The sequence below is a fragment of the Neoarius graeffei genome, chromosome 15, assembly GCF_027579695.1.
Source record: "Neoarius graeffei isolate fNeoGra1 chromosome 15, fNeoGra1.pri, whole genome shotgun sequence".
In the NCBI taxonomy this organism is placed as follows: Eukaryota; Metazoa; Chordata; class Actinopteri; order Siluriformes; family Ariidae; genus Neoarius; species Neoarius graeffei.
The window spans coordinates 43,511,022-43,655,200 of NC_083583.1; the positions used below are offsets into that span (position 1 = coordinate 43,511,022).

Consider the following 144,179-nt stretch of genomic DNA (forward strand, 5'->3'; position numbering starts at 1 on the left):
AGGGGAGAAAAATAGCTACCATTCCTAATATTTAAGAGTAATGGAGTATAATAATAATTAAAGCTGCTAGCGGCCTTGACAGGCCCTCGCACATGTGGTTCTACAACCCAGGACGTTCTGCCACCCAACAAAACAGTCACATGTCATATATTCATCAAATGTTCAAAGGTGATGTGCATGTTGCAAATGCCATGACTGCTTGACGGATGACAGATAGACAGACAAAGACTGTGTGTGTGTGTGTGTTTCTGTGGTGTGAAAATGTACATTTATATGTGTACAAAACTATACATGTGTCTCCTCCTTATCTCTATCTCACGCTGTAATCTTAAGTCATCTTAGCTTTCCTGTGTCTGCAGTGTGTGTGTGTGTGTCAGGGGCGATTTCTCAGAGACAACAAGAGAAGCCGAGCTTCCCCTAAAATTCTCTCCCCAAACTGCGGCGTCTACGACATTGAATTCTCATTAAAACAATAACTTGCATAATATAATATATGCCCAAGATTGTATTTATGTTCATAACTATCCTGTAACTTATTTGAGTGATGTCTGACGAACTTGCAGTTCGCTATGAGAATCACCTTTGCTGCCAGGCTGTAACCTTTCTTATTTCAATGGGCTCTATGGACTGGCAGCAGTGTTGCCAGATTGGGCGGTTTTAAGTGCATTTTGGCGGGTTTTGAACATATTTTGGAATGGAAAACGTCAGCAGTATCTGGCAACACTGACTGGCAGCCGGGTATCCGTTGCAGTCTACGAGACGGCTCTGAACAGCCAATTTTGGCTAGTTGTTATTGGTTAAAATCAACAAAATCGTCACTTCCAGGGAAGCCGGGCTTCTCTGGGACTAAATGAGACAGTGGGAGGGACAAGAAGCCGGGCTGATAAAGGATTATTGGAGGTAGTGTTTGAAAGACATGAGGAGGGAGGTACTTTGGCGAGGAACACGGAAGTATGATCAGTCAGTCCCTAGCGGATGTCGAGAAAGTGCAGTCGTGTGCCAAAGTGCTGTCCGAATTTCTTTTCATATAAACGTTTCTTCTCATTGATGTCTCTGTACATTACTCTGTAAATAAATGTAAATATTACTCGTTGTGCTCCGTTAACTTTCATCCATTCTATCAGTTTGATCATTCGTGAATTCACTTGTTTATTTCATTTGTAGTTCAATCTGGTTGTAGGCTAGCTTGAGCCTTATTGGGATCTGCAGTGCTAGCTGCTAACAGAAATTGGTGAAGTCTCTGGAAAGCACAACCAGCTGGGTTGTGTTAAAGACTCTGTGTTGCATATCAGGGTATGATGTTCAAGGCTCTTCGTTGAATAGCCAGTGATTTTTGGATGTTTGATATTTTTGATTAAGGATATGAGGCACTAGCCTGGCAAGCCAGACTATAACATGAAATGTACAAGCAAAAATACTTTCTGCCACTAGGTAGGGTTGTCTAGTTCACTATGCTAATGGGGCGCACCTTTCTATGCTTTGATATCCGGCCTACAGGTTTTACGATGAATGCGTAAAATGGGCTTCCCCTGTTTTAAAAACCAGCAGCCGCCACTGGTGTGTGTGTACATGCAGAGTTTTCATATGTCTGCAACAAAATGCACAATGATGGCAGGTCACTATTATTGTGTGTGTGTGTGTGTGTGTGTGTGTGTGTGTGTGTGTGTGTGTGTGTCAGAGGGAGAGAGAGAGAGAAATTGGGTGTGTGAAAGACAGTGTGCTCATAGATGTTGTGTGCATGTGAGTGCATACTTGTGAGAGAGAGTATGTGTGTATGCATAAATAAGCAAATGACTGTGTGTGTATGAGTGTGCACAGAATTGTATATGTTACCCATTCTCGTGAGTATTCATGTGTGTGTATATGATTGCAACTGTGTGTGTGTGTGTGTGTGTGCATATGTGTGTGTGTGCTACATGTATATGAGTGTGAGTGTGTTGGTGGCGCTATATCAGGCATGTCAAAGATCAATCCGTCAAAGCATTGAAAATTTTTGCCACATTTCCTGCTTGGCCAGATGGTGATACTGTGCTAGGCATGTGAATTAGACGTGTCAACATCATCAGAATCACGATATCCAATATTTTGTAAAGTTTCAGATCAATCCATCAATGAATTGAACATTTTTTGCCCATTTCCTGCTTGGGCAGATGGTGGCGCTGTGCTAGGCATCTGAATTACACATGTAAATATCATCACAAGCATCTCATCTCATCTCATTATCTCTAGCCGCTTTATCCTTCTACAGGGTCGCAGGCAAGCTGGAGCCTATCCCAGCTGACTACGGGCGAAAGGCGGGGTACACCCTGGACAAGTCGCCAGGTCATCACAGGGCTGACACATAGACACAGACAACCATTCACACCTACGGTCACTTTAGAGTCACCAGTTAACCTAACCTGCATGTCTTTGGACTGTGGGGGAAACCGGAGCACCCGGAGGAAACCCACGCGGACACGGGGAGAACATGCAAACTCCACACAGAAAGGCCCTCGCCGGCCCCGGGGCTCGAACCCAGGACCTTCTTGCTGTGAGGCGACAGCGCTAACCACTACACCACCGTGCCGCCCCATCACAAGCATAATACACAATATTTTGTAAAGTGTCAGATCAATCAGTTAAGGCATTGCCAATTTCTGGCACATTTCCTGCTTGGCCAGGTGGTGGCGCTATAACAGGCAGGCTTATTGGGTGTCAGGTTATCATAATAATCATAATATCTATTGAAGTAAGAAGTGTCCGACCATACAGTCAATGCACTGTGGCTTTCTGACACATTTCCTGTTTATGTGGCGAGATATTAAAATCATAAGGCCATTTCAACATATTACAAGATATCAAAAATGTCAGCAACATCTTGGCATCATGTAGAACAATCAAATTTCATGACTTTTTGTGCATGGGAAATGCCTCAAAAAAAAGCCAAGTGTGGCAGAAAAAAAAATAATAATCCAGTGGCGTGCACAGACATTTTGGGGGGCAAGTGCTCTGGGGAGAAAAAAGGGCACTTTTTTGCGCATGTGGAACACCTTATTATAAAAGTCTGAGATTTAACCCTCCTCTTGTGTTCGGGTCGCCACTGACCCGTTTTAGTTTTTAAAGGTGTAAAACAACCACTTAATGTTAATTTATTACATCAAGGCTTTTTGACTTTGCCAGGAATCTCTAGTTGAACAAAATAGAAAAAGAAATTTTTGTTTTCCTAAATCTGAAAATGGTCTAGCAAAAAATATAATACTTATGTGCAGTTGTTTCTGTATGCGACGGGCTACTTCACGACAAAATAATTACAGCTTGGGCTTAGAGGGCAAACAATACATTTTCACTCGATTCATGTGTTACCTGGCTGGTGGGGCAGGGGAAGAGCTGACTGACTGCCCGATGTGTTGTCTGCGCTACGACAAGGCCGTGGCTTCCAGGACGCTATGCTGCTGCAACCTCGCACTGAATGCACTGCACGCTTGTTCACGTGACAGAGCAAGAGAGACAGAGGTCCGGTGTGTGTGCGGAGGGGGCACACATCGGGACATTATTTTCACACACGTTTTTAATGCCACGGCTTTTCTAAAAGATCATGTCGACATTGGCCTCAGTAAACTGTAAAAAAAAAAATTCAAAAGGGCACTTTTTTGGACAGAGGGCAGAGGGGCAGGTGCTTGAGCACCACCTCGTGTCTATCTGTGCACGCCACTGTAATAATCCTTCGAATTCAGATGTCTGTAACAAAATGCACAATGATGGCAGGTTACTAATATATAGATTTAGGCACTGCCTAAAAGCGGAGCTCCCATCTGTTTCTGGGTTGTAGAATTTTCTTATATCATAGCCAGTCTCTTTTGTTTTATTTCTTTACTGGCTAGCACTGGCCACTAGGCCGCGTGTATGACTGGTAATTACTAACACTGACCACTAGGCGGTGTGTATGACTGGTAATTACTAACACTGGCCACTAGGCGGTGTGTATGACTGGTAATTACTAACACTGGCCACTAGGCGGTGTGTATGACTGGTAATTACTAGCACTGGCTAGTAATTACCAATCATACAGGTACAGGTATGACGAACAGGACTGTGTGGACTCAGCTTAAAGACAACACCAAGAAAGCAGATACTGGAATGCAGAGATGTCAACGGATGGTTTTGACTGCAGCTTATGCTATCCTTGATGCCTCGAAAACAGTATCTGGAGAAATGAAAACCAAACTAGTCCATGCTTTGGTGCTTATCCTGTCTGGCAACAGAGAAATCAATCTGAAGAGAAGAGAGCTGCTAAGGCCAGATCTCAATGCCCAATACAATGCTTTATGCAATGCCTCAACTCCTATTACAACAGAGTTGTTTGGTGATGATGTGGGGAAAGAAATTGATGCAGTGACCAAAGCAAACAAGTTGGGAAAAAAGCTTATACCCCCTAGGAAGAGTCGTGGTTCACGCTTTCAGCCCTATGGCCAGGGAAGGTCTTCAGGTCGCTTTGGCTCAGTAAGGGGTCGTTATGGCGGCTGAGGATTCAACAGGCCTTTTTTAGGGGAAAGATACGCCGACCGCAGGAGGACGTCGGCGAAGTCCGCATCCTACAACAAGAGCACTCAGAATTAACTCCTCCACAACAGGTCGGCTATGATAACTTGATAAATATACTACTTGGGTCACAACAGCCTTTTATAGCTGGGCAAATAAGCCATTATTTGAAGGAATGGAGAAAGATCACTACGGATCCTTACATTTTGCAATGTGTAAGCAACTCTCCCATTGAATTTGACTATGATCCCTCCTGTGTCCAAAATGTCACTAACTATGAACATAAATTCTCCCCAACTCAACAAGAGGCCATTGACAATGAAATGGAGACATTTTTGAACAAGCATATTATTGAGCCTACAGTCCCAGAACCAGAAGAAGTTATTTTACCCATTTTTGTTACCCCCCAAAAAAAGAACCAGGAACGTTCAGGGTTATATTCAACCTTCAATCTCTGAATGACGCGGTTACCTACCACAAGTTTAAAATGGATACTGTTGAATCAGCTATCAAATTAATGAAACAAGGATGCTACATGTCATCTATAGATTTACGCGATGCTTATTATTCAGTCCCCATCGAGCCCCAGTTTAGGAAGTACCTCAAGTTTGTCTGGAGGGGTAAATTGTTCCAATATACGGCACTGCCCATGGGTTTATCCAACAGCCCTAGAATATTTACCAAGATTTTGAAACCGGTATTTGCCACCTTGCGATCCCAGTTTGGACAATCGTGTCTGGGATATATCGATGATTCATTTTATACTGCAGATACACTTGCTCTACAGTATGTCAAGAAGCCACCTTGCATGTGGCCCAGTTATTCACTAAACTTGGTTTTGTTGTACATCCCACCAAGTCTGTTTTTCATCCCTGTCAGTCTTTGGAGTTTCTGGGATTCGTTTTAGATTCTGCCCATATGAGAGTCACTATTCCAGAGAGAAAAGCATCCAAAATTGTGAGTTTGTGCCAGAATTTTCTGCGGGACAAACTTTTCACCATTCGCGAGGTAGCTTCACTTATTGGAACTCTTGTCTCCACATTCACTGGAGTTGAGTTGGGACCACTACATTATAGATCCTTAGAGTGAGATAAAGACATTGCTCTACGTAGAGCTTTGGGCAGTTTTGATGAATGCATGTCCTTATCGAAAGAAAGCCGAGTAGAGTTGAACTGGTGGATATGCTCCATCCCTCACAGTTCTCGAATCATTGACCATGGGGTACCGGAGGTTGTCCTTAACACAGATGCCTCTGGAAGGGGATGGGGTGCTACTTCGGGTAGTTGTTCTACTCAGGGTCTGTTCTTGCCTGAGGAGGCTTCTTACCATATCAATGTTTTAGAATTATTGGCTGTCAAATTTGGCTTAAGAGCTCTTCTTGATCAAACTCGAAATCAACACATCCATATAACTTCAGACAATACCACGACAGTGACCTACATTAATGCCATGGGAGGTTGTAGGGCTCCAGCTTGTGACACCATTGCAAAAGATATTTGGTCATGGGCGGTAGAACGTGAGAACTGACTGTCCGCAGCGCATGTAGCTGGGATTCGAAATACCACTGCAGATCATTTATCACGCCAGTTGAACCCTGAGGTGGAATGGGAACTGAGTCCTAATATATTCAGGAAGCTTACGCACTGTTTTGGTGTTCCTGATATTGACTTGTTTGCAAGTAGACTGAACCACAAGGTTAAGTCCTATGTGTCATGGAAGCCTGACCCACACTCAACATATATAGATGCTTTCTCGTTAAATTGGGGAGAATTTGCTAATGCCTATGCTTTTCCCCCGTTTTGTCTAATTGGCAGGTGCCTACAGAAGGTCACCCTAGAGCAAGCCACCTTGATCATTGTTGTCCCAATGTGGAAAACGCAAGCATGGTTCACCAATTTACTAAGTCTGTTGATCGATCATCCCCGAGTTGTCCGAGTGACCAAGGGAATCCTCTCAAATCCACTGCACGGCAAAGTCCATCCACTGAGTCCCAAACTCCATCTTCTGGTATGCAGAATATCAGGAAGGAGTTCTCTAAGCACAACATACCTTCAGAAATTATCGAGGTCCTCCTATGTGCCTGGCGAGACAGAACACAGAAGCAATATAACGTCTACCTGCACAAATGGACCCAGTTTTGCTTACAAAGGAAAGTGGATTCCATGCAGCCCACTGTGAATGATGTGCTCGAGTTTCTCCACGATTTGTACAAGAAGGGCTTAGCCTATTCCATTATGAACACAGCGTGTTCAGCTTTATCTAATTATTTAATGGGCACACCCTTATCTGGAACTCGTTATACTGTGGCCAATCATCCATTTATTGTTCGTTATTTTAGGGGTGTTTTCAATTGTCAAAAACCTTTACCCAGGTACTCTGAAACATGGGATGTTGACGTTGTGTTAGATTATATGAAGTTATTATACCCTTTGGACAAGCTTTTATTAAAAGAACTTACGTTAAAGTTAGTGGGCCTTCTTGCCCTTACCTCAGGACAGAGATGTCAAACTTCAGTTCATTTGGATATTGAATGCATGAAGAAAACACAGAATTATTATTTATTCCAACTAACGGAGCACATGAAGCAGCAGAGTAGACCAGGAAATACGTTTGATTCCTTCTACATAATAAAATACCAGGAAAAGGAATTGTGCGTTTATACGACACTAGAACATTATCTTCAGCAAACTTTGTTACATCGTCAGCCTGGACACACAAAACTGTTGCTTTCGTATGTTAAGCCCTTTTCACCAGTTGGAACCAATACAGTAGGTCGATGGATTAAAACACTTCTTGACTTAAGTGGCATAAACACTGCTAACTTTAAGGCACACAGCACTCGTTCCGCTAGCGTAAGTAAAGCTAGTCAAACGGTTCCAGTAGATACTATTTTGAAACATGTAGGCTGGTCTGCAGAGTCAACGTTCCGCAAATTCTATGACAAACCTGTTGTAATGAATGGTGCTTTCCAAAATGCTGTCCTGGAATAAAAAATTGTTTTCTTGCAAGAATGGTTGTGTCCATAATTGTGCTTTAAAATCTCATGTTAACCGGAAGTATGTCACTGCGATTTGGTAGAATTGAAAATTAAACGAGACTTACCTGTAAGTTGAGTCCCATTTAATTTTCAAATTGCTAACACTGGCCACTAGGCGGTGTGTATGACTGGTAATTACTAACACTGGCCACTAGGCGGTGTGTATAACTGGTAATTACTAACACTGGCCACTAGGCGGTGTGTATGACTGGTAATTACTAACACTGGCCACTAGGCGGTGTGTATGACTGGTAATTACTAGCACTGACCACTAGGCGGTGTGTATGACTGGTAATTACTATAACACTGGCCACTAGGCGGTGTGTATGACTGGTAATTACTAACACTGGCCACTAGGCGGTGTGTATGACTGGTAATTACTAACACTGGCCACTAGGCGGTGTGTATGACTGGTAATTACTAACACTGGCCACTAGGCGGTGTGTATGACTGGTAATTACTAACACTGGCCACTAGGCGGTGTGTATGACTGGTAATTACTAACACTGGCCACTAGGCGGTGTGTATAACTGGTAATTACTAACACTGGCCACTAGGCGGTGTGTATGACTGGTAATTACTAACACTGGCCACTAGGCGGTGTGTATGGCTGGTAATTACTAATACTGGCCACTAGGCGGTGTGTATGACGTAATTACTAACACTGGCCACTAGGCGGTGTGTATGACTGGTAATTACTAACACTGGCCACTAGGCGGTGTGTATGACTGGTAATTACTAACACTGACCACTAGGCGGTGTGTATGGCTGGTAATTACTAACACTGACCACTAGGCGGTGTGTATGACTGGTAATTACTAACACTGGCCACTAGGCGGTGTGTATGACTGGTAATTACTAACACTGGCCACTAGGCGGTGTGTATGACTGGTAATTACTAACACTGGCCACTAGGCGGTGTGTATGACTGGTAATTACTAACACTGGCCACTAGGCGGTGTGTATGACTGGTAATTACTAACACTGGCCACTAGGCGGTGTGTATGACTGGTAATTACTAACACTGGCCACTAGGCGGTGTGTATGACTGGTAATTACTAACACTGGCCACTAGGCGGTGTGTATGACTGGTAATTACTAACAATGACCACTAGGCGGTGTGTATGACTGGTAATTACTAACACTGACCACTAGGCGGTGTGTATGACTGGTGGTACACGTACACGGACAAACTACAAAAAATCGACTCAATGGGTTTACCATTTTTTCTTAGGCATGGTGCTCTGCTGGAGCTCCGCTATTACTGTGTGCGTGTGTGTGTTTGTCAGAGGGGGGGAGAGAGAGAGTGTGTGAAAGAGAGTGTGCTTATAGATGTTGCGTGTACATGTGAGTGCATACTTGTGAGAGTGTATGTGTGTATGCATAAATATGCATATGACTGTGAGTTTGTGTATGCGTGTGCACAGAATTGTATATGTTATATCATCTGACTCACGATATCCAATATTTTGTAAAGTTTCAGATCAATCCATCAATGAATTGAACATTTTTCCCCATTTCCTGTTTGGCCAGATGGTGGCGCTGTGCTAGGCATCTGAATTATGTGAATATCATCACAATCATAATACACAATATTTTGTAAAGTGTTAGATCAATCAGTTAAGGCAGGAAATGGGCAAAAATGTTCAATTCATTGATGGATTGATCTGAAACTTTACAAAATATTGGATATCGTGATTCTGATGATATTGCCACGTCTAATTCACATGCCTAGCACAGTATCACCATCTGGCCAAGCAGGAAATGTGGCAAAAATTTTCAATGCTTTGATGGATTGATCTATGACATGCCTGACATAGCGCCACCAACACACTCACACTCATATACATGTAGCACACACACACATATGCACACACACACACACTCATACACACACACAGTTGCAATCATATACATACACATTAATACTCATGAGAATGGGTAACATATACAATTCTGTGCACACTCATACATACACTCACAGTTATATGCATATTTATGCATACACACATACACTCACAAGTATGCACTCACATGCATACGCAACATCTATGAGCACACTCTCTCTCTTTCACACACACACACACACACTTTCTCTCTCTCTCTCTCTCTCTCTCTCTGACAAACAGACACACACACAATAATAGTGACCTGCCATTAGTGGCGGCTGGTAGTCTTTCAAACAGGGGAGGCTGGTCGGTTACGATATTTCCAGATTTTAAAAGAAAAACACATCAATTTTGCCCATACTCTTGCCTCTGATCTGGCTGATTGTTGGCAGGGTCACAAACTGTGAAATAACAGGTTCTTTTGGCCCATTAGCCTACTGTCCAATATACATGATGGTGGTGTTGGGGGGTATATTTTAACATTTTATATTTTAAAATTGTGGCATGTTGTTTAAAAATTGATCATTATTGAAAGCAGCTCTTTGTCAGGAACCTCAGCAGTAACAGCAGAGTGTTCTGGAATAGGCACAAGCACTGACCTTGGGGAGCCAAACATAGAGCTGGGTGCCACACATTTCATTCAGTGACACTTTCCCTATATTTTACTTATTTTGACTGAGAAATGTTTTATTGACAATTTTGATAACTCTTCACTTTTAATCCTGGTCTGTAGTGTGAAATGTTCTCGGCTGTGTTTTTGTTTAAAAATGTTTTCCAAATTGTAGCAGTGTTTAATTCATATCCAGAAAAATATATATTCCAATATAATATACTCAGCATAAACATTTTAAATAGATTCTATATTTTTGGTCCATCCATGACATATTACTAAAGTAGCCTATTTACTGTTGTTGATGTGGGTCACTTGCTGTTAGCCAATTCACTTTCTTGTACCAGGAGAGCTGAAAGGAACGAGTATTATTCCCTACCTTTTTCACCAAGTCAATTTGAGGTGTTGGTCTGCCCTGCTCTTTAATTTTAATTTTTTCCTCGAAAGGAAGACTGGCAAATGGCTTCGCCAAAATTAAATCAGCAATGCTTGGCATCTGTGCGCAGCTTTCTTGCTAGCTGACTAGCCCCCTCAAGTTCAAGTTCAGTCACTCAAATAAACGAAATTTCTGGAACTAAGATAGCAAACTTGACAACACTATATTTACACTTTATTTACAATGAAAATATATACAAACTAAAAAAGCTGGTAGAAACCGTATGTAATGAATGAAATCGAAATGTAAGCTGATCTCTTACAATACACCACAGCACTTGCGAATCCGCATGGGACTGAACTGAGATTCACCGCTGCCTGTCTATATTTGAAACGAGCTGTCAATCAAAGGAAATATACGGCCACTTTCACCAATCACCAGTCTCCTCGCGGAAACTGCCATGTCCCTCCCACTGTGAGGCTGGGAGTCCGTGGGCGGGCATTTTCGCAGTATTTGTCCAATAACCGTCTTGCATTTTGAGATTGAAAAGCGCATAGCTCCCAAATGCCATTGAAGTCCACTGAGGCTGGGAGTCTGTGAGACTCCGTGGGCGGGCGTTTTCGCAGTATTTGTCCAATAACCGTCTTGCATTTTGAGATTGAAAAGCGCATAGCTCCCAAATGCCATTGAAGTCCACTGAGGCTGGGAGTCCGTGAGACTCCGTGGGCGGGCGTTTTCGCAGTATTTGTCCAATAACCGTCTTGCATTTTGATATTGAAAGCGCATAGCTCCCAAATGCCACTGAAGTGCACTGAGGCTGTGATGCATCGCGCTGTCACGAGGGGGAAAAACTCACGCACACATTAGGCGAACTGGGGAAAGTTATAACGGAATGATTTCGCACTGTAGTTGGGTTGAGCACATATATTTCTATGATTCTGGATCTGAAATAGCAATGTTATAAGGTTGGCTATAACATAAGCCTAGCGCAATTCATCCTACACGATGTTCGTCATTTTTAGAGGAGGCTGAGCCTCCCTTGTTGTCTTAGAGCAATCGCCCGTGCCTGCCATCATTATGCATTTTGTTGCAGACATATGAAAACTCTGCATGTGTATATATACACACACACACACACACACACACACACACACACTGCAAACAGAGGAAAGCTAAGATGACTTAAGATTACAGCGTGAGATAGAGATAAGGAGGAGACACATGTATAGTTTTGTACACATATAAATGTACATTTTCACACCACAGAAACACACACACACACACACACACACACACTTACAGTCTTTGTCTGTCTATCTGTCATCCGTCAAGCAGTCATGGCATTTGCAACATGCACATCACCTTTGAACATTTGATGAATATATGACATGTGACTGTTTTGTTGGGTGGCGGAATGTCCTGGGTTGCGAAACCACATGTGCAAGGGCCTGTCAAGGCCGCTAGCGGCTTTACTTATTATTATTATTATTATTATTATTATTATGCAAAATGTGTTAGCCCTGTGATGACCTGGCGACTTGTCCAGGGTGTACCCCACCTGTCGCCCATAGTCAGCTGGGACAGGCTCCAGCTTGCCTGCGACCCTGTAGAACAGGATAAGCAGATACAGATTATGGATGGATGGATGGATGGATGGATTATGCAAAATGACATGGACAAAACAACGCAATTTACCTTGATCAGGGTCATGGCTGATCCTGGCCTATCCCAGGAACACTAGGTGGAATTCACTGTGAATGGGACACCTGTCTGTAGCAGGACACCTTACACACTCATTCACACCCAGGAGCAATTTACTGTCACCAGTCTACCTGCACGCTTGCTTTTACAGTTTTTTTCAATTGCTTACACACAAAACCTTTATATATAACACTATTTCTAAACTCTGTCACTCAAACTTCACAACTCCACCTCAAATCAGCAAAACCATAAACTAATTCTCAGCCTTGACACAGTTTTCAATTTAGCTATTCATTTTCTGCAAATCAATACACACAATTCTCTACCTAACACACGAAAATCTAACAGGAAGTAACTTGATTTCCTATTTCAAACACAACCAATCAAAATGCCACACTTATTCATCAGTGCCTCAGACTATGTCCTCATATGTGCAAACAATAATTGCTTTAATGAACACCAACCAATCACTGCCTGTCATAGGCCTATAAACAGGGTAAAGGTCAAGTTATCAGTCTTGAACAATGGATAACAACAATGCAGAGAGAGCCAGGGGAGTCAGAGGAAGGCACAGAGGACGACAAGGAGTTCGGGTTCGTGGAGGACGCTTTGGAAGGGAAGCAGGAAGAGGAAGAGGACGAGGACGAGTTGAAGGAGGAAGGGATGAAGAACCAAGAAGAATAGTCTCTGATGAGATTAGGGCTACTCTGATTGATCATGTGATCAATCATGGGTTGACCATGAGAGAGGCTGGACTCAGAGTCCAGCCCAACTTGAGTCGATTTACAGTGGCGACCATAATTTGAACTTTTCGAAATGAGAACAGGTATGCAACAATCAACAGTCCTGTCATGTACATGTAATAGCCATTCCTGTGTAGCTGTAAAATACATGTATACTATTGTAGCTCCAAGCATCCATTTTACTGCATTACACTGTATGAATGGTCACAGGGCAGTACAACCTTGACTTTAGACAGCACTCTTACAGTACTACTGTATTTCTGAATTTTCTAGGGTGGAAAGACAACAGCATCATAGAGGACGAGATCGTATATTTTCACAAGAGCAGGAGACCACAATTGTGAATATGGTTTTGGCAAATAATGCCATTAGAATCCATGAGATTCAAAATCATATTTTGGAAGACATCACCATATTCAACAATATTGATGCTGTTAGTCTATCTACGATACATCGGGTCCTCCAGAGGAATCAGTTATGAATGAAGCAGCTGTACAGGGTCCCATTTGAAAGGAACTGTGACAGAGTCAAGAACCTGCGGCGTGACTATGTGGAGGTATGTACAGTGGTGCTTGAAAGTTTGTGAACCCTTTAGAATTTTCTATATTTCTGCATAAATATGACCTAAAACATCATCAGATTTTCACACAAGTCCTAAAAGTAGATAAAGAGAACCCAGTTAAACAAATGAGACAAAAAATATTATACTTGGTCATTTATTTATTGAGGAAAATGATCCAATATTACATATCTGTGAGTGGCAAAAGTATGTGAACCTCTAGGATTAGCAGTTAATTTGAAGGTGAAATTAGAGTCAGGTGTTTTCAGTCAATGGGATGACAATCAGGTGTGAGTGGGCACCGTGTTTTATTTAAAGAACAGGGATCTATCAAAGTCTGATCTTTACAACACATGTTTGTGGAAGTATATCATGGCATGAACAAAGGAGATTTCTGAGGACCTCAGAAAAAACATTGTTGATGCTCATCAGGTTGGAAAAGGTTACAAAACCATCTCTAAAGAGTTTGGACTTCACCAATCCACAGTCAGACAGATTGTGTACAAATGGAGGAGATTCAAGACCATTGTTATCCTCCCCAGGAGTGGGCGACCAACAAAGATCACTCCAAGAGCAAGGCGTGTAATAGTCGGCGAGGTCACAAAGGACCCCAGGGTAACTTCTAAGCAACTGAAGGCCTCTCTCAAATTGGCTAAAGTTAATATTCGTGAGTCCACCATCAGGAGAACACTGAACAACAATGGTGTGCATGGCAGGGTTGCAAGGAGAAAGCCACTGCTCTCCAAAAAGAACATTGCTGCTCATCTGCAGTTTGCTAAAGATCATGTGGACAAGCCAGAAGGCTATTGGAAAAATTTTGTGGACGGATGAGAACAAAATAGAACTTTTTGGTTTAAAGGAGAAGCGTTATGTTTGGAGAAAGGAAAACACTGCATTCCTGCATAAGAACCTTATCCCATCTGTGAAACATGGTGGTGGTAGTATCATAGTTTGGGCCTGTTTTGCTGCATCTGGGCCAGGACGGCTTGCCATCATTGATGGAACAATGAATTCTGAATTATACCACCGAATTCTAAAGGAAAATGTCAGGACATCTGTCCATGAACTGAATCTCAAGAGAAGGTGGGTCATGCAGCAAGACAACGACCCTAAGCACACAAGTCGTTCTACCAAAGAATGGTTAAAGAAGAATAAAGTTAATGTTTTGGAATGGCCAAGTCAAAGTCCTGACCTTAATCCAATGGAAAAGTTGTGGAAGAACCTGAAGCGAGCAGTTCATGTGAGGAAACCCACTGACATCCCAGAGTTGAAGCTGTTCTGTACGGAGGAACGGGCTAAAATTCCTCCAAGCCAGTGTGCAGGACTGATCAACAGTTACTGCAAATGTTTAGTTGCAGTTATTGCTGCACAAGGGGGTCACACCAGATACTGAAAGCAAAGGGTCACATACTTTTGCCACTCACAGATATGTAATATTGGATCATTTTCCTCAATAAATAAATGACCAACTATAATATTTTTTGTCTCATTCGTTTAACTGGGTTCTCTTTAGCTACTTTTAGGACTTGTGTGAAAATCTGATGATGTTTTAGGTCATATTTATGCAGAAATATAGAAAATTCTAAAGGGTTCACAAACTTTCAAGCACCACTGTACATAGCACTGCCAGTACATCAGACTTTCACCTGCTGAGACAGACTATTGTATTGTGCGTATCATAATCTATTCTTTTGTCCAATACAGAGAATTTTGGAGATGGATGCCCACTCCATCCTCCATGAATACATTTATGTGGATGAGGTGGGATTCAACCTCACAAAGTCAAGACGGAGGGGGAGAAACATCTTTGGACAGAGGGCAATTGTCAGTGTCCCAGGCCAACGTGGAGGAAATGTCACCATGTGTATCGCCATAACGCAGAATGGTGTCCTGCACCACCATGCAACACTTGGCCCCTATAACACTGGTCATATCCTAACATTTCTGGACAATATTCATGGTATTCTTGCTCCAAAGGAAGAGAATCCAGAACAGGCAAGATTTGTGGTTATATGGGATAATGTCAGTTTTCATCGCTCCCAGCTTTTCTAAAATTGGTTTGTCAACCATCCCCATTTTTCTGTTGTCAACCTACCTCCATATTCACCATTTCTTAACCCGATGGAAGAATTCTTCTCAACATGGCGTTGGAAAGTGTATGATCATCGTCCCTATGTCCGCCTTACACTTCTCCAGGCAATGGAGGAAGCATGTGGTAACATTGATGCTGCTTCTATCCAAGGTTGGATACACCACACAAGACAATTCTTTCCTCAATGTTTCTCATCTCATCTCATTATATCTAGCCACTTTATGCTTCTACAGGGTCACAGGCAAGCTGGAGCCTATCCCAGCTGACTACGGGCGAAAAGCGGGGTACACCCTGGACAAGTCGCCAGGTCATCACAGGGCTGACACATAGACACAGACAACCATTCACACTCATGGTCAATTTAGAGTCACCAGTTAACCTAACCTGCATGTCTTTGGACTGTGGGGGAAACCGGAGCACCCAGAGGAAACCCACGCAGACACAGGGAGAACATTGCAAACTCCGCACAGAAAGGCCCTCACCGGCCACAGGGTTCGAACCCAGACCTTCTTGCTGTGAGGCGACAGCGCTAACCACTACACCACCGTGCCACCCTTCCTTGATGTTTGGCAAGAGAAAATATAGCATGCGATGTTGATGAAATATTGTGGCCAGACCCAGCCCGGAAGAGAGATTGATCCTAAATACACACCCAACTTGCTCTCCCCATCAACAAACACACACACACACACCTTTTCATACATGTCTATTTTTTGGTTGCTGTATCACCATATGTGGTGGTTGGTGTACTTTGCTTTCTTTTTTTCTTATGCTGTACAATACTGCATTCACAACAGCAACCGATTTATTCAGAAAATTTAATATTTTTGGTTCCAATATTGCTTGTGCTGATTTCTATTTACATAATACTGTATTTTCATTCTTGTATGGCAATATATTTAAAAAAAAACATAAAAACAAAAGAGCTTTAGATTTAGAGCAACAGTGTGTAAATGATATACACATGTATGTCATACTATGGGAAATGGGTTTATGATGTGAGACAAATGCTTGCTTTTGAGGTGTGTTTAGAATATTCTGAATACTGTGTTTCATTTCGCAGGAGATAGGGCGCTTTTTGCATTTCGTGTGAGCAATTGTTGGATTTGTGTGTAAAGTTTTGAGAAAAAGACAGAGCTTTGAAAATGTGTGTAAGCAGTTGAAAATAACTGTAAGAGGTGGGAGGAAACAGGAAAACCTGGAGGAAAGCCATGTGAACACAGGGAGAACACGAGAAACTCCAGACAGACACTAATCCTCCAGCTCAGGATCAAACCAAGGACTTTAACAAGGAATTACTCAATATAAACATATAGCCATAGGATGTATAAAGGAAATGTCCTGCAGTCATCCTTTACAAACCTTTTTACTTTTGTATTGTAATCACATACAGTAGAATTAGGGTATAGTTTAGGGGATGAGAATAAACATCAAAATGCATTATTCAAGGATTTCCATTCTCCACAACAGCAGGCTACATTCATCACAGGTGTTAAATTACTATTTTTCTCAAATGCTGACAAACACACATCACTGAACAGTCCCAAAAGAGAATGAAATACCATATCCCATTTCTTTTTGATCAGTGGAACAGGTGTACAGACTTTGCAGAAGCAAGACACATCCCAGACATGTAAAATAACCTGGGCATGATTTACAGTCATACTGATGAAGACTTTAGGAAAGATGCTAATAAAGAAGTAATTGGCCATTTTTTCAGATAGGATGGCACTTTGAAAGTATAGTGATTACTGACTGTTGCTGTGCACAGTTTATCAGCACCACAGGATCACCTCTGACCAGATGCTATCATTCACCATCCTCAGCACAACAGTGACACAGACATGTAGTAGCCTCTTTGTGAGAGTTATAACTTGTATGAGATAACAGCCGCTTTAGTTTTGTTAGAAGTTTTACACACACACACACACACACACACACACACACACACACACACACACACACACACACACACACACACACACGTGCTAAGGCCCCGGTCACACCGCCCGAACTTTGCTGGAGCGTTCCTGGAGCGGTGAAAAAAATTCATCACCGCTCGTAACCGTTCACCACCGTTTAACAAAAGTTGGCCCCCGTTAAAGCAACGCCGTATACGCTCGGCCACCGCTGATGTTTCTCGAGGGGCCCTCCTACTGCTCCGAAAGTTTTGAGCTGCACAAAATATTGCGAGCAGTGAGGAGGGGGCAATTTTCCGCCCCGGCAAAGTTCACCCCCGCTCCACCAACACCCAGTCAAAGTTTGGCACCGCTAGACGCAAGTTCGTGGACGCTTGGGTCCGCTAGGCCAACGCAGAAATCTTGAACGCTGGACCACCGCTGCTTCACCAGCGTTGCCCGGGCGGCGATTAAACGTTGCACAAACTTCGGTGGAGCGGTTGTAAGCGTTTTACGAGCGGACACGGGGTTGCTGGAATGGTGTCGGGCGTTGAAGCAGCTATCCATGGCGGCAATGAACTTTGGTTTGGCGTTGGTATAGAGGTGTCGGAGCGGGACCAGAATTTGGCTATAAATACGGGGAGAAATGGACCAGGAGCTCATTTGGAATCGAGCTGCCGTTGAGTTCAGACCTCATCTATATCGAATTTGCTCAAAGTTACAGTAAAACTGTATCACCATGGATGCTGAGAGACTTGCTATGATTGGTGCTAAACCAACTTTATACCCCCGCCGAGCCAAAGCCCGCATGCGCAGAACGCCGCTATACCAACGCTCGCGTCACCGCTAAACCAACGCTCACTACCGCTCACTACCGCTAAACCAACGCTAAAGCAACGCCGGCTTCAGCAGTGCACCACTAAGCCAACGCCCGTGTTTTCGATTTTTTTTCCCATTTTGTGCGCGGTGACGAGCGTTGTCGAAATTCGGCCCCCCCTCCCTACCGTTCAAGGAACGCTCCAGCAAAGTTCGGGGGGTGTGACCAGGGCCTAATCAATGAGTCTCTGTCCCTAGGACTGTAGGATATTTTTATCTGCTAACTATTTCTCAACCCAGCAGTGATATTAAGGTGTTTAATACCCCAAGACATTTTTACTTACTGAGGTAGGACCAGGAGTGCTCATCCTCACAGTCTGTATATATTTATTCTATCCACATTCATTGGATATGAGAAATCGCATACTCTGATTGGCCACTCTACTACTAGGCTATCAGCTCATATACCATGAGCAGAGAAAAACAAAATGGTGGAGCGCATCAAGTCAGATATATCACTTTGTTATTGAGTATTTAAAAGAAACAGAAATAGCTAAATATAAAAGAATATAGTCGTTCCCCCCCCATCTCCTGCTCCACACTCCAGCCCAGTCAGTGGCGGTAATGCACCTTTAAGTTGGTTTGCCAACACCACAAAAAGAAGAAAAGAAAATGGCGGACCGTGTTACTGGACCAACTGAGGGCGAAATAAAAACTACTCAAAAACAAAATCCCAGAAAATAAAAAAGCAACAAAATATAGAATAAAAGTATTTGATGGTAAGAACATATCTTTTTATTTTTCAAGAATTATTATTATTATTATTATTATTATAGCATTTTGCACAAATTGCTACTGTCATTTTGCCGGTTTGTTTACATTCTAAGCGGAAATGATTTGGTCAGACATTTTGTATAAAGGTTTTATTATCGAATTTGATAAAAATAGAAATAAAAATGTTCTGCTTCTCAAAATCCAGTGAATGTGGATAGAATAAAATGGTTATTCCACTCAATCTTGTCGTACATGGCTTATATCCAACTCGGCTATCAGTTCATGTATGAGTCGATTTCGTGGAATAACTGTTATACAGTAGACCCCCGCCTATTCGCGGTTCAGTATTCGCAAATTCACATATTCGCGGGATTTTATATAGAACATATCTCCTATACATTCACGGAAATCTCAGCGATTCGCGGTCATTTGCGGCAAACATATCGAACGTTTACACACTGCAAACGTTTACGCACTGCTACATTCTCGGAGCTGAATGCTCGCTCGCTATTGGCTGAAGTTTGAATGGCGGGCTGCTGCTCATTGGCTGATACGAATGAGCGCATTGTACAGTACAGTCTCGCGGTTCCCGTAGTTCAGACTTGTTCACGTGTTGTGCGTTCTTGGTATTTTTGAATAATTTTTACGCCCTACAATGGTTCCTAAACGCTCTGCATCTTCTAAGGCTCCTGCCAAGGAACCTAAGTGCCAGAAGAAGGTAATGACACTGCAGGAGAAGGTAGGACTTCTCGATATGCTAAAAGAAGGGAAGACTTTTGCTGCAGTGGCTCGTCACTATGGGGGGGGGTTTACAAGTATTCGCGATTTTGGCTTATTCGCGGCCATGTTCGGTCCCTAACCCCCGCGAATACTAAGGGCTTACATATATGCTTCAGCTTGCCTGCGACCCTGGAGTCGATAAGTGGACAGGATAAGTGGCTACAGATAACGGATGAATGGAGATACACACACACACACATAGATATATTTATACAACCCCGATTCCAAAAAAGTTGGGACAAAATACAAATTGTAAATAAAAACGGAATGCAATGATGTAGAAGTTTCAAAATTCCATATTTTATTCAGAATAGAACATAGATGGAATATCAAATGTTTAAACTGAGAAAATGTATCATTTAAAGAGAAAAATTAGGTGATTTTAAATTTCATGACAACAACACATCTCAAAAAAGTTGGGACAAGGCCATGTTTACCACTGTGAGACATCCCCTTTTCTCTTTACAACAGTCTGTAAACGTCTGGGGACTGAGGAGACAAGTTGCTCAAGTTTAGGGATAGGAATGTTAACCCATTCTTGTCTAATGTAGGATTCTAGTTGCTCAACTGTCTTAGGTCTTTTTTGTCGTATCTTCTGTTTTATGATGCGAATGTTTTCTATGGGTGAAAGATCTGGACTGCAGGCTGGCCAGTTCAGTACCCGGACCCTTCTTCTACACAACCATGATGCTGTAATTGATGCAGTATGTGGTTTGGCATTGTCATGTTGGAAAATGCAAGGTCTTCCCTGAAAGAGACGTCGTCTGGATGGGAGCATATGTTGCTCTAGAACCTGGATATACCTTTCAGCACTGATGGTGTCTTTCCAGATGTGTAAGCTGCCCATGCCACACGCACTAATGCAACCCCATACCATCAGAGATGCAGGCTTCTGAACTGAGCGCTGATAACAACTTGGGCCGTCCTTCTCCTCTTTAGTCCGAATGACACGGCGTCCCTGATTTCCATAAAGAACTTCAAATTTTGATTCGTCTGACCACAGAACAGTTTTCCACTTTGCCACAGTCCATTTTAAATGAGCGTTGGCCCAGAGAAGACGTCTGCGCTTCTGGATCATGTTTAGATACAGTACGGCTTCTTCTTTGAACTATAGAGTTTTAGCTGGCAACGGCGGATGGCACGGTGAATTGTGTTCACAGATAATGTTCTCTGGAAATATTCCTGAGCCCATTTTGTGATTTCCAATACAGAAGCATGCCTGTATGTGATGCAGTGCCGTCTAAGGGCCCGAAGATCACGGGCACCCAGTATGGTTTTCCGGCCTTGACCCTTACACACAGAGATTCTTCCAGATTCTCTGAATCTTTTGATGATATTATGCACTGTAGATGATGATATGTTCAAACTCTTTGGAATTTTACACTGTCGAACTCCTTTCTGATATTGCTCCAACTATTTGTTGGCGCAGAATTAGGGGGATTGGTGATCCTCTTCCCATCTTTACTTCTGAGAGCCGCTGCCACTCCAAGATGCTCTTTTTATGCCCAGTCATGTTAATGACCTATTGCCAATTGACCTAATGAGTTGCAATTTGGTCCTCCAGCTGTTCCTTTTTTGTATCTTTAACTTTTCCAGCCTCTTATTGCCTCTGTCCCAACTTTTTTGAGATGTGTTGCTGTCATGAAATTTCAAATGAGCCAATATTTGGCATGAAATTTCAAAATGTCTCACTTTCGACATTTGATATGTTGTCTATGTTCTATTGTGAATACAATATCAGTTTTTGAGATTTGTAAATTATTGCATTCCGTTTTTATTTACAATTTGTACTTTGTCCCAACTTTTTTGGAATTGGGTTTTTGTGTGTGTGTGTATATATATATATATATATATATATATATATATATATATATATATATATATATATATATATATATATATGGAAGGTCAAGGGTTGCGTGGTCCCCGTGGTAGTGGGGGCACTTGGGGCAGTAACCCCCAAACTGGGAGAGTGGCTCCAGCAAATCCCAGGAACAACATCTGAAGCCTCAGTCCAGAAGAGCGCAGTCCTAGGAACATCGAAGATACTGCGCAGAACCCTCAAACTCCCAGGACCCGAGCTTGAGGATGACATGGATACCACCCCCCCGCTGGGGGTGAGAAGGAGATTTATATATATATATATATATATATATATATATATATATATATATATATATATATACTGGGTGCGATTTGCTGGGGGGGATGGTGGGGATCATCCCCCCCTCTCGTTTTTATCTCTGCTGAAAAAAAATCCTCGGGGACAACCCCGTCAATAAAACAAACAAACCAAAAAAAAAGTTGACATGACAGGCATGTTGTGACACAGTTTTCTATGGTCTACATTGCACTCACTTTCAAAATGACCCGAAGTGGCAGCTTTGATGTTCACGAACGTCGCCAGCAAATAGATACATTGTAGATAATAACAATATCTTTGCGTTCTATACGCAGGGATGCAAACAGCGAGCCTTTTGGCGGATGCCGCCTTTTTCACGGCTGAATCGCGCACATCTGATTTTTTTTTTAGGGGGGGCGTTGGAGTGTCTGATTATAATTTCAAAGTAAATTATGTATTAAAATTAATAAATAAGCAAATCCGTTACAGTCCATGAAACAGGAAGTATAAGGATGAGAAAAAAACAGTTTAAATCGGAAAGCTGCGCACAATGTGAACTGCGCCATCAGAGCAAACTGTTCATTTAGTATTCATGTATTTTAATGATTTTCGAGTCACTGTCCATTTAATCCAGAGGGAGAAAAACATCACAGCAACGCGACAAGCAATGCGAACTTTGTTGTGTGTTAGTGTTCATGTATTTAGTCAGAGAGATAGGAAGATGAATTTACTATCTCTGGTTTAGTGTTCGTTTTCATTTAGTGTTATTCATTTGATATCATCGGATGTTATTGAGCTGTTAGCCTATTGTTACCTTAATTTTGTGACGTTTCATGATAAAAAAAAAAACATCCCCCCTTCTGGTTTTTTGACAAATCGCACCTTGTATATATATATATATATATATATATATATATATATATATATATATATATATATATATATATATATATATATATGAGAGAGAGAGAGAGAGAGAGAGAGAGTACAGTAATTGGCTGGAGGGGAAAAGAGGAGACCATAAAGATTTGTAATGAATATTTTGAAGGTCCGAAAAAGTATTTTTGAGACTCAGTACTTTCCATGCATATGTACCTCACTTCTTGCCTCCAGGTTTTTAATTTTGGATCCGTATCTAAAGCTGCATTTCTGTGAAGCTCTTTTGTGACAATGTCTATTGTTGTGATTAGGGCAAATTATCAAAATAATTTTTTAGACTGTAAATAAGTGGGCAATATGCTTAGTACATTCATTATGACATTCATCATGAAATCCAGGCCATGATACTTTGCCCAAACTCCAAAGCAGCCTTTATATTCTTAATCAGTTTAATCCTCTACTGGTGTTCACCCAGTATTAAGAAAAGAGAAAAATGAATTCTTTATTCACACATGTGCTTACTACACTTTCATGACTATGTATACCTGGGATGCATTTTAAAGATACTAATGGTCGGCATAATTGTTAAGTGCAAGAGCATGATCTAATCGTGAACCTGTCAATCCTACTGTAGTTCCTTTTCACACACTCGACTGAAAACATCAGCACTACTCTTGATTATCTGAACACATGTAAGGTAGCTATTACAGGCTGATTTTTGTCAGGCATGGTGAAACAGAGGTGGAAAACATGCAGCGCAATAAGCAGTGACTCCAGGAGCAGGACTGACAAGCTGTGAATGTAATATTTAAAAAGTGTACATTATGTAAGTAGTGCTGTGCATGAACTCTCCACTGCTGTGATCAGCAGCCATTTTGGATTCATCCGTTATCTGCAACAAACCCTGCTCTTTAGTGCATGATGGGTCAGTTCCGTGCAAAAAGAGTTTATTGCTTCATACTTCATTTCATCATTATATGTAATCTATTGTTTGAATCTTTTTGCTCTCATACATAGGCCTGAGACAGGTACTTTCCCTATACGTGTAAAAATATGTATGTGTAAAAATGAAATATCAGCCAGCAACTCAAAATCAAGATGATTAACTTTAACCTTGGGAAATTAACTAGTTAAGTTTTGCAAATTAGCTCACTACAATGTAAAAAATTACTGTAGATTTTATAATATTTGCTGGAAATCTGGATTTTTACAATAAATTTACAGTAAACAACTGTAAAACGTATTTACAGTAAAGTACTGTCATATCATACATAGTATAAAATAATACATAACCCAGTTTGCTCATTTGGTTGATGCAGGATACAAGCGAATTGAAGGGTTTTGCTGAAGTAATCAATCAAGACAGTTTGGAGTTGCTGGGACTTGAACAGACGACCTTATCGAAACCTTAACCAGTGAGCCATAACTTGCTCAACTAATTCAGTGATATAAGTAATCAATGCAAGTTACAGTTGTAGTTGTGGCAGCTCAGTGGTTAAGGCTTTGAGCCGTCAGGCAGAAAGTTTTGTGTTCAAATCTCAGCAATACCAAGCTGTCAACTCAAGTTGCCAATAAAAGGTACAACAATTTTTCTGGACATGAATACATATTTTTTGATACACAACAATACAGATATCCATACTGAAACAGAAATTAGAAACTTACTTAATATTAAGCTCTGTTTATGTTGTTTATTGCCATGTGCTGCTGTGAACTTCTCATAGTGAGTTTTATGTTTAAGATGCCGTTGACACAGTGTCTTAAATCAAGAGCATGAGGACAGCCAACCTAAGAGCGGAGCAGTATTAGTGAGCGTGGTCATTAAAAATGAAAGCAAGGTGACATAAATTTCACTTTGACTCATATATCCCCGAAGTGTGTGCTCAGTGCTTGCAGAACTGAAGTGCTCTCACTTGTTATAGTGTCTCTTGCTGCTCGCTTCACTCCTCTATGCTCACGAATACGTTCGTGTGCACAATTTATCGCACTTTGCAATCATTTTTAATGACCACTCTCACTGATTCTGTTCTGTGTGCTTTGGTTCGTGGTCCGTAATCATGTTACACTTTGGAAACCATTAACAAGTATCTAAGTGTGGATATTAAACCCATTTAATTGTGCCAAAAGTTGTTACATTCAGTGTTGATCTGACCTGAATTTCAACATTCCACACTCTGAAGGGCATTACCAAACAAAAATGGTGAACCAGTAAGGATTTCATATGACTCATGCAATTGTGAAAATTTCATTATCATAAACTGAAACATTGTGCCCAGATCATTAAATGTTTTAACACTGAACAAAAGAATCCTCTTTTATTTAGAACATTTGTATAAGGAATAAAAGTGAATTAATACATCTTTTGGGACTTTATTTTAAAGTGCTGATGACACGTTTTTGACATCTTTGGCGATGTTTTATAACATAAAAAGTAATTCCCGATGATCCATATATTAATTCACGAAGGCACCTATTTTACAAGTTATGATAAAAAACGCAGCTATTTGGGCAAATTTGACAGGGCTGCAGCACCCAGGAGACGAAAGAGGAGGAGGAGCTATATGACGTCAGCGAAAGAACCTTCCTCCTAACTTACCAGTTTGTTGTTGATGCGACAGGTGTTCAGTTTATCATTATATATATATATATATATATATATATATATATATATATATATATATATATGGCGGCACGGTGGTGTAGTGGTTAGCGCTGTCGCCTCACAGCAAGAAGGTCCGGGTTCGAGCCCCGTGGCCGGCGAGGGCCTTTCTGTGCGGAGTTTGCATGTTCTCCCCGTGTCCGCATGGGTTTCCTCCGGGTGCTCCGGTTTCCCCCACAGTCCAAAGACATGCAGGTTAGGTTAACTGGTGACTCTAAATTGAGCGTAGGTGTGAATGTGAGTGTGAATGGTTGTCTGTGTCTATGTGTCAGCCCTGTGATGACCTGGCGACTTGTCCAGGGTGTACCCCGCCTTTCGCCCGTAGTCAGCTGGGATAGGCTCCAGCTTGCCTGCGACCCTGTAGAAGGATAAAGCGGCTAGAGATAATGAGATGAGATGAATATATATATATATATGTATATATATATATATATATATATATATAAGTTATTATGCCTTGGCGTTGTGTTGCTGGCTTTTGCTCCAAAACATACAAGGATGGGGTAAGTTTATTCAAGTTTCCCAGAGATCCCGAGCTGCATGCGAAGTGGGTGAAGCAAGTCAGGCGCACTCGTGACAAGTGGGAGCCCTCACCAACATCCGTCCTGTGCTCTGAACCCTTCGATTTGGATTGTTTTGACACCCTTCCCAGCTTAAAAGAATCTCTTGGGTGTTCAGTTCAGCACAAACGTGTGTTACTACCATCAGCAGTGCCTACACAGTGTTGCCAGATTGGGAGGTTTCCCGCCCAGTTGAGCGGTTTCAAGTGCATTTTGGTGGGTTTTGAACATATTTTGGGCTGGAAAACGTCAGCAGATACTGCTGACGTTTTCCAGCCCAAAATATGTTCAAAACCCACCAAAATGCACTTGAAACCGCCCAACTGGGCGGGATTCCTCCCAATCTGGCAACACTGCCAGTGTTCCGGAGGGAGTCTACTAGTAGCTATGCCGGATCCAAAGACAGTCCTCCTGTCAGAACATGTGTTGTGAAATGACATAAGATAAAGGTAAGTAGAGCTATAGATTCTACATGATAATCATAAATGTAATCATAAAGTCGGCGTGATATCAGTCATGTATTTGCTTGTGAAAGCTTGCGGCTTTCATGTAACTGCCGCCTAGCAACAAGAGGCAAAGGGTAAAGAGGGTAGGCTATCATAGATTCTATTCGGAAGAGATCAACACAATTCTAGACTCCCAGAAGAGGAAGAGCTAGCACTAGAGAGTTCACCGGCATTTTCATGCGCCATTTCCATTGAGTAGAACCAGAGTAGAACAGCCAGTGAACCGCAGCGTGTTCTTCCGCTGACGTCACAACATGGCCGTGAGCCACGGACCCAGTTTTCTTGCGCTGTGCAATTAAAAGTTGGATATTTGTGTAACAACAGCTTCTTTTCATGTAATTATAACAGAAATCTAACATGTTTGCCATGTTGTATAGTTTATTTAAGAAATTGCATAGAGTCATGTTCGTGTCATCAGCCCTTTAAGGTAATAAGGGGAAAGATCTCATCTCATCTCATCTCATTATCTCTAGCCGCTTTATCCTGTTCTACAGGGTCTCAGGCAAGCTGGAGCCTATCCCAGCTGACTACGGGCGAAAGGCGGGGTACACCCTGGGCAAGTCGCCAGGTCATCACAGGGCTGACACATAGACACAGACAACCATTCACACTCACATTCACACCTACAGTCAATTTAGAGTCACCAGTTAACCTAACCTGCATGTCTTTGGACTGTGGGGGAAACCGGAGCACCCGGAGGAAACCCACGCGGACACGGGGAGAACATGCAAACTCCAATAAGGGGAAAGATGAACATTTTAATCATTCCATACATGCACTAGCAGCACAAAAATACATTTGTCTTAGTCTGAGTTACACCAAAAAATATGAAGAGTTTAACCTTGTTCTGAATCAGAGTTTATCTAGTTAGAGCAAAATTTAAGTCTTAAATATTAATATTTCAAAAATAACCAGAAACATTTAAACATAATTTTCCCCATCCTGACTTTAATTTTAGAGTAAAAGAATCTACTTTAAACTATGGTTTAGTTTTTACTGAGGGATTAATTTTAATCTTGAAGCTGCTGAGGTTTTTCAAAAATGGCAGTACATGTTGGTTCTACAAAGGAAAGTGCTCACTTCTAGTTCTAGTTATCACTCAAAAGATGCATTGGCTTTTTTTTTTCAACAGGTGAAGCCATTGTGGGAGGACAAGAAGAAAGCTTCTTAATTTAAGGTTTTATTCAGAGACTGATATTTTATTTGATTTGTCTTACTTTAACAGTCGCACTGTGTCTTAGTCTTTTATTTGCAGGCATAACCAGTTTAACCTCCAAATGCACTTGCTTTTAATAAATCACACATTTAGAATTACATTAGGAGAGATCTGAGATCTGCCAGTTAAGAAGTGATCTAATACAAAACATCTTTTGTATTTTTGTTTTTCCTTACTTAATTTCCATTCTATACATTTTTGTTTTTATTTCTATATCAGTCATATTCAGCTTTAAACAAGTGTAAGAAATTCCAGATTTTCAAAAACTTTTAATTTGAAATTTATTTACACTGGTTTGCAGAGGGTATTTTTTTTTTTCTGTCTCACGGTTCAGAGTTTGATCCTGAGCTCAGGTTAATGTCTGTATGGTGTTTCCAGGTTCTTTGGCTGGGTTTCCTCCAGGTTCTTCAATTTGGTCCCAACTCCTAAAAACAAGCTAGTAGGTAAATTGGCTAAGCTAAATTTCCCCTAGGTTTGAATATGCATGTGCATGACACACTGATCTGGCATTCAGCAAACATCACTGCAGTGACTCAGACATGTAGATTCCTCCTCTACAACATCTGAAGGATCCGCCCTTTTCTCACCACCTACTCAGCTCCTGGTCCAAGCATTGATCCTCTCCCGCTTGAACTATTGCAACTCTCTCCTTGCTGGCCTTCTAGCTTCTGCCATCAGACCCCTGCAGCTCATCCAGAATGCTGCAGCTCGCCTGGTCTACAACTGCCCTTGTTCTTCCCATGTCACCCCTCTGCTTGCCAACCTTCACTGACTACCTATCGCAGCTTGTATCAAATTTAAGACATTGGTGCTAGCTTACCAGGCTGTCATGGGGTTAGGGCCAGCATACCTCCAGAGTCTGATCCACCCCTAGATGCCAGCCAGATCCCTATGCTCCGCTACTACTGGTTGCCTGGCCCCTCCTCCTCCTCCTCTCCACTCTTCCCCAACCTGTTCAAGACTGCTGTCTGTCCTGGGTCCCTGTTGGTGGAATAACCTTCCCACTGAGGTCAGAACAACTCCCTGACCACCTTCAAGCACAGATTGAAGACTCACCTCTTCAGGCTGCACCTCTCCCCTGCTTCCCTGCCCACTGTGTAACTGCGTATTGGTCTAGACTAGGGGTCACCAAACTACGGCCCGCGGGCCAGATCCGGCCCGCCACCCCCCTTTGACCAGCCCCCCAGCCCCTCTGCCCCCCATCACTTGAACCGGCCCTATGAGGCAATCCCCAAAAGTGGTCATGGCCTATTTTTTTAAATTGCTTTTTGGCAAATAATAACATGTCTGCATCTTGTATTTTGTTGATTTTATCAATTAAAATTGATATTTAGTTATAAAATGAACTATTCATATTTTCCGAATTTTCATCATATGCTCGCGATCAAGCAGTGACAGGCAGCGCACGCGCAGAGAACTGTCAGTGTTCAGGACAGCAAAATGGCGAGCGGTAAGCGAAAAGCTGACAGAGTGCAGAGTTTTTAAAGAACAGTGGGCCACCGATTATTTTTTCATTCAGTGTAAGGACCGTGCAGTTTGTCTTGTATGTAAAGAAAGTGTGCCGGTTTTCAAAGAATATAATCTGCGTCGTCACTATGAAACCCGCCACAAAGAGTATGCTAGTTTGCGAGGGCAAACAAGAGAAGACAGGATTCGGAGGATGAAATGCGGACTGGCTGCACAACAGAATGTATTCCTTCACCAAACCCAGATCAACCAGGCTGCTGTCCGAGCTAGCTATAAGGTAGCTCACCTACTAGCTACCCATGGAAAGCCGTTTACTGATGGGGACTTTGTTAAAGTATGCATGCTTGCTGTGGCCGAGGAGGTGTGTCCCGACAAGAAGGATGCGCTCAATGCGGTGAGTCTCTCCGCACCTACTATGACCAGGCGAACCGAAGATTTGGGGGACAACGTATATGACCAGCTGAATGAGAGAGCATCAGAATTCGAGTTTTTTGCTTTGGCCATGGATGACAGCAATGACGTGCAGAACACAGCACAACTGCTGTGATCTATTGATCTATTGCTCATATTATTATCAGGGATGCAAACAGCGCGCCTTTTGGCGGATGGCGCCTTTTTCACGGCTGAATCGCGCAGATCTGAATTTTTTTGGGGGGGGGGGCGTTGGAGTGTCTGATTATAATTTCAAAGTAAATTCTGTATTAAAATTACTAAATAAGCAAATCCGTTACAGTCCATGAAACAGGAAGTATAAGGATGAGGAAAAAACAGTTTAAATCGGGAAGCTGCGCACATTTGTGCAGCCTGAGCGGCAGGACTGCGCAAATGTGCGCAGCTTCCCAATTTAAACTGTTTTTTCCTCATCCTTATACTTCCTGTTTCATGGACTGTAACGGATTTGCTTATTTAGTAATTTTAATACAGAATTTACTTTGAAATTATAATCAGACACTCCAATGCCCCCCCCCTAAAAAAAAATTCGGATCTGCGCGATTCAGCTGTGAAAAAGGCGCCATCCGCCAAAAGGCGCGCTGTTTGCATCCCTGTATTATAATTTCACTGTTTTTTAAAATGTATTTATTTTATAGGCCTATTTATTTGACCTTTATTAAGTGCTGCATACAATTATTATTTATATTATTAATAATATCAACAGGCCTACCTACAATTTATAATTTTCCACTCACCTCTGCCAGTGTCAATCACCTCAAATAGGCAGATGTTTCTTACCTTGACAGCTTTGATATTATTTTTATTAGAAAATAAATAAATGGAATATCAGTGGTATTTCAAATTAAAAAAAAGTGTGAAGACTTGATTACTACTTTTGCAAACCACTAGTAAAGATAAACAAATATGTGCCAGGAATCAAGTGTTGATATAGTAGTGTGGATATAGTGGTGGGGATATAGTGGTGGGGATACAGTGGTGGGGATGGCTGTGCCAGGCTAGTAATCTCTACTACACAATGAGGCCTGCTGGTGGTCATATTTGTCTGGGTCATACAATTCTATGTGATATAGCTGACCCGACCCCGGCCCCCATCACAGTCAGGAACGACAATGTGGCCCCCAGAGAAAAAAATTTGGTGACCCCTGGTCTAGACCAACCCAGGTTATGTATGGTCTAGCCTGGGGTTAGCTGTTTGAGTTTTCCATCCATCCTGTTCTACAGGGTCGCAGGCAAGCTGGAGCCTATCCCAGCTGACTATGGCTGGGCAAGTCGCCAGGTTATCACAGGGATGACACAGACACAAACAACCATTCACACTCACATTCACACCTACGGTCAATTTAGAGCCACCAATTAGCCTAACCTGCATGCCGTCGGATTGTGGGGGAAACCGGAGCACCCGGAGGAAACCCACACAGACATGGGGAGAACATGCAAACTCCACACAGAAAGGCCCTCGCCGGCCGCTGGACTCAAGCCCAGGATGTTCTTGCTGTGAGGCGACAGTGCTCACCACTACACCACCGTGCCGCCCCCGTTTGAGTTTTATTTTTCTCTATTTAGTTGTACTTTGTGTGGTTGGTTTGTTTCCTTGGCTGTTTCCTGAGTATTGGTACTTCAGCAGAATATTACACGAAGTATTGTTCTGTCACTTGTTCAGTTGGCACTAGAACTTTTTTGTCTAGAAGTTCAGCAATTTGTGGACCTGACTTTTGCACTTGTTGTACGTTGTTCTGGATAAGAGTGTCTGCTAAATGCTATGTAATGTAATGTAATCCCACCCAAGGTCCATGCCTGCTTCATGCTCAGTGTTCTTGAGATAGGCTCCGGCTGCACCAGTTACTGAAGATGAATGACTGAAAGTACATACGCTTTTATGGGTACAAGCTATAAATGTCTGAAATGTAATACACTAAAAGCTTTTTTGTAATAAAATTTGTTGTGGAATATTCACCCAATTTGGGTGAATGCTTATTCCCACCCACCAGCAAGCTATCCTGTATTACACAGCAACTACCAACCAGGAAAGGCTAATGTGTGTTTTTGCTTGGGACATGTAAAAGCAGCTGACTGTATCTTTTTGAAATGCTGCTCATGCTGTGTCACATGGCTGCATAACACAAATGGAGGAAGCTGCTATCACCCCTCTTCTACATACATGAGCTCACAGATGCCCATGATTAGCAAGTGTCGCTGTGATTGATGGGAGAAAGTATAACTCTCTCACCCAAAGCACATGGCTGGTTTTCAGGAAGCCATACATCAATTCTATGCAGAAACACTGCTGATTTCTTTGGGCCCGAACTCATCTCAGATGGATCAAAAGACAGTGGAAGCATGTGCTGTGGTCAGATGAGTCTAAATTTCAACTTGTTTTTGGGAAAACCAGATGTTGAGTTCTCCTTGCCAAAGGTAAGCATGGCCATCCAGTTTGTTATCAGAGAAAAGTGCAAAAGCCAGCACTGTTGGTAGGAGGGTGCATCAGTGCTCACGGCATAGGTGAGTTACGTGTGTGAAGGTACCATTGATATATTGGAGTGTATATTGGGATTTTAGAGAGATGTGTTGCCATCAAGGCAACAGTTCTTTTCCTGTGAAGTCCATGCTTATTTCAGCAGGACAATGTCAGGCCTCATTCTGCACGGGGTACAACAGCGTAACTTTGTAGACAGAGTACGTGTGTTTGACTGGCTTGCTGCCAGTCCAGATCTGTCTCCTATTGAGAATGTATGGTACGTCATGAAGAGAAGAATCAGACAACGGTGACCACGGACTGTTGAGCAGCTGAAATCTTGTATCAAGCAAGAATAGACCAAAATTCCAAATGCAAAACTGCAACAATTATTATCCTCAGATCCCATATGATTAGAAAGTGTTATTAAAAGAAAAGGTGATGTAATACAATGGTAATAATGTCTCTGTCCCAACTTTTTTTGAGTGTGTTGCAGGCATCAAATTCTAACTTCATTTATATTTACAAAATACAATTAAGTTGGTCAGTAAAACTATTGAAAATCTTTTCTTTGTATTTTTGTCAGCTAAATAAAGGTTCATGTGAATTAAGAAATCACAGATTTTTGTTTTTATTACATTTTGGAAAATGTCCCACATTTTCTGAAAATGGGGTTAGTGCTTTGTTTTGTATTAGTATCTCATGCTGCATTGTCCTATTTCCTCTACTCTAATGCTGAATCATCATATATTCTGCCATGGCGCTGACTTATAGGCTTTCTGTGCTGCACTGTAATATAATATGCCCTTCAGATTTTCAAAGACACAGTAGCAGCATCCCTAGATGAATGTATCACCAGAGAACAATGATAGTTATGCTCTTATTGCTTCTGGGATGATGAGCACCTTTCACAATGATGATGATCATAAACAGTATCAACATGTTTGGTGGTGCTGTCACCAAACATGGAGAATGGTGTCCAAATTGATGCCTATTGTGGACCATGTCTCCCACCCTGCCTATAGCTTACAGTGCCCTCCATGATTATTGGCACTCCTTGTAAAGTTTAGAAAAAGGGTTAGAAAAAAATCCACCTTTTGGTGAAGTCGCTTCATCTCCCACTGAAAAAAAAAATGAGAAAAACAACCTTTAATTGAAATAAATTCATTTAGAGAAAAACAAATCCCTCATCAAGAAATTGTTATTTTCAACAAGGACATGTGCCACTATTATTGGCACCCCTGCATTTAATACTTTGTACAAACTCCCTTTGCCAGTAAAACAGCACTGAGTCTTCTCCTGTAACATTTTATAAGGTTGGAGATACAGAGCAGGGCATCTGAGACCATTCCTCTTTACACAATCTCTCCATATCATCCAGGGTCCCAGACCCTTTCTTGTGCTCTCTCCTCTTCAGTTCACCCCACAGGTTTTCAATGGGGTTTAGGTCAGGGGACTGAGATGGTCATGACAGAAGCTTGATTCTGTGGTCAGCTAACCATTTTTGTGTTGATTTGGACATATGCTTCAGATCATTGTTCTGCTGGAAGATCCAGTGATGACCCAGTTGTAGTTTCCTTGCAGTGCCAGCCAGTGTCACATCTGTACTTGCTCGCATTCAAGACTCCACTTTCCAGAATTTGCAGTGGTCTCCAAATACGGCCACCATGGATTACAATAACCAATCTGCATGTCACCGCTCTCAGTCCCCACAGTAGAGGTCTGCGCGGGTCGGATTTTTCAGTCCCGCTCCCGCCCGCGCCCGCATTGTGCAGTCCCACTCCTGCCCGAGCCCGCAAAGAATTATGATTTTCAGTCCCGCTCCCGCCCGCGCCCACAAAAAAATTATGATTTTCAGTCCCGCTCCCGCCCGCAAATCCCGCATGATGCAGACGTTCGCGTTATTTCTCAGGAAAGTTCTTGTCTTGACACAGCATGATGGTGCCCCGCCCCTACTTTGAGTGGATTTGAGCATAAATATCTACAGCTCACGTTTGTTATTGTTTACCTTGTTTCTGAATTCAGCATGTAGTATCTCTAATAATAATAAGTGCTGTTAAACGATTAAAATATTTAATCACAAATCACACATTTTTATCACATGAGAAACCATTGTAATTCTCTGACCAGCATAAAAAAGTGAATGGGCTTGCTTTGTACCAATGTTGCTGTTTTTTTTTTTTATTGCAAAGCAGAATTAGTAAAAGAAATAAATTGATTTACTGCTTGCGTTAGTCTACAACTTTAATCAGAGAGACATGTTCCACAGTGCCGGTAGGCTTGACTCAATGCTATCCCAGAAATCCTTCCTGTAATATGCAAATTTGGCCGCCTCTGATTGATCATTAAAGTGATCAAAGAATTTCGTCTTAGGGTGATCAATGGCAAGTTTAAGATGCTATTTCTCACTCAATCTGACTTTCTCTGCAAATTTAGGCATCTTAAAATGTTTTTATTAATGCCAAATAAAATATCCAGCACAAATTATATATGGTGGACATAAATTAATAATTTATAAATTTTATTTCAAGCACGTTTTTAGTTAGAGGGACTGCATCTTATCACCGCTCCCACCCGTGCCGCATATGTGCACTTCCGGTCCCGCCCGCGCCCGCAATGAGCTTTCAAAATTTGTCCCGCACTGCTTTGCGGCGGGTCCCGCGAGTCCCGCGGGACTCCCGCGGGAGTGCAGGGCTCTACCCCACAGTACTGATTATTGCGCACACCTGTTCACAATCACAACCTTATCACTGTGCAGTATAAAAGGACTCCTCAGTACAAACATTCATTGTGAAGTACTGTAAATCTTCACGGTTCCCATGCCTGACTTTACCAAGCCTTGTTTAAGCGCACTGGTTATTTGGTGATTGATCCAGTTTGTACTTTGGTTATTGCTGATAGTTTCTGCCTTTGCTATTCTGTCTGTGCCTCACCTGACCATTGCCTGTTTGTTGACGCTGCCTTTGATCACCAATTTGAATTTGTCTGCCAGCTTTGCTGTTATAAACGCTCTACTGCTTTTATATCTGTCTATCGTCTACATTCCCGACAGCCAGGTTTTGATTTAAAATGTCCATAGAGTCCATGATGCCATGTACCTTATCAAGGTTTCCAGGTCCTTTGGAAGAAAAGCAGCCCCAAAACATCACAGATCTTCCACCATATTTTACAGTTGGGATCAGGTTCTTTTCATTATAGTCATCCTTCTTTTTACACGAAACCCAACTTGAGTGTTTATTGACAAAAAGCCTCATTTTTGTTACATCAGACCATAGAACACAGTTCCAGTCAAAGTTGTGGAAGCGTTTCACAAACCTCAGGTGCCTGTGTTTGTGGTTAACTGACAGAAAAGGCTTCCTTTCTGGCAAACCTTCCAAATAATCTGTTGGCATGGACATGGCATCTGATGGTGGTTTTGGAGATTTGAAAACAAAGATTGTACTTTTTCTTGTAATTCACAAATAGTGATCCTTGGAGATTGTACATGGAGGCAAAATAAACTTGGGTCCTCTTCCAGGCAAATTCTTAGCAGTTCCAGATGGTGTCCACTTTTATTATTGCCCAAACAGTAGAAATGGATATTTTCAGACGAGCAGCTATTTTTTTTAAAATAACCATTCCCTTACTTATGAAGGTCAAAACACTTCTCCCTTGTTTGGTTTTTGTGTTCTCTTATCTTTCTCATGTTGATGGATGACTAAGGGAATTTGGCTTCTTTGTCAGCTCATATTGGTAACCCAGTTAATCAGGAATTACAGCTTGAAAATTCCTACACAAACCAATCTGTTAGGGTTTTGCTGGGATTCGTACCTGGTTCACTGGTGTGATAATCCAGCAAACCCCCACTAGGCCACCAGGGGGATGACTCAAGTGCAGAGGTGTGAGGCGGAAGTAGAAAAGTATCAAAAAGTTTATTTACAATATGTACAATCCACGGCAAAAAACAAAAGTAATCCAAAAGCTCAGAAGATAAATAAATAATATAAAATAAAAAATATCCAAAAGTTCAAAGTCCAAAAATAAGAAAAGAAAAGGCAAAAATGCAAACGCACAGAAGATCTCAAAAATGGTACAAACAAAATTCAAAAAGGTCCAAAAAGAAAGCAAAGTACAAAAACCACAAAGACACAGGTAAGGAACATGGAACAGAGGGAACTAGCACTAACAGGCATAGCATAGGAAAAAGACTCCGTGACAAGGGAACAAACAGAGGGGTATTTATACACACACTAATTAAGGAACAGGGCGGGGCAGGAAACAGGCAATGAAGACAAACACAAAAACACAGTGGTGGCCTCTAGAGGCCAAAACAAACATGACAAGATGGAAATAACAGCGGCCTCTAGAGGCCAAAACAGTCCCAGTCCTAACAGGACCCCCCCCCCCAGGAGCGTCTCCTGACGTTCCCAGGGCGATCCGGATGGGCCGAATGGAAGTCCCGGCATAGTCCTTTATCTAGAATGTCCCGGGCGGGGACCCAACAGCGTTCCTCAGGGCCATAGCCCTCCCAATCTACTAGATATTGAAGCCCGCCGCGGACCCGGCGGGAGTCAAGCAGGCGATGCACAGTGAACACAGTCTGACCCTGGAAGATGCGGGGGGTGGGGGGTTCCTAGGGGCAGGGGCATACGTGGACATCAGTACGGGCCACAACAGGGAAACATGGAATGTCGGGTTGATCCTCAGAGTCCGGGGCAACTGGAGCCGGTAGGCGACAGGGTTCACCCTGTGCACCACCTTGAAGGGGCCAATGTAGTGAGGAGCAAGCTTGCGGTTCTCCACCCGCAGCGGAAGGTCCTTAGTGGACAGCCAAACCTGCTGCCCAGGGCGGAAAGCGTGGGCAGGTCTTCTATGGCGGTTGGCCTGAGTCTGGTTGGTTCTGGAGGTCTGGATGAGGGTCTTCCTGACCTTGCTCCAGGTCTTGCAACACCGTCTCACATATTGGTTGACTGAGGGCACCCCCGCGTCCTCCTCCTGGTCTGGGAACAGAGGTGGCTGGAACCCGAATTGGCACTGGAATGGCGACAGCTTGGTGGCTGATGACTGCAGGGTGTTGTGGGCGTACTCTGCCCATGGCAGCCAGGTGCTCCACGATGTCGGGTTATCCATAGCCAGGCCTCGCAGGGTGGTTTCCAGGTCCTGGTTGAGCCTCTCCGTCTGGCCATTGGACTGTGGGTGAAACCCAGAGGAGAGGCTGGCAGTGGCTCCGATGACCTTGCAGAACCCGTGCCACACTCGGGAGGAGAACTGGGGCCCTCGGTCTGAGACGATGTCCTGCGGGAGACCAAAGACTCGGAAGACATGAGTGAATAATAGCTTAGCAGTTTCAAGAGCAGAAGGGAGCTTGCACAGTGGTAAAAAGCGGCAGGCCTTGGAGAATCTGTCAACTATGACAGTGTTACCTTGTGACTCGGGGAGACCCGTGATGAAGTCAACTGCCACGTGGGACCAGGGACGCTGGGGAATGGTCAGAGGATGCAGGAGACCCTGGGGGTGCTGTCGTGGGTTCTTGCTTCTGGTGCACACTTCGCAGGAAAGGACGAATGACCTCACTTCCTTCTCCATGCTAGGCCACCAGAAGCACCTTCTCAAAAAGTCCAGGGTCCTTCGAGCTCTCGGGTGGGTGGTGAGAGGGGACGAGTGACCCCACTGGAGAACCTTGGCCCGGGCTTGATGTGGGACGTACAAGAGGCCCGGTGGCCCCGTCCCAGGACCTGGGTCCTGGCGTTGGGCTCGTCGGACGGCCTCCTCAATACCCCAGCGGACAGGGGCCACAATCCGGGACACAGGGATAATAGACCCGACTTCACTCTCCCTGTTAGTGGCAGAGAACAGCCTGGACAGTGCGTCAGGTTTGGTGTTCTTGGAGCCGGGGCGGTACGATAGGGTGAAGTCAAACTGACTGAAAAACAGGGCCCACCTAGCCTGTCGTGGGTTCAGTCTCTTGGCTTGCTGGAGGTACTCCAGGTTCTTGTGGTCCGTCCAAACCAGGAATGGATGTTGCACTCCCTCCAGCCAGTGCCTCCACTCCTCAAGGGCCAGTTTGACCACTAGCAGTTCTCGATCCCCCACATTGTACCAGGACTCCGCAGGACTCAGGCGGTGGGAGAAGTATGCGCAGGGGTGCAGCTTTCCTTCCGAACGTTGAGAGAGCACCGTACCGACACCACTGTCCGAGGCGTCCACCTCCACGATGAATGGTTGGGAGGTGTCCGGGAGGACCAGAATGGGTGCCGTGCAGAAGCGGTGCTTGAGGTCTTTGAACGCCTTTTCCACCTGAGGAGACCAGACATAAGATCCACCTGTCCTTTTGGTGAAGTCCGACATGGGTGCTGCTACAGAACTAAAGTTCCTGATAAACTTGCGGTAGAAGTTAGCAAATCCTAAGAACCGCTGAACCTCTTTGACAGACTTGGGAGTGGGCCAGTCCCGGACGGCCAGGGTCTTGGCTGGGTCCATTTGGAGTTGGCCTGTCCATACAATAAAACCCAGAAAGGAGACCTCGGGAACATGAAATTCGCATTTCTGGGCCTTGGCAAACAGATTGTTCTGTAGCAGCCTCTGGAGAACCTGGCGGACATGGTGGCGGTGCTCCTGCATGGTCTTGGAAAAGATAAGGATGTCATCGAGGTAGACAAAAACGTACAGGTTAATCATGTCCCTCAAGACGTCGTTGATTAGGGCCTGAAAAACAGCTGGTGCATTGGTGAGTCCGAAGGGCATCACCTGGTATTTGTAGTGCCCAGACAGGGTGTTAAAGGCAGTCTCCCACTCATCTCCCTGTCGGATACGGAGGTATGCGTTCCGTAGGAATGACTTGGTGAAGATGGAGTCTTTCTGTTAGGGCTTTGCTGAGATTCGAACCTGGTTCGCTGGTGTGATAATCCAGCAAACCCCCACTAGGCCCCCAGGGAGATGACTCAAGTGCAGAGGCATGAGGCGGAAGTAGAAAAGTATCAAAAAGTTTATTTACAATATGTACAATCCACAGCAAAAAACAAAAGTAATCCAAAAGCTCAGAAGATAAAGGGAAAATAAAAAATATCCAAAAGTTCAAAGTCCAAAAATAAGAAAAGAAAAGGCAAAAATGCAAACGCACAGAAGATCTCAAAAATGGTACAGACAAAATTCAAAAAGGTCCAAAAAGAAAGCAAAGTACAAAAACCACAAAGACACAGGTAAGGACCATGGAACAGAAGGAACTAGCACTAACAAGCATAGCATAGGAAAAAGACTCCGTGACAAGGGAACAAACAGAGGGGTATTTATACACACACTAAGTAAGGAACAGGGCGGGACAGGAAACAGGCAATGAAGACAAACACAAAAACACAGTGGCGGCCTCTAGAGGCCAAAACAAACATGACAAGATGGAAATAACAGCGGCCTCTAGAGGCCAAAACAGTCCCAGTCCTAACACAATCAACTCAAAATGTACAATTTAAATGGGAAGCCTGCTTCAGTTACACTGTGTTCACTATAATTTCCAGGGATGCCAATAATAGTGGCGCATGTGTATTTGTTGAAAATAATTATTTCTTGATAAAGGATTGGCTTTTCTCTGAATAAATTTATTTCAATTAAAAGTTGGATTTGTTTCATTTTTTTCAGTGTGAGATGAAACTACTTCACCAAAAGGTTGGATTTTTTTCTAACCCTTTTTCTAATCTTGACAAGGGGTGCCAATAATAATCATGGAGGGCACTGAAGAATAGCTTCAATAATACGCTGATCCAACCACAGTGTAGCAAGGAGTGCTGCAGGAAATTTACTGAAAGTCAATGAAACAGTGCATTGTATACTGTGTATTGTATTATTTATTACCATTATCATCAATGCAAAAATTGCCATATACATTAAGTCTGTCTGTATCTTTGACATTTTACTGATAAAAGAGTGAGAAAAAGAAGGGTTCAACTCTGGCTTTACTGGCAGGGGGATACAGTGAGCATCAGATTGCTTCCATCCTCAAAATTTCAAAGACGGCAGTTCATAAGAACAAAGTCAAGTAGCAGACAGGTTTGCTAAAGACCATAAGGACTGGAGTAAGGTCATCTTCTCTGATTAGTCCAATTTTCAGCTTTTCCCCATCACTTGGTCATCTAATGGTTAGAAGGAGACCTGGGGAGGCCTACAAGCCAGTGTCTCGCACCCTTTGTGAAATTGGGTGGAGGATCAATGATGATCTGGAGGTGCTTCAGCAAGGCTGGAATGGGGCAGATTTTTGTTTGTGGACACATGAATCAAGCCATGTACAAGGTTATCCTGGAAGAAAACTTGCTTCCTTCTGCTTTGACAATGTTCCCTAACTCTGAGGATTGGGTTTTCCAGCAGGATAATGCTCCATGCCACACAACCAGGTCAATCAAGGTGTGGATGGAGGACAACAAGTTTGAGATCCTGTCATGGCCAGCCCAATCTCCATACCTGAACCCCATTGAAAACCTCTGGAATGTGATCAAGAGGAAGATGGATGGACACAAGCCATCAAATAAAGCTGAGCTGACTGAATTTTTCCATTGGGAGTGGCATAAAGTCACCCAAGAGCAATGTGAAAGACCGGTGGAGAGCATGCCAAGACACATGAAAGCTGTAATTAAATTTCAGGGTTATTCCACCAAATATTGATTTATGAACTCATCTGAAGTTCAAACATTAGTATTGTTTTGTTTAAAGTTGAATATGATCTTGATTTCTATGCATTATTCAAGGCCTGAAAAACACTTCATCTTTTTTGTTATTTTGACCAGTTGTCACTTTCTGCAATTAAATGCTTTAAGTGGCAATATTTTTATGTGGAATTTGGGGGAAATGTTGTCAGTAGTTTATGGGGAAAAAACCCAAAATGTTCGTATTCCTCAAACAGGTACCTATAAATAGTAAAACCAGAGAAACTGATAATTTTGTAGTGGTCTCTTAAATTTTTTTTCCAGGGCAGGCAGCACGGTAGTGTAGTGGTTAGCACTGTCATCTCACAGCAAGAAGGTTCTGGGTTCGAGCCCAGTGGCCAACGGGTACCATCTGTGTGGAGTTTGCATGTTTTCTCCATGTCTGTGTGGGTTTTCCGCTACAGTTCGAAGACATGTGGTTAGGTTAATTGGTGGCTATAAATTGGCCATGAGTGTAAATGCTTGTTTGTCTCTATGTGTCAGCTCTGCAGTTATTTGGCAACTTGTCCAAGGTGTACCCCACCTCTCACCCATACTCAGCTGGGATAGGCTCCAGCTTGCCTGTGACCCTACATAGGATAAGTGGTTATGGATGAATATATACAAAGCAATTTTACATGTACAGTGGAATCAATTTCAAATATATAGCTGAACAGTTAAGCATGATCAGAGCCCTGGTAAGTTTGAGCTTTTACTGAAAAAAAAAACCCAAAACATTGGTATAGGCTCCAGCTTGCCTGCGACCCTGTAGAACAGGATAAAGCGGCTAGAGATTATGAGATGAGATGAGATTCTCTGTATCACTCAGACAGAACTGTAATCAATAAGACACTGCTACCTCTCGGTTGTCATAACATCTGCTACAGGGGTTCATGCTTTCCACACAGATGTACTAAATGATCTTGGCTGGCCAAACCTGTTTCAGCAGGATTTAGCTTTAAACACACCTGAATTTAGTGTTACAGAAGGTGTTGATTAACTGGATAAGGACAGGAATTGGCTCACCAGAAGCAGGTTGGACAAGCAACAGTCGCCTGGAAATACAGGTATATAAATAATATAGAATATAATACCATTATTTGCAATGAAACTGTGATCTAATTTACTCTATTAACAAATATTATTGTAGAGTAAAAATATAGCCATTACCTATTTCTGAATGTCAGATATTGCTATTGGTATGAGACCAAGATTAACATAAAACGCTGTGTTGGCACCAGATCTAACTTGGCATACAGTATCAATCAAAAGTTTGGACACCCCTACTCATTCATTGGCTTCTCTGTATTTTAACTATTTTCTTCATTGTAGAAAAATACTGAAGACATCAAAACTATGACATAACATGGAACATATATGAAATTTTGGGGTGAACAAAAGTGTTAAAAAAAACAAAATAATATGTTTCATATTTTAGATTCTTCAAAGTAGCCACTGTTTACCTTGATGACGCTTTGTATACTATTGGCATTATCTTAACCAGCTTCATGAGGGAGTCACCTGGAATGCTTTTCAATTAACAGCTGTGCCTCGTCAAAAGGTAATTAGTGGAATTTTTAGCTTTTTAATGTGATTGAGATCAAACAGTAAATAGTAAATAATAAAAATACAGTAAATAGCCCTATTCCACAACTGTAGTAATCCATATTATATCAAGAAGTTGAAAATAATAGAGTTTCATGGTCTGACAAAAGCAAGCCTAAAAATGTCCTAAAAATTAATCAGCAGCACCCTAAGAATCTTCCAGATGTTGACCAAATTTGCAAATTAATTTCCAAATAAAGATATGACAAGTCTGCGATGACCTGGCGACTTGTCCAGGGTGAACCCCGCCTCTTGCCCATAGTCAGCTGGGATAGGCTCCAGCTTGCCTGTGACCCTGTAGGACAGCATAAGCAGCTACAGATAATGGATGGATGGATATGACAAGTCCACTCTGAAATATGTTAAAAATATTTATATTGAAATGTTTGTGATGGGGCGGTACGGTGGTGTAGTGGTTAGCGCTGTCGCCTCACAGCAAGAAGGTCTGGGTTCGAGCCCCATGGCTGGCGAGGGCCTTTCTGTGTGGAGTTTGCATGTTGTCTGCGTGGGTTTCCTCTGGGTGCTCTGGTTTCCCCCAAAGACATGCAGGTTAGGTTAACTGGTGACTCTAAATTGACCATAGGTGTGAATGGTTGTCTATGTGTCAGCCCTGTGATGACCTGGTGACTTGTCCAGGGTGTACCCTGCCTTTCACCTGTAGTCAGCTGGGATAGGCTCCTGTGACCCTGTAGAACAGGATAAAGTGGCTAGAGATAATGAGATGAGATGTTTGTGATGTTCTTATAGCCTAGTAAACTAGACCCACCCGCCTAGCGGCCAAAAATATTTTTGCCTAGCGAGTGGGTCTAGCTTCGCACCATATAAACAAAAACACCCCGGGCATCAAATCGTGCCCGCCAATCACAACACAAGGTTTTTGTTTGGATTCTTTGGGCGGGCTTTTGCAGGAGTGATGACAAGGCTGCGCGACGCTGGAGAAAGCACAACAGGAAAGATGGCTAAGGCTAGTGAACAGCGCGCGTTTGACTCCGCTTTGGAATCAGTTTTAAAAGAATTAGACTTGGAGTTTTCGTTGAAACATGAGCAGGAAGAGGCTCTCCGCTCATTCCTTTTCAAGAAGGACGTTTTTGCTGTTTTGCCGACCGGCTATTGCAAAAGTCTGATCTACCAGCTGGCTCCGCTCATAGCCAAAAAGATGGGGCTAGTTTGTGCAGTACGAAGAATTAATAAACAGCTTTGAAACATTACTTTTTGATTGTTTCTTATTTTCCCGTTATTTTAAATTTAAGGGAAATTATTTCACCAAACACCACTAAATAAAAACTCTCAAAAACAGTTTAAGCAAACCCTTGAAAAACACTTGAAAAAATAAGAGTGTATGTTAAGTATGTGGTACAGACTCCAAACTTGTGGTCATTATCTCCAAACTTCTTAATATCTAGAACCTGTTTATTAATTAATACGCATTTTGAAAAATTATTTATTTCAAGGTCTCCCCCACTGCGCGCTCTGACTACGTCACAGTCACTGTTGCGCTGATTGGTCAGAGCGTTGGCCTATACGCACAGAGACAGTTTGAAAGACAGCGGTTTGTTCCACCCCCACCCTTCAGAAATGTCTACGGATCGAGGCCAGACTAAATATTCACATTTAGTCTGGCTTGCCAGGCTAATGTTCTTAGTGATTCTGGTGCTAATTTGTATGTTGGTGCTGTATTTTCTTTATTCATGTGAGATGTTTGTGGTTGTGTGCTGCTCTGATATCACAGGAAGACATTGCTAGCAAAGTTACAATTGGGGGGGACTCTCAAATGTAAGGAATAAGGGATGAGCTGGTTTTTTTTGGAAGATACCTGGCTCTTCTAGTTAACAATAATGGCTTTGATTGTGATATTTCCATGAAGATTGAAGCTTTGGAAACTTATCACTTCGAGCAAAGTGTACAAATGAGGAGGTGAGAGAGCTGGACAGACTAAAGGATTAAAGCTCTGCTGCAGCGGTTCTGTCAAGTTATGTTTATTTGTATAGCACTTTTAACAATAAACATTGTCGCAAAGCAGGTTTACAGAATTTGAACGACTTAAAACATGAGCTAATTTTATCCCTAATCTATCCCCAATGAGCACGCCTGTGGTGACGGTGGCAAGGAAAAACTCCCTCAGACGACATGAGGAAGAAACCTCGAGAGGAACCAGACTCAAAAGGGAACCCATCCTCATTTGGGCAACAGTAGACTGCATGACTATAATATTAACAGTTTTAACATGAAGTCAGTTTCGCTGATGTTATAAACTCTTCATTGATGGAAAATTGAGTGCAAAACTGTTCATGACAACTGCAGTCCTAAAGTTAGCAAGTCAGCTGTAGTCCTCAGCCATAAAAGCATTACTGTAATGCCGCTTTTCCACTACAAACGCGGCTGAGTTGGGCTGAGCTGTGCCGTGCTGAGTCGAGCTGAGTGGGGCTGTTGGAGTTGCATTTCGACTACCACCGTGCTGAACCGTGCTGGCTGGAAGTGGGTGGACACATTGGGTGGAGTTAGCGAAAGTGGGTGGACGTCACGTGATGTCGTTAAGCGGCGCAAACAGTGACATCAGTGATCTTTTAAGCGGTAGTCTCACGACCCGGATAGTAAACAATAAACATGGAGGACATGGAGTCGTTAGTGTTGCTGGTCTTGGTGCTGTGGCTTGTTGTCACCGACAACGCCAACAGATACTGGCAAGAGCGTATAGATGAGGCGAGGCGCATAAGGCTTCAGAAATTCTCGTAAATCGTAATTCTTCTTCTTCCGGGTTTACGGTGTTTACAGATCCCAGCGTGCTCGCGGGGCGTGTGTGGGCATGTGAGGACACTCCTCCTCACCAATCAGTGCACAGGGGAGTGTCTGCTCACGCCCCCAGCCTCACTCAGCTCGGTTTGGCTCGCTTCAGCCCCACTCCAAAACCGTGCGAGTTTTGGGTGCTAAGCAGGGCTGAAGCGAGCTGAGTCGTGCTGTTTTGAGATAGTCGAAACGCGAGCCGTGTCGGGCTGAAGTGAGCTGAAGCGAGCTGAAGTGAGCTGAAAAAGGGTAGTGGAAAAGGGCCATAAGAGTCCAGAGCGTCCTCCAAGTGTGATTTTCAACTGTCCTCATGGAGCCGTCCTCCACAGGAGCGATGCAATGAGACTCCAACCAGACACAGGGCACCAGGATGGATCAAGCAGGGCCGAGGAGCAGAAGAGGTCAGCATCTCGATCCCAGGACCAACATGTAACTCAGAGGGACAGATTTTTTTTGGGGGGGGGGGGGGGGGCGAGGGGGAGAGAGAGAGAGGGAGAGAAAACACACATAGTTCTGTGAAGAACTATCCTATCAGTTTTCAAGTCTTTGACTAACTCAGAGCAGAAAATATAGCTTTATATTAATCAGAATTCATCAACTCATCCTTCTATCAGTAGTCACATCACCAATAAACACCAGTGACCCAGTTCCATTGGCAGCCATACATGTCCGTGTCCACCACGTTTGACAGATGATGTGGCATGCTTTGGATCAAGAGCCCTTCTTTTCCTTCTTCATACTCTTCTATACCCATCATTCAGATACAACTTAATATTGGTTTTGTCTGTCCAGTGAATCTTGTTCCAGAACTGGGCAGACTTTCTTGCAAAGTCTTATCTGGCCTTTCTGTTCTTGAGTGCTAAAAGTGGTTTGCATCTTGAAGTAAACCCTCTGTATTTACATTCATGAAGGTGTCTCTTGATTGTAGACTTTGACAATGACACACCTCCTCAAGAGTGTTCTTTATTTGGCTAGATGTTTTAAAGGGGGTTTTCTTTACTAAGAAAAGAATTCTATGATCATCCACTTAAGCTGTTTCAATGGTTTTCCAGGCCTTTTGGTGTTGCTGAACTCGCCAGTGCCCTCCTTCTTTTTAAGAATGTTGTTTAAACTTGTTGATTTGGCCACTCCTAAAGCTTCTGCTATGTCTCTAATAGGTCTGTTTTGTTTACCAGCCTAATGATGGCCTACTTCACTTGCATCGACATCTCTTTGGACCACATATTGAGATTTCATGTGAACAGCTAAATACAGAGGGTTTACAGTGTAAATACAGAGGGTTTACCTCAAGATTTGCAGCCGAGTGCGAAGCGGCTGGGATGAGGATCAGCACCTCCAAGTCCATGGCGCTCAGCCGGAAACAGGTGGAGTGCCTACTCTGGGTCAGGGGGGAGTTGCTACCTAAAGTGGAGGAGTTTAAGTATCTCGGGGTTTCGTTCATGAGTGAGGGTAAGGGGGAGCAGGAGTTGGACAGACAGATCGGGGCAGCGTCAGCAGTGATGCGGATGCTAAACCGGTTTGTTGTGGTAAAGAGAGAGCTGAGCCAAAAGGCAAAGCTTTCAATTTACTGGTCTATCTACGTTCCCACTCTCACCTATGGTCACAAACTATGGATAGTGACCAAAAGAATAAGATCACGGATACAAGCGATAGAAATGAGTTTTCTCCGTAGGGTGGCTGGGCTCTCCCTTAGAGGCAGGGTGAGAAGCTTGGTCATTTGGGAGAGACTCAGAGTAGAACCGCTGCTTCTCCACATTGAAAGGAGTCAGTTGAGGTGGTTCGGGCACCTTCTTAGGATGCCCCCTGGACGCCTCCCAAGGGAGATTTTCTGGGCATGCCCCACCAGGAGGAGACCCTGGGGCAGACCCAGGACACGCTGGAGAGATTACATCTCTCGGCTAGCCTGGGAACGCCTCAGTATTTCCCCGGAAGAGCTGGTGGAGGTGGCTGGGGAGAGGGAAGTCTGGGCTGCTCTGTTTAGGCTGCTACCCCTGCGACCTGGCTCTGGATAAGTGGTAGAAGATGGATGGATGGGGTGGATGGATGAACAGCTACCAAATGCAAATTCAGCACTTGGAATCAACTCCAGACCTTCTGAAATAATGAGGAAATAGGCCAAGACTGGTCTTAAAACTACTTATCAGTCAATTGTCTGATTACTTTTGAGCTTGTGAAAATGGAGTTATGATGTCAAAAAATGGTTATAATTCATAAACAGTTAATGCAAAACCCCTTAAATTAAGGTCTATACTTCAATCACATATTGATTGCTTCAATTTCAAATCCATTGGTGTGGCAGAATTACGTAACTGTGCAAATACTTTTGGACCTGATTGTAAATTCCCACTGGTGTTACTACAAGCAGGTAATCGAATGGCATTGTGGGTAAAGTAGGAACATAGTGATGATAGAAGTTTAAACAAACAACAACAAAAAACCTCTTCAACTGGGAATTTAATCATATAATGAATTGATTGAAAAATATTGATATGCAAATGATTCAGGTTTCAAGGGAATTCCTCAAATTGCTTTTATTACTGAAATAAAATTCCATCAAATGAATAATATATGCGCAGGGGATTGATATTTACAGAATCTCAGCCATTTTGACTGGTAAATGGTAAGAAGTGAAAATGATCATCATAACTAAAGTTGCCTGTAGTAAGACATGACAACGCTTTGACTGGAGCCGCGCAATGTTATCCAATGCGCATGCGCAGTACCATGACGCCGCGGTTCTATGGCTGAAATCCAAAAAGTTTCCAATTGGACTTATAGTGCACTAGATAGGGTGCAGCATCTATTATCTCATCCCCTTTGTAGTGCTTCTACACAAAAATTAGGAAGCTGTTTGGGATTCAGTCCCTGTCTAAGCAGCGACCAGCTTATTTGGCAACCGGAGAGGCAGCGGGCAGGGCTGCGAAGGGATCTCCGGGAATCCTTAGAAGACTCACGGGGTAAATAAACTAAAACTCAACGCGCGGAGGTCCCGGGAAAAGCGGCTAGTGAGCGTCTCCGCTTCTCAGTAAGTTGGTGAAATAAGGAATTTGGGGGTGAAAGTCCGTTTTTCGTGAGTTTCATTATTCTGAAGTTGTTCACAAGTTGGTCAGCGAGCTCGTTGGCTAACAAACACCTAGACGGCTAACAAGACTAGAGATTGCAAAGATAAGTTAGCATACTAGCTAACCGGAATAGCTCAGCTAGCTGTGAGTCGGTGTTCTTTAATTAGCCGCGCACTTTAGCATGTTGGTAATTACCGATACAAAAGAATTAACGGAACTTTAAACACTCTTGTAGAGCAGCTAATTGTTTAGAATTGTTCTTGGTTGAGCAGATTGAGGTAAATTATTTATTCAGTAGTTATTGAGAGTGGAGTTAGTGGCTTTAATCTGCCTCATTAAGAAGTGCGTGGCTAAGCTGTGTTAGCCACTGTCTTTAACGCTTGCGTGACTGAACATTGTCCGTCCGTCTGTCTGTCTGCTGGTTGCTAGCTAATTGCTAATGCTAACTGTTCAATGGAGTTCGTTAGCCTTTCAGCAAGTTGGCCATATTTACGGTGTTATGATGATTCGGTCAGTAATGAAGTTAACTGGCACCGGTGTAAGTTATTTCATATTGTGTTGAAATATGAAAACGAAGATGTATTGAAATGGGTTTAACGTTATAGCGAGTATTTTTTTATTTTTTTGAAAAAGTTTAGCATTCATAACGATGAACAAGTTTGTCTGGTTAGCATTAGCTGTTATTAGTTAGCTAACTAGCTCACTAGTAACTCAATGAGGCAGCAGTTTCAGAAGAGCGACTAAGACCTGGCTGCACCCACGGCTTTTACTTTTTACGTGTATGGGAAAGTTTTAGACGATGTTAGACATCCAGAGGAATACAGGATTGTTTACCATTATGATATAACTTGGATCGAAATCGCATTTTGTTTTTATAAAGAGACTAAGCAGGGATCCAAGTTAAAAGGGTTGTCATGGACTCTCAATAGCTGAACACTAAAGATTACTCTAGACTTTATACAGTGTGCTCCTCCATATAATACTGTTTATCACACTGTGAGGTCGTGTGTGTGTATGTATAGAGTTTAGACTTGATTCACGTTAACAGGTCGAAGTGAGATACTTCTGTTTTTCTACCTAAATGTGACACATCAGTTTCTTCAACAGAATACTAACAGCAGTGACTATACTCAATGGAAGGATGGGGAAATTGGTGATTTACTTAATATTTGTGGGATTGATTCAAGCAAAATTGGAAAGAACCTACCAAAATTTATAATTAATTTTTTTTATTATTTAAAACATTTTTTTTTTTTAATTGTAGCAAAACAACTGCCCAAGAAATGGATGTGGACATGGTGGGTGTTTTGAGGACCGATGTGTGTTCTTATTAAAGAAAGCGCTAGGTCGCTTGGGGTTATGAATGTGAACATGAAGACATGGAGCTAATCTGAACAAAAAGTCAGAACTATGTAAAGAAACTTGTAATACAAACATAGCTTTGGGATAATGTTCAGCCTGACAGGGTGATCTTGAATCACCCTGAAGCGGTTTATTTCACAATAAGGACTGACTCGCCGTACATTATCCTGCTTATTACACAGCTACTTAGAAATCAATAAATTGACACCATATTGATTCAAAACAATTTTATTGATTTGATTTTATTGCTTCCTCTAATGACATGGCCCATAGCAATGGTCTATTATTCATTATAGCTGTCTGCTATTTAGACACAACAGACTGTAGAATGCTGTAATTGACCAGTCAGTATTCCATATTCAACAAAGTTGTGTAATAAATCTGTATATCCTGCAAGATGGATCATGGTTTTGGTTCTTAGACCTAAACTTTATTCACAAGACCAGAACATCTTCACTCTGTTAAGAGAAGTCATCTTTGAGCTTTAGATTGGACGTGCTTCACAAATGAAGAAAACTGATCTTTTCTCTTGCTTTAGGATAATTTAATTAAGAAGAGAATTTAAACATTTGGTGTGTTTTTAACAATCAGTTAATCAGCAATCAGTTTTTTTTTTAGATTATTTCAAGACACATGATGTGTTCAGGTTCTTGGCACAGTGAGTCTTGCATTTTAATGATGCACTCAGATTCCTTTGATGCTGTTTGTATTGATCCACCTCCATAAGCTTTGAAAAACCCATTTTTTTTTTGCAAAGAATTTTTTTTTTTAATTGGCTTAAGTTGTCTTGAGAAGCTTGAACAGCTTTCACTGATCAGTTAATGTCTTGAGTTGTATTACAGCACACACGTTTTGTTTTTGGATTAATTACATCCACACATTTGAGTGTCATTGTTTTTGTGCAAGTTGCTTGTTTTGTGATGGGTCTGACAGGTGGTGTGGATTCCTGACACTCTGTGTTCTGTACAAGTCCAAACACCAGCAGAGCTGCTCAGTAGCCCTTGATGATGTTTAGTGAGTAGAAGGGGACGTGTATCATTGAATCTCATGTAGTGTGTTACCAATCCTGCTGAGAGAGCTAGTGAGGAACAGTGCAGTCAGACAGGCATGATTTTGCTGACTAAAGATGCACTACATGGCAATAGAGCGAGAGCTGATGCAGGATTCATATTGCTGATGCTGGTACTCTAAATTTGGAACTTAACAGTAAGTGTATAAATTAAGTGGGCATTACACATTCAACTGGCACTTGTTAGTCTGGTTTGCAGCTAGTATTCAAAGGTCATACTTGTTCAGACATTTTGTGCAAAAAAAAGACTTGATATAAGTCCTAATTAGTGCCAGTGGTGAAGCTGGTACTGTTTTAAATGACTGAATATTGCCTTGGAAAAGCGTAGCTGCAGTCAGGTGTGAGGGAGAGTTGAGGCTTCAAAAATGGATTCCTGTAACAAACAGGAAATATTTATTGGCGATCTTTGTCTTCCACCACACCACATAGAAGTGTTTGCATATACACAGAATATTGGGTGAGATTTCCTGTACTGTCGTAGATCCTTACGCACAATGCAAAATAAACAATTTTGCATCTAGTTCATGTTCCTGCTTATATTGGACTTATTTCCTCAGTATCAGTCAATTAATCTTTTTTTTTTTTTGCTTTGGGTAATAGCATTTGATACATGAATAAATTTACAGGATAAATGCACAGGAGGGGTAAATTAGTGTTAAAGGGGTTGGCTCCCAGAATCCAGTTCATTGTTTTTGTTTTGAAAGCATGTGATGCTCTCTGTAAAACCTCTGCAGATTCACTGTTCGTGGTTCCTTCTAAACCCATTTTGAGCTTGTCTAAAGAATTTAAAATGGACAGTAGCAGTCAAAAGTTCGGACACGCTTACTCATTCATAGTAATACTTTGACAAAATATCTTCAGTTTCATGTTACAATTTAAGACCTATGGCCTAGGATGTCACTGAATTATTACAGATTGTTTTTGGAATATTGCCAGCATTGAAAACAGAGACTTGCTACTTGATGCAAGGATTCTGGGAATTTTAGGATTCTAGGAATTCTGGGATTCTGGTTGAGCTGGCCTCTTTAAAGTGTATGTAATGCTTTTAAAATGAATATCATTGGTAGCAACCAAAATTAATTAATAAAGCAGGGGGAAAATATTTATTTTATCAAGCACAAAACTATTGATAAATCGCGACTCCTGGAAAAAGGCAGCCCAGGGCTAGCCACGCGTGGAACCCCGGTTATCTGGGTCATTTCGGTTCATCTGATTTCGTGCTTGTTTACTCGCTGAAATTGGATATTGTTGGAATCTTACAAAAATACCGATGGGAAAGCGCTGCGCTGTTTGGATGTTTAAATTCATGTGCAACAGGACATTCAGTTCATGAATTTCTGAGAAATGACACTAAAGCGACAGTGGGTGAGCTTTGTGCAAACAAAGCGGGCATGTTTCGTGTTGCCTAATAATAAATCTGATTCATCAGGTGTTCACCACGACCACAAGGGAATTATTGGAGCAAAAACAAAACCCATTTATTTAATAAATGACGTTTGATCTGACATTTGGACAGTTTGTTGATTCCTCTATCACCCACTTCATATTTTCTTTCAATTATTACACTAACTGTATGTTTGAAAGATTATATTTCTGCATTTATTAAGGTATATGTAAATATTTTCCCTATATTTTGCAGTGGCCAGCTTAGAATAAAAATCCACAAGCCAATCTGTGTTTCCAATTCTCTCTGGCTGGTGGTGCGCTGTTGGCGATGAGTGGAACTCTCGTGAACTGGCAGTGTTTTGTCTTGGGGGTTTGAAAAGAGAATAACTTACTCTGGAGTATCCTTGATAATCATCTGCCTCTTTATCTGACATATAAGAATCCTAATCACTATCAGAATTCTCTCCAAAATGTGATTCCATATCGAGACTGGTCTAACCACTGCTGTGCACGGGAATGAAAGTGATGCCTGGATTGTTACATGTGTGACGTTCCGCATCCCTTCGGGATCTTTCGGTTCGGTTTCGGTGGATTCTGTGAAAATCGGCTGATTTATAGATTTTCTGTTAATTTATGGCCTTTTGGATCAGCTGTGGTTGGAAAACACATGATCAATCAACGTAATGATTGTACAAAGCAACAAGGAAAAAGTGTGGTTTAGGGGCATTACATTCGCTTTAAGCAATAATATATTTCCCAGCCTTAGTAGTTGTGTTGTGACATACTGAGCCAGTTTCATTCAAATCTGTTTTGTGAGGGGACTGCTGTTTTAAGGAAGGCTGTTCTCATCACTCTGTGAGAGTCCCTTCACTTGGTCCAAAGTACAGTCTGATCAAATGTTAAGTAAATGGTTGAAAGTGGTGAATGTGGCTGCTTCTAGAGTCGGCTGTATGAAGGGATATTTATTAATTCAGCACATGCTTTTGTCCAAGGCCAAATTTAAGAACCGTCTAAGCACAGACATGATCACTTGGGCTCAGGTGTTCAACAGTGAGTCTTTGTCCTGGGATGTGAACTCTCAACAACTACAAACTCTGAATAGAAGAAGCTGATGTTTAAATCTTGTAGTGAACTTTTAAATTTGGTGCAACATACAGTACCAGTCTAAAAGCTTGGACACATCTACTCAGTCATAGGTTTTTCTGTATTTTGATTGTTCTACAATGTAGAAAATACTGAAGGCATCATAACTATGGAATAACAGATGGAACATGTATGGAATTATGTGGTCAACAAAGTGTTAAACAAGTTCATATTTCAGGTTCTTGAAAGTAGCCACAGTTTACCTTGACAGTCTTGTACACTATTGGCATTATCTTAACCAGCTTCATGAGGTAATCACCTGGAATGCTTTTCAATTAACAGGTGTGCCCATAGTAAATAATAAAAATACAGTAAATGGCCCTATTCTACACCTGTAGTAATCTATATTATGTCAAGAATCGCTCAACTAAGTAAAGCGAAATGACATTAAGACATGAAGTGTCTTTTATTGAATATAAATAAAGAAAAAAACCATTGAATTAGGTGTTTCCAAACTTTGGACTGGTATTGTATGTTTCCCCTTTTTGTTTAAATAACCAAAAAAAAAAGTTTTTTTTTTTTTTTTTTTAAAATAAACACATTACTGCTTAGCTGTAGGGCTGTGCGATGTGGGGAAAAATGAATATCCCGATACATTTTCTCCATTTCACGATATACGATATATATCTCGATACATTTAAATCTCCTCTAAAGGACCCCATGAAATCTAACTTTTACTGTTTTCACTACAGTCCCAGCAGATTAAATAACATTCTTGGTTAACTTTATAGGTGGTTTTCAACAACACATTTTAAATTTTCATGTTAGTGATTAATCACAATTGAATTGAAATAAGACTATTTTTATTCAACAAAGATGTTGCACAAACTGTAAAAACAATCTTGAAAATTGCAACAAAGGGGCAATACAATACAGAGCTGCTCAGAGCTCAAATCAATAAAGTGCAAGCTCAACACTGAGACATTTAGCCTAAATAAAAGTGCTCATTCATTAAATTATTTAAAAAAAAAAATAGATCTCCAAGCTATTAACCTGACTACTGAGAACCACTGGAACATTCACAATAGGGAGAGAAGAGAGAGATCTGCAAAACATCATTTTTGTCTTTGCACACTTTTGAACTGAATGTTTTCTGGCTCTGCCTCTCAGATGTGTATAATTCTGGCTGCTGCCTTTCGTGATGACAGTTTTTTTTTTTTTTTGCACACTTTACAAACTGGCATTTGCTGCTCCATGTCCTCCTCGCGATATCCAAAAAAATGCCAGATGACTGACCCCTTACTAGTTCTTTTAGGAACCAATTCGGCCGCTTCCGTTTTTAATTTGTCACTGAAATTGACAGAGTTTACACGGCAGCCTATGCAACACCAGCGATTGCACGAACTGAGTCAGCGCTGTAAACCGGAACTAGGAAATCTTCCCACCGGCAGTGTTGCCAGATACTGCTGACGTTTTCCATCCCAAAATATGTTCAAAACCCACCAAAACACACTTAAAACCGCCCAATCTGGCAATACAACCGAAACTAGAAAATCTTCCCGGAAGTTCCTTTCAGCACAGAGATGTCGCCCGGGATTGGTTGGCGAGTGCGTGACGTTATTGTTTTCTTTACCTTTAGGCAGCCTCTCACGTTACTGCCTGAGGGACAGAGGGATGTTTTAAACAAACACAACAAACACGAAATGAACGCAAGTCGGAAGATGACCATAAAATACTCGATAGTTACGATATAATAATTTTATGTATCGCACAGAATTTTCGGCGATATATCGCGTATATTCGATATATCGCACAGCCCTACTTAGCTGGCAGGTTTTTTTTTTAGCCTAGCTGCAAGTCGTGATGTCTATTGTTGTATCATAGAAACGTCTTCAAAGAGGTGTCGTATTGCCCGTAATGTGCACCTGTGTTACAGTTTCAGAGTTTAAGTATGACTCCGACCTCTGATTTAAAAAAGGGCAGCTGTGGAAGATTCTCATGCCTGAGAAATTCTGGAAAGAACATAACAGCTCAGCCCTGTGTCATACAATAGGGTTTTGCTGATTAGCAACTCTAGAACTCTCCACATGCTGCAGTGAGATGAATGCTGCTCTAAGGTATTCATCAGGAGGGAACAAACTTGTGCTCTCGTAAAACGCTGTTTGAGACATTCATGTTTGTGGGTGTTTGTACAGCAGAGCACTTCAGCAGTCGTTTGTGTGTTGGGTTAAGGTCTTGCCGGTGTACGAGAAATCAGAATTAATTTGAAAAGCCCACTGGTTATCTTATATATATATTTTTTTTTTTAATGGCAGGAAGAAAGAAGGCGCTAAGGAGTTTTGGAGGTGACTGTGACCATTTTAGGTTTTGATCGGCTGTTAACAGTGTACTTCTGATGTGTTTAAGTTGCTAAAATTAGCATGCATTTTGAGTGTAGTGCTGTATATTGTGTCTAGCTTATAGCTGTCTCAAGCTTGACCATAAAAAGGAAGATGTGTTTGAACAAACAGAAGTTCTGACTCAACACTCAAGCCTAGTAGCTCTTCTTACCCGCTTTAATATAATAGCAGACTTGTTCAGGATGTCTGTTCCCAGATCAGACTTGGAATAGGGCTTTACATTACAACATGTTTGCAAAGGACAGCTTGAAATTTCAGCTTGTCAACTTGAATTAGTCTTCTGAACTACCGGCTCCTTCCCAGTTGTTTGAGTGGCGTCAACATCTATATGACTGTGTTCACTGGGAACAAAGTAAAATCACCCTTCTCCACTTTTAAAGTAGTTTGTAGTAGTTATTTGCTATAAGTCACTTTATACAGACACAGTACATTAAGGCCCTGTCCACACGGCAATGGATTCAGGTGACTCCGATACAATTGCTTATCGTTTAGGCCTGGCGTCCACACGGCACCGGCGTTTTGGGTGCCCAAAACGCAATCTTTTTGAGAATGGGTTCCAGAGTGGAAAGATCTGGCAACGTTGCTGTTGCGAAGTCGTCTGGATGAGTAGAACGGATTTGTTTACGATGACGTCACAACCACATGACTGTGAGTGCTTCACGCCGGGTAGAAGTGTAACGAACTCGATGCGAGTTGTCAACAAATCCTATAACTTGGTTCATGAAACGCGCTTACAAAATATTTTCACTGTGAATATTTATTGTGTAATGGTGCAAAGTGAGAGAGAGCGAGAGACTCTGCCCTTAGGGCAGAGTCAATCCCGCCAGCAAAAATAGGGAAAAAAAGGAGCAATCTCACCTCTTCAGATGTTGGTTTTAGTCCTACAATACATTCCTCAAAAAGGGCGTAGAAGAGCAAATTAATCCATCAACGTGTAGCATTCAATTTATTCCGGACCATTAAAGACGCTGCCTTCCGCGTAGAATCATACGTCATCCTTGCCGCCATATTGGATAGGTCAAAGCGGAGAATAAAGATTCATGTGCTGCATTTAACTGTACCAACAGGTTTGCCGTCCAAACGAGATCACATGGGATTACCTTTCACAGGTGAGAAACAACAAATTAATCCATCAACGTGTAGCATTCAATTTATTCCGGACCATTAAAGACGCCACCTTCCGCGTAGAATCATACGTCATCCTCGCCGCCATATTGGATAGGTCAAAGCGGAGAATAAAGATTCATGTGCTGCATTTAACTGTACCAACAGGTTTGCCGTCCAAACGAGATCACATGGGATTACCTTTCACAGGTGAGACTGGAAAAATACTTTTCATTGTATTTGGTCATTATAATGTAATTTTACAAACAGATTTTCCTGACTTTGTGGCTAATATGAAGTCTCGCGCATAATAGTTTATGTGCATGCGTCCTTACTACTTCTATTGTTCTGGTGTCTCCGAAGGGACCATCTTACAGCGCCCCTAGAGGTGTGGCATGTGTATTGCATCGTTTTCAGCAAGCGTTGCGTTGCCATATGGACCTGATATTTTACTGATCGTTGCCCATTTGGACGCGATATATTTTTAAATAACATCTCGTTGCCGTTGTCGTGTGGATGTAGCCTAAGTTTATTCTAACAGTAACTGTACTAACTGCTCTTTTGAGAAGGTAATTCAGTATTAATTGTTGCTAATGTTAGCTGGCTAGCTTGTGGCTAAGCTCCTCATTATTGTCTGCTGCTTTTGCTACACTGCAATTTCAGCCCAAAATGTTGAACTTCAAACACCAACACATTATAATAGAACAGTACAAATAGCCACTCAGGTCTGTAACTGTAAAAGTGAGATCAACCCTAGTTGGGAAGTGGCATTATTACCACTTGCAGTACAAGGCAACATGAACACAGCACTAGGCTTTCCTTCAGTCTGTCCTGTAGATCAGCTGCCAGTAAAATAACTGAAGTAAAACAGCTAACTTGACTAACCAAAATGTTAACAAACCTTGCACTTAGAAACCTTAACACTTTTTTTTTTTTATACCTAAATGAAACCACTTGCTGTCTCTTGCTTAAATGATGCACTAATTGCTTAGAAATCTCACCATGTTGTTAATTTAAAGCTGAGTCAGTGAATGTGATGTTGACAGATGTTTTATAGCAGAGCTCCCCGTGCGCAAAGTGTGTGGAGAGCAGCTCTGTACTTGAGAAAATATGGTAGTGCATCGACTTGTTTTTTGATGGCTTTCGCGACCGTACGACATCTGTACAAACAGACGTGTTCTACCACAAGATACCAGGTTGTAAGTGTAAGGCAACATGTCTGAGAAACACTTGACGACCAGACAATGAAGTTTGTATCTTTTTATTTACAAATGATTGGTTTTTATCCAGTGGTTTTTAATTTGCTGTTTAAAAGTAACGTGGGATTATTTACGAACACCTTTTACAGAAAATATTGATAGAAAAAAGTTTCTTCTCCATTAGTGGGCAACGCATCTTTGCATTGTATGCATTTTTTTTTTTTTTTTTCCAACCTGAATAAATTCTTACTCTGTACACTTGTGTAAATTTATTATATGGTTCAATAGCAATTATGAGCATCTTTCCTTAGTTTTAGTTAATCTAAAATTACTGTGGTTGGATTATTGATTAGTCTTTATGTCTGATATTATTGGATTGTAACTATATAGTAATGATGTAAAGTGAAGGTGCTGGTTCACTGCTGTCCACCAGGCACCCAGCAGAGTCGCACCATAATAAATGTCATGGTGTTTCTGGCGCATGGCATGCGGTGTCAAAGGATTAAATACGTATTCATAACTGCGATGTGTCTCATTATCAGTATCACTGTCACAAGACAATGCAGCAATTTGACACGAAATACACTACACAACAGTTCGATGGTTCATATGCTATATTTTATTCAGGTTGATTTTTGTACCCTTGCAAATACTTTGCTCCCATACTCATCAGGAGCGCCGATTTTAGGTAGCACCTAAATATCTATATTCAATGTTTTATTGCACCCAATCATGCATAGTAGCAAATACAGACTTATTTTTGTGTATTATAATGTTTATAGTGTACAAAGGGAACAATGGTTTAATAAATGGTACAGCAGATGCTTGTGTGTGTGAAAGAGAGAGACCCTCAGTGGGACTGCTTGTTGTGTGTTTTTTTTTTTTAAAGAGATTTTTTTGGGCTTTTTCCACCTTTATTGGATAGGACAGTGTAGAGACAGGAAATGAGCAGGAGAGAGAGACGGGGAGGGATCGGGAAATGACCTCGGGTCGGAATCGAACCCAGGTCCCCAGATTTATGGTATGGCGCCTTATCCAACTGAGCCACGACGCCCCCGACTGTTATCGTTAAATGGATTTTTCACCTTTCTAACTTTGGGTTAAATGGATTTAAAAATGGCAGACCTTTGGATGTGGTTGACAGGGTTTTTTCTAGAAAAATTTAGTATGAGGGCGCTCACCATGGCGAGGGGGGGGATGGTGTCGGTTGTCACCCCCCCCCCCCCCCCCCCCCCCCCCGGGCCGTGCAAAGCCTTTGAAAAATGCTCCAATGGGACATTCTGAGGCTATCTGAGAGGGAAATTGTAACAAATTGTCTGTCAACATTGAAAAAGAAAGAAGTAATCTTCTTCTGCCCCGGACAGTCTTTGGCTTTCTTCCGCTTCGTGCCGCGGGATGACATCTTTAAATGCCCAAGTGTCAACAAAAACAACTCGCGAACTACTTCCGTCAAAAGCTCCCACGCCGCTGGGTGAAAGGTCATTCAGTCTCGAGAAATCTCGCTCTACAAGTCAGCTGACCTTGTATGTAACCCATGTCAAATCTCGCGAGACCAGCCGCGACAAGTAAACAACATGGCGCCTCGGTCTGGAAAACGCCAATTCGGATTGTTTTTGCACCGTCTGGCGGTGTATCTACTATGATTGGAATATTTTTGGAGCAATTATAATGTATTTGATGATCAGACACATTGTCGCGTAGTGTTGCTGGGATGTTTTCACGGAGTCGGTAAGGGGGCGCACGCCGAGAGTAAGAGGGCGCAGCGCCCCTGTTCCCCCGTTTAGACAAAATCCTGGTTGAGATGTGTATAAAAATGAGTGACTTTATTGGTAAAAAGGTCAATTGCAGTTGAGGGGGGATTTTCTAATCCACCCAGTACTTTAAGATGTTTAAAATAGTATACATTTTCAAATGTGTTCCTCTGTGCTAGTAAATTTACTTTTGACTCCTGATTTATGTATTCATTTTTAAGCTCAATAGCACCAGCATTTGAAAAGTAAATGTATAGCATGCTCACTGATCGCCTTTATACCAAAGGTTGCTGAAGTAAGGAAACTCTCAAATGTATTTGTTACAGAAAATTTTCCTTTAAAATATTATGGCGAATATCATACTTATTTTCTTAGACAAATCAATTCTGTTAATTTCTATTTTTGTGGCAGCAGTAGAGGATCTGTGCTGTATAGGATTTAAATTGCATTAGTAAAGGAATTGTTACATTTTGCATTTATTAATTTGGTAGATGCTTTTAACGCTTTAAGCTTTAACCCTGAGCAGCTGATGCTTAGGGGCTTTGCTTAAGGACCCAAAAGTTGTTCTGTGGCAGTCCTGAGATTTGGACTGACAACTGAATCACTCTTAAGCTATACATACAATCCAAAAACAAATCCTGGAAGAAATTTGCCTAGGGCTTTAAGAGAGAGTTCCTTTACAAAGCTCCTGAAATGAACTCGAAGGTTGGAAACTCTGAAATGCTTTTTTTTTTTTTCTCCCTTCCAGTTTATATATAACTGGTTGTTCCTTTATATTGCAACTCCCTCACTAGGAGGGTATGCAGTTTGTGCCTTTTATACAATAATGTTGGGTCTGTAACACTGTTCGGGCATGGTGCTGATCAGAAACCTGTAGTCATCTGAGCGCTAATTTGATTTGGTTCATCGTGTTGCTTTGGTCCATTGATCCTACCTGTGGATCACCTGCAGCAATCTGTTTCTTAATTGAATCCTTTAAAATCCAGGTTTTCACCCAGTGGACGCAAAGATCAACTGTACACAAAAGTACTTAACACTAGAATCATTAAATTCGACTGTTGGATTTTGAAGGTGAAATCTTTGCTTTGTTCAGGATACTGGAAGTTTTTGAAACAAAGCAACTTATCCTTGAAGTGATTCGATTGGGAGTCATTTTATGCTCGAAGGCTTCATACAGGAGAAAAACATGTTCTTGTGTTGCCCTGTGTAACCTTTTGAGTTTATCTAAAAATTTGCTTGCGGGTCCAAGGGAAGTACTGTTTTTGTGCGTGTGTGCACATAGTTTACACTGTAGCCCATTTGAGATCTCTGTGAATGTGGGGGATGGGGAGATGACTTTCCGATGTGTGTGTCTCTGTCTTGTGGGGGGGGTCGGGTTGTGTGTGTGACTGAGGCTACGTTCTTTGAATGTGAGCGTTCTTTTGTGCCCACATGAAGAGGCGTAGGCTCCACTTCCTGTCTCAGCACTCGTTGCCCTGTCGCTAGGGGCAATACCAGGTAGAGCCAGCGGCAGATGCAGGGTTAAAGACGTCCATTTTGTTAGGTAACACCCTCGCGGCCTGATCTGTCACTGGTGTTAAAATGGCAGGGCTTAACCCTTGATGTGCAGGAGTAAATCAGCAAGGGGCGCCCTCACTTCCACTACCAGCTGACTGCAAGATGATAAACATGTTAGATACAGCGAGCATGTAAGCACAGCAGATTCTCACTGATTCGATTTTTTTTTAATACGCTGGCCTTTATGTGTAAGGATACATCCAAGAATCCGCTCATGAGAGAGATAACCGAGAAGCTCATTAACTGTCCAGCATCTTGAGAGAAAATGTTGAATGTTCAGTTTATGCACTGTGCGTACTTCATGTGGAAGTCCTGTCAGTTATGTTTTTGTGCAGTTGTGCTGAGTCACCTACAACTCTGTTGTTTATCCTGTTCCCTATAGACGGTCATTACATCTCCTACAAGACTCATGAGGAAATGGTCCCATGCTTACAGTCCACCTTACTGTGGCATGCAGAGACGTGTGTGTTTTTTGTTCATGATGTAGCCGAGTTAGGTGCTCAGACTGATGTCATACAAATTCAGATTTTTACATTTAGGGGTGTTTCCTTCTCTTGAAGTGTTAGTGACTCCTAAAGCATCTATATAGAGGCATAGTGTTTGTGTGATCTTTGACACAGTAGTTGTGCTGATAAGTTAACGAACATTGCATGGATTTTTGTCAGTGCATCATCTTAGTGTGGGGTATCTATTTATTTATTTTTAGAATAAATTCTTCTCAAAATTGCAGCAAAATGGGCCCAAACCATAATACGACCACCTCCATCATATAGTCAAAGTGTTTTCCTTTCTCCAAACATGATGCTTCTCATTTAAACCAAAAAGTTCTATTTTGGTCTCATCCGTCCACAAAACATTTTTGTAAAAGCCTTCTGGCTTGTCTATGTGATCTTTAGAAAACTGTAGACTGGCAGCAATGTTCTTTCGTGAGCAGTGGCTTTCTCCTTGCAACCCTGCCATGCACACTGTTGTTCAGTGTTCTCCTGATGGTGGACTCATGAACATTTAACATTGGTTAATGTGAGGGAAGTTTTCAGTTGCTAGGAGTTACCCTGGGTTTCTGTGTGACCTCATGAATTATTACACGCCTTGGTCTTGGAGTGATCTTTGTTAGTTGACCACTCTTAGGGATGATTTTTTTTTCCCCCCGACCATGGAAAAAACGTGGAAATTGCGGAATTGCTTGTCCAAAATGGAATTGCCATTCTGAAAAAAGAAAATGGGATTTTGTCGGCATCCGGTTTCAAAACCTGAGAAGTTCAATCCAAACAACTACACAGTGAGGGCCCCCCCCCCCGAATCTTGGTGTAAACCAGGTTGTCGACAAACTATCAATGTCTCACCCTGTTGTAAATGACATGAGGGCTTATGATCAGTGTGCACGCTGATTGGATTTATATTAAAAAAAAAAATCAGGGGCTTATAAGTGGGAATGCCTTGCCCTGGAAAATACAAAGCAGCTCACAACACTGATGTACAAAAAAAAAAACACATCGTAATATCTAATTATAGATGATTAGACTTTGAAATTGGAGAAATGATCAAATACCTCAATAAAATAAATGTGGTGAAACTGCATTTCTTTCTGACATTTATTTAATTTTTTTGTATGGTACACGTCAGGGCCTCTGCATGCTCTTGCGACAAGGCTTTCGCAGATAGCTTTTCGCAGACAGTTGTAATTTATCGTTGAGCGGGGAGTAATAGGCGTGCGCGATGTTATTCACCGCCACAACGCAAGGGGGCGCGAAGTCGCGAAATCGCTAGGAGTAGTTGGTGGGTGTGGTTAGTGGAGTGTTTATCCTCCGGTTACTTATAATGACTAGAACTGGAGTCGTATAGATGTACGTACTTCCTCACTTCCTTGATCAACCGCTCTTCGTGCTGCTCCATCTTCGCTCGTGTTTTTAAAAATGGCGGTAGTGAAAACAAACCAAACCGGGAAAGTAGGGAAGCGGAAGTGCGTGTACAGTGGATGTAGAGTGGACCAATCGGAGCCCTCTTGTCTGCGACGCTGTCTGCGAGGCTTCTGCGGTGGTCACAATTTTTGGGAGGTGCGCGCAGAGCGTCTGCGAAGGGGGGGGCTACGCAGACGCCATTTGCGACGCTATCTGCGAGGACTGCGTTGTCAGCATAAATTGGCCTTTAGCCATCACAAATGTCGTAAAATATTTTGTGGGAATTTTACTACGGTGCTGAACTTGCTCACGGTTTTTTATTTGCAAGGTGAGTGTCACCCTTACGTCCAACTTGTTTTCTTTCAGGTTTCATTTCTTTAAATTAATTACACTTCAAGTTTTACTGGATTATTTTCTCCAGAAGCTTTGAATTTGCGTGAGTCTATCTCTTAAAATTGCAGATCAGGTAATGGGGTATAACAACATGGGCACCATCATGGGGCAGTGGATAATTTGTTTTACAGTTAAAGTGAGTTTTATTGAAATTATAAATCATTAATTAAAGCATAATCATAACTGTACCTGCTTTTTGATAAACTTTGTTAATCACTTTCCTTTCACTGAACTAGTAAATACATAAAGGGTTATGGTTAGGACAAGTGAAAAATCCTGTTGCTTGGCCGATTGGGCAAGTGGATGGAAAAAGTTAATCTGCAGCCCTGAAATGTCTGATTTCATTTTGATGGCTTTCAGCGGAGGTGATGCCATACATTTCTTCAACTTTTCTCTCACTCTCCCAGTTTGAACCGGAAAGTCTATAATTGGGTAGAAATTGAATGAATTAAATTTATTGCATAAGTTTTGTTTTTATGGATTTCAGAACTCTAAAACCGTATCATCGGTACATGGAAACTTTTTTTTTTTTCCCCCCCGATCTCTTATTATAGAAAACGGGGGAGGGATATAGAATTGGCAATTTTCTGAAACGAAAAATCATCCCGACGGTCCTGGAGAGGATATACAAGTAAGGGATAATGTACAGCGAGCTGGTCATTATTGTGAAATAAACCTCAACAGGGTGATGCAGGATTCCGATGCAAAGTAGAGGGGTTTATTTTTGCAATAATAGTCAGCTTGTTGTACATTTTATCCCAATTATTGCACAACTGCTTAGTGAAGAAATCTATGTGACACAAAAAATTGAATTAAAACTTTACAACTGCATCCATAGCGACGTAAACTGTAGCCTTTTTAAGATTCACTTAGCATTATAATTAATGTTAAACTGAACATCAAAAGTAATGTTAGAAAGATCTTACACTGTTTTATAGTAGAGTAAAAACCTTTTTTGCTCCAGGGTGTCGTGATTGTTAATTTGATTAAAGCAATCAAATTTAACAGAATTCTTTCTGCGGTTTGATATGATTGGTCGTGGTCTTCCAGAGTCTGTGATCAGAACTGTGTCCATAACAGTGGCCTGTTAGTCAGAAATAAGACCGTAGAATGCCATTGACCACACAGAATTGCGTATTCAACAAAACTGGGTAATAATGGTTTTGAATTTCTTACATTTGGGCAATTCCATGTAAATGTCAACCTCACCATGCAAAAATAAAGCAACATGTAATACATCAAAACCACTCCCAGAGATATCACCTAGGCCTGTATTTTACAGATGTGAATAAGTTGAACCAATTTGTAACCAACCTAATATGTCACTGTCAGTCTTTCTTTCTTATAATGTAAAACCCAAGCTAAAATCAACTTTGATCATGTACAATTCTATATTATTGCCACAAGCCACAGAAATGTATGCTAAAATCCACAAAACAGCAAAACAATAGCCATCCTAAATATTATTTAAGAACTTTGATAGTTTTAGCTGATATTTAGAGAGTTTTTCAAAGGGTTATCGTGGTTAAATTGCTGATTTTCTAAACATATGCCATGTCTATTTCAGACGCGTCACATCCATAACGGAATTTCGTCACATCCATAACGCTGACTTTTCCTTCCGAAACTCTGCATGAAATACAAAATATTTTAAACAAAGATTTTTTAATATTCACCTTGGACCCCTCTATCAAATGGATATCTCCATTTCAACATTAGGGTTACAATTTCAGAGTTTGATAAAAATGTACAGTCACCCAAGAAAAGTGATACTTTTTCTGTCACGTCCATAATGCATCTTTTATTGGCATTTTCTGGCATGCCCTAGATGTACTATGGGAATTGTTCTTGTTCTATCACTTCTCCAGTATGGTACAGCCTTAAAATATGCAACACCTGTTTAAATACTGGGAGACAATAAAACATGCACTGGGTCATTTGTTGCCATTTTGAGTTCAAGTGTCACGTCCATAACGCTGGAATTGCTCACTTGTACTGTCTAAGGCCCTGTCCACACGGCAACGGATTCAGGTGACTCCGATACAATTGCTTATCGTTTAGGCCTGGCGTCCACACGGCACCGGCGTTTTGGGTGCCCAAAACGCAATCTTTTTGAGAACGGGTTCCAGAGTGGAAAGATCTGGCAACGTTGCCGTTGTGAAGTCGTCTGGATAAGTAGAACGGATTTGTTTACGATGACGTCACAACCACATGACTGTGAGTGCTTCACGCCGGGTAGAAGTGTAACGAACTCGATGCGAGTTGTCAACAAATCCTATAACTTGGTTCATGAAATGCGCTTACAAAATATTTTCACTGTGAATATTTATTGTATAATGGTGCAAAGTGAGAGAGAGAGAGACTCTGCCCTTAGGGCAGAGTCAATCCCGCCAGCAAAAATGGGGAAAAAAAGGAATGATCTCTTCAGATGTTGGTTTTAGTCCTAAAGTACATTCCTCAAAAAGGGCGTAGGAGAGCAAATTAATCCATCAACGTGTAGCATTCAATTTATTCCGGAACATTAAAGATGCCGCCTTCTGCGTAGAATCATACGTCATCCTCGCCGCCATATTGGATAGGTCAAAGCGGAGAATAAAGATTCATGTGCTGCGTTTAACTGTACCAACAGGTTTACCATCCAAACGAGATCACATGGGATTACCTTTCACAGGTGAGAAACAACAAATTAATCCATCAACGTGTAGCATTCAATTTATTCCGGAACATTAAAGACGCCACCTTCCGCGTAGAATCATGCGTCATCCTCGCTGCCATATTGGATAGGTCAAAGTGGAGAATAAAGATTAGCTGCGTTTAACTGTACCAACAGGTTTACCATCCAAACGAGATCACATGGGATTACCTTTCACAGGTGAGACTGGAAAAATACTTTTCATTATATTTGGTCATTATAATGTAATTTTACGAACAGATTTTCCTGACTTTGTGGCTAATATGAAGTCTCGCGCATAATAGTTTATGCGCATGCGTCCTTACTTCTATTGTTCTGGTGTCTCCAAAGGGACCGTCTTACAGCGCCCCTAGAGGTGTGGCATGTGTATTGCATCGTTTTCAGCAAGCATTGCGTTGCCATATGGACCTGATATTTTACTGATCGTTGCCCATTTGGACGCTATATTTTTTTAAATAACATCTCGTTGTCGTGTGGATGTAGCCTAACTGACTGGATTGGTGAAGTCCAAACTCTTTAGAGATGGTTTTGTAACCTTTTCCAGCCTGATGTGCCTTAACAACTCTCTTAAGGTCCGCAGAAATCTCCTTTGTTTGAAAACACCCGACTCTAATTTCACCTTTAAATTAACTGCTAATCCAAGAGGTTCACATACTTTTGCCGCTCACTGATATGTAATATTGGATCATTTCCCTCAATAAATAAATGACCAGGAATAATATTTTTGTTTAATCTGGTTCGCTTTATCTACTTTTAGGACTTGTGTGGTAAATCTGATGTATTAGGAGTTTCATGTTATGCACAAAAATAGAAAATTCTAAAGGTTTCATAAACTTTCAAGTACCACTGTATTGAGTTCAGGTTCCAAATGAGAACTTAATTTCTTTCTTTGTCCGAATAGTGTAGGAAAGTGCTGCAGCCTTTATGTTGAGATCTAGATACTGCATGAAATGCGAGTTACGTCTCCTATTTTGTCAAAAATCTGTTTCCAACACTTGCTCGCATCTTGTCTTCACCAATGGACCAGGCTTTTCACCTTGGCTACACACAAACTTTTTTTTTTTGCGCGATATGGGCCTTGTTCAGTTTTCTGGCATAGAGTTGAAGATAAACTGAATCCTATGTTTATAGCAGTAGAGATTCAGTGGCTGTGTATTGCATGTTATCTCAAATTGGGTAGTTTAACTGTTAATCTGAGATGCTCCTTAGTAGCACTGAGGCTTGCGATTTCCCCAGATCACTTCAGGGATAGTACAGGAGTCATGCTACTGGTTGTGATTGTCTGTAGGTTAAAGCAGATATGCAGAGCCTTTATTTTTAAATAAATTTGAGTGGATAGTATCTCCATCCTTGACTCTTGTATGCTGCATAAATGGGAATAAAAAAATGTATATTTTTGAGAGTTAAAATCGACCACAAAGTTGGCATTCGAGCTGCCCTGCTGAGCCAGCCATGCCTGAGCGTGTGACGTCACAGCGGGAACCGGTTTTAAAGCAGAGGACTTTGACAGCTATAGGCCAAAGTCATGTAAATAAAAATTTATAGTGAAAGTAAGAAATACCGTTATCGACTTGTTCAACTAAGACTGATTTGACTTCATTGATTGTGGGTTGACTCTCATTAAAACAGGATAGGTGTTATAACTTGTGCAACATACATGTACATGCATGCATTTTCATTGATAAAACGTAAAAGGCTAATTAAATAATCAGATGAACTGAGAATCACATTCTGAAGCAAATTAAATCTTATACAGGTAACTTAAACACACAATACAACTTACATATATTAATCTAAATGCAGGTAAACAAGTTTTTTTTTTTTTTTTTTTAATTTATAAATCATCCAAATGAGAGTTGGAGCTTACCCGTCTGTGTTCTCGCTTCTCGAAGGCCGATATTGTAGCTGATTTGTTTTTCAAACAATCTGACTTTCAGTTGTTCGCTTAGTTCTCCGTTCATTCACTTCCATGTAAGGGTGAGATGGCAGCAATATCCAGTTTGGAAATAAGACGGCTGGTCCGCTCATTCACTTTTCTTCATAATGTGTATTCCGCCATTACTGCTGGGCTCATGCAATTACTAAAACCTGGGATGGAACGGGACATCACCGGTTTTAGCAAAAACTGCAGGGAGGTCACTGCCCGAGTGATATGTCCCGTTCCTTCCCGGGTTTTAACAACAACCCTCGGCTCACTCCGGGAGGACTGGTGCAACTGAACTCAAGTTCCTTTTAAAACAAATAAATAAATTTGAAAAAATATTTTCCTTTTCTTGTGGTTTTCCTTTAATTGTTGATACTTCACCCTCTTTCAATACGGGCTTATAGCCAACGCTCCTCAGCAGATCAGAGGTTTCGTACGAGTCTTCAGTAAAATGTGCAGAGCAGAGGAGAGACCACTTCATAGGCGCCCAATGTGTCCATGAACTTCTCGCAAAACGCGTCCAAATCTTTGCAGTTTGAATGTTCTTGGGCCATGAATGCAACGTAAATCCAGCTTCTGTCATGTTGCTGTACCGGCCAGCAACACCTCCACCTGGCATGGCGATAAATTGGCTCAAAATGGAGGATCAGAGTTGCAGTCAGCTCTGTGTTTTAGTATAGTGGAAATGGTGATGAGACCGATCGACTTCCTGTTGTGACGTTACGGATGTCGAGGTCATTCACTCAGACCGCTACCTATATAAATCACTTGAATTGTAAAAATCACTATATTAGATTTATTGTTAACGCTTAAAACTATTTCCTGTGCCGTTCTTGAGGTCTCAGGGCATTTATAAACAAAAGTGAGGCCATGGCTCTGCGTATATGCTTTAAGTGTAAAGGATTTCTCACTTGGTTGCCTCTTTACTGCTTTACTGTCCTCAGCTCTTCCAGTTGTCTTCAGTGTTGGAATGTAACTCTTGTAAAACCTGATGCTGTGCTGTAGTTACATTGCCTCAGTGTATACTTACAATAGCACGATTTGTTCAAATACTGTTTTTACTAATGCCGTTTGTAGTGATGCACAGATCCACTAGATCGAACATTTTGCAGCTAGGAACTCTTTTGATGAAGGAAAAACTCAAACGACCTCAATTTTTCTAGCTATTCAAATACAAGGCTCAGTTTACAACACAGTACAGAAATATCCTGGCTATTTATTGGGTCTAACCCCCCCCCCCCCCCCCCCCCCCCCCCCCGGTCTTCCATCATTAGCGACGTTTACATGTTCACGTTTTTATGTTCAGAATGAATTCATTCCGGTCATCGATTCCAAGCATACCGTTTACATGAAAGCGATCAGATAGAGGTGCGTATTTATGTCCCAAACATAGTATCAGGGCTCCCACTAATGTGAGCCAAGAACTGTGGTTGATTTTTCAAAATGTGCAGTCTTGTCATTTTATTCTACTCTTGTTTAAAAAGCCTTTTTAACATGTGCTTTGCAGTATTGCTGTGAATATTCCTTATCATTGTTTACAGTGAACTAAATAAAGCCACGCCAGTGTGGTTTTTCATAACCTGCCGACGTTCTGCAACCAGAGGCATGCTGTGTAACTTGACGGAGCATTGGCGTCTAGGGTAACGTGTAACGTACTAAGCATCAGAAAAGGAATATCCCTCCATTATTGTTTTCAAAACAATAATGGAGGGAGATCTAAGTGTTGAGGTGATTTTGTTAGTTGTGTACATTTATACCACTCTTCAAATGCAAACAAAGTTGCTGTGCAAACAAACATGGTGGAGGAGAGAGTGAAGAGATGTATGCAACAATTTGAAGCAGAACAACACGCAGACCTTAGACGCTGTAGAAGGAGACATTTGAATTCGCGCTGATCTCGGAAAGAAGAATGTCAAATAAATGTTGGTGTCAAAAACGTCAGGGCTAAAAATTAACTTCACTGCTTGGTTGCCACTCGGGCCAGTATCCCAGAGTTCTTGGTGGCCCAGGCTAAAATAAAACGGCCCTTTAAGTTTTCTCTAGTTAAACAAATTTAAAACCATTTTTACTTGAATAACACCCCAGTGTTTAACTTGGGGCCCCCAGAAATGGATTAATCAACATTAATTGTTGTTCAGATATTGTACATTATTCAAACATCAGCTAAATGACTAATGTAGTGTGATGTTTTTATTCAAAGTGACTAACAATAAGTGCATATAGCCGAGAGACTCCAAGATCGACCAGTGCTGAAGTACTACTGTAAACAAAGCCTACAAATACCATCCAATATCTGGAATGATCAGGGGAGTTAAGAAATTGAAGATGCTTGGACAAATACATAGACAAGGAATTATTTAAGTATGGTGCGTTTGTTTCCAAAGTTTCACAGCACTTTCATCTGCATTAAAATGGTTAGCCTATGCTTCTCTCCCTAGTTTTTGCTTCTTGAACTTGTACTGTGTACATACTAAGCCTGTATGGTATTTGGCGGACACTTTTGTCCAAAGCGACTTACAATATATAAACACTACATTATTAGTAAACCAGTACAATAATGCAGTCGCTCTACTCTGACACAGCCTACCTTCCAGGTGATAGCTGCTGCAAGACCGCAGGTTTTTAAAATTTTATTTATTTTTTTGGGCGCTCTGGCTAGGCTCAACCTCTAGCCTTTTAAGCAAACAAACTCGCCCTCTCTTTTAAGCAGTTTTGCCAGTTTTATTACTGTGTAGATAATTGTACACCTCTGTGCTTTTGTCGTTCTTTAGCTCCTCACCATCAACACTCTCACTAAGAATAAAATAACTGACAATGTCAACGTAGCTGACATCGGGCCACAGCTTCATGTCGTCTGTTCATTCTGTACAGGTAGACGGATGGGGCACTTGGATAATATCATCCCCAGAGTACGTCAGAAAATCGGACCCACAACATAGTGGAGCAGAGGAAAGATCCCGGCTTCCTCTATGACGCAGCAATGAATTATGGGAAAGGTTCGAGTTCAGGAAAGTTGCCCTGATCAGTTTTTAAAGTGAGACGGCCTTTCGATTTCATAAAGTCTGTGAAATTTAGTTCCTTCTGAAATGTGGTCATTGTGATTGTTTATTTCTGTAATAGCTCACAAAATATCAGGCCATTCTGTAGCTGGGAAGTTATTTAATTTGAGGGGATTCCTGAGCAAACAATGTGCATGAAATCACTCGCTTCGTGCAGTTAAGCAGACGGAGGAAGTCCATGTGCGCATGCGCAGGTTTACTTTTGTCCATGCACTGACAGTTACATCGTTCTGTCGCTAAATGAACAGCTGATCACACCGAGGTGCTCGCTGATTGCCGATTATTTTTATTTATTTAATTAGTTTTGTACTGCGTTTCCTTTCTTTCGCAACATCTCTTCTCATTTTCTGTTACTGTAGTCAGTCTTTCGCGTTTCATTCGCGCACACGTACTCCATTTTTCTCTCCTTTTACAAATTTGTATCCCACAATGCCTTGTGCAAACAGGGAAAGCCCACCATGTGATGCATGACGTAGTATCTTGAATTGGGTTATGGTGAAGCAGGAAAAAATAGCAGAGAATTTGGGGCCACCTGCCCCTGAATTCATTAATTATTCTATAAAAAAATAAATAAAATTGGAAATCTGTAATTTGAATTCAGAGGTTTTGGTCTACTAAACAAAAATAATTGGGTTTCAGGGAAAATTCCAATGACCTTAACCTGAAAAATCTGAAAGGCAGTTTGTTAATTGCCACTGGCAAGTTTCAACCCTGAAATGTTCTGCAACGCTGGCTGTCCCTTTTTACAAATGTCGATCCTGCCTCTGTTACTGTCGAATCTACCAGCTCAGCGGTAGAACAACATTCAAACGCTCGGTATGAGTTTCTTGTGAATTAGAGTCCTGGGATGAGCACAGGACAGGCTTTTATAATTACAGTAGCAACTCTTTGGTACAAATCTACAGAATCCAAGTGAAATTATTCACTCAAGTGATCGTCACTGGTTTTGGGAAGTGTAATCTTTTGGAGCTCCCTGTGAATCACAAGTGTCAAGATCTAGACCTGCATGGGTTGTATAACCAAGCCCTGAATGAATAGATGTCCATTTATTGATTGGTAATCACTGGTGATGTGACATCAAGTGTCAAGAGATCATGTTTGTTGACCTCCTTTCCTGAGCTTTGTCCTGTGCTCCTTGATAAACGTCGGTATGTCACCATATTTGAAAATTGACTTTCCTACCTGTATGTTCCAGCATTTCAGAAAGGTTGCCAAAACGTCATCTAATTTAAGTATAGAGATGATGATTTTCTCTCTTAACCATTAATGTTTTTTTTTTTTTTTGTGTGTGTGTGTCAAGGACATCTCATTGATTTATAACACCTCTCATGTTGTCAGACTTGCTGCAGCTTTTTGTTTTGCTTTCAGAATTTGTACTGCTTATATAACCTTATTTGACAAATGTAGTTAAGCAGTGGTGGTGTGCACCCAGGGTGAGTCAGGCATGGCGGCCTTTTGTGTTTGTGCACGCAGATGTTCATTAATTTATGGCAAGATGTGTTTTTTATTTATTTATCCCCCCCCCCCCCCCCCCAAACTATTTGTGTTTTGGAATGCTAAAAGCCCCTCCCCCTCTGGCACGTGTGTGTGCGCATGCGTGCAAGAAAGACACCATCTGTCTCTCAAGGGGTTAAAAACCTGCCTCAGTCTCTTGGCTGCATCTCCAAACCGGTTTAAACTGGTTTTCAGGGAAGTGCTTTGTGTGTCCCATGGAATCTTGGGAAGGGTCATGTGGAGCCCTAGTGATGTCACACAAAATGAGAGAAGGCCTCGGTGTTGTCAGCTCACCTCTCACTATCTCGCACATATACGAGTTATGTATAATATGAGTAGACCCTGAGGAAACTTTAACAGAAGTTATTATATTAATAAAATGCATATTTTGTTTTTGTAAAGCTTTTATTTTATTTATTTTTTTAAACTTTTGAAGAGAAGGGCTGGCAGCTGTAAGCATGTCTTTATTTACAGCACTGAAAGCTCATCAATAAACTAGAAGAAAAAATAACTTCTGGTTTGACTTCAGAGTTTGGAATTAAATTGTCTTTTGTGTGGGAGCTGAGCTTTGTTCTCCATGGATGTTCTAACACGTGTTTGAGATTTAATCAGATCTAGAAGAGCTGAGTTTATGAATGTAAAGTTTTTGATAAACTTTTTGCTGATGTTTTCTCACATACTTGCGTCCTCTATGCAGGAGCAAAGATGTCTGAGGAGGCGGTGCGCCAGACACGCAGCCAGAAGAGGGCACTGGAGCGGGAGACGCCGGCCCTCGATGGAGACTTGAAACGAGTGAAGCTGGAAAGAGGGGAACTCGGTTCTAGCAAAGTGGCAAACATCCTGAAGGCTGGTGAGGTGAAAGCCACCATCAAAGTGGAGGTGCAGGCAGATGATGAGCCTGTGGACATGAGGACGCCCCGCAGGTAGGCCACAGAGCAGCACAGTCATGACATGACTTGTACGATTTATGAAAACTTTTTGCTGCTTGTCCGAGAAGCTTCATTAGCAGAGCATAGATGATTGGTGATATGTCTGGTCACCTCAACTGTTCACAGTGGCAGAGATTTTAAGTCCCTCGTCACACTAATCACCTTGGGACACGAAAGGACACTTTAAAAATGTTTATTATGATATATACACACACACACACACACACACACCTTACACCGATATGGGTATAACACAGTGAATAACAATCAAATAGTCTATAGTTCATGAAGTATTGTAGTTGTCGGTTTGTGATGGCGCTTTGCACGCTTTCTTTCGTAGTCCTCTTTTCCCTTCTGATGTCAATCCTGTGACAGATGTTAAAGTTCAGAAGTCTCCACTTGCTGCGGTCGTTAACCATAGAACTCCAGTCTGATATGTTTACATATCAAATAGCCTTACCTGGAAATGGTATTCCTGCAGAAATATTCTTGATGTGTTCTGCTCTGGGGACTGTGTGGTTTTTTTTTTTTTTTTTTTTGGGGGGGGAGGTTAAATCACAGACACAGGTCAGATTTTGTCAGAGAGCAGTTAAATGGCTGGGAAAACTTCATCTTGGCAAGGTACAAGAATGTACGTGATGCTCTACAAGCATTGTGTTTTTCTGTTCGACTCAAACCCTGGTGCATTTACCCTTGGGATGCAAATCACTGGGGCAGGTGTGGAGACAGACACTTGGGTTGTGGACCAAAGCAACCGGTCTCGGGCCCAGTCAACAATAACATGGGCAAGTCTTTTCTGTTTTGTCTTTCCGTCTGCGCTAAACTGGTGTATTTGACCACCAAAAACGCCTCCCACATTTGCTCTCTGAGCTGAATGGCTCTGAAGAGAGATGAGATACAGGAAATTTAGCATTTTGTGAATTTCATGTGATTTTTCACAAGTCCAAGATGGGCAGAACCCTTTGTGATTTGTTTTATGTATTAAGTTTAATTAGGTTTGCAAGAAAGTGTGTTGTGTTCATTGTTGCAGTCCAAGGGATGTCGGCGTGTGGTTTCTGAGCTGTTCACGTTCCACCTAAGATTTCAAAACAGCATCTAGGATGGCATGGTGGTGTAAGTGGTTAGCACGGTCGCCTCACAGCAAGAAGGTTCTGGATTCGAGCCCAGCGGCCATCGGGGGCTTTTCTGTGTGGAGTTCTCATTTTCTCCCCGTGTCTGCGTGGGTTTCCTCCGGGTGCTCCGGTTTCCCCCACAGTTCAAAGACATACGGTTAGGTTAATATGGGACGGCCTTGGCCTGAGGTGCCCTTGAGCAAGGCACCTAACTCCCAACTGCTCCCAGGGTGCTGTTAGCATGATTGCTCAAGTGTGTGCATGTGTGTGTTCACTGCTTCAGATGCGTTAAATGCGGAGAGGTATTTCACAAGCATGTGATGAATAAAGTAGTTCTTCTCAACAAATGAAAATGTCAGACATGACATAAAATGACCCAGTGTATATGTCTAGCATCGTTTTCGTCTTTTGTGGTGGACAGCAATGTATTGGGAAATGGACTAAGAACAATAGCATAGCCAAAACACACTTTCACCCAAGACTGACTGCAAGGTTTGGTTTTGGTTTGTTTCTGACTGAATCGTAATGCATTTCAGTTACAGTGAGAACATGATTCTGGTCTGATTTGATGCTGCTGTAGGAGGTGAAACAAGTGGACCTTTTAGAATATGCACGATGACCAAATGAGTGTCAGAGGACAGCTGTAGTGCTGCCGAAGTATTCTGGGTATCTTTGTTTTGACAGCACAAATCCTGGATGCAGTTGATAAAACTAGAGGTTTTATTAATTAATAATTGTTTCTTTTGCAGAAAGTTTGTCTGTTCCATTTCTGACCCTTGAATGAGAGTATATTTCTACCTCTGCCCCTTCTCTCATTCCTCTGTGCAAATGTTTTGTTTTTTGCTTTAGCTTGAGCAGTGAATAATTGGACTAAACAGAGCCATAAGACAACATGGATGTCAAAAATAATTTTTAAAGAGTAACTGTTGCAATGCTCAGCTGGATGTTCTGCCTGTTACTCTTGTGCATGTACTTATTCCTGCAGTATGAAACTGCTATAGACCTTTTGTAGGTTTAAATTTGGTTTCTCACATACTGTTCCAGTTAGTCAGTTTTCTCCATGTACAAAGCAAGTGTGAGGTGCATTTGATGTACTTTTAAGTTGTAATTTGTAAGACACTGATGCACTGTGGGATGCGAGCTGAACTATATTAATTTAAGCTTGTCCATTTTATTAATTTATCCACTGCAGACTTTTTTTTTTTTTTCTGGGGACGACAGGCACATGTGCACCAAATTGTACGCTTGGCCTTCTGGTAAACAGGGGAACCTATCTTATTTGGTGTGCAAAAGTTAGTTGTAATCAGAAGTGTTCTCCAGTGAAATGTGCTGAAACGAAGTCTGTAATTGGGCTCCTGAGATGAATGGTTGCTTGTTTAGAGTCGGGGATCTCAGACTTTTTACCTGCAAGGTTCTGTTTTACCTGTTTAAAAACTGATTGCACATTTTATTTTATGAACATAACCAAACTAAAATGCTCGGCTCATTATTTGAATTTGTCTATTTATTGGAGCCTTAGAGCTTATTAGTTCCTGAACTTTCTGCTCATTGAAACCTGAGGATTCCCCAGACCCCACTTTGAGAACCAAAAATGGCTTCCTGTGGTCTAATGAAGAGGACAAAGGGATGACTTATTGCTGTGGGGGGAGGGGTGAAAAGTTTACTGATATGAATCAACACGGAGAAACCTTATCACAATTCCCCCCCCCAAGTGCAAACTCTGCCTGTTCATGTCCATGAAGCAAACTCTTACTCAAGGCATGTGTGGTTTTTAAGTTTTTGGACGGCTCCATTTTCTGCTGCACCTGAATGCTTCCTGCCTTCACAAAATGAAGTCGACGTGTCACAAACTGGTTCCAGCCGGCTGTTGCTATGGTTTCCATGCAGGAGGGAACCACTGAAGAAAAGGGAGAGTGTGAGTCATGTGATCTGAGGGACATTCTCATGTCATGTGATCTTGGGTACTCATTAATAACCAGGAAGTTGTGGTGATGAGAGAGTTGTGGTTTGGTTTTGGGCTTGCCTTGGCAACTGCATCATGAAGTTCCAGCCCTTTTGAGGACTCCGTTTTCTTATCAATGTGTGCTGTTATTTTTGTGAAGGCTATTTCATTAAGCCATGTCTTTTTGAATATTGGAAGAGGATTAAAAAGGTGCATTTCATGAGTGTAATGCTCCAAGTTCATGTCTGAGTGCTGTTAAGAAGTATGCACTGTTCTTTTCATGATGCATTCTTTGTCTGAAGGTTTTATAAACTCTACAGAACGGTGGGTACAGTTATGTGTAACCTGTAACCAGCCAAAAGAGTTGTCTAATGGAGAACATTTTGAAACATGACCCATGGTGAAAAATGTCAGCGTGACGTGAGCTTCTTGATGTCTGTATCATGGGTTTCAGACTTCTTAGTCAGGGACGACTCCTTGAATTGTGAATGCTTCATGGGCTGGACTTTGAGAAACATGGTACTACGAGGTCTATAAATATGAATCTGTTAAATGTATGTATGGATTATCTTTAATTATAGCTAACAAATGTCTAAAGTTCTTTTGCCAGCTGCTGTTGGGCACAAAACACAAATTAAGCAAATAAATTCAGAGCCAAGACCTTTGGCCTCTGGCATGATGCACAGCAGTTTAGGGAAGAAATTTACAGCTCACACTTTAGTTAACATTTAAACTTTGGAAGAGACAAGTTGTTCCAGTCAGCATGACTGTTAGTCAGATATCGGAGTTCTCTCCATGTCTGTCCGTCTCCCTCTGATCTAGCTTTGTGTTGACAGGAAAGGTGTCCTTGTTGAAATGTGTTGTGCCTTTAGTGACGGCCGAAGACGAAGAGGGAACACAATGGCCTGGACATCGGCCATTCACCCTCCCCCCAACAGTTTGGGTCTGGGAGGAGCTACAAACCCACAGTGGGCCTGGAGAAAATGTCAGTCAACATGCAAAGCAGCTCTTGTATCCTGCTGTGAACAGGGAAGACAGATGGGTTCAGAGAAGCTCATCTTAACCAGCTTTAAAGGCGATCTTATTTGGTGGTGTGAAATTTTTATTTACTATCAGTTTGGAATGTAGTTAGATGCAAATTGTAGTGTTCAAATGCCCCCCTGCTTTCTGGAAATTGGGGGGAAAACAGAAAACTCCCAAAACAAAATTCCGTGTTCTTTTTGGATTTACAGTTCATGCCAGTTTCAGACCATATCAACCAGTTTGTTTGCAAAACTCAAAGCTGTGATACTTTGCTGCCCTCTTGTGGGCAGTCTATATTGTTTTTGTCCTGTCAGAAGTGCATTTTCAAACATTGTTTCACATTTTCTCTTCCCCCCCCCCCCCCCCTCCCCTCTGTCATAGTGAAATAAAAAAAGAGAGGCCACCAACGCCAGATGACGTGATTGTTTTATCAGACAACGAGCCGGGCAGTCCACAAATTAATGGAATCAGCCACAGCTTGAAGAAAACCGATGCGGAGATGCTCATGGTAATCTTCTCATTTTTGTTAGAAGCTTTTGCAGTTTCTAATGATACTCAAGACTGCATTGTTTCCATTAATCATTGTTTTGGCCACTTTTTTTTTTTTTATATAAAGCTGCCCAAAGTAAAATACTGCCAAGCCATTTGTTATTTCTCTCAAATTAATTACATGGTCACATCACTCATTAGTTTGTTTTATAGTGTGTTTTTGGATCAAATTTTTTTAAATAGGCGTATACCACATGACCAAATGTCAGTTTTATTTTAGCAGGCAAAGCAATGTTTGTATCATGTGATGCATATGACACCTGTGTCCCCCCCCCCCCCCCCCCCATTTTCCCATCCGATTAAAATATTGCACCACAAGACTTAAAATTAAACACACACAAGAGTCTTGAGTGTGATCAAAAAGCTTAACTAGTAACGGATTTTGTAGCTCTTTCTCCCTTGCATGCAGAGATGATAAATCTTTCGTGATGTTTGTGTGTGCAGAAGAGCAGCCCTGAAGAGCGTCAGAGGTTTATCAAGCAGCTAAAGGAGGAGCTGCGTCTGCAAGAGGCCAAGCTGGTGCTGCTCAAGAAACTCCGTCAGAGCCAGATCCAGAAAGAGAGTGTGGTGCAGAAGGCAAGTCCAAGCCTGAGTACATGATGTCGTCATTCTTAAATGGCTTTACTTTGTTTTAGATTAAATCTTACTTGGTTTTCCTTTCCTTTTAAACAGACAACCAATTCCACATCCAATCCCCCACCTCTTGTAAGAGGCAGCATTTTATCCAGCAAAGCTCCACTGCAGGTCAGTCAGGTTTCCAAATGTCCCAAATCTGTACTCTTAGTGTATGGAAGAGTAGTAAACACGTGCGTGTGTGTGTAGGTGTCCTCTAATAGAAGCTCAGGCACCGTCATTCCTCCTCCTCTGGTGCGGGGTGGTGCACAGGGTTCCAAGCATACATCAATAGTGATGCCACCCTTAGTCAGAGGCTCACAGGTACAAAGTGACTCTTTAGCTGGGACATGCTCATGGCCCACTTGTTTAATGCTCTTCCTCTAACTGATTGCTCCTTGTTTTATGTATATGTGCACTAGCCCATTGCTGTGACTCCTCAGCAGATAGCGACATTGCGTCAGCAGCAGCACTCTGGCTCTGGTCCTCCTCCTCTGTTGCTGGGTCCTCGCACCTCTGTGCCCAATGTTCAGGTGCAGGGTCAGAGGATCATTCAGCAGGGCCTGATTCGTGTGGCCAACGTAGCTAACACCAATGTCCTGGTCAACATCCCACAGGTCAGTGTGTGCGCGCACAGCTATTTTGAAGAATGAAATGGATGCAAAAAATTCTTGGATAGGTTGTTTAATAGTGTTATTGTGAAATGAAATGAACATTTTTTTTGAAAATCATTTGGTGATGCTGGGAAAATGATGGCGAGCGCGTGTGGAGCAGAGTCCCATACTTAAGAGAATATGGTAATACATCGACCTGATTTTTGATGGCTTTCACATAGGGTATGAACATGTACCATCACAGGGAGCCTGACTGTAAGTGCAAGGCAATGTATCTCAAACACTTGACCACCGTACAATGAAATTTGCATCTTTTTGTATGAGAGGGGTTTTTATCCAGTGGCTATTTTAATATGCTTTTTAAAAAAATAACATGGGATTATTTACTAATGTTTTATGGAAAATTCATGACAGTTTCATATAAAATGAGTTAAGTTTTATTAGTCCATTAGCTTGTTGGGAAATGGACAGCTTGTCATGTAAGGGTGATAGACGGATATAATCACAGGAAGAGTTTTATTGAAAGCACGCTAGCAAACGGATCCAAAACGCACAAAAGCAGAGTCGAAAAACCAGCAGTGGTCAACTGAGGCACAGACAATAATACAATATTTGCAGTCCCAAAACACACGGTCAAAACCAGAAAATAGATGCAAAATACAAGGCTTTTGCAAAGTCTGCGTTACTGAGAGTCCTTATATATGTGCTGTGACTGCGCTCTAATCAGGAACAGGTGCATGCGAATTAGTTCTAATGGCGTGTGTGCACTTTACTCTCTGTGGCTGCACACTCAAACCTCCAAAGTGTGTGGATGTGACTAATGTAACCAGACAACTGTTAGATATAAAGATTGATATTTAATAATAAAAAGTAACTTGTAGAACACCTTTCTCACACCCAAATTCGCTTTACAATTACAAAACAAATGGGGGGGAAGTCCACCAAAAGAGGGTCAGGATATAATTCCAGCGGTATAGCTGGCCACAATCCTACCAAACGGTGTGTGAAGGTATGCCCCACACTGCCTGCACAGCCACTGCGACGCTACCGGGCAGCATAGCTCGGAACACTGCGCCATGGATTTGCAAAGCAAGCATGGGCACCACCACACAGAGCGCTGGACAAACTCGATGTTGGAGAGCAACGAGCTCACTGCAGTTCATAGTGAGCAGGACAGGCATCGCCCATGGCAGGTCAAGGCCAGAAGGAAACCGATGCCCAAAATTGGGTCTGGAGCTACACCATAGCCAGCAGACAAAACATTCAAACCAAGAGCAAACATCAAACCAGACAGGCACAAAAAAGGGGGGGGGGGGGGGGGGGGGGGATAAAAAGATTCGGTGAGAAGTCGCAGCCAAAATGTGCACAGCGTACTCTCAACTGGAAATGGAAGTTTATAGTGTCACTATAGTAACTAAATAGTAATGTAAAGTGAAAGTGCTGGTTCACTGCTGTCCACCAGGCACCCAGCAATCTCACACCATAATAAATGTTGTGGTGGTGTTTCTGGCGCATGGCATGCGGTGTCAAAAAAAAAAAAAAAAAAATCTCCCAGCCTTACTTGCCCAGTGGGTGAGCAGCACCCAAAACATACTTGCCTGAAACACAATTCCACTTTCCCAGAGCTTTATTTTATTTTGGAGAGGACAGAATGCATTTTTTTTTTTTTTTAAATAGGTGAAGCAGCATATTTATCATAAATCCACAAAACCATAACACCAATATATGCGCACACATTCAGAAAGAAAAGTTCTAGTAGCAGAGGAAGGAATAATTTAGGGTATATTAATCTGTGGAAAGTTTTGAATGAGTATAATAATGCTGGAGCTTTGTTTCTTTTATCAAAGGAACACAGTCCTGTGCAAAATGTCACCGTGGGACCAGAGTGTAGAAATGAACCCCAGTTCGAGAGAGTTCTACACAAATGCACTGAACTTTACAACAGCTGCACGCGTGTGAAATGGAAATAAATCGACTCAGGCAGGAAAAACTATTTTGGATAAAATTGTTATTTTCCATTACACACTGATCAACCTGTGTGATTCAGTTGTGCTTTTGAATAGAGAATGAATGAAAAGGGAACTGAACATTAACCGTTTATTGAAATTATTATTACAAGAATGATTACTATATGACTACAGCTACAAGTGGAATGTGCTGATTGTCAGTGTTTTTAATTATTGTACCATCCATTATGAGAAGAAATTAAAATCTTACAATATTATGTAGTGAAAGTTCATTATGCCTACCTATTGAAACTATTCTTTAAATTCGTTTCTTAAGACAAGGATTTTTTAAGATGTTACCTTGACAGTTTCGGCGATAAACTTCCGCCTTCTTCAAGAAGAAGTTGTTTATCGCCGAAACTGTCAAGGTAACAGCTTAAAAAATCCTTGACTTAAGAAACGAATTTAAAGAATAAATCTTACAATATTGTTAAGTCTAGAGCAAGATGTATTGTGTGTGTGTATATTTTATGTATGTATGTTGTTTACCAGCTGGGAAGTCCGTATCGTGAAATACCATGACCGAGGTCTTGAAAGTAGAAGGCCGAGGTCACGGTATTTCAACCTTAAGCTGGTAAATAATATATTTATTTTTCTTTCTTTACCAAATTCTAACAGAAAACGAGAGCGCCTGAAAGGGAAAACCGAGCAGAGCCGCCATTTTGAATCCTCATTCACGGCTGTAATGCGAATTGCTTTCTCCTCGGTATACAAGTGCACTTCCATGGCAGGGAAAAAAAAAAAACTACATTTTGCCGCCTATGTAGTCCCCTATTTATACAAATATGATTCATTCAGGATTCAGCCATGTTTTTGCTCGGCATTAGCAAATTGCAGGTTTTAGCTTTCTCCTGAAATGTTTTATTTCTTCTTCCTCAGGGTAGTAAAACTCGCTTTCGCTGTGAACTGTTATCACACTCCATGCTGTAAAATTAATGCTATTCTCCTGAGAAATGCTGGCAAAAATGTATAAGATTTTTGATAATCTTAGAAAGAAATCTTATTTAAAAAAAAATAAATGTTGACATTCTACTATGTTTGTTGTGAACAAGCGAGTTGCCAGAGGTCTGTAACTGGGGTCCGTGTTGTAGGATACGGACCCGCTTGCCAGCCAATCAGAGCGCAGGATTTGATGGAAACCGCACCGCGAAAATTTTTTTTACAAATAACACTTCAGATATTGTTTTAACAATAATAAGCATCATTGGATAAATGATAGAGTGCAAATAGCTGTAACTAAATGTCCTTGGGGTTGATGAGACATGGGGGGGGCGGGCAGTAATACCATCTAGCCCACAGTTTAGGTCAGAGCCCTTTGAGAGTAAATGCTTTGGCTTTCGCAACATTCTGTTCCCAAAAACTGATGTCGGGAAAGTCTTTACACAGAAGGTTTTCTTGCTTCTGTAGTGTTTTTAAAACTGTTCTTCCATGTCAGAACTTTTCGGGAAGAAGGATATTCCAACATGTAGCTAATGCTAGGCGACAAATCTGCACAGTCACTCCAGTCATTTCGAGGAATTTTGTACGGATCGTAACCGCTAATAAACTCTAATTTCCATGTATATCTATCCTTCGCTTCTTTCTGACTAGGGATTGTCCAGGTAATCCGGTGGTAGAGCTTTTTTAGCTGTAGTTTACTTCAGACAACAGACGCCGGACATCTCCGCTTGGCTTCAGTATGTAAACAGCCAATCAGCGGGTCATATGTGTTTTTACGACTATTAAGTCCCGATTTACAACCAATGGGAGGCACCCTTTGTCCGCTGTCCACCAATCACAGGTTCCCGTGCCACAAGGGCGGTATGTGGATAAATATTTAGAAAGTAAAGATGATATTACAAAATGTATGAAACCATCAAAAACAATAAAGAACATACATCTCAATACTTTGTTATATGCCCTTTGTTGGCAATGACAGAGGTCAAATGTTTTCTGTAAGTCTTCACAAGGTTTTCACACACTGTTGCTGGTATTTTGGCCCATTCCTCCATGCAGATCTCCTCTAGAGCAGTGATGTTTTGGGGCTGTCGCTGGGCAACACGGACTTTCAACTCCCTCCAAAGATTTTCTATGAGGTTGAGATCTGGCGACTGGCTAGGCCACTCCAGGACCTTGAAATGCTTCTTACGAAGCCACTCCTTCGTTGCCTGGGCGGTGTGTTTGGGATCATTGTCATGCTGAAAGACCCAGCCACGTTTCATCTTCAATGCCCTTGCTGATGGAAGGAGGTTTTCACTCAAAATCTCACGATACATGGTTCCATTCATTCTTTCCTTTACACGGATCAGTCGTCCTGGTCCCTTTGCAGAAAAACAGCCCCAAAGCATGATGTTTCCACCCCCATGCTTCACAGTAGGTATGGTGTTCTTTGGATGCAACTCAGCATTCTTTCTCCTCCAAACACAAGTTGAGTTTTTACCAAAAAGTTCTATTTTGGTTTCATCTGACCATATGACATTCTCCCAATCTTCTTCTGGATCATCCAAATGCTCTCTACCAAACTTCAGATGGGCCTGGACATGTACTGGCTTAAGCAGGGGGACACGTCTGGCACTGCAGGATTTGAGTCCCTGGCAGCGTAGTGCATTACTGATGGTAGCCTTTGTTACTTTGGTCCCAGCTCTCTGCAGGTCATTCACTAGGTCCCCCCGTGTGGTTCTGGGATTTTTGCTCACTGTTCTTGTGATCATTTTGACCCCACGGGGTGAGATCTTGCGTGGAGCCCCAGATTGAGGGAGATTATCAGTGGTCTTGTATGTCTTCCATTTTCTAATAATTGCTCCCACAGTTGATTTCTTCACACCAAGCTGCTTACCTATTGCAGATTCAGTCTTCCCAGCCTAGTGCAGGTCTACAATTTTGTTTCTGGTGTCCTTTGGTCTTGGCCATAGTGGAGTTTGGAGTGGGACTGTTTGAGGTTGTGGACAGGTGTCTTTTATACTGATGAGTTCAAACAGGTGCCATTAATACAGGTAACGAGTGGAGGACAGAGGAGCCTCTTAAAGAAGTTGTTACAGGTCTGTGAGAGCCAGAAATCTTGCTTGTTTGTAGGTGACCAAATACTTATTTTACCGAGGAATTTACCAATTAATTCATTAAAAATCCTACAATGTGATTTCCTGGATTCTTTCCCCCCATTCTGTCTCTCATAGTTGAAGTGTACCTATGATGAAAATTACAGGCCTCTCTCATCTTTTTAAGTGGGAGAACTTGCACAATTGGTGGCTGACCAAATACTTTTTTGCCCCACTGTGTGTGTGTGTGTGTGTGTGTGTTAAACACACACACACACACACACACACACACACGGGTTAGAGGTAAGGAACATTATTCAGCGATATTGTTTATTATTAACTCAGTTGTGACATTTAAAGTTCCAAGTTTGGCACCTGCCCGCTTCAACTGTGCCGTTGGTACATGATGTCCTTGACCCTCGTCACCCTTAGCCAATGGGTGTAATTACATGGACCCCTCTGAGCTGAGCTTTTCCAGTACACTTGAACACACGCATACTTAAACGAATTATAGCCAAAAACAAGGACATTTGAATGATTTCCTCAAAATATTTTTTGTACTTTTGTTGTATTGTCATGTTGCATCAAAAAGTCACAGTCCTTTCCGCACCGTTCATGGCGCGTTTGACAGTGCCGATCTCCGTTTCGTAGCCTTCGGCCTCTCGCCTATATTACATAGCTAGGGTTACAGTGGGGGGCTAGTCCTCTGGTAACCACGAGAGTTTGACTCCCCACTCGCATCTGTATTGCAGCATGCCTTGCCAGACGGCAGTAGGCATCATTTTTATGATGGTCTTTGGTATGACCCGACCGTGAGTAGAACTCGCAATCTCTACGATCTCGAGAGGCAGACACGCAACCATTAGGCCACTCGCCGGTTGTCGTATTGAATAAAACTTTAATGCATTTCCTGTGAAATGAGATGAGCAGCTTTAGACTGGTTCCCTGCTCTCTTGGCGCCTGTGTTGCTTAGGTTGTCAGCACCAACTTTTGTCGTCTGGTCGGATATGAGGTTTTTCAAGCATTGATAGATAAAATGTGTTTGTAACTGCGATGCATATCGCATTATTGATCTCACTGTCACAAGACAATACAGTAATTTATTGATGTGAAATGCATAGAGGATATTACACAGTTGTGCAAAGATATGAAGTTTATATTTGAGTGATGAACATAATTATTTTTCAACACAAAATAAAATCAGGGATCCCAGCAGTAATTGAAAAAAATAGAGGAATGTAAGAAACTATCACTGGGCGGCACGGTGGTGTAGGCTAGTGGTTAGCGCTGTCGCCTCATAGCAAGAAGGTCCGGGTTCAAGCCCCGTGGCTGGCAAGGGCCTTTCTGTGCGGAGTTTGCATGTTCTCCCCGTGTCCGCGTGGGTTTCCTCCGGGTGCTCCGGTTTCCCCCACAGTCCAAAGACATGCAGGTTAGGTTAACTGGTGACTCTAAATTGACTGTAGGTGTGAATGTGACTGTGAATGGTTGTGTCTCTATGTGTCAGCCCTGTGATGACCTGGCGACTTGTCCAGGGTGTACCCCGCCTTTCGCCCGTAGTCAGCTGGGATAGGCTCCAGCTTGCCTGCGACCCTGCAGGATAAAGCAGCTAGAGATAATGAGATGAGAAACTATCAGCAGGGGTCAAGGGGGCTGCCTGAAGCTGTTGAGATTTTAGCATTTAAAGATGCTATAGAACACATTTTTTACATGGATTTAACATAGAAAAGCAACAGAATTTAACCATAATGTGTATCTATTTGATGCCATATTTTGTAATCAATGACATAAGTGGCAAAGAAAAAATTATAAAAATTAGACAAATTTAGCTTTGAAGAATATGCTTGCCTAAATATTCCACTGATTTTGTTATAATAGTATCCATAGTTCATCTCATTTATTTTTTTGTTTCAAGTTAATGTCAAAACTAGTCTAATATAAGCCACATTCATTTTTCAAAAATCATGAATATGAGCAGAAATCAATGATTCAGTAATATTAGATATATGTACATATGTACAGCAAATACTGGAGATATTTGATTTAAACCTTTCTCTTTTTGAAAGGTTTCACTGCAAAGGAATTTAATGCTCTTTTCTGGGGTGCATTCTGTCTTTCCTCCAGTTTTCTCTGCTTTTGTTTCTCTGATCTTTCCTTCTGCTTTTCTGATGTTCCTATAGTGCTCTGAATGAAGTTCAACGCATTAGAAACACAAGCACGAACAGAGTTAAAACATGTTTTCTAGCAAATGGGCGCAGCCATATTGTTTTCTTGTTCTATCGCGTACAGTCTTGCGGTCAGTGTTGCCAGATACTCCTGAGGTTTTCCAGCCCAAAATATGTTCAAAATGCACTTGAAACCCCCCAACTGGGCGGAGAACCGCGCAATCTGGCAACACTGCTCGCGGTATTTACATCAATTTAACTTCCGAGTGTTCCCGAATGTCAACGAGAACAAACGAAGCCGACGAAAACATCGCTAAACAAGCAAACCAAATCAGAACGTATTCTGCTGGTCATTTTACTTAAACATATTTTTAATGGTTATACAAGAGATTTAAAAAAAAAAACAAAAAAACACTTTCGCTAGAAAATAGTGGAATTTCGCTAAATAGCGGACGTCTGGGATCCCTGTAAAATTAATCTTTGTGCGACTGTGTAATATATATTCTTTATATTATATGAACACTTTCACAAAAACATGCAAGTTAATCAAAAGAATTTTAATTTTGTACCGGTTCACCATTTTGACACAGTGCATCGAATCAGTAGGAAAACACTGGGTGTGAAATCATTGGAGTGTGAAATCAGGTCTGTGATGTATTTTTCCATACAAAATACAAGTTTTTCAACACGAGAAGAAACTTCACATCTTCAAGCCAAAGTGTGATTTTATTATATCGACACATTTACAAACAAAAAGTACCCCAATTTATTGAAACGATTCAGTATTCATGTTGAATCGTAGTCAATATGAATACAATTCATATTTAATATGAGTGACACATTGGGGGAGGGGGGGTGTCACTTGATGTCCTGGATGTAGTTCGTGTGAAAAATGAGTGGTACATTTCCCAGTAAAACGCTCGTGTCCATATAATACGCTACGCGTTTCAATGGTTCATATGCTATAATTCTATTCAGGTGGATATTGTGCGCTTGCAAATATTTTGCTTGTACACTCATCAGAACCTCCGCTTTTAGGCAGTGTCTAAATATCTATAAGATGGATTACAATTTGGTAGGGTAACAATTCAAGATGAATGAAGATAGTCAAATTGTGAGGTGCCTAGAGATTTTCATTTTCCCTCCAAAATTAAGTAGTGCTGTAGTGTATTTGGAGGCTGACCATTTGTTACAGAAGTCTTGTCACAGAGCAGGTTCTTTTTTTGTGGCTCAGAAATCACTGGGTTGGATGACTAATCCTCCTAGACAGCTTTTCTTTTATTTTAGAGGTGAGACAGAATTGGTATTTTTAGCTAAATGATGCTTTTTCTTTTTGTTTCTTGTTCCTTATTTAGGGCTCGCCTACTGCGTTGAAGGGTTCTTCAGTCTCCTCCCAGTCAGGTATCGGCACCAACGCCTCCACGGTTAATACTAATGACTCCCCCGCCAGCCGACAGGCTGCTGCCAAGCTGGCTCTACGGAAGCAGCTGGAAAAAACCCTATTAGAGATCCCTCCTCCAAAACCCCCTGCACCAGAGCTCAACTTCCTCCCTTCGGCTGCCAACAATGAGTTTATCTACCTGGTGGGACTGGAGATGGTGGTACAGAACCTGCTGGATCTGGCCAAAAGTGAGCACATTGTTTCACACCTGTGAAAAAGACGGACACTTCAAAGAAGTTAGCAGAAGGTTAACACACGTCTTTTTGTCTTCTTTAGGCAAACAGCAGCCCCAACAGGGCAGCCCCCCGATAGCGTCACCTGTGAAGGAGCCATTTACGTGTGCGCAGTGCCACACAGACTTCACCTCACGCTGGAGACAGGACAAGAGTAACAGCTCAATCCTGTGTGAGCAGTGTATGAGTTCCAACCAAAAGAAAGCCCTGAAGGCCGAGCACACGAACCGGCTAAAGGCAGCATTTGTCAAGGCCTTGCAGCAGGAGCAGGAGATCGAGCAACGCATCCTTCAGCAGTCTTCCTCATCCTCTCCAAAGAGTTCGGCTGCCTCTTCGTCTTCCTCATCCTCGCCAGTGGTGAAGTTGGAGCAGCACGTGCTGGTGTCTCCGCAGTATAAAACGGGACGATCCTCACTGCCTCAGCAGCAGTCAAACAGGGCAACTGTCAGTCGCTACCCCTCCAGCACCGTTAAGCAAGTGAGTTCTGGGCTCAGTACCAAGTGATAATGACACTATCGCAGAGTTGTATGTATTACCTTAAGTGCATTACTTGGATGACCACAACCACATCCCAAGTGTTTTGGGGGTGGTTTTTTTTTTTAAACCAACTTAAATTAGCCTTGAAGATTTCTTACATTTCAGTTGCTTACAATGTAAGAAATCTTCAGGGTTAGTTTAAGTTGGTTTAAAAACAAAAACAAACAAAAAAAACTGGATGTGATGGAAGGATGTTATGGAGAGAGATTATTTGCTGTAGTGAGCCCTAACAGGAACAGCTGAAAGAAGACACTGTAATTTTGTATCGTCCTTCAGAAAGGAACGAACATTTTGAAGAAGAAAAAAATTCACTTGAGATTTAAAAAAAAAAAAAGTAGACCCAAGTGTGAAATACTGGAGTTTTGGTTCTTTTGTTTTTTTTCTGTAAATTGGAGAGATAACTGAAACGGTTGCTGCCCTGACAGCCTATTTGCAGTGTGCAGTGATGGCATTATTGAGTAAGAACTCCTTTTGCTTTTACCCCCCCCCGAGCAGAGTCCAGGACAGGTGGTGCGTACTGTGCCCCAGGTGGTGGTCAGCGCAAGTTCACGTGGCATGAGCCGCAGCTTCTCTACGTCCAGTCAGCTGCATAATGCAGTGACTGCTGCCGGGCTGGTCAGCAGACCAGGTAAGCATGCTGGGAGGGCTGGGCCAAATAGCAGCAACAGCAGAGCCAGCAGCAGCAGTAAGGCCACCATCAGTAGCAGTAAGGCCACCACCAGTGTCTGGAGGAAACAGAGCAGCACTCCCACAGGTAGATAATGCCGTCCGAATCAAGACTGATCCAAAATGTCTGCCCCTGTTACACTCTCTCCTCTTCCTGTTTATGATTCTGCCCTTATGTGTGTATGTGAAGGTGGGTGTTGGAAAAGTCATGTCAATAGCAGACAGCTGTGTGACTTGACTGTTTAGTAAAAGGAGTTTTCCTGATCACTACCTTGTTCTCTTCCTTTCTAATTTCTCATACAATTGTGTTCTCTCATATAATACAATTTTGCACACATGCTACAAGTGTTTTCCCATATCAGTTTTAGCTTTCTCGTTTAAACATTAGTAAGAAAGCTTTGCTGAAGTTAATTGTGTATGCAGATAGTTTATTAATTTAATTGCATTTATGGCAAAAACTCCATTAATGTTTTAACTATTTGGTGAATTAAGGTGGCTAATTTATTTAGATTTTTTTATATTTTACACTGTGTAATAAATAGGATATTACAAGGTTGCGCGAAGAAGTTTATCTTCGAGTGGTGAACATATGAGTGAGCGAAGCGAACAAGTGACAGTATTTTCAACATGAGAAGATAAACTTTGTATCTTCACGCCACCGTGTAGTGTGTTATATTATATGGACACAGCCACGAAAAAAAAACCACAAGTTAAATTAAAATTCTTTTGAATTGAATCAGTTCACCATTTTAACTATTCATGTCAAGGGAGAGCACTGGGAGTGATGTCATCGGCGTGAAATATTAGCAGGGGTGATAGCGTTCCGGCGCCGCGCCGGATTTCCAGCGTACCGCGGCGCTGGAAAAAAAAAAAATCTAGTTCGCCCATTATCCTGTGTCATTCTGAGATGCGCAGATAGACAGTAAAGGGAACGAATTCCCTTTACTGTCTATCTGCGCATCTCAGAATGACACAGGATAATGGGCGAACTAGATTTTTTTTTTTTTTTTTTCCGGCGCCGCGGTACGCCAGAAATCTGGCGCGGCGCCGGAACGCTATCACCCCTGTATTAGGAATTATACATACGGGCTACTTTTTCCATGGAATAAAAACTATTCTATTCCCTTCTTGTGGGTTTGTTACAATATTGCACATTATGTTGGTGCTCATGTGACCTATCCAATGACTGCTTTTCTGTTGTGCATGCGCAGTCATTTCTTTGTCTGCCAGGAAAGAGTGAAGACGAGGCTAATCCAGTGCTACTGCTAGGTTTAAGCACTAAATAAATAAACTGAAGATGCACTGAGCACCCGAAAGGCAACCAAAACGTCATTGTACATTCTTTATGCATATTTACAAGAGAAAAACATACCTATGGATGAAAAACTGGAAAAGAGACGTGGAGATGTAAAACTTTTGTGCTAGCAAGTGACTGTTTGTAAACAAACATGGTCATGAGGTTTGCTTCATTAAAAAGCAAAAGATTGAGAGAATTTTGGCTGCCAGGTCACTATGTTGTGTCGTTGATGCTGATTTTACAAGTAACTAAGTAAATTGCACAAGGAAAATAATATTCGGCTTGACTGCGCTAGCACTGACCTTCACGAACACTACACCGGCTTGAAGGTAACTTCACTGCCACGCTAACAGCACAGAGTTGTGGGTAAGCTGGTGTTGGTCTTTGAGAATCCTGATATGAAGTGTGTATGTATTATTAATAATATTGGCTGGCTTTTTTTCATGGTCTGTCAGATATATTCCATTCAGCTAGCATGATCCTGAACAAGTCAAAGACGAGTTCAGTATCATGCTAGCCGATTGGAATATATCTGATGCCACTCAAAGCCAGCCAATATTATTTAAATAGGTCACTCAGATCTGTGATGTTTTTTTTTTTATATGAAAAAATGCAAGTTTTTCAACATAAGATAAATGTCATATCTTCAAGCAAACGTATTCACAAACTACCCAAATTTATCAAAAGAATTCCTTGATATTCTCACGAGTGACGTGAAGAGATTTGTCAGTTTTGGATCTCTGTGTCCTGGATGTACTGTAGCTCGTATGAAAAATGAGTGGCGTGTTTCCCAGCAAAACACTGATGTCCATATAATGTACAACATTATTATTTATGCACTGATGAGCCAAAACATTCGTATTACTGATAGACGAAGTGGATAATGTTAATTATCTTGTAACAGCACATCAAGGTCTGGCATATACAAGGGTAAGTCAAAAAGTTCTAAGACAAATGAAAAAAAATCTTTATGAAAATAACAGCTATTTCTCTACATATCCTCCATTTTAAGTCAAAACACTTCTGCAAGCGATGTTTCCATCAGGGAATTTCTTCTTTGTATTCCTTTTTTGAATTCCTTTTGAAATTATAACATTCGTCTTAGAACTTTTTGACTTACCCTCGTATTTGATGGTAAGCAAACATTCAGGTCTTGCAGCAATAGAAGGTTGCCTGGCCAGTTGTTTTGTTTTCCACCTCTTGGGCGGCCTAGTACATGTGCACTGTTGTGTTGGTGCCAGAATGCGCTGTGGGAAGAATACAAGCCAGGGGAAAGGGTATGATGCTGCGGGCAATGTTCTGCTTGAAAACCCTGGGTTGAGCATACATGTCTGTTATACCCCATTCCCACTCTCACTGAAAACCATATGTTTTTGGCTTTTATTCTGTGTTGGGGGAATGGAAGCAAGACGGCAAAGTCGAAACACTAATCTATCTCCTCGCAACTTAGTAACGTTTTATGGAAATCTTTTGCTATGGCTCCTGTGGGATTCGGACCCATCGGAATAACGTGTTGTGACTAGCAGTGACATTGCTGGCAGTGATGTAAATGATGTAGTGATCTTGCAACAGAACTACTCGGCCTCAAATTTAAAACAACCAGTGGCAAAGTCAAAATAACAGGCAAAGAAAACATCGGCAGATATGTCTAGGAACTAGAACGACACTGGAATCTAAGACCAGTTAGCTGTTCGTGCCAAAGATGAAATTGTTCATCAGATATCTGGTACAGTTCATGATTCTGGTATTTCTAATGTTAACGCTTGGGCTTTTCATAACAATGGACTTGCTGCCTCATGACTTGCGTCATATCCGGTCTCATGTTGTACATGTCTCGCAGAGGTTTGCTGTCTGGAGCATTCTGTAAAATACAGTCTGGTGGGAATACACGGTATCCGTTACTCTTTGGTTATGGAACACTAAGTGGGAATGAAAATGTAGCTATTCCGTGTTTTTATGTCATACAGTAATTGATTTCTTGTGTGAAAGAGTGTTTAATTTGACACGTGTTCCAGAATAGGTACAGTGCTGAGCGTAAATGAGTACACCCCCTTTGAAAAGTAACATTTTAAACAATATCTCAATGAACACAATTTCCAAAATGTTGACAAGACAAATTTCAATATAACATCTGTTTAACTTATAACGGGAAAAAGTAAGGTTAATAATATAACGTAGATTACACGTTTTTCAGTTTTACTCAAATTAAGGTGGTGCAAAAATGAGTACACCCCACAACAAAAACTATTACATCTAGTACTTTGCATGGCCTCCGTGATTTTTAATGACAGCACCAAGTCTTCTAGGCATGGAATGAACAAGTTGGTGACATTTTGCAACATCAATCTTTTTCCATTCTTCAACAATGACCTCTTTTAGTGACTGGATGCTGGATGGAGAGTGATGCTCAACTGGTCTCTTCAGAATAGGTGTTGAATTGGGTTCAGATCAGGAGACATACTTGGCCACTGAATCACTTTCACCCTGTTCTTCTTCAGAAATCCAACAGTGGCCTTAGATGTGTGTTTAGTCATGTTGGAAAAGTGCACAACGACCAAGGGCACGGAGTGATGGTAGCATCTTCTCTTTCAGTATAGAGCAATACGTCTGTGAATTCATGATGCCATCAATGAAATGCAGCTCCCCGACACCAGCAGCACTCATGCAGCCCCACATAAGGACACTGCCACCACCATGTTTCACTGTAGGCACCATGCATTTTTCTTTGTATTCCTCACCTTTGCGACGCCATACAGTTTTGAAGCCATCAGTTCCAAAAACATTTATCTTGGTCTCATCACTCCAGAGTATAGTCCCAGTAGTCTTCATCTTTGTCAGCATGGGCCCTGGCAAACTCTAGGTGGGCTTTTTTTTGTGCCTGGGCTTTAGGAGAGGCTTCTTTCGTTGATGGCATCCATGCACGCCATTCCTCTGCAGTGTACGCCGTATTGTGTCACAGGAAATAGTCACCCCAGTTTGGCTTTCTACTTCTTTAGATAACTGCAGTGAACTTGCATGCCGATTTTCTTCAACCCTTCTCATCAGAAGTCGCTCCTGTCGAGGTGTTAACTTCTGCGGACAAGCTGGACGTCTCTATGAGATGGTTGCAGTTCCATCTTTCTTAAATTTTTGTACCACTTTTGCTACAGTATTCTGACTGATAAGTAAAGCTTTGCTGATCATCTTGTAGCCTTCACCTTTGTGGTGTAAAGAAATTATTTTCTTTGGGGAATTCTGAAGAGACAAGTTGAGCATCACTCTCCATCCAGCATGCAGTCACTAAAAGAGGTCATTGTTGAAGAATGGAAAAAGATTGATGTTGCAAAATGTCGCCAACTTGTTCATTCCATGCCTAGAAGACTTGGTGCTGTCATTAAAAATCATGGCGGCCATACGAAGTACTAGATGTAGTAGTTTTTGTTGTGGGGTGTACTCATTTTTGCACCACCCTAATTTGAGTAAAACTGAAAAACGTGTAATCTAAGTTATATTATTAACCTTACTTTTTCCCGTTATAAGTTAAACAGATGTTATATTAAACTTTTGTCTTGTCAACATTTTGGAAATCGTTTGTGTTCATTGAGATATTGTTTTAAAATGTTACTTTTCAAAGGGGGTGTACTCATTTACGCTCAGCACTGTATGTTGTTCCCCAATCACAGTTTCCTTTTTCAGTAGGATAATGCAGCCTGCTACACTGCACGCATTGCTGGGGAATGGTTTGAGGAGTATGATAGTGTTGCCATGGTCTTCACATCCCCCAGATCTCAATCTGGTTGAGCATCTGTGGGATGAGTCCAACCCACAGTGGCTTCTTACAGAACTAAGGCGGCGGCTTTGTCACATGTATGCTCAAGCGCACAGTGAAATTTCTCCTCTGCATTTAACCCATCTGAAACAGTGAACACACATCACTGTGGGATATGAGGAATTTTAAGCAGACTGTCACAGGATGGACAAGTCTGTCCAAATTTCAGCCTGTCCAAATGACTGGCTAACGGCCCGGAACAATGCAGCCAGGGGTCCAAAACTGAAGGGCTTTAAGATGTCTGGAGATGGCTTCTCAGCTATTTCCAGGCACATTTGTGATCTTCAAAGGTCAAATTTATATGCAGCATTAGTTGCTAATTACACTACAAATTTAATATAATTTACAAGAAAATGTCAGATTCAAGAAAAACATGTTTAAAGCTAAACCCAAGAAAACAGTAGTACAAAGGTCAGTTCCATGTCTAGAAAAAAAAAAGTATTGGAAGGGGGCCAAGGATGTTCCAGGTGGTTACAAGTGTGTGTGTATATAGTACCAGTCAAAAGTTAGGAAATGCCCTCTAATTCAGTGGTTTTTCATTATTTTAAAAATTTCTGAATTGTAGATTTAATACTAAAGTCATCAACATTATGAAGAAATATATATGGAATTATTTGGTAAACAAAAAAGTGTTAATCAAGCCAGAATGTTTTTATATTTTAGATTCTTCAAAGTGGGCACCTTTTTGCTTAGGTGACAGCTTTGCACGTCTTGGCATTTTCTCACTCAGCTTTACGAGGTAGTCACCTGGAATGGCTTTCAGTTTACAGCTGTGCCTTGTCAAGAGTTAATTTCTTGAATTTCTTGACCTCTTAATGTGTTTGAGACCATCAGTTGTGTTGTGAAGAGGTCGAGTTGGTATACAGTGAATGGCCCTATTTGAGTACTATTCTAATCCATATTATGCCAAGAACTACTCAAGTAAAGAAAAACGACAGTCCATCATTACTTTAAGAAATGAAGGTCAGTCAGTCCAAAAAATTTCAAGAACTTTGAAAGTATCCCCAGGTGCGGTCACAATCAAACGTTATGATGAAACTGGCTCTCATCAGGACCGCCCCAGGAAAGGAAGCCCTAGGGTTACCTCTGTTGCACAGGATAAGTTCATCAGAGTTACCAGCCTCAGAAACCACAAGTTAACACAGGGCTTTCCACTAAGGCTCATACTAGCCAGCCATGACAAATAAGTAGCCGGGGGGAGAGTAAACACAAAATAAACTCCTGTGCACGCAGTTCCCAGGATTAAATGTATTTTCCACAGACCATTTATTTATTCACTTTACTCAAATACAAAGTAAAATGGCAGTAAATCATCTTTCTTTTCTTGCGTATTGCATCATGAGGCGTTCCTGGCTTGTAAAGCTCTTATTTTCAGTGCATGACACATTCACGCAGCTGAGCATGCTATGAATTAACAACAACGGTCTGCAGTGGGGCTACACAATCAAACACTCAGCGAACATTTCTCCATTTGTGTATGAAAATACACTCCAACGACTGTTTGGTTTCATTTACAACCAACGGTGTCTTTTGATGCCAGCATGTAATTGAATGAGAGAAGACTGGTTTACCGGGGACAAAATAAGCGTCATCTCTGCTTCTGTTCCCTCCGACACACTACTGCCTCCGCCGAGCGCGCGCGCGCACCGCATGTTGGGGCTGCGGATGAGTTACTCTCCCTCGATGAACGAAGTCGGCGGGGAATTTGTGGTTATTATCGGTACAAACAGCACGAATCACAACTTAAATGAGTGCGGTTCAGTTTGACATTATTGTCAGTCCGTTAGATAAACATTTAATTTTATTAAAATCAAAAATTAATATTTAGAGCCTGTGGGTTACAAAAATAAGTCATTAAAGTAGCCGGCTGGACTTAATTGTGTAGTCGGCTGTATGGCCGGCAGCCGGCACTTGTGGAAAGCCCTGGTTAACAGCACCCCAGATAAGAGCCCACCTAAATGCTTCAGAGTTTAAGTAGCACACACATCTCAACATCAACTGTTCAGAGAAGACTGCGTGAATCTGGACTTTATGGTCGAATTGCTGCAAAGAAGCCACTTCTAAGGAAGAACAACAAAAGGAAGAGAATAGCTTGGGCCAAGGAACACAAGGAATGGACATTAGACCAGTGGAAATCTGTCCTTTGGTCTGAGTCCAAATTGAAGATTTTTGGTTCCAATCGCCATGTCTTTGTAAGATGCAGAAAAGGTGAGCGGATGGTTCCTACATGCGCGGTTCCCACAGTGAAGTATGGAGAAGGAAGTGTGATGGTATGGGGGTGCTTTGCTGGTGACATTGTTGGCAATTCATTCAAAATCGAAGGCACACTTAACCAGCATGGCTACCACAGCATTCTGGAGCGACATGTCATCCCATCTGGTTTGCGCTTAGTGGGCCCATTTGTCTTTCGGACAATGACCCAAAACACGCCACCTACAGGAGGCTATGTAAGGGCTATTTGACCAAGAAAGAGGGTGATGGAGTGCTTCGTCAGATGACGTGGCCTTCACAATCACCTGATCTAAACCCAATTGAGAGAGTTTGGGATGAGTTGGACTGCAGAGTGAAGGCAAAGCAGCCAATGAGTGCTCAGCACCTCTGGGAATTCCTTCAAGACTGTTGGAAAACCATTTCGAGTGATTTTACCTCATGAAGCTGATTTGAGAGAATGTCAAGAGTGTGCAAAGCTGTAATCAAAGCAAAAGGTGCCAACTTTGAAGAATCTAAAACATATATTTTGGTTTGATTAACATTTTAAAGTTTACTAAATGATTCTGTACGTGTTGCTGCATAGTCTGGATGACTTCAGTATTAATTTACAATGTAGGAAAAAAAAACTTTTTTTTTTTTTTTAAATACACATACACACACTATATTCATTTATTTATTCCCCCCCCCCCCCCCCCCCCCCCCCCCCCGGCTGCTCCCGATTATGGGTCGCCACAGTGGATCTTTCGTCTCCATTGCTCCCTGTCTTCCGCATCCTTCTCTACCGCACCTGCCACTTTCATGTCCTCTCTCACCACATCCATGTATCTCCTCTTTGGCCTTCCTTGTTTTCGTGTGCCTGGCAGCTCCATCCTCAACATTCTCCTTCCAACATGCTCTGCATCTCTTCTCAGGATGTGCCCATACCATCTCAATCTCATCTCTCTGAGCTTAATTCCCAAGCTCTCCACATGTGCTGTCCCTCTGATGTGCTCGTTCCTTATCCTGTCCAACCTTGTCACTCCCATCGCCAACCTTAACATCCTCAGCTCTGCCACCTCCAACTTTGCCTCCTGTCTCTTCGTTAAGGGTACGGTCTCCAATTCATACATCACAGCTGGTCTCACTACTCTCTTATACATCTTACCTTTCACTTTTGCTGGGACTTTCCTATCACAAATGACTCCTGAAATCCTTCTCCAACTGCTCCACCCTGCCTGCACTCTCTTTCTCACCTCACTATTGCAGCCCCCATTTTCCTGCGCAGTTGACCCCAGATACTTGAATTCACCAACTTTCTTTATCTGCTCCTTGCATCTTCACTACCATGCATGAAAATCCCTCACCTTTCGGCGAAATTCGCAGTTTTGAAACCAAAATGGGTGACCTACGTGAATCGTGTAGAGCCGATGAGAAAAAAAAATTGGGGGGGGGGGTTTGATATTGACCCAAAGGGCAAGGAGGTCGCTTCGCGCCCATAGACAGTTCGTGCCGGTTTGCGCCTCCTCCTCCTGCTTTGATATTGATGCCATAGCGACGAGTACATCTCGCTGCGAAGGGCAAGCAGCATCATTTCGCGCCTCTTCTCCTGCTGGCCAGAGCGTGCACACATCAGAGTGCAGACCAGACCGCTGGAAGCTGGATTGAGTCATCGGACTGAATTTCCTACTTTTTTCAAACTTTCCTGATTTGCCATCAAAACAAACAAAACTTCCGGCTTGATTACGTCAGCATTCGAAAGAGGGCGCGCACGTCTTTTGACAATCCCTGTGTCCGAAATTGCTCGCTACTCACTATAGAGGGATTTCACTGACGTCACCCGAAACCGGAAGTAAACAGACCCCTGCGCCATTTTGGAAGACCAACAAACTCATGATTAGGGGGAAATAACGGCAGCGGTATGTGAACCCACGAGAATAAAGTGCAGTGGCAAACGACTTAAACAAACAAATCTGAGCTGTTTTATTTATGATTTATTGGCCCAACAGTAGACTTGAAAGAAACCTGTGTGAGACTTGGCAAAAAACTGGATATAATGGATAAGTCTGTGCATGATCTGTGGACACTGAGGTAAGCAAACGCAAGAAATTCAGATTTAAAACATGCTAAATTGGCCCCAAGTTGATAACTGTATGAGGAGCAAGCCTCCCAGACTTCTACAATTTAATAATAATTTAGGATGGTTTGGGGCTTGCTCTCCCTCCTATTATATAAATAAAGCATAGTTGTTGTGTAGGCATATATCATAAACAGGGTTTTTTCTAGAAAAATTTAGTATGAGGGCGCTCACCATGGCGAGGGAGCGAAGCGGGGGGGGGGGGGAGATGGTGCCGGTTGTCGTCCCCCAAAGTGCAAAGCCTTTGAAAAATGCTCCAGTGGGACATTCTGAGGCTATCTGAGAGGGAAATTGTAACAAATTGTCTGTCAACATTGAAAAAGAAGTAATCATCTTCTGCCCCGGACAGTCTTTGGCTTTCTTCCGTTTCGTGGTGCGGGATGACATCTTTAAATGCCCAAGTGTCAACAAAAACAACTCGCGAACTACTTCTGTCAAAAGCTCCCGCGCCGGTGGGTGAAAGGTCATTCAGTCTCGAGAAATCTCGCTCTACAAGTCAGCTGACCTTGTATGTAACCCATGTCAAATCTCGCGAGAGCAGCCGCGACAAATAAACAACTAAACAGCATGGCACCTCAGTCTGGAAAACGCCAATTCGGATTGTTTTTGCACCATCTGGCGGTGTATCTACTATGATTGGAATATTTTTGGAGCAATTATAACGTATTTGATGATCAGGCACATTGTCACGTAGTGTTGCTGGGATGTTTTCACGGAGTCGGTAAGGGGGCACACGCCGAGAGTAAGAGGGCGCAGCGCCCCTGTTTCCCTGTTTAGACGAAAGCCTGATAAATACATATGTAGAATTTGGATAAATTAACCTAAATTATGGATACCTTAATAGTAACAAAGTATTAATTTTTCAACTGAAAAGATATATTATTAAAAGATAAATATCAACAAGATTACCTTGGCCATAACAATGCGTAGGTTATTCTTAATAACAGCTGTAATATCACGAACCGAGCCACTAACAACATAATTGTAAGCCTGTAGCCCTTTGTAGGCCTTCAAGTCATCAGCAGTATAGGCACTGGGTATAAACAACAAATAGTTTATAATGTCTGGGTAGCAAACAGATGGCAGAATTGGTGTCCGGTCCTCCTTATGTTTCCATTCTCCCTTGCCCCGAGTCTTATCATATGGGTCAAACCCATCAATCACAGCCAGTTTCTCCACATACCGTGCCCTTTCTGCAGCTGGTAATGTACTCAACCAGAATTATCATCCATCGTGTCACTTTACTCTCGCTCGTACTTTGTTTTATATTGTGAGTGCATGTACTTGGTCTTCCAATATGGCGCCTAACAAAATCTCACGGCGCGGTGACGTCATGCGGTAGCCCTCTATAGGGCACTGTATAGTGGAGACGCCATTTTGTAGTGCTGTCCGTGCTGAAAGAAATCAAATTAAAAGTCTCAAATTTGATTTAATAAAAGACAGCAGCAAAGAAGAAAGTATTCAGCCTTGATTTAAAAAGAACTGCAAGCTGCAGGTACTTCCATATCTTGGCAGGCTGAGTGGTATGCTGGGGCACCTCTTGCCAGCAGACCAGGATATCCAGAGGGAACTTGTGCGGTTCACTGTTGACCTGACCATCCCCAGCTTCAAGGAGGGAGAGAGCATCGTGGAGTGGTGGGGTCATGTCTTCAACAAACCAGACAAGTGCCCCTCCCTGGGTGCACTGGTTAAGTGTTGCCTCTCCATCTTTCATGGACCTAGAGTTGAGTCCTCATTTAGTCTGATGAATGATGTAATTGATCAAAGGAGTGGCAACATGAATGTGGAAACATTTAATGCAATACAGACGGTCAAGTACACGCTGATGTCTAGGGGGAAGACAGCTATGCAGCTCTTTAGAAGGAAGGACGTGAAGTTTGGGGAAGTGGACAGAACATTGTGCAAGAACATTAACTCTGCAGCAGCCACATACAAACACCAGCAGAGGGTGAACAAGGAGGAAAAGCAGCAGAGCAAGCATGGCTCTCAAGCAACTTGCAGTGCTCAGCAGGCCAAGAAACCGACTGCTGAAGGAGAGAAGCGGGCAAGGCTGAAACATGTGGCAACTCGGCGAAAGCGGGCCATGGAGACACTGGTGGTCCAGGCAAATAAAAGGAAAAAATGATCACTATTCCTTGTGTGTTCCACTTTCTTCGTTCTATTATTCGCATTTTTTTCCAGGGCATAATTTCACTATAACTACATGTATTTGTACTGTATGTCATTGTGCAAGTGTCAATACAGTATACTTAGTAAGGAGGCTATAATATTTATTCTGGGGGAGGACCCCCCCAAACAAAATAAAACAACACCAGAGGCCACGTCACCACTCGCGCACCCTTCTCACCTTTTTCACCCCTGACCCGTTTTCATGCCTGACTACACTTTCATTGCCATTCTCACTGATGCACGTGTACTCTGTTTTGCTACTGCTCACCTTCATTCCTCTTCGTTCCAATGCATACCTCCATCTCTCCAAACCCAACTCAACCTCCTTTCTATTTTCGCCACATCACAATATCATCCGCAAACATGTTCCATGGTGACTCTTGCCTCACTTCGTCCGTCAAGCTGTCCATCACCATGGCAAACAAGAAAGGGCTCAAAACAGATCCTTGATGGAGTTCCACCTTCACCTTGAACCATTCAGTCGTTCCAACTGCACACCTCACTGCTGTTTCACTGTTCTCACTTTATATATAATATACATACGTGTGTATAGATTACACATTATATATAAAATGTGTATATAGATTACACATATATAAATGATATATACATACACAATATATTAGCAGGTGTGTGTATATTTAATGTCATGTTTTTATACACTATAATAACTCATGAAACATTTGTCAAAGACTATTTTTATATTATTTTTAAATTTCTTATAGACTTATCCGAATTAACAATACAACTACTCTTACATGAGCTAAAACGGAGTACGAGATTCCAAGTAACTTTGGAACAAAATTACTTTTAAAATGACTCGAACTAGATATGGGAATATCATTTGGCATTCAGAGTAAAATCTGCTGGACTAGAACTTAGAAAATAGAAGAAAAAACTCGATTAAAATATAAATCTACATCTTCCAAAGTACATGACTGTCATTCTTATAATGAATGGAAAAAAATGTTTATAGCATAACCATTGATTGGCAGTTTGGCACAATACTGTACTGCAAAGTTTCATGTGAACTGAACTCTTCATCAACTGACTGGATTAATCAGATACTGCCAACCTTAAAACACTAGTTCAGCTGCATTTGTGCAATAAAAACAATGGAGTGTATTATTCTTGTCTTATTTAATGTGCCACTTGGGGGAGAGGGAGGTGCCTGTAAATTTTGGCGGGGCGAGGACCATCGGTGGCAGAGTTATGAATTTTTAAAGGCTGGCTTGAGCCAAGGCTCATATTAAAGATTTCGACGAATAGTGCTCGTGTGGGGATTTCAGGGGGCAAATAATGGGCCAGGGGGTCCTGTGCTGGTTCGAAAGGTCTCAGGGAGAGGTATGTGCTTGTAAATTTTGATGGGGCTAGGACCATCTATGGCAGAGTTACGAATTTTTAAAGTCGTGCCCACGGGGGCCCATTTCACAGGCTGTGTTACGACACAATTTATTCACCCAGTGTAAGGTTTGGAAGAAAATTAGATTAGACCCATATCTTTACAATTTTTCATGGGCCATCTGGTCCGATGCTTTTGAAATACCGTACAAACGGATAAATGCGAAAATGACCGGTCGATGTCTGCGGTCTGGCCTTATTTCCCACACTGCACATTCACACACGTGAACAATGAACATGCACAGATACCCAGAGCAGTGTGCAGCTATGTTGCAGTGCCTGGGGAGCAGTTGGGCGCTTCAGCTCAACCTACAGGCCATGGCTGCCCCATGTTAACCTAACTGCATGTCTTTTTAACCTGTGGGGGAAACCGGAGCACCCGGAAAAAACCCACGCAGACACGGGAGAACATGCAAACTCCACATGGAAAGGCCCTCGTCGGCCACTGGGCTTGAACCCAGAACCTTCTTGCTGTGACGCGACAGTGCTAACCACTACACCAACCGTGCCGCCTTGCTGCTAACATTTTGGTGCCAGATACCACAGGACACCTTCACAGGTCTTGTAGAGTCCATGTCTCAGCAGGCTGGAACTGTTTGCCCAGCATGCAGAGGAATAACAACATACAGTGGTGCTTGAAAGTTTGTGAACCCTTTAGAATTTTCTATATTTCTGCATAAATATGACCTAAAAGATCAGATTTTCACACAAGTCCTAAAAGTAGGTAAAGAGAACCCAGTTAAACAAATGAGACAAAAATATTATACTTGGTCATTTTATTTATTGAGAAAAATGATCCAATATTACATATCTAAGTGGCAAAAGTATGTGAACCTTTGCTTTCAGTATCTGGTGTGACCCCCTTGTGCAGCAATAACTGCAACTAAATGTTTCCGGTAACTGTTGATCAGTCCTGCACACCGGCTTGGAGGAATTTTAGCCCATTCCTCTGTACAGAACAGCTTCAACTCTGGGATGTTGATGGGTTTCCTCACATGAACTGCTCCCTTCAGGTCCTTCCATAACATTTCGATTGGATTAAGGTCAGGACTTTGACTTGGCCATTCCAAAACATTAACTTTATTCTTCTTTAACCATTCTTTGGTTGAACGACTTGTGTGCTTAGGGTCGTTGTCTTGCTGCATGACCCACCTTCTCTTGAGATTCAGTTCATGGACAGATGTCCTGACATTTTCCTTTAGAATTCGCTGGTATAATTCAGAATTCATTGTTCCATCAATGATGGCAAGCCGTCCTGGCCCAGATGCAGCGAAACAGGCCCAAACCATGATACTACCACCACCATGTTTCACAGATGGGGTAAGGTTCTTATGCTGGAATGCAGTGTTTTCCTTTCTCCAAATATAACGCTTCTCATTTAAACCAAAAAGTTCTATTTTGGTCTCATCCGTTCACAAAACGTTTTTCCAGTAGCCTTCTGGCTTGTCCACGTGATCTGTGGCAAACTGCAGACGAGCAGCAATGTTCTTTTTGGAAAGCAGTGGCTTTCTCCTTGCAACCCTGCCATGCACACCATTGTTGTTCAGTGTTCTCCTGATGGTGGACTCATGAATATTAACATTAGCGAATGTGAGAGAGGCCTTCAGTTGCTTAGAAGTTACCCTGGGGTCCTTTGTGACCTTGCCGACTATTACACGCCTTGCTCTTGGAGTGATCTTTGTTGGTCAGCCACTCCTGGGGAGGGTAACAATGGTCTTGAATTTCCTCCATTTGTCCATAATCTCTCTGACTGTGGATTGGTGGAGTCCAAACTCTTTAGAGATGGTTTTGTAACCTTTTCCAGCCTGATGAGCATCAACGATTTTTCTGAGGTCCTCAGAAATCTCCTTTGTTCATGCCATGATACACTTCCACAAACGTGTTGTGAAGATCAGACTTTGATAGAGCCCTGTTCTTTAAATAAAACAGGGTGCCCACTCACACCTGATTTCAATCAATGGGATGATAAACACCTGACTCTAATTTCACCTTCAAATTAACTGCTAATCCTAGAGGTTCACATACTTTTGCCACTCACAGATATGTAATATTGGATCATTTTCCTCAATAAATAAATGACCAAGTATAATATTTTTGTCTCATTTGTTTAACTGGGCTCTCTTTTATCTACTTTTAGGACTTGTGTGGAAAATCTGATGTTTTAGGTCATTTATGCAGAAATGTAGAAAATTCTAAAGGGTTCACAAACTTTCAAGCACCACTGTATTAGGCAGGTGGTCATGGAGTTTTGGCTCATTGGGATGAACTTTAAAGAATATAGGCTTTTTGTTTGAGTAAAGAGAACCTTGTTTTCTGTTTGCTTATTTTAAAATGTAATGAAGCACTTTTTAATGGTCTATAAATTCTGATTGGTGTTTTGCATGGTTATTTTTGTCGTTATCATGCAGCCTGTATTGATTTCTGTGCACTCTCTTCATACAGGTGTCACTATGGCCTACGTCAACCCGAGTCTGTCCGTACTCAAGACAACCTCTCCAGCAGATCGTCAGCGGGAGTATCTCCTCGACATGATCCCGTCCCGCTCCATCTCCCAGACGACAAATAATTGGAAATGATGCCTCCCTCTATCGCCGCTGCTCCTTCACTGATCTCTCATTATAGAAGTCCTGGACACCAGTTGGATATTATTAGATAACCAGCTACAAAGCAATAAAAGCATTTCTCTGTTTACTGGAGACCTGTTCAAGCAGAAATAATCCTGAGACAATAAGTCCTGAGAGACTGGCTGAAGGATCAGATTTAACACGGTGTGTGTGTGTGTGTGTGTGTGTGTGTGTGTGTGTGTGTGTGTGTCGGACCTTTTGGAACAGGCTGTGTATGCATCAGGTCTGTTTATATGCCTCATTGGTTGCAGTGATTCTGCCACATCCACACTGGTGATGTCCATTGCTCACTGGTCTCCTTCATCTCCATGTTTGTGTTTCTGCTGCTGATGGGATTCTTTTGGTATACAAGGTGAATTGGTAACCCCTTCATTTTAGCAGACATGTCTCCTTCCTCTTGAAGGAAACCAGGAAGGTTGTGTGAGATTATTATTATTATTATTATTATTATTATTATTATTATTATTATTTTTAACTCTGAGGACCATCTAAAAATGCTTCAGCTTTGTAAAACACATTTTCAGTGTGGTTCACACATGCTGTCTTTTAAATAATACAATGGGAGTGCAAAATTATGTAATTCTGATGCTTTTCGGAGCTCCCCCCCCCCCCCCCCCCCCTTTTTTGTTTTGTTTTTTTTGTTTTGAGGTGTCCTTTTTTGAGGGCTGACGTAAAAGGTATTGTACTGTTAAGGTGGTTTTACATCTGCCAGTTTAGTGTGTATTTTTAAATGGTAAAATAAGCTTAAAATAAAAAAAAAAACTTTTTTTTGGGTGGTTACTGAACTGCCACAATGGGACTACTGTTTGTGCTTTTTGTTTTGTTTTGAATTTTTGTCCTTTTTTTCAGCTCTTCAAATCGTGGACACAATTTTTTCTAGAGGGGGGAAAGGGACATGGGTGGGGATTTTGGTTAAGTGTGGTGTGTGTGGGTTCCCCCCCCCTTTCATTATTTCTCTTTCATGCTTTTGAGGTTATATTTGTAAATGGGGATATTTAAAACTGTACATGGGTATGCTTCACTTTAAATGAAGGATAATTCAGTGGCTTAGACTGTTTGAACTACTTGATCATAGTTTTCTGTAAGAAGTTTCATTCAGCTGAAGACTAAATTCAACAACAGAAACACCTGGAATGTCTTTGTATAACTGTGTCAGAAACTGATTTGTCAATACTACAGAGTTTAATGCTAGTAGAAAAGCATTGTGCAGGACAGCACACATTTGGTTTTTGCTTATTAGAGATAATAAGCAGTTATCTTGTGTAACACTGCTCAAATGTCAGACTGAATGCAGGGGAAGTTAATTTAACGATTGAATATTTTGTCCCCCTCCCCTCCCAGCTCCTGTTCTGTTGCTTCTAAACTAATTTAGTTGCTGGCAGTGTGCCTGTGATTTCAGTTAAGCTGGAGGGACTGGTAGTCCATGATCATAAACCTTTTTTTTTTTTTCCCTCCACATCACTCTTCTTTACAAAAGCCTGTAAGTGAATACTTGCAGCCAGCTTTTAGTCATCTGATAGCCACCACGAGTATGTAGAGGTGGAGTTCTTACTGTTCCTAAGCTCTCTCAGGGTCTGAGCTGCCTGTTGTGTAAGGAGGCCTGTGTCAGACTGTGGTTCTGACTACTGTCTGCTGCTGCTGAGAGTTAATGCCATTCCATTGTCCAGGGATGCCAGCACTGTATGCATCCCTTTTCTGAGTTGTACAAAAAAAAAAAAAATCCCCGTTTTCATTTATTTTTGGTCTGTCAGTTCACAATTATAATAAAAACTAAGTTTAATCTGTTGTCTTTAAAAAAATTATTTATAAACTACATGGTGGGATGTTATATGAAAATCATCTTGATGTGTGTTGCTTCCAACAGCACATTTTGAAGTTTCCTTTTTCTTATACCACAGCAATTTGCTAATAATTACTGTTAATTTATTCATGAAAGACCATACTTTTTCATTTATAGTCTCCTGTTTACCATCTGCGAGAAAAGGTAGGTCCTGATATTGACATTACAGCAGCTATAAAGTCATTCCTTCACTAGCATCTGTTTTTCTCTCTTGAAATTTAAGACGTATTTAAATATTCTGTATGTTAAGTATATTGTACAAGACAATTTTAAATATTAAGCAGTTCAACACCAACCCAACAGTGGAGATGTACATTAATGAATCAAACAAGATTCCTGGAGTATTGTTCATCTGGCTTTTTAAAATCAGTGTTCCATAAATTAGCACATCAAATAATGACACCCCTCCTGGGTTAAAAGTTTACCTGGTTAGCCACAGTACCCCACTAATTTAGTCATTCACCTTTGCAAATATTTCAAGTCAAATTCCTACCTTCCATGTTTTGTTTAAAAAAATAAATAAAATTACAGATGTTATTTTTGCGTGCCGCATTGACAAGGTGCTCAATGAAAGGGTGCTACGACAACTTTTTTCCCCCAATCTTTTTTTTTCCCCCAGACAATTCATTATGTACAAAAATGTAATAGCTGAAAAAACTGACTTAACTATATTTAATGAGGTAATGAAGGCGTGGTAACAGCAGCTAATTATGGCTGTTTCAGTGTTCGAGTTGGTCTTTATTATCCCAGTGTCCTTGTGAGCAGCTGCAGTAACACCATTCGTACTGAAGGGGGCAGTGTTTACTCTCAGTCGTCATCCAACAGAAAGACCTACCACATGGACATGTAATTAAAATCACAGACCCAGAAATGACTCTGTAGGTTTTCAGTGTTATTCTTAAACAAGGTTTGAGTCAACTATATGCACTCGTACAGAAATTATGCATCCAGTCTCTGCTTTATAACTGTTTGCCTTTTAGTAGGATCTCATCTACTGGAGTTTTAAATTTTGTTCATGCAATTTAAAAAAAATTAAATAGGTGTGATTTTGTATTAACTTACTGCAAATTGTGTTCACTAAACGCATTATATTTGTGTGTAATATATGAATGAATATACTGTTGTGTTTTCAGGTTACGTTGTAGCATCTTTCAATCAGTGCAAACAAACAAACCCTCTAACACCATAGTTGTAGACCCCGGTCATGAAAATGAAATATTTTGTAGTGTTTTATTTTAACCCAGCATTTTTTTTTCATGTGCAATTATTGCACTTTTATGCAGCTGCCACAAGGTAGTGGAGGCATTGTTTTCTGTTCGTCTGTATTCATTCAACCTTCCAAAATTTGTGATCTCTCAAGTTGTTTTAATATTTGAAGGCTTTATAAGGAATAATTGTAACCAGCAAATGAACTGATTTGACTGGGAACTGATCTAACCCCGGTTGTGGCCAAATTTACACTAAATTGACTTTTTCTTCAATCGCTTACTTTCTGTTTTGAAGAATATTTTAAAAGGTATTTCAAGCATGCAAGAAGGACTAGACTTCTTGGTAGTAAAGGCATGAAATCTACTAGTTTCAACCCTCAAGCTTTTGTGATGCCTTCCTTGAAGAAAATAACCTTAAAGGAGATCTGCAGAACCTTTATTTTTAAATACATTTGTGAGTGGATAGTATCTCCATCCCTTGACTCTTGTGTTAAACTCTCCTGCAACGTTGGCATTTGAGCTGAGCCAGCCAGCCCTGAGTGCGTGACATCACAGTGGTGACCCATTTTAACGCAGAGGCCTTTGACAGTTATAGACCAAAGCCAGACTTGGCAGGCGAGAGTGGTTGCAATGGCCTCTTCGTTCAGATTTATTGGAGATTCTTCGGATTCCTCAGATAGTAATACATCTGACTGTGATAGTCCTGAAATTGGAGTGTGTACACGTGCTACTGCTATACACCTCGAACCGTATCAGTTCGAACCACGGAGGCCCCCACCTTACGAAATGAAGCCAGAGAACAAAGCCGTCTAGAGCAGCCTTTCTCAACTGGAGTGCCGTCAAAATATATTCTAACATTGAAATAAATAAAATGAATTAAAATTCCAAAAAACGATAGTTACACTAATGCAGATCGTCGCCTCATGCATCATCAAAATTTGTCTCACGGCCCCCTTTCCCATGTCACAACGTCACTGCCGGGGTCAGCGTATGGTCAGCATGACTGCATATATTTTATATGGGGGTGCCTTGAGAATTTGCATACTTCTGAAGGGTGCCGTGACTGAAAAAAGGTTGTGAAACGCTGGTCTAGAGAATTGAATGGAATTGAACTGACTGTCTCATGTGACTCATTAAAACAGGATAGGTGTTACAACTTGCATGCATTTTCACTGATAAAATGTAAAAGGCTAATTAAATAATCAGATGAACTGAGATGATCACATTCTGAAGCAAATTAAATAATCTTATACCGGTAACTTACACACACACAATACAAGTTACATCTATTAATCTAAATGCAGGTAAACGGAGTGGTGGTGGTGTTATGTAACCAAATGAGAGTCGCATCTTGAAGGCTGATCTTGTGGCTGATTTGTTTTGAAACAATCTGACTTTCAGTTCATTCCTTCGTTCATTCGCGTCTTCCACGTAAGGGCAAGATATTGCTGCTGAGGCAAGCACATCCAGTGGAGAAATCTGATGACTGGTCCACTCATTTTCCATTTTCTCCATACTGAGTACTCCACCATTACTGCTCGGCTCACGCTCCGGGAGAACTGGTGCAACTGAACTTGCTTTCCTTGTTTTCTTTTCCTTCAATTGTTGGTACTGCACCCTCTTTCAATAGTGGCTTATAGCCAACGCTCCTCAACAGATCAGAGGTTTTGTACGTGTCATCAGTAAAATGTGCCCATGAATTTCTCACAAAACGCATCCAAGTCTTTGCAGTTTGAACATTCTTGGGCCATGAATGCAACATAAATCCACCTTCTGTTATGTTACTGCACCCGCCAGCAACACATCTACGTGGCATGGTGATAAATTAGCTCAAAATGGAGGATTGGAGTTGCAGTTAGCTCTGCGTTTTAGTATAGCAAAAATGGCGATGAGACCGATGAGTGATGTCAGGTCGTTCACTCGGACCGCTACTTATATGAATTGCTTTAATTATAAAAATTACTATGTTAGATTTATTGTTAATGCTTAAAACAATTCCTATGCCATTCTTGAGGTCTCAAGGCATTTTTAAACAAAAAGTGAGGCCATGGTTCTGCGTATCTCCTTTAAGTTTCTTAATCTAATGTCTAACAAGGTTGGAGATATTTGTAAAGGATCTTGTAGTGTCTTCCATATAGGACGTTTCAATTACTCTTCTGTTCTTAGGATGGTGCTTATGAACGTCTGTATTCCATTCAGACCACAGGGTTCAAAACTGGAACCTTTGCAAAACATTGAGTTTTGTGTTGCACAATCATTTCTGTGTTGCTTTGGTTACATGTGGTGAGAATTTTTAATTAAATAGTCTAGTTGTAACCTCCTGGTAGAGACATCCAGGTTTTGAGCTGAAATATCCTCATACTGAGTAGAATTTATGATCCAGTCTTCACAAGAGCTTCTAAACCACCAGCAACAACAATCTTATTATGGTCCAAAAAGTTTGATTATGGTACTGATATCAGTATATAGTGTGCGCACATGCACACGTATGCCTGTGGGGATTCTTCAACCATGAGCATTTGTGAGGTCGGTCACTGTTGCGTGAGGAGGCCTGGGGCAACATCAGCGTTCCAGTTTATCCTGAAGGTGTTCAGGGGTTTGAGGTCAGGGCTCTGAGGGCGGCCACTCAAGTTCTAACACCAGGGCAAACCATGTCTTCATGCAGCTTGTTTTGTGCACAGGAGCATTGTCATGCTGGAGCAGGTTTGAGTTTCTTGGTTCCAGTGAAAGGAAACTGTGAACCTACATCATAAAGACATTCTGTACAATTATGTGTGTCTAAATTTGTAGGAAGAGGTTGGGGGGGCCCACATATGGGTGATGGTCAGGTGTCCACAAACCTTTGGCCATATAGTCTATATTTACTAGTTCCAATAATTGTGCCATGTATTACTGAGGGCAAAAATCATTCATTGTTTTGAGGATAGACATTTGTTTTATTTAATAGTTGTATGTAATTTATTTGATACACAACCATTTTCTTGGAGTGCTAGTAATTTTGCATTTGACCATAACAGTATATATTAAAATAATGTTAGCTTTCACCTTCAACAGTTCGGGTGCTCTATCCAAGAACCATCATCTGGTAAATACAAGTAGAAATAAACGATTCCCTTCAAAACTGTGACCGATCTTGCCATGACTTTTTAAAAATTATACTGCTATACATCCACAATATTTTTCATTCAAAAATGCCACGAGTGCTACATTTCTGATAATCCACTGATGGGAGCATTGAGTATGCAAATTAGTTTGGAAATGTCTGATACCAAACTGCACTGTGATGCATATTTTGAAGATGCTGCTACTCAAAGTGATGCAGCCTCCCACTGAGTGAGCCAGCAGCACTGGTTACTTCAGCCAATCAGGCACCTCTCTCTGGCACACACTCTCCCTTAATTGGCCAACAGCCACAGAAAGAGCAGCTGATCCATGTGTGGAGGCTGATTTATCATCCACCCAGCCCACACAGGAGAGGCAGAAACCGAGGACGCGCTTGTTGAAAGACAGAGAGAAACACTGACTGGTGCAGGAGAATCTGCTGTTGAATCTCATCACCTGTATCCTACTCCATATCTCTGCCTGGCAAAGATGAACCACAGCCCTGGTGAAAAAGAGCCTGAGACCACAGAGCCACTGCGCTACCTCAGGTAAGCTCAGACTCCTGTTTCATCTGATCTTACAGTGCTGTATTTTTATTTTATTTTATTTATTTTTAATTTGAAAAGCCTTGCCTTAAATATTGTGCTAAAGCTGAGAGATTTGTGACCTGTATTTGTACCACTCTGAGTTAATTCAACTTTAATGAAGGGATGCTCTTAAAAAGACAAGCCTACACCACTTGTATATCTGTACTGAACAGTGATGGCTCATGTGCATTTATTTATCTGATTGATTGATTTTATCTCAAATCTGAGCAGTTGAGAATTAAGTTCTTTGTTCAAGGGCACTTTGGCAATCTGGGGGTTCATATTTGGAGAATTGCAGTGACAACCGCTGAGCTCAAAAGTGATGGCAATGACACTGCCAGCAGTTTGCCTAGAAAAAAAAAAAAGTATTGACAACACATTTCATGGAATACACCAATATGTATTTTTCCCCCAAACCTGCTCCATGAATAGCATTTGTAACCTCAGTGTGATATTACCTCAGACATGAACATTGATACAGTTCCCTGTAATGACAAAAGAACTAAGTTCACAACATTTTTAAAATGGACAACTATATGATGAATTGAAAACAAAGCTATTTGCTCTAATGTTTAAGGTGTTGGGATGAGGCAGACATGAGAGGAATTCTTACCAAAGCTGCTCTTGCGCAAAAGGTGCTCAAGCTTTCCCAATATTACATTAGGGGTGTAATACAGTGCCACTACCTGTATCTGTTTAGTGCTCCATATACATGGATTTTAAACCTGAACTGGGTGTGGCCTGAACCTTACCCCTGGAAACCCTGGAGGGGAATCCTTGAATTTTGGTTCTGACAGTTTCTCAACCTCCGCTACATCACTCAAGTTCATATTAGTCTTCACTACAGACATCTCATCTCATTATCTCTAGCCGCTTTATTCTGTTCTACAGGGTCGCAGGCAAGCTGGAGCCTATCCCAGCTGACTATGGGCGAAAGGCGGGGTACACCCTGGACAAGTCGCCAGGTCATCGCAGGGCTGACACATAGACATAGACAACCATTCACACTCACACCTACGGTCAATTTAGAGTCACCAGTTAACCTAACCTGCATGTCTTTGGACTGTGGGGGAAACCGGAGCACCCGGAGGAAACCCACGCGGACAGGGGGAGAACATGCAAACTCCACACAGAGAGGCCCTCACCGGCCACGGGGCTCGAACCTGGACCTTCTTGCTGTGAGGCGACGGTGCTAACCACTACACCACCGTGCCGCCCCACTACAGACATATTTGGTACTATTATTTTAATCCCACTCTCTCACACATTTTTGTTTGTACCTGCCTGCAGTTTTAACCAAATGAATGTTTAAATGGCTCTTTAACCCCCAAAATATTAACAAGCCAGTAGCCTAATGTAATGACCTGGTGACCTTGTCCAGGGTGTACCCTGCCTCTCGCCCATAGTTAGCTGGGATAGGCTCCAGCTTGCCTACGACCCTGTAGGACAGGATAAGTGGCTACAGATAATGGATGGATGGATGGATGGATAGCCTAATGTAAAGCACCACAATCTGGACCATGCAGTTACGAGGGATGAATGAAAACTTGTATTGTCAAGTTAAAGAATATCCTCCTGAGAACCAACCCATAGACTTGTGTCTTCTGTAGTCGACATTTGTTTTATATGCATGCCTTCTTACTCTTTCAAGCTATTCACTTGAATCCTGGTGTCTTGTAAAGAGTACATCCTGGGATTTCCAATGATACAGTATATCATGTGACTAGGAGGGTTGCTGGGAAATTCCTAGTAAGGAAATCACAACAAAAGAGAAATTGAGAGACACCATTTTTTTTCTTGGTTCCCAGGAGGTTATGGTGTCTGACTGCTCATTTGTGCCTGAATGAAAGTAAATAAAAACCTTCAGTTTCACGACTTGTGGTTTTTGTTTTTTGTTTTGTCCTGTGGGATTCCAGTTCTGCTGCATATCTTTAGTTTCACTCAAATGCCCTGTGAATTTTTCTGGCAAGCTTTCTCAACAAAAACACAAGAATCCAAAAATAATGCACCTACTATTTTTGTATCTGTTTAGAACACTTTCTGTTCAAAAATGGGGAAAAAAAAGTTTCCCTTGCATCCCTGCACTGAGACCAAAACCTAGTATCTAAAACTGAGACATTTCCATGTTTTCATGTGAATGTTGGTAACAAGTGGTAAACAATTTCTTCCTTGTGATAAAGTAGTCCCATCACTGGTAGGATTTGATATTTAGAGCTTATACAACTAGAAGGGCACTTGGAGAATACAGACCTCCACTAAGGACAACAGTGAACTCTTCTATGATATGCAACTGCAACCATTTTGTGTGTGGATATATTTCTAAAACTATTAATTACGTGCCTACATGTGTATCCCAGAGTATTACTGGTGCCTATATATGTGGATTGTGATATGGAGGCATCCTATTTCTACACTGGTTATGTTTTGTCACTATCCACTTGACTGCCATCTACTGGATTAAGATGTATTGCATTTTTGAGCGCAGACTTCCACCAGTGCCAAATGTGGCATCTTGCGGCATTAGCGAAAGTGAAACCAAGTTCTCTTCCTTGGCCCACTCTACACCCCTCCCACCAAGTTTCATGGAAATGGGGTCAGTAGATTTTGAGCAGTCCTTGCAGACAGAAAAAAACACACTGAAAACCTCCTTGATACAGGATATCCATCCATTATCTACACCACTTATCTGTCAGGGTCACCGAGTAACCTGGAGCCAGTCTCCACTGACTTTGGCAAGAGGCGGGGTACAACGTGGGCAGGTTGTCAATCTATCGCAGGGCTAACACAGACAACCAACCATGAATTCCTGTGGGCAATTTAGAGTATCCAGCTGACCTAATCCATGAGTCTTTGGACTATGGGAGGAAACTGAGCACCCGGAGGAAACCCAAGTGGGCACAAGGAGAACATGCAAACGCCACACAGAAAGGCTCAGGCTCCACACACCACCCCAGTCAGCCACGAGGTTCGAACCCAGAACTTTCTTGCTGTGAGGCAATAGTGTTAACCCCTGCACCACCAGTACAGAACAATGTTTTATATTTTGTCTGTGGTAATCACCCTACGGATACAGTACACGGAGATCAGTTTATAAAATAATTAAGCTTACCTTTAACTGGTTTTGTCAGTGCTTGCTGTTTCTTGTGTTGAAGTCCAACCTGATTTTAGAATCTTTTCTTATTTATTTGTGCCTTACTGTACATAACTGACTATGCCTAAACAAGTGATTTTGTAGTTGGTTTGTGTGCAGTATATTTGCCTTGCAAGCAGAAACAAATAAAATATGACACTAGAGAACGAGGCCAAGGGAGAATCTGTACTTTAAAAATAACTATCTGAAAAGTCATCATGGTGTAGCGAGAACATCTGACCTGGGGAGACTTTCTCAAAGTTCACATTTGCCTATGGGCCTTCTTTCCTGTAAATACAGTCTGGCTTGTATAACGGCAAAAAAAAAAAAAGAGTTGGATTTTCGTAATAGCAGCTTTGTTGGCTGAAGAGGCCCTCATCCTGTCAGGCCACGGATGTTTAAATACAAGGCACTCTGTGAGAGTCTTGACAAATTATACGCTTCATTGAGACCACAAAGATAGCATTTAACGGTTTCAGCATCAGTGTGTCAGCATTTAGCCATGTCTTTTTAGTTATCAGTTGAAGTAGCTTTTTGAAATCTACTGTAAATACTGAAATAGTTGGAAGATATTCATTCAATGAAAACAGTGTTGTGTGTGATTTACACAACATTCAGCACATTTCCTTGTAAAGAACTGGAAATGTGTGGACTCAAAAATAACAAGGGTAGTCTAAAGGCAGTCACTAGGGCAGTTGTTGGCTTGCCTAAAAACTTCCCTTTTACATTATGTATCATAATACATGTAATGTTTTTAATCATCTATTCTTTGTTGTATTTCAGGGGGAAAAAAATTAACCAGTATCTGACAGAATGAAGAAATGTTTTGTGATGTCATTAAAATGCACTTTTCTTTAAGCTGAACTGGAAAATGAGGGACTGTTCTTGAGGTTCTTAACTCTTGAATGCTAAGCTTGCTTGATCTGTTATTCTGTCTCACTTAAACATATAACAAGTAAGGAATAAAAAGCACACAATGAGGTGTGCTGTTATTGGAAAATAATTGATTACTGGGTAATGCAATGCCTGACCTGAAGTGAAGTTACTGTTGCCACCCCGAACTATTTTATTCCTCTTTTAACATAGCAGTTTGCCAGTGATTTTATTACAATTATTAAAGAATTACACATCATAGTTATCCATTTATAATTTCACTTTAATGTTGTGGAATGGATGCAAAACACATGCTATAAACTATAAACAGTTATTCACTGACTCCGCTCTCGAAGTTAATCATGCAATAAAATTGCATGGTCAGGTTCTGATCTGAAGACTTTCCTGTGTCAGAAAACTTAGATTGTTATGAATCACTGACACTGAAGGCTCCTTCAAATATTAAGGTTTTTTTCCCAATTAAATATGTTTTTATTCATTTATTATTAGGCATAGGTTACGTGGAACATCCATCATGTGTCTGCATGATGCTACTTATTAGAACCAGTACAATATAAAGCTCTGATCTGAATTAGAGCTGCATTATTGTCAGAACTGCTGTTATAGAAAACTAATCAACAATTTCTGACCAATCAGAATCGAGAATAACAGGCTGTGGTGTAAATATAATGTCATCTAATGTTCTGGGTGTTATTTAAAATGGTAGTATTCTATTTTAATCTTCAAATAAGTGTAGTTTCCACAGTACATCCATTTTAATGAGCGCAAATGGAACAAAGCATATTTAGAACATCATTCATCTCATTATCTCTAGCCGCTTTATCCTGTTCTACAGGGTCGCAGGCAAGCTGGAGCCTATCCCAGCTGACTACGGGCGAAAGGTGGGGTACACCCTGGACAAGTCGCCAGGTCATCACAGGGCTGACACATAGACACAGACAACCATTCACACTCACATTCACACCTACGGTCAATTTAGAGTCACCAGTTATGCATGTCTTTGGACTGTGGGGGAAACCGGAGCACCCGGAGGAAACCCACGCGGACACGGGGAGAACATGCAAACTCCGCACAGAAAGGCCCTCGCCGGCCACGGGGCTCGAAGCTGGACCTTCTTGCTGTGAGGCGACAGCGCTAACCACTACACCACCATGCCGCCCTACTTAGGAACATGTGTAATCAAAACAAAATGTCTCTTAAATACATGGCTTAACAACAGAACAAAAGCCTGAGAATAATCAGACCATTGATTGATTGATTTGATTATGCCATCCAGTTTAGCTGGAAGTTATCCTTTGTGTAGCTTAACACATTTAGCACTTCTTTGACTTGTGGTTCTGTATTTTTGTTCCGCTCTGCTGAGTCACCTCTCGAGAGAACTGTGTTTCTATCAAGCTTTATAGTGCTATAAAGAGAATAAATTAGTGCATTTTAGATAAGGACAGTCTCTCGTGGCAGAATTGCTCCCAGTTCTCTTGGACATTGTTGCTGAGGTTCAGTGCTCAAGAGTGTATGAAATAAAATGCATGTGCACACGTGAATACTTGGAGCAGTCTGCAATCTGTGAAAATACCTACAGTTAATTACTGTTTAATTCACCAACCCTGATGACTGACTTTCTTCACTGTCATGAAAAACAAACTGTAACATGCAAAAGAAAGTAAAACTGTTATTTTCTCCAGCTTACACTCTAAAGCACCATGGATGGATTGACAACTTTTGTTGCTCACTCTTTAAAAGAGCAGCTGTCTATGAGCTGCCACAGTAATCTTGCACAACATGCCCAAATTACCCCTCAAGAATGTTGTATGCCAATGTTTTCCCAGTGTTTGTGAATTATATATTCCTCAGTAATTACTTTATCTTGGTCAGGGTCATGATGGATCCAGAGCCAATCCCAGGAATGCTTGGCAGGAGAATGGACTATAACCTAGATGGGATTCCAGTTAATTACATGGCACAATACATGCACACATTCACACCTAGAGACAATTAATGTAGCTGATCCATCAAGTGGAATGTTCTTTCGTGAGGAAACTGGAAAACCCAGAAGAAATCTATACAGATAAGGGGAGAACATGCAAAACTCTGCACAGGATGAAGATGGAGCTGTAAGTTGGCAATGTTAGCCACTGTGCCAGTGAGCTGCTTCAAGTCAATCCCCCCCCCCCCCATTTTTGTCTTCAATTTGGTTAACTGTGAATTCCTATGCAGCAACCTGATCTCCCTAACATACAACAACTACCAGGGTGAAGGCTAATAAGTGTTTCCTCTGAGACATGTGAAGCCAACCACATCTTTTCTAACTGCTACTCATGCTTTGGCACAGGGCAGTATAACACACTTGATCTGCCCTCTTCTGCATAAATGTAGTTCACCACTCTGAAAGACAGAGTGGACAAAGAATGCAACAATTTAAGAATCACATTCTTCAGCCTAAAATTTGGGGATCTCCTCATCTACGGTACATAATATCATTAAGAGAGTCAGAGAATCCGGAGAAATCTCTGTATGCAAGAGACAAGGCCAAAAACCAACATTGGATGCCCATGATCTTCAGGCCCTCAAGTGACATTGCAGTAAAAACAGTAGACATCATTCAGGAACAATTTTGAAAACCATTGTCTGTGAACGCGGTCCATCACTGCATCCAGAAAGGCAAGTCGAAATTCTACCATGCAAAGAAGAATGCATACATAAACAATATCCAGGATCACCGTCACCTTCTTTGGGCTCAAACTCATTTTTGATAGACTGAGGCAAAGTGGAAAAACTGTCCCGTGATCTGGCGAGGTGAAAGTTGAAATTCTTTTTGGAAATCATGGATGCTTCATCCTCCGGGCGAAAGAGGAGAGTTCAAAAGCCAGCATCTGTGTTTGGGGGCATTAGTGCACATGGCATGGGTAGCTTGCACACCTGGAAAGGGCCCAGTAATGCTAAACAATATATACAGATTTTGGAGCAACATGCTGCCATCCAGACGATGTCTTTCAGGGAAGGTCTTGCTTATTTCAGCAAGGCAATGCCAAACCACATTCTGCACTTATTACAATTGCATGGCTCTGTCGTAAAAGAGTCCACGTGCTAAACTGGCCTGCCTGCTATCCAGACCTATCTCTCACTGAAAACTTTTGGCATGTTTATGAAACGAAAAATATGACAAAGGAGATCCAGAACTGTTGAGTAGCTGGAATCCTATATCAGGCAGGAATGGAACATCATTTCACTTTCAAAGCTACAGCAATTGGTCTCCTCAGTTCCCAAATATTTCCAGTGTGTTACTAAAAGAAGAGGTAAACGTGCTCATCCCAACTTTTTTTGAAAAATTTTGCTGGCAGCAAATTTAAAACAGGCATATATTTTTCAAACAATTATAAAATTTCTCAGTTTCAACATCTGATATGTTGTCTGTACTATTTTTCAATTAAAAATAGGATTTCCATGAATTGCAAATAATTGCATCCTGTTTTTATTTATATTTTATGGTGTCGCAACTTTTTTGGAATTGGGGTTGCACTAAGGACAATGGCTTTGTCACGATATGATGAGTTTACAAGTATAATTTTGTTAGTCTGGTTGGAAGATTCCCAATCAAGGACTCTGACTTGGGTTCAAATCAACAAACTGTGTTGGGTTTAAATACAGCAAAAGTCTTCAGAATACTGATATGTTCTGATAATGTTCTTTATTAGCAGGGTAATAGACATGAGCAGTGTTTTTACTTTGACTGTTGAGCCTGTTCTGGCATGCGGATATGGATGCCCAGGCTAAGAATTGTAAAACCATGTTATGTGTGGTAATTTAGGCAAGTTGTACAAATGCCTCAATCAAATCATTCACTCAAATCTTTTAAAACTTAGATTATTGATCTTCCTGTTGTAGCTTGACTAGTGTCTTAGAAACCATTACCTCCCATAACTTAATATAAATCCATATGCATGTAGAGAAATCCTCAGTGCAGCAAAGTGTTAGGCATTAAGTCAGGAATGTAATATGAGGGGCATGCTGTTACAGGAAAATAATCCATGGTGCATTACCAGAGTGGTTTATTAGCACTCTGCTCCAGAGTATTTTGCTATGAATGCATGTCTTGAAGTGTCACAGATGTTGCAATGTATAATTTATTAATGAATGTTGCATCATGCTTTTTAACAATTTATAATTACATTTAAGATTCTGGAACATACAGTGGGGCAAAAAAGTATTTAGTCAGTCACCAATTGTGCAAGTTCTCCCACTTAAAAAGATGAGAGAGGCCTGTAATTTTCATCATATGTAAACCTCAACTATGAGAGACAAAATGAGAAAAAAAATCCAGAAAATCACTGTCTGATTTTTAAAGAATTTATTTGCAAATTATGGTGGAAAATAAGTATTTGGTCAATAATAAAAGTTTATCTCAATACTTTGTTATATACCCTTTGTTGGCAGTGACAGAGGTCAAACATTTTCTGTAAGTCTTCACAAGGTTTTCACACACTGTTGCTGGTATTTTGGCCCATTCCTCCATGCAGATCTCCTCTAGAGCAGTGATGTTTTGGGGCTGTTGCTGGGCAACACGTACTTTCAACTCCCTCCAAAGATTTTCTATGGGGTTGAGATCTGGAGACTGGCTAGGCCACTCCAGGACCTTGAAATGCTTCTTACAAAGCCACTCCTTCATTGCCCGGACGGTGTGTTTGGGATCATTGTCATGCTGAAAGACCCAGCCACATTTCATCTTCAATGCCCTTGCTGATGGAAGGAGGTTTTCACTCAAAATCTCACGATACATGGCCCCATTCATTCTTTCCTTTACACGGATCAGTCGTCCTGGTCCCTTTGCAGAAAAACAGCCCCAAAGCATGATGTTTCCACCCCTATGCTTCACAGTAGGTATGGTGTTCTTTCGATGCAACTCAGCATTCTTTCTCCTCCAAACACAAGTTGAGTTTTTACCAAAAAGTTCTATTTCATCTGTTTCTGTTTCATCTGACCATATGACATTTCTCCCAATCCTCTTCTGGATAATCCAAATGCTCTCTATCAAACTCCAGACGGGCCTGGACATGTACTGGCTTAAGCAGGGGGACATGTCTGGCACTGCAGGATCTGAGTCCCTGGCGGCGTAGTGTGTTACTGATTGGTAGCCTTTGTTACTTTGGTCCCAGCTCTCTGCAGGTCATTCACTAGGTCCCCCCGTGTGGTTCTGGGATTTTTGCTCACCGTTCTTGTGATCATTTTGACCCCACGGGGTGAGATCTTGCGTGGAGCCCCAGATCGAGGGAGATTATCAGTGGTCTTGTATGTCTTCCGTTTTCTAATAATTGCTCCCACAGTTGATTTCTTCACACCAAGCTGCTTACCTATTGCAGATTCAGTCTTCCCAGCCTGGTGCAGGTCTACAATTTTGTTTCTGGTGTCCTTTGGTCTTGGCCATAGTGGAGTTTGGAGTGTGACTGTTTGAGGTTGTGGACAGGTGTCTTTTATATTGATAATGAGTTCAAACAGGTGCCATTAATACAGGTAACGAGTGGAGGACAGAGGAGCCTCTTAAAGAAGTTGTTACAGGTCTGTGAGAGCCAGAAATCTTGCTTGTTTGTAGGTGACCAAATACTTATTTTACTGAGGAATTTACTAATTAATTCATTAAAAATCCTACAATGTGATTTTCCTGGATTCTTTCCCCCCATTCTGTCTCTCATAGTTGAAGTGTACCTATGATGAAAATTATAGGCATCTCTCATCTTTTTAAGTGGGAGAACTTGCACAATTGGTGGCTGACTAAATACTTTTTTGCCCCACTCTATATGAGACAATTTAGTTAATGGTATCACTCTCTCTCTCTCTCTCTCTCTCTCTCTCTCTCTCTAATTAATATATATATATATATATATATATATATATATATATATAATCACACACAGGGTTAGTCAAAGTTATGTTAACACTAATGGATTATTTTTCTCCTGCAGATAGACGTACGCCATGGGTGACAGATTAAATGGTACTGTTGCTAGCTGGTTTTTGTGTGTTGAACACGATGGTCAACAGGTTGAGACCATCCTGTAAATCATCTTGCACATATGATGTATGTTTTGTGAATAAATGGTTTCCACCATTTAAGTGTTAACATAATTTTGACTAACCATTGATATAGATAGATGTATCAGCTATAAGGAAGCCATTTCCTTCCCCAGTCTCTTTTTCTTTCTTTCTCTTGGAAAAACAAAACAAAGTGAACACACGCACAGCATGTCATGTCTCCAAGAAACAGGAAAGCACAAACTATCCTGGAGACATTTCCTCATCTCATCTCATTATCTCTAGCCGCTTTATCCTTCTACAGGGTTGCAGGCAAGCTGGAGCCTATCCCAGCTGACTACGGGCGAAAGGCGGGGTACACCCTGGACAAGTCGCCAAGTCATCACAGGGCTGACACACAGACACAGACAACCATTCACACTCACATTCACACCTACGGTCAATTTAGAGTCACCAGTTAACCTAACCTGCATGTCTTTGGATTGTGGGGGAAACCGGAGCACCCGGAGGAAACCCACGCGGACACGGGGAGAACATGCAAACTCCACACAGAAAGGCCCTCGCCGGCCCCGGGGCTCGAACCCAGGACCTTCTTGCTGTGAGGCGACAGCGCTAACCACTACACCACCGTGCCGCCGAGACATTTCCTGTGGGGGATATTTTCTAAAACACTGACTCATTCCATAAATGTTAACATCTCCTTACAGAAAATGTCACCATCTCATCTCATCTCATTATCTCTAGCCGCTTTATCCTTCTACAGGGTCGCAGGCAAGCTGGAGCCTATCCCAGCTGACTACAGGCGAAAGGCGGGGTACACCCTGGACAAGTCGCCAGGTCATCACAGGGCTGACACATAGACACAGACAACCATTCACACTCACATTCACACCTACGGTCAATTTAGAGTCACCAGTTAACCTAACCTGCATGTCTTTGGACTGTGGGGGAAACCGGAGCACCCGGAGGAAACCCACACGGACACGGGGAGAACATGCAAACTCCACACAGAAAGGCCCTCGCCGGACCCGGGGTTCGAACCCAGGACCTTCTTGCTGTGAGGCGACAGCGCTAACCACTACACCACCGTGCCGCCAAATGTCACCATATTTAATTTTAAAAAAAAAATTTTCGTAACACATAATAAACATTTTATAAATCAGATTATATGGCGCATCCACCATGCAAGTCCTTGTGAACGAGAAACATCTATAGTAGAGAATGTAACAGTGCTCTGATACAGCATGCTCTACCTGTCAGATGATTAGGTGTGGATTGCATCTAGGTATGGAAGCCAAGGTAAATATGAGTGATTCTTAAACTCTGCACCCCTGGACGATCCACACTTCTGCTCTATTGCAATGTTGTGTGAATTGGGAAAGAGCAAGAATGTAGACTGCATGGAACTGGTTTGAGAAGCACAGATAGGAATAGGATAACGGAAGAAAAGAGAGAAGGACAAAGCACTTTTAATCCGAGGGTTTGGAGGGGAAAAACAGTCCTGCTATACTTTCTCAATCACCATGACAACAGCGGGGCTACATTCCAGGGAGGGGTGGAAAGAAGCATTGGGGAGGCTGAAGGCTTATTTTGGGATTCTAGTGTGAAGCTCAAACATCTGACACATTCATCATTATTCTAAATCCCTTTTAGCTCTAGTTGTACCTTTTAATTGGATCTTTAAGATGTATGAATGGATTTGACTGAGGATATTTAAAACTTGCAGCAAATCAGTGTGATCAAAGATTAGCATCAGTGTTTGGACTAAAAACATTATCCTGTTTTTATTTTATGTGTATTTCTTGGATTGATTTATTCATTTGTTTGTTGTACATTAATTTACATTTCTATAGCCAAGGGAGCCATATGAATATTCCATAAATCCATAAATCCCACTGTGCTGTGTTTGGGAAGTGAATGATGTGAGAAATGAATGTGAGAAGGTGTGCATGTATGTGTGGAGAGAGGTGTAAGGCCCAGATGGAGGTGTAAACCCTTAATCAGACCTTTTACTGCTCTCATGACTGTTTCATGTTTAGTGAAAAGATGCTGTCAACACTTAATAAGAGCAGGAAGAAGTGATGCATACTGTAAGTGTGTGCGCTTCAGAGTGTGTTTTAACTGAGGACAGCATCCATGCATGGCTAGGTCACCATAGAAACAGTGGGAGCGGATCCAGTGAAGCTTGCGTGATTGCACACACACATGCATGAAGGTGAAACAGACTTCAGTATGCACGTTTCTGAACACAATAACAAGAAGAGAATCAAATCTTTTTAACCATTAAATGCTTCAGGAAATTCATACATTTCACATGTAGTCACAAGTTTTATTGTGTGATTATGGGAAGAATAATGAAAAACATGTGAAACTACATTTCACCATGTCATGCCCTGAAATTGCATCTGATATAACAATATGGAATCCTATGAAAAATATATTCATGTGAGAAAATCACATCTGAATATTGAAAACCTACACAAGTAAACCCTACCTGAAATTAACATGACATTAAATAAAATGTGTAAAAACACACGAGAATACAAATTAATTATGATAGGAAATCATATTGGTATTAGTCTGAAAGTTAATGTTTTGGATGTTGATCTGTTGTGTAGAGGTTAGGAGACAAGAATGTATAAAAGTTGGACAGCCCAAAGGAAAATATTACTGCTGCATTGCTCTGTCTGAAGATAAAGGTGAAGTGAAGGCTTAAATTGCACTGGCACCACTACCAGTTGGTATTTGAATGACGTTACCCACAATGTAGGAAACTGAGCATCATTTTATTAATGGCTAAAAAAAGGTCAACTCAGAATTTCACATCAAGATTATTATGCAAGTCGTTCAGGGTGGATTTTTCCTTTAACTGTGTTTAGTCTGGATTTTGAGCCATTGTGCAGTAAACCTTCCTGCCTCTCAGCCATGTCCTTTTGTGATACAGCAGAGAGGCAAGATGTAATTGAGTTTTGTTCTATTACACATTCATCAACAAGCCAGTTTGGTAAACATTGGAAGAATAACCCTACTGAATTGTAATTATGTAAATGTCCTTGCAAAGAATTCATTTGCACTGCATGCAATTTTCACTTAATGGAAACTATAATAAAAGGAAATGTTTTAAACATGTTAAATGACTCGTATTTCCGTATCCAAAGCAGGCATGTACACACAAGGAGCTGTCTGAGATTTAGTTCTCTGGTACACCTAATGAGACATTTCCACAGGGTGGACAAAATCTTGGATGGTGATATTAATAATTCTTAGTAACTCACAAAGCATCTCCGAGTGAAATCACACCCACAGAAAGTGCATTTCCCTGTGGCAAAGCCCTCCACCAGGCTTCTGTTATTGCTTTATGCTTCAGATGACATTTTTATATTTTCTACTTTTCACATAATGAACTTGAGAGGCACTCTTGTGTTCTTTGGCACTGATCTGTATTCCTTTTTCTTAGTTTTGTTAAGGAAGTCCTTGAGGAAACATTGTGAAGATGTTGGAATTGTTTCTTTCTGTAATCTTCCTCCATGTCTCTCCTTTCCTTTATCACATTTCCCTCTGAGTACTGGTGGCAGACACCAGAACCAGCTTGTGTGCATGGCCCCTAAAGCATTAATACTCTGAAGTGAAGATGTAGAAAGTGTTTTCAGAGAGAAATTGCTTGACCTTTGAAGGCCATTCAGTGCTTATGTTCACAAACTTTTTCTTCCCATTGGCTGAGATCACAGTCTTGTGATTTGTTCTTTTGGCTCTTGGCTGCTTCTGGGAGGAGGGAAACAGTTGGATGACTTGAGTTTTATTATCAGGGAACTTGTGTTGGAAATCATGTGATTTAAGCAGATTATCCAGTCTTCAGTATCTTCCTTTGACATGGTTTCTGCTTTTACTCATCTAGGACTTAGGATTCCCCAGCCTTATTCAAGCTACACTGGCTGCCATTTACACTCTTGGAAGATGTGTGCTTTGAAGTTTCTTCAGGCTCTTATAAATAAAATAAATAAAAATTTATGGTGAAAGTAAGAAATACCGTTCTCTACTTGTTCAACTAAGACTGATTTGACTTCATTGATTGTGGGTTGACTCTCATTAAAACAGGATAGGTGTTATAACTTATGCAACATACATGTACATGCATGCATTTTCACTGATAAAACATAAAAGGCTAATTAAATAATCAGATGAACTGAGAATCACATTCTGAAGCAAATTAAATAATCATACCGGTAACTTAAACACACAATACAAGTTACATGTAATAATCTAAATGCAGGTAAACATGTTTTTGTTGTTTTGTATCCAAATGAGAGTCGGAGCTTACCCGTCTGTGTTCTCGCTTCTTGAAGGTCGAGCTTGTGGCCGATTGTTCTGAAACAATCTGACTTTCAGTTGTTCATTCGGTTCTCCGTTCATTCACTTCTTCCACGTAAGGGTGAGATGGCAGCAATATCCAGTGGAGAAATCAGGTGGCTGCTTCACTCATTCTCCATTTTCTCCATATGGAGTACTCCGCCATTACTCCTTGGCTCAGGCAATTACTAAAACCCAGGACGGGACGTCACTGGTTTTAGCAACAACCATGGGGAGGTCACTGCCCGAGCGATATGTCACGTCCCGTTCCGTCCTGGGTTTTACCAACAACCCTCGGCTCACGTTCCGGGAGAACTAGTGCAACTGAACTTACTTTCCTTTAAAAAAAAAAAAAATAAATAAAATAAATACTTTCCTTTTCTTGTTTTCTTTTTCTTTAATTGTTGGTACTGCACCGTCTTTCAATACGGGCTTATAGCCAACGCTCCAACAGATCAGAGGTCTCGTATGAGTCTTCAGTAAAATGTGCAGAGCAGAGGACAGACCACTTCATAGGCACCCAATGTGCCCGTGAACTTCTCACAAAATGAGTCCAAATCTTTGCAGTTTGAACATTCTTGGGTCATGAATGTAACGTAAATCCACCTTCTGTCATGTTGCTGCACCTAACAGCAACACATCTACATGGCATGGTGATAAATTAGCTCAAAATGGAGGATCGGAGTTGCAGTCAGTTCTGTGTTTTAGTATAGCGAAAATGGCAATGAGACCAATAGACTTCCTGCTATGACGTTACATATGTCAAAGTCATTCACTCAGACCGCTACCTATATGAATCATTTTAATCGTAAAAATTACTATATTAGATTTATTGTTAGCGCTTAAAACTATTCCTGTGCCATTCTTGAGGTCTCAAGGCATTTATAAACAAAAGTGAGGCCATGGCTCTGCATATATGCTTTAAAAGTTCTTCAGCTGCCCCCTTGTGTGAACCCATAAATGTTCAGTGTAGTAAACAGTTGTTTCCCTATCTGAGAGAGGTCCAAGTAGAACTCATTAAATAAAGCTAAAAACCACTGTGTAAGGTACATTACCAACATACCTTTGTATCATGGCCTGCACACTTAGGGTTCCTCAAGTGCTCATTGGCTGGTTAAGGGTTCTTAACTTTATCAGAACCTTTAAGAGTTGCCCCAGGGGGACAAAACACCAAACTCCTGACTTTCTGTCCCTAGCTCAAACTGGGATTGTTTTTTATTAAAAAAATATATTTTATAGATTTTAGTTCAATAAAACAATCTAAAATAAGAAATAATGTGCTTTTATTAGAAAAAAAGCTTTATTAATATTTAGATTTTTCCACATTAAAGCACTTTTTTTTGTAATTTTGGATTCTGATATAATTGATACATTTGATCTTTAGTAAGAGCTTTATTCTGGTCAGGTTTGCAGTGAATCTGGAGCCTATCCCCAGAACATCAGGTTGAGGCAGGAATTTACCTGGATGAAAAGCCAGTCCATTGCAGGGCAACGTGCACACATGCAAGCTCCATGTGTTTTGGGAGCTAACCAGAGAATCTGGAGGAAACCTACAACCCCTAATCAGAAAAAAATTGGGACGTTACATTGATGTTAAAACTGAAAATGATTTGTAAATAATCTTTGACCTGTATTGCATTCAAAACAACACGGCAACACATATTTGATGTTTTACCTCATGAATTTTATTGTTTGTTTGAAAAAAAAAATCAAAGTTGGAACAGTAAAGCATTTACCACTTTTATAATGTTGCCATTCCTTCTCACAACACTTAAAAGAAGTTTAGGGACTGAGGACACCAAGTGATGAAGCATTTCAGGTGTTTTGTCCCATTCTTCCTGCAAACAGGTCTTAAGGTGTGCTACAGTATGGGGTCGTCATTGGCATATTTTTCTTTTCAAAATTCGCCACACATTGGGGACACAGAGGACAGACACTGTCTTCTCCCGCAGACATGCCTTTGTAATGTGTGCAGGATGTGGCTTTGCATTGTCTTGTTGAAATATCCCTGGAAAAGATGTCGTCTTGAAGGCAGCATATTGTTGTGAAATCTCAATGTACTTTTCTGCATTAATGCTGCAATCACAGAAGTGTAAGTTACCTTTGCCAAGTTCACAGACACAACCCCATACCATGACAGACCCTGATTTTTGGACTTTTTGCTGGTAACAGTCTGGATGGTCCTGTTGGTCTTTGGTCTGGAGCGCATGGTGTCTATTTCTTACAAAAAAGAAGACCTGGAATACTGATTTGTCTGACCACAATGCATGTTTCCACTGTGTGATGGTCCATCCCAGGTGCCTCTGAGTCCAGAGAAGTTGATGGTGCTTCTAGACACAGTTAACATAGGCTTCCTTTTAGCACAGTAAAGTTTTAACTGGCATTTGTGGCTGTAATGCCATATTGTAGTGCTTGGCAAAGGGTTGCCAAAGTAATCCTGAGCCCATGTGGTTCTATCAGCTATAGATGAATGATGGTTCTTGATGCCGTTTGAGGGATCTGAGATCATGGGTGTCCAGCTTATGCTTGTGCCCTTGCCCTCTACTCACCGAAATTCCTCCAGATTCCTTGAATTGTTTAATGATATAGAGAGTGAAATGTCCAAATCCCTTCCTATCTTTCTTTGAGGAACATTGTTTTTAAACATTTTAATAATGAAATGAAGTTGACCAGACAAAACATGAAATATCTTGGGTTCACTGTCTGCAATGAAATACAAGTCAAAGTAAATTTAGTCACTGCTTTTCTTTTTTTTTAATTTGCATTTTCCATACTGTCCCAACTTTTTTCTGATTTGGAGTTGTACATGGACATGGGGAGAACATGCCCACACAAATAACAAACAATAATTTGGACTTTGATCAAACCAAGCAGCCTGGAGCTGTAAGGCCTGGTACCTACTGCACTACCAGGTCAGGATGGATGGATGGATTGATAGTTTAAAATTGATTGATAGATAAATAAATAAAACAAAACAAAAACTCCTTTACAGTTGAATCTTTTGCATTGACTCTGAGAGATTAAGCTGATGTTAGTTAATTTGCTTGCAATTTAGCTGTAAAGAGCTCACACTACATTTTTAGCTCCAATTTGAAAGGATTTTGGATAGCGACACTGACATCTGACACTGCCAACCTACACAGAGATACTCAGTGCACCAGCACACCGACTTCATGGTAATGAGCCAATGATGGCGACACTGAGGCAAGATAAATAATGGTGACCTAATAAAAAAAGCATTCAAGAGGTGATGCTTTGAGTTTAATGTAATGAAAACATGTTTACAGTAATCTCATCACGGAGCCTGTAATAACTTTTGAAATGCATATTGAGTGGATTTGTCCGAAAACATACAGTGCAACCTGTAAGTAGTAACCCAGCACTTATGGCTATGAAACCGAACACTGATTATAGTGTCATGTTTAGGAAATCCTTTACAACTGAACATTGCCTGCTGCAAGGTAAATCATCAACCAATGAACTGTGAAAGGTTTGTTTGATTTTGAACAGATACATCTGTTCACATTAGCCTTTATTCTCCTGCTCACTTTACTGCAGGAACATGGTTTAAGCCAAGTGGGTCAGTCCCACTGACAGCCACTCGTGCCCATTTCACCACACTTTACAAATCTACTAGTACGCTTGCAATCATGAGCCTTTTATTCAGCACACTTTGCCATTTCCCTCATTCTGTTACAGGTTAAACATTCATGTATCACTATCCCAGTATGTTCCAGGTTTTTAAATCTTTTTGAACAAACTGAAATCTCATCTCATTATCTCTAGCCGCTTTATCCTTCTAGAGGGTCGCAGGCAAGCTGGAGCCTGTCCCAGCTGACTACGGGTGAAAGGCGGGGTACACCCTGGACAAGTCGCCAGGTCATCATAGGGCTGACACATAGACACTCAGTACATTTACATGCACATCCAAATCGAGCTACTGTCGGTAATCGAGCAAAGGGTCCCAGCAGGGGTGCCAGAGAAATCCAATCCTACATGCAACTGTGAAACCGAGCTATTGTGTAAGGTGCATTATGCACCCGAGCCACAGGTGGCGCTACATGCCCCATCGTGTTGGTACACTTCCGGTTGTCGTCATGAAGAAGAGCTATAGTGTTGCCAGATACTGCTGACGTTTTCCAGCCCAAAACATGTTCAAATCCGCCAAAATGCACTTAAAACCTCCCAATCTGGCAACACTGGCAGTTCCGTGCTCAAGCTGTTAGGCTTGCTCTAACAGACTGTATAGGCCTCTGCATGCTCTTGCGACAAGGCTTTCGCAGATAGCTTTTCGCAGACAGTTGTAATTTACCATTGAGCGGGGAGTAAATAGGCGTGCGCGATGTTATTCACCGCCACAACGCAAGGGGGCACGAAGTCGCTAGGAGTAGTTGGTGGGTGTGGTTAGTGGAGTGTTTATCCTCCGGTTACTTATAATGACTAGAACTTTTTTTTTATAATGACTAGAACTGGAGTCGTATAGATGTACGTACTTCCTCAATCAACCGCTCTTCGTGCTGCTCCATCTTCGCTCGTGTTTTTAAAAATGCCGGTCATGAAAACAAACCAAACCAGGAAAGTAGGGAAGCGGAAGTGCGTGTACAGCGGAGTGGACCAATCAGAGCCCTCTTGTCTGCGAGGCTTCTGCGGTGGTCACAATTTTTGGGAGGTGCGCGCAGAGCGTCTGCGAAGGTGGGGGGGCTATGCAGACACTGTCTGAGATGCTATCTGCGAGGACTGGGTTGTCAGCATAAATTGGCCTTCAGGCTACAAACTGTCCTGCGCAGACCACTGTTTTGTAAGACAACTTATTTTGCACAATTGTATATTTTTCTAAAGTCCATTTTTTTGCTTACAAAAAAATATTTTTTTGCTTACAATTTAACTTATGTCTTAATAAACACACAAAAAGTTCAATTGTTTTGTTTTTATTGACATTCTTCACACACACACACACACACACACACACACACACACACACACACACACACAATGACTTGTTTATGTACACAATTCACAGCTATGCAACAGCTGTACAGATGTATTTGGTGATACAGTAAGTGAGCTAAATTTTAACAGTGCAAACAATGCCACAAAAAGAAAAGATTCATGCCGTTGTCATGATTTGTTGTCATGCTGACCGAGGCTGTTGTGTTTCCCGCTTGTGGTCTCGTCACTTCCGGAAGGGGCAGTGCTGAAGTAAGCGGCTCGACTACGTAGCTCAATAGGGTATACATGCACTAAGTAGCTCGGCAAAAATCGCATAATCTAGGTCGTGTAGCTCGATTGCGAGAAATCAAGTTCAGTTCAATTTCAGCCTAGCTAAGGTGTTTACATGCCATTTAGAGTTTCGATTTCAGTCGAGCAACGGCAGAAATTCGATTTTCTCTATGTGCATGTAAACGCACTGACAGACAACCATTCACACCTACGGTCAATTTAGAGTCGCCAGTTAACCTAACCTGCATGTCTTTGGACTGTGAGAGAAACCGGAGCACCCGGAGGAAACCCACATGGACACGGGGAGAACATGCAAACTCCACACAGAAAGGCCCTTGCCGGCCATGGGGCTCGAACCCGGACCTTCTTGCTGTGAGGCGACAGCGCTAACCACTACAGCACTGTGCCGCCCCCAAACTGAAATCTTGTGGGGTTTTTTTTGTTTGTTTCTGAAAATTGACAGTTGTCTGAATCTTGGGGGAACTAGCATCATGCCCTTCCCTTCCCCATTCATGATTGAAAGTGTAATTGCATCATCTGCTGCCTTCCGTGTTTGCTATTCTGAAGTTGGATTTTGTTTTCTTGCTTCTTAACAACGTATAAAATACTTATTACTGACCTGTGCTGTACATTTCTGTTGAGGGAATTCTCCAGAACATCTTATGATGTCCCACATTAATTTCTGATTTTTCAGTCTCATTAGGACCCATTTTACTGGCATGATGCCAGAAGCTACTGTCATATCTAAAAGGAAACGCTAGTCATTTTGGCAGCTCATTTATACATCAACAAATACAACTTCCGGTTAATATTAGAATGCTAAATTAGTAGGATGTGTTCAAAGGGCTGTATCTTCTACTTGGTTAAATGAATTATGGCGTTTATCCATTTTTCAGCAACTTGTCAAGAAGGAATAAAATATGATGGGGCATGCTGATGCAAAGAAGACCCTGAAGTTGATGATTTTCCTAAAACGGCACATCCAAAAATGTATTATTTGTCTTATACCTCTTTACATTTTTTTTAATATTAATTAGAGATGTCATTTCATAACAATGAGTGTGTCCAAACTTTTGACTGGTACTGTTTTTTTTAATAGTTTTTTAATGTTATGGAACATTTACAACCCCAATTCCAAAAAAGTTGGGACGCTGTGTAAACTGTTAATAAAAACAGGATGCGATAATTTGCAAATCATGGAAACCCTGTATTTCATTGAAAATAGTACAAAGACAACATATCAAATGTTGAAACCGAGAAATGTTATTCTTTTTTGAAAAATATATGCTCGTTTTGAATTTGATGTCAGCAACACGTTTCAGAAAAGTTGGGATGGGGCATGTTTACCACTGTGTTGCATCACCTCTACTTTTAACAACTCTGTACATGTTTGGGAACTGAGGAGACCAGTTGCTGTAGTTTTGAAAGAGAAATGTTGTCCCATTCTTGCCTAATGTACAGTTTCAGTTGCTCGACAGTTTGGGGTCTCCTTTGTCATATTTTGTGTTTCATAATGCGCCAAATGTTTTAAATGGGAGACAAGTCTGGACTGCAGGCAGACCAGTTTAGCACCTGGACTCTTTTACTACAGCATTATGCAGTTTTAATATGTGCAGAACGTGGTTTGGCATTGCCTTACTGAAAGAAGGAAGGCCTTCCCTGAAAAAGATTTTGTCTGGACGGCATTGCTCTGAAACGTGTATATATCATTCAGCATTAATGATGCCTTCCCAGATACCATATAAAAGCTACCCATGTCATGTGCACTAATGCACCTTCATAGCATCACCGATGCTGGCTTTTGAACTGTGTGCTGATAACAAGCCGGATGGTCCCTCTCCTCTTTAGCCTGGAGGACGTGGTGTTCATGATTTCTAAAAAGAATTTCTACTTTTGATTCGTCAAACCTCGGGACAATTTTCCACTCTCCCTCAGTCCATCGTAAAAGAGCTCAGGCCCAGAGAAGGTGGCGGTGTTTCTGGATATTGTTTATATCTGGTTTTAACTTGCATTTGTGGATGCAGTAATGAGCTGTTTTCACAGATGATGGTTTTCTGAAGTGTTCCTGAGCCCATACAGTGATTTCCACTACAGACACATGTCTGCTTTTAATGCAGTGTCACCTGAGGGCCTGAAGATCACAAGCATCTTATGTTAGTTTTCAACCTTGTCTCTTGCATACAGAGATTTCTCCAGATTCTCTGAATCTTTTCATGATATTATGTACCATAGATGATGTGATCCCCAAATTCTTTGCAATTTTACATTGAGGAACATTATTCTTAAATTGTTGCACTGTTTGCCCACGCAGTCTTTCACAGAGCGGTGAACCCCTCTCCATCTTTACTTCTGAGAGACTCCGCCTCTCTGGGATGCTCTCTTTATACCCAATCATGTTACTGACCTGTGCCAATGAATCAAATTAGTTTATTTATTTATTTATTTTAAGCATTACACAACTTTTTCAGTCTTTTGTTGCCCCTGTCCCAACTTTTCTGAAACGTGTTACGGACATCAAATTCAAAATGAGCATATATTTTTCAAAAAACAATAAAATTTCTCAGTTTCAACATTTGATATGTTGTATTTGTACTATTTTCAATGAAATATAGGGTTTCCATGATTTTCAAATCTTCACATTCTGTTTTTATTTACGTTTTACACAGTGTCCCAACTTTTTTGGAATTGGGGTTGTACAAGACAAGTTAGTTCCTGTTATATATTGTTGTTTTATAAAAGCTATAAACAGTCTTTCAATTACCAGCCCCCCCAGTGCAAAAGTAAGTAGTAGATCTCACTCAGGAGGAATAAATGTCAATAAGCAGTATTGTTGCATTATATTGAGTTATTCCATGTTTTAGTAAGCTAATTCTGGAAGAAAAAAAGTAATGAGTATTACTTTCAGCTTGTCACATTACAGAAAAACCACAAAGCCCTTGGTCCTTTCGGATAATAATAATTACACCATTCCCCAGTTGTATTGGCACCCTTCATAATGAATGGCAATGCAATGGCCATCTTTTGTTTTTACTGTGGATTGAAGACATTTGAAGATCAAAACATGAATATTCAGATTTTCAACTTTCATTTTCTGATTATTACAAGATGGAGACACTTGTTCAGAGATTTTGGATAGACTCTGATGAAAATTTCAGAATATTTCCTTTGACATTTTTAAATTTGTGCATGTGGACTTCCCTCTTCAGGGTTTAGTGAGACTAAGATGACCATGTAACATTTTTATTTCCGACAGCCATTTTTATATTGTTTGGATGTATATTTGTTGTCTTTATTTTGTCAAGAGATCTATGGCCAACTTGTAACTTTCTGGGAAAGGCAAACAGGTTTTAGACTGAAATATCTTGGTACTTTCATGATGCCATCAATCTTCACAAGACCCTCTGAACCGCCTGCCACAAAATGACTCCAAAGCTTTGATTACTCACTGCCATATTTCACAGTGGGGTATCTGACCACAACCTGTGATGCCAATTGTAGTTCTAATTACACTTGGTGAAGTCTGCTTATGAAAGCTGGAGAGCAGTGTTTAAGTGAAATATATGGCAGATGTAAATGTAGATGATGCTAACTCTCCGTACCTTTCAGTCTCAATGTTAGAAAGATTGTGGATGCAGGAAGTGATTTTAATTCCTCCTTCTGGAGAATGATAAATGGTTGTCCTTGGAGGATTTAACAGCAGGGGGCATCAGAATGTCAATCCTAAATGTCAAGTTGGAGAGACAGACAAAAGTCACAGCTTGCCATTACATTATCTTGGGCCAAAAGCAGAAAAAGAGATTTTTCAAACTTTTAATGGAAGTGTTTGGAGCTACCATTATGGTTCGAATTTTACATGGACATGAATGTCATGGCAATATTAGGCTTTCAATGATATTTCTCTGAACTATTCTTTTTCTTTGGAAAAATGCTTATACAGGGCGGCACGGTGGTGTAGTGGTTAGCGCTGTCGCCTCACAGCAAGAAGGTCCGGGTTCGAGCCCCATGGCCGGCAAGGGCCTTTCTGTGTGGAGTTTGCATGTTCTCCCCGTGTCCATGTGGGTTTCCTCTGGGTGCTCCGGTTTCTCTCACAGTCCAAAGACATGCAGGTTAGGTTAACTGGTGACTCTAAATTGACCGTAGGTGTGAATGTGAGTGTGAATGGTTGTCTATGTGTCAGCCCTGTGATGACCTGGCAACTTGTCCAGGGTGTACCCCGCCTTTCGCCCATAGTCAGCTGGGATAGGCTTGAGCTTGCCTGCAACCCTGTAGAACAGGATAAAGCGGCTAGAGATAATGAGATAAGATTAAAATGCTTATACAACATCTTTAATAAAAAGAAACATGATTGGTGAACAAGTTTTAATTTATTTTGGGTTTTCTGAAATCAGCACATACAGGGTCAAAAATGTACATACAGCATATACTTATCCACACATCCATTTTTACCGCTTATCTATCAGGGTCACCTTGAGCTGAATCCCAGTTGACTTTGGGCAAGAGACGGGGTTAACAGAGATGAACTACTATTCACACCTTTGGACATTTTCAAGTAGCCAGTTGACTGAAAGTGGATGTTTCTGGACTGTGGGAGGAAACCAGAGCACCCAGGAGAAACCCATGCAGGCACGAGGAAAACATGCAAACTCTGCACAGAAAGTCCCCAGTTAGACACAAGGTTCAAACCCAGAACCTTCTTGCTGTGAGGGGACAGTGCTAACCAATGTACCACCATACAGCACTCCTAATATTTTTGGTTAAATGTCCCTTAGCAAGTTTCACCTTGACTAAACATGTTTGGTCACCATCAACAAGCTTCTGGCAGAATTTTGGTTGGATGTTTGACCACTCCTCTTGGCAGAATTGGTAGAGTTCAATTAAATTTGTGTTTCCTGGCAGGGATCTGACTTAAAGGAATACTCCAGAGTGAAATGCTTTCTAGGTCTATTTTCGCATTATTGGGAGCGCATACGTTGAGTTGCTACCACAATCGTGTCAATCGGATGGGTTTTGAGAAAATTCGTTTTTTGTGATTTTCAACCGGAAAGCGCCAACACGGCAGTGCGCGGGGCACGTCTTTTTGCTGATACAAAACGCTAGTTTTAAAACCATTGCAAAGCTCAAAACAACGTGACAGTTCTGTGGAAGTGAGTAGAGGGTTCCTACAAACAAAACGAAGTGTCCTGAGCTCTGCAAGTGCACGGATAGTGTGTAGAAGAGTAAATACAAAGCCTTACCTGAGGTTGGTCTTCTACAGACGCCATCTTCAGGGGACAGTCCGTAAAAGTCGAGTGCAGAGCCCATCCTGCTGGAAATGCACAACATACCACAATTGTGCATTTCCAGCAGGATGGGCTCTGCACTCGGCACTCGACTTTTACGGACTGTCCCCTGAAGATGGCGTCTGTAGAAGACCAACTTCAGGGGACAGTCACTGGCTTCTACACACTTCTACCAACTTCAGGGCTTTGTCACTGGCTTCTACACACTCTGTCCGTGCACTTGCAGAGCTCGGGACACTTCGTTTTGTTTGTAGGAACCCTCTACTCACTTCCACAGAACTGTCATGTTGTTTTGAGCTTTGCAATGGTTTTAAAACTAGCGTTTTGTATCGGCAAAAAGACATGCCCCACGCACTGCCGTGTTGGCGCTTTCCGGTTGAAATCACAAAAAACGAATTTTCTCAAAACCCATCCGATTGACGTGATTGTGGTAGCAACTCAACGTATGCGCTCCCAATAATGCGAAAATGGACCTAGAAAGCATTTCACTCCGGAGTATTCCTTTTAAGCATAGTGAGATCAGGACTTATTTTAGAGCAGCATATACGCAGAGCCATGGCCTCACTTTCATTTATAAATGCCTTGAGACCTCAAGAATGGCACAGAAATAGTTTTAAGTGCCAACAATAAATCTAATATAGTAATTTTTACTATTAAAATTATTCATATAGGTAGCGGTCTGAGTGAATGACCTCAATATCCGTAACGTCACAACAGGAAGTCTATTGGTCTCCTTGCCATTTCCACTATACTAAAACACAGAACTGACTGCAACTCTGATCCTCCATTTTGAGCTGATTTATGGCCATGCCACGTCGATGTGTTGCTGGCCGGTGCAACAACATGACAGAAGCTGGATTTATGTTGCATTCATGGTCCAAGAACGTTCAAACTGCAAATATTTGGACGCATTTTGCGAGAAGTTCACGGGCACATTGGGCACCTATGAAGTGGTCTCTCCTCTGCTCTGCACGTTTTACTGAAGACTCGTACGAAACCTCTGATCTGTTGAGGAGCGTTGGCTATAAGCCCGTATTGAAAGAGGGTGCAGTACCAATAATTGAAGGAAAATAAAACAATGAAAGGAAAGTATTTTTTTTTTTTTAAAGTGAGCTCAGTTGCACCAGTCCTCCCGGAGCGTGAGCCAAGGGTTGTTGGTAAAACGTGGGACGGAACAGGATGTGACATATTATCGCTCAGGCAGTGACCTCCCCACGGTTGTTGCTAAAACCGGTGACCTCCCATTCCAGCCCAGGTTTTAATAATTGCCTGAGCTGAGCAGTAATGGCGGAATACACAGTATGGAGAGAATGAGTGGAGCAGCCATCTTATTTCTAAACTGGATATTGCTGCCATCTCGCCCTTACGTGGAAGAAGCGAATGAACAGAGAACTGAACGAACAACTGAAAGTCAGATTGTTTTAAACAATCGGCCACAAGATCGGCCTTCAAGAAGCGAGAACACAGACGGGTAAGCACCGACTCTCATTTGGATACAAAACAACAAAAACAACACATTGTTTACCTGCATTTAGATTAATACATGTAAGTTGTATTGTGTGTGCAAGTTACTGGTATAAGATTATTTAATTTGCTTCAGAATGTGATTGTCTCAGTTCATCTGATTATTTAATTAGCCTTTTACGTTTTATGATTGAAAATGCATGCATATACATGTATGTTGCATAAGTTATAACTCATATCCTGTTTTAATGAGAGTCAACCCACAATCAATGAAGTCAAATCAGTCTTAGTTGAGCAAGTCGGTAACGGTATTTCTTACTTTCACCATAAATTTTTATTTATATGACTTTGGTTTATAGCTGTCAAAGTCCTCGGCCTTAAAACTGGTTCCTGCTGTGACGTCACACGCTCAGGCCTGGCTGGCTCAGTGGGGCAGCTCGAATGCCAACTTTGCAGTCGATTTTAACTCTCGAAAAAAAAATATATATATATATATATATATTTCCCATTTATGCAGTACACAAGAGTCAAGAATGGAGATACTATCCACTCAAATGTATCTGCTTTAAGCTTAATGTTAGCCTGCTTTATCCGTTCCACCACCAGCTTTGGTGTGTGTTTGGGGTCATTGTCCTATTGGACCAGTTGTGTTCCTCATGGTTTGAGGTTGTACTGTAGAATTCTGAGGTGGTCCTCTTTCTTCATTATTCCATCCACTTTGTGTAATGCATCAGTTCCACTGGCAGCAAAACGGACGCAGGACATGATACTACTGGTACAAGCATGATACTGCCTGATACATGTTTACCAGTTGCTACAGTGTTCCCCTGTACCTCATTGTGGCCAAACAGCTCAAATTTTGTCTCATCTGACTATAAAACTTTCCCCCAGAAGGCTTTTTCTTTGTCCATGTGATCAGCTACAAACCTGAAGGTGTCGATTTTTGGAGCAGAGGTTTCAAAGAAAATGGGGGAGAAATAGTGACATGCTACAGGCCATTCCAGATCACAAAGTGTTCCCTTTAATAATTCAGGCTTTGGCATCAAGGAGCAATTTTGCTGCCTCTGGACATCTGTTATTGTCAGACATAATAAGACTTCTGTCTCCTTTCTGTTGAGGCTTCTTAATCAGAGAATAAATTAAAAACCATTTTTGGGCTCCAGATCCATGATCTACAGCAGTACTTGTAGCAACACAATGTATTACCTTAATTAAACAGTGAAAAACCCAACCTGGGGGACGCGTACATTCATTATATTATGCATTATGCAACTAGAGGAGATTTAAGTCATAATGGAGTATAGTCTTAAATCATTATGGTAGATATTTGAGAATTATTATTCAAAAAGCCACTTAAACAACATACATGAGCACAAAAGGTCATAATTTATACCATCAGTCTACCATTTTTGTTCCTGAATGTTCTAATACTTTTCTTTCTTTTCTTGACAGCTGAGATTTACCAGTTCATTCGCTTCATACAAGTTGTCTCCTTAATCTAGGATTTTCAAAAGTATCCTAATGAGATTTTTAAGCGCTTCCACTGAATCTTCACTTGCTCTAACAGTGCGCCATCATTTACTGCTTGAAATTGCTTTATAATTTTCACGAGAGCATCTTTAAGGCAATATTTTACATGATGCAATTACCATGAAATCCTGGGTAAGTACGCTCTCTAAAACAATGTGGTGTTTAGTTATTATGGAGAACATAATATTTGTAGCTAAGATTTTGATTTTTGGCTGCTTGAGAAAGCATTCAGAATTTTTCTTTTCTTTGCTGCTTGCAATAGGAATATATTTACATATCCTGTCTGTGCACAATTGTGTAATTTTTTTCAATTTGAGTTATCTAATATTAGCTGACAAATATATATGTGCAAATACAACCAAGCCACATATTAGACACCAATTCAAAGCTAATGTGTATGAGTATAAGTAATTGAAGCAGTGAACACATGCACACACCCAGAGCAGTGGGCAGCCATACTAGAGCGCCTGGGGAGCAGTTGGGGGTTAGGTACGTACCTTGCTCAAGGGCACCCCACGTTAACCTAACTGCATGTCTTTGAACTGTGGGGGAAACCTATGCTGACACGGGGAGAACATGCAAAATCTACACAGAAAAGCCCCCACTGGCAACTGGGCTCAAACCCAGAACCTTCTTGTGTGAGGCAACAGTGCTAACCACTACACCACCGTGCTGCCCGTAGGATCACAAAATAAAGGACTAATGAGCAGTTAATGTGCTGAATAAATTCTGTAGTCACTAATTACGTTCACACTTATTATTTATAAATCAATGTTTATTATATTACAGCATTCTCAGTTCTGAAGATCATAAGGTGTTGAATAATTTTAATACACATCCTGATACATTATTGCTTCTACAGTACTTACATAGGGACTTGTATGGCAGAAGCTCTATATACAGTGATGTGTGCAGTGATTTTAATATGGTGAAGTTTTCTGTGAGGAGATGATCTCATCTCATTATCTCTAGCCGCTTTATCCTTCTACAGGGTCGCAGGCAAGCTGGAGCCTATCCCAGCTGACTATGGGCGAAAGGCGGGGTACACCCTGGACAAGTCGCCAGGTCATCACAGGGCTGACACACAGACACAGACAACCATTCACACTCACATTCACACCTACGGTCAATTTAGAGTCACCAGTTAACCTAACCTGCATGTCTTTGGACTGTGGGGGAAACCGGAGCACCCGGAGGAAACCCACGCGGACACGGGGAGAACATGCAAACTCCACACAGAAAGGCCCTCGGCGGCCCTGGGGCTCGAACCCAGACCTTCTTGCTGTGAGGCGACAGCGCTAACCACTACACCACCGTGCCGCCTGAGGAGATGATGATTTAGTATTTTTGGAAGGAGTCTCCAGTGTTAGTGCTTTGTAGCAGAAAGAAGTAAAGCTTTATCTGGATAGTTTCAGGTATGGGAAAGCCTTCAGGACGTCTTTGTCTCAGTAACACGACAAGCTGCATTTTTGTCTTTTTTTATTTGAAGATAAAGGAAACCATGAGGCTGGTGAGGGAATGATTGATTACAGCTGCTGCAATGTAAGTGATGACAGGAAGTAACTTGCTTTGCAAAGTTTTACATGGCATGGTGGTGTAGTGGTTAGCATGGTCGCCTCACAGCAAAAAGGTTCCGGGTTCGAACCCAGCGGCCGGCGAGGGCCTTTCTGTGCGGAGTTTGCATGTTGTCTGCGTGGGTTTCCTCCAGGTGCTCCTGTTTCCCCCACAATCCAAAGACATACGGTTAGGTTGATGTGGTCAGGTACCTTGAGCAAGGTACCTGACCCCGACTGCTTCCTGGGCACTCTGGTGTGGCTGTCCACTGCTCTGGGTGTGTGCGTGTGTTCACGGCTTCAGATTGGTTAAATGCAGAGGATGAATTTCACTGTGCTTGAAGTGTGCATACGACAAATAAAGGTTTCTTCTTCTAAAATGTACATCACTCTTTTTTTTTTTCCAGGCCACAAAACACTACCCTGCTATTGATTATTTTTCCTGTAACAGCATGCCGTCATGCTTTATTCCTTACTTTTGTCTACACCGATCAGCCATAATACTATGACCACTGACAGGTGGCGTAAATAACACTGATTATCTCATTACATTGGCACCTCTCAAGGGGTGGTACATATTAGGCAGCAAGAGAACAGTCAGTTCTTGAAGTTGATGTGTCGGAAGCAGATAAAATGGGCAAATGTAAGGATCTGAGTGACTTTAACAATGGCTAAATTGTGATGGCCGGATGACTGGGTCTGAGCATCTCCAAAATGGCACACCTTGTGGGGTGTTCCCGGTATGCAGTGGTTAGCAAAAATAGTCCAAGGAAGGACAACCAGTGAACTAACAGGGTCACGGGTGTCAAAAGCTCATTGATTTGCATGGGGCACAAAGACTCGCCCATATGTTCCAATCCCACAGAAGAGCTCCTGTAATCAGAAAGGTGCCAACATTAAAGTGTATATCACGGGTAAATTCAGGAGCAAGATCAATGTGATTCTCCTATTTTATATTAAACTTTGGTCAAATATCTGTAACATTCTGCATTCTCTGCAATTTTTTTACCTTGTGCAATACCAGAAAAATTCAGTTGAAATCAAGCCATTTGAAGCGAATTGGTCCACCTCTGAAAAAACTTTGCATTCGGATTTCCCGGCAAACATTGATTTTCGTGACGTCATCTGTGGGACGCCTCCCTCTGAATCCTATGTCAGCGCTGGTTTGTTTATGAGAAAACGACCTGGTGGTTTTCTGCAAATTTCTTCAATGTTATCATGTAATTATTAAAATGGTTAACAGATGTATTGTAGGAGGGTGTAGCAACACCAATCTTGATGGGATTAGTACTCATCGTTTCCCAAAAGACCGGACAATGAGAGAGAAATGGGAGCGCTTGGTCTACACAGGCTGTGCACTGAAACCATGCAAAGCTCGCGCAGCCTGCTGGCGCTTCCACAGATAACGTCACGATTCTGGCTCCAGACTCCCTTGGGATTTTTCCAGACGCGTTTATTTATTTATTTTTTTTCTGCTGTAGACAGATGGCCTTGTGCAAATTTACCCTTCTGGATGAGTGTGTAAAGGGACATACTTTCATATACCCCCCCCCCGAAATTGGTCCAGAATATGCCCTTTAACTTTTTCAGCAGGTTGTGTGCTACAGTAACTCTTCTGTGGGATTCAAGAATTGACTGTTCTCTTGCTGCCTAACGTATCCCATCCCTTGAAAGGTGCCACTGTAATGAGATCATCAAATGTTATTCACGTCACCTGTCAGTGGTCATAATGTTATGGCTGAGCAGTGTATACCACTATACTAAAGTGTTATCCTGTCTTTTTCATAACTGAATGAAAAACAGTTCCTTGTTGTGAATTCAGACTTTTTGGACCATTTTCATCAACCTCAGTGTGTTTCAAATATTTGCATTCTGGATACTAAAATGCACAATGATAAATTCCATCTGATTTCCACTGGAACATGCTGAAGTAATTACATGCTTAACAAAACTGTTCTGTTGTCCACAGACAGACATGGTTTTTAATCCAATAAATTATTGTCTACACTCACAAATATTCTGTTGTTTCCCTTCCTGAATTTCTTGCTTTCACCTGGAGTATTTAACTGGACCCAATGGACCTGCACTTTTCCTCCCTTCTATTTTTTTATCTGTCTCCCTGCAGAAAATGTGCACATCGCTGCTAATTTGCTGTCCATTACTATGGTTTTCTTTATTTTCCAACATGGAATCCTTGTTCTCCACTCTTCACTGTGTTATGGCTGTAGTCTCTCAGATCCAAGCATTAGCCAGGATTTAATTACAGAGTGCAGGACAATTGGAAGTTAGCATCCTAAATTACTGTGTACTGTAGTCTCACTTAAGTGAGCTTAGCCCATAAAATAAGGCTGTTAATTGCAATTCATGGCCACTCTTTCCTGTTGTTGGCATGCTGTGACTACTGTAGACACATTTAAGCCTGGTCCACTGTCTGGTCTGTTGAAAGTCAATGAACTGTCTAATAATTGGTCAGCCCCTTGTGGAATTTTTAGTATACGAGAAACAGCTCATGTTTTATAGCTTTTGGAAATGGCTGGGCCTGTGGAGTTTGAGGTCTAGTTGAAGTCCTTATGAAGCCCCTCTCTAGAGTTAAGCACAGTTCATCTACTCAAAACCCCACTGTCATGAAAGCAGGTGGGCAGTCGGCCCAGAGCAGGGCCTGGAGAGATCTATGCAGCCAGAGCACAGAGCATCTCTTCAAAACCAAATGTTGATGTATTGTTGTTCCAGGCAACAGAGACAGAATAAAGGCTGTTTTATCAGCATGTGCCCTGGTCAATATAATGAATTTCCAAATTGAGTTAGCAAACATGATGTGAGGTGTGACTGAAATGGCTTCCAGGGTCAGTGAAATCCATGGCGACTTGTTAAAATGATCTTCATGGTGTGATCATCGTGGGTTTTTTTTTTCTTTCCCCTGTCCTGAGCCTGAAAAATGGCCCTTGTATGGATCTCTCTGGTGCGC

At 41.5% G+C, this 144,179-nt stretch overlaps 2 protein-coding genes across 8 annotated transcripts in view; both read left to right on the forward strand.

The window, feature by feature from the left end:
- Positions 1–47,974: 47,974 nt before the first annotated feature.
- gatad2ab (GATA zinc finger domain containing 2Ab) lies at positions 47,975–106,816 on the forward strand. Of its 7 annotated transcripts, none has more exons than XM_060941384.1 (11): positions 47,975–48,166; positions 73,271–73,496; positions 77,961–78,087; positions 78,573–78,704; positions 78,801–78,872; positions 78,951–79,064; positions 79,163–79,357; positions 87,892–88,165; positions 88,254–88,687; positions 89,243–89,375; positions 104,855–106,816. In XM_060941384.1, exons 2-11 carry the CDS (start codon positions 73,279–73,281, stop codon positions 104,986–104,988), a joined length of 1,833 nt encoding a protein of 610 aa, XP_060797367.1. In that variant the 5' UTR covers positions 47,975–48,166; positions 73,271–73,278; the 3' UTR covers positions 104,989–106,816. The 7 variants fall into 7 exon arrangements, with proteins under 7 accessions (XP_060797367.1, XP_060797365.1, XP_060797366.1 ...); XM_060941382.1 differs by having other exon boundaries at positions 79,184–79,357; positions 89,243–89,501; XM_060941383.1 differs by having other exon boundaries at positions 79,187–79,357; positions 89,243–89,501.
- Positions 106,817–111,595: 4,779 nt separating this feature from the next.
- Positions 111,596–144,179, forward strand: part of yjefn3 (YjeF N-terminal domain containing 3) — a 72,776-nt gene continuing 40,192 nt past the window's right edge. Inside the window, exon 1 of the mRNA XM_060940536.1 lies at positions 111,596–111,734. Within this exon, the coding sequence (XP_060796519.1) occupies positions 111,676–111,734 (59 nt within the window). The 5' untranslated portion in view covers positions 111,596–111,675. The remainder of the gene's footprint in view (positions 111,735–144,179) is intronic.

What these genes read in the sequence shown, in the direction of transcription:
- gatad2ab (XM_060941379.1), top strand. Translation starts at nt 73,279, where the DNA reads ATGTCTGAGGAGGCGGTGCGCCAGACACGCAGCCAGAAGAGGGCACTG. An exon ending in TCCTGGTCAACATCCCACAG is followed by an intron (nt 79,358 to 87,891) that starts GTCAGTGTGTGC and finishes TTCCTTATTTAG; the next exon opens with GGCTCGCCTACTGCGTTGAA. An exon ending in CCTCCAGCACCGTTAAGCAA is followed by an intron (nt 88,688 to 89,242) that starts GTGAGTTCTGGG and finishes CCCCCCGAGCAG; the next exon opens with AGTCCAGGACAGGTGGTGCG.